Source organism: Salvia splendens, chromosome 4 (assembly GCF_004379255.2).
Source record: "Salvia splendens isolate huo1 chromosome 4, SspV2, whole genome shotgun sequence".
Taxonomy (NCBI): domain Eukaryota; kingdom Viridiplantae; phylum Streptophyta; class Magnoliopsida; order Lamiales; family Lamiaceae; genus Salvia; species Salvia splendens.
This window is the reverse complement of record NC_056035.1, coordinates 41,470,242-41,582,922: the sequence shown is the minus strand read 5'-3', so window position 1 is coordinate 41,582,922 and position 112,681 is coordinate 41,470,242. Positions and strand designations below refer to the sequence as shown.

Below are 112,681 nucleotides of genomic sequence, written 5' to 3'. Positions count from 1 at the left end.
AAGATTCCCCTATATTGTTCCGAGTGCAAGCACGTAGGCCACTCGGCGATGACTTGCTACGCTTCTGGGAAGCGCCCCATGCCTCCTAAGAGGGATTACACGTACGGGCCGCCCGCACAGAACAGACCGACTCCCAACAGAGAGAGCGAGTTGCGACGTGCAGAGCAGCCCCTTGCGGCGACCTCCACGGCTGGTAATCCTACACAGGTCCAGCGGCAGCAGCCTAGCGCGGGAAAGGCTACAGAGAGGCCTCCCCCAGAGGTTAGCCAGCCTCCGTGTCAAGTGAGACGCAGGCAGGAGTTGGCGGTCAGAGAGATGGCCCCCACCTCTGTCTCACACCCTGGGTCTTCTTCCGCAGCCGCAGAGGGTGCACAGGTTGCTGAGGACGACGGTTTCGTCGCCCCTAAGAAGAAGATGAACGCGAAGAATGTTGCTTGTCGACAGAGGTGGCGAGAGAAGCGCCGGGCAGAGAGACGGGCAGCCTCTATCGCAGCGAGGACAGTGTCAGACGGCGAGGGAGAGCATGGCATTGAGGCGGATGAGTCCTCGTCAGAGAGTGAGCGGGGTTCTAGATCGCTCTCTCCTACACTTCGACTTGGGCTCGGGTTCGGCCCCCTAGCGATGGTGTTGCATGACAACAACATGTTCGGAGCCTTGGAGGATTTTCCCTCTGATGATGCTGAGGTTGAGGTAGACAGCGATAACCACCAGGATCATATGATTTGTGAGGTACCGAAGACGAGGCTTGAACTCTCAGATCCGGTGATTCAGTACATAGGACCTCCTTCCCCTCCAGCAGAGAGTACACCGAAGAGGGCGAGGCTATCGGCCTCGGGAACTCGCTGAGTTTCCAATGTCTAGCCATTTCATGATCTGGAATGCCCAGGGGATAGCGAACGCTACTACCCAAGGCAGTTTCAAGAATATGATCGATATGTATAGTGTGTTGTTTGCCGCAGTGCTTGAGCCTCAGACAGAACCCCAGCCTTCTTTCTTTAGTAGGCGCTTTGGGTTGCAATTTAGGTGCTCGAACACAAACGGCAAGATTTGGATCTTCTCTCACAGGGATTGGCAGGTCGATGTGATCGACGATTCCGAGCAAGTTCTTCATGTCCGAGTTACTGCTGCTTTATTCCCTACTCCAATCTTTCTCTCCGTAGTGTACGCTAAGTGCTCGAGGGAGGGGAGATACGATTTGTGGAATAAGCTCAGGGACATCTCCTTAGCGACTGACGGGGCACCCTGGCTTGTTGGAGGCGACTTCAACATCTTCTTGTTGGAGGAAGAGAGACGGGGCAGTACGACAGATAGGCACGGAGAGATGATGGACTTTGCTGACGCCGTTGCAGACTGCCAGCTTCTGGACCCAGGCTTTGATGGCCCACCTTTTACTTGGACGAGGAGTGGGCTCTGGGAGAGGTTGGACAGAGTCCTTCTAGGGGAGCATTGGACGACAGTCTTTGCAGCTACTAGGGTGACTCACTTGCCTAGGATCTCTTCAGATCATGCCCCTTTGCTCGTGCGATGCCAGCTCACTACCCAGATTCCGAGGCCATCCTTTAGGTTTCAGAACATGTGGGTACGGCATCATACTTTCAGGGATGAGATCACCAGAGTGTGGGCGGCGGAGACGGGCTTCTTCGGCATGCTCAATCTTCAGTTCAAACTCAGCAGAGTGAAGAATTTTCTCAAAGGATGGAACAGAGAGGTCTTTGGGAACATCTTCGAGAGGCTGAGGGATGCAGAGGAGGCAGTTACCGTTGCGTAGGCGGCTTACGACGGGGATCCCACGGGAGCCCATAGGAGTGAGCTCAGCCGATGCACCGCTCTCTATGTACTCTGCACTAGGATGGAGGAGGATTTCTGGAAGCAGAAGGCTGCCATTCGGTGGGCGGCAGAAGGCGAAAGAAATTCCAAATTCTTCCATGGGTGGGTGCGACAGAAGCGGGTGAAGTCACGGATTCACGCCATTCAGGCAGGAGGACAGACTCTCACGTCAGAGGACGATATCAGACAGTCGGCGGTAGGTTTCTTTCAGCAGCTGCTCACGACAGACATTAAGCAGTTGGAGCAGCCGGACCTTGATCTCTTGAGCAGCCTTCCAGACTCAGTGGACAGCGAGGGCCTCTGTGCAGTCCCGGTCTCAGATGAGGTGAGAGCGGCGGTCTTTGGCATCAGTGGAGACAGCGCCTCTGGACCGGATGGTTTCTCGTCCCTGTTCTTCCAGCACTGTTGGGACATCGTTGGAGCAGAGGTGGTGGCAGCAGTGGAGGACTTCTTCTTGGGGGCCCCTATGCCCCGCAGCTTCACAGCCACGACCATCATACTCTTACCGAAGAAGGCAAGCCCGGCGACCTGGGCGGAGTACAGGCCGATTAGCCTTTGCAATGTGACCAACAAGATCATCACCAAGATCTTGACATCGCGTTTGGCGCCACTGCTTCCTCTAGTATTGGCGCCGAACCAGAGCGGTTTTGTCAAGGGTCGCTTGCTTAGTGATAATGTGCTCCTGGCTCAGGAATTGATTCATGATATCAGCAGGTCGCTCATTCAGAAGGCTAACTCCCCTAATCTGGCCCTCAAGCTATATATGGCGAAGGCCTATGATCGAGTGCAGTGGCCTTTCCTCCTCATGGTGCTTGAGAGGATGGGATTCCCGCCGGGGTGGGTGAGTATGGTCAGGAGATGTATCTCTTCGTGCTGGTTCTCTGTGCTTGTGAACGGGGCTTCGGCAGGTTTCTTCCACTCTACGAGGGGACTTCGCCAGGGAGATCCGTTATCACCGTCTTTGTTCGTGCTTGCTGCAGATTATCTGTCGAGGAGCTTGGACAGGCTTGTGGCCACACATCCTGATATGGAGTATAGATGTGCTCGACGCGCGCCGGCCATATCCCATCTGTCTTATGCCGACGACATTGTCATATTTGTCAGGGCACACAGACAGTCCGTGGAGAGGCTGGTACACTGTCTTGACCACTATTCTGCCGTGTCGGGCCAGATGGTGAACAAGGGAAAGAGTCACTTCTATCTCTTTCAGAAGTTCGATTCTTGGGTGGCTGAGGTGGCAGAGGTGAGTGGATTCCAGCAGGGATTCCTCCCTTTCACTTACCTGGGAGTGCCTATCTATAAGGGGGGGCTGAAGGCCGACTACCTTTTAGATATCCGACAGAAGATGGTGGACCGGATTCACAGCTGGTCCCACAGACATCTCTCTCTTGGAGGTCGCCTTGCTCTGATCAAGAGCACCCTTGTCACTATCCCTCTTCACATCTTCCAGGTTCTGAAGCCGTTTGAGTACTGGATGAGGGACTTGGAGCAGATCTTGGCCAGGTTCTTTTGGGGCACGGTTGGGGAGCAGAGGAAGATTCACTGGGTTAGCTGGAAGAAGAAGATTTGCTTGCCGTTGGATGAGGGAGGCCTTGGCATCCGTCGTTTTCGTGAGCTCGTCAAAGCTTTCAGCATCAAGCTCTGGTGGAGATTTCTCGCGCAGGATTCACTATGGGCGCAGTTCACCATGCGCAAGTATTGTTTCCATGCTGGTCGTGCCTTCATTTCTCCTTACTCTGTGCATGATAGTCCTATATGGCATCGTCTCACGGACATTAGGGGTCAGGTTCATGGTCTCATTAGGTGGTCCCTCGGCGAAGGGCGGATTAGTTTCTGGGATGACGTGTGGGTCGGGGATCTCCCCCTTAGGACCTACTGTCTGCCTGGGACTGATCTTCCTGCCGCTGAGGTCTCTAGGTTTTGGCGTGATCATACTTGGCATGTTGATAAACTGCATGATTATTTGGCTTTGTATGGTGTGCCTTTGCATGTGTTGGATCTTATCAGGGCTGTTCCGATTGAGGTGGGCAGGCGGGATGTGATGCGATGGAGCCTCACTGGCGATGGCGAGTTCTCGACACGGTCCCCTAGACATTTCGGACTTCGCATGGTTTGGAATGCTGGGCTGACCCCGACCATTTCTATCTTCATCTGGCGCCTCTTCCTCCAGAGGGTCCCTGTTGAGTGCTATGTTCAGACCCGCGGTATCTCTCTCGCATCCAAGTGTCTGTGTTGTGTCTCTTCTTTTTCAGTCGAGTCTTTTCAGCATTTGTTTGTGTCGAGTCCGTTGGCGAGATCTGTTTGGGACTACTTCGATGGCTGGTTCCCTTATATTAGCACACACATTCACACGTGCACTGATATTGCACTTAGATTAGGTTTTTGGTGGAGGTCCTCTCACAGGGCTCCCACCTTGCACATCAGTTTTATCATTCCTTGCTTGGTATATTGGTTCATTTGGACGGAGAGGAATAGCTGCAAGTACCGCGGCGTTTCTTTTCGTTCTTCTCATGTTATTTGGCAGGTGATTCGGCATTTGCGGATTCTTGTGGCGGCGGGTGTGCTAGTCCCCCTTCATTGGCGCGGTTGCACCCCGACTGTCAACTTCATGCCTTCAGTTCCTCCTCGCCGGCGAGTTCTGAGGTCCTTGAGTGTGCTTTGGCATCCACCCGACGATCCTTGGGTGAAGCTGAACACAGATGGGGCCTTCTCTACCTCGACGGGACAGGCTGGTGGTGGGGGAGTGGTTCGTGGCTCAGACGGTTCTCTTTTGCGGGCCTTTTGCACGCCCCTTGTAGCTGCGTCGGCCTTCGAGGCGGAGCTTCTAGCTCTTCTTCATGGGTTGACGATGGCTATGGAGTTCTCATCACAGGTTTGGGTCGAGATGGACGCAGCAGCAGTGGTCGCAGTGTTCACTTCGGGACGCATGGGAGCGGCGGACGTGAGACATCACATGGCTCGCATTCGCATTTTGCTCTCACAGATGCAGGTTCGGTTCTCTCACATCCACCGAGAGGGTAACCGGGCAGCAGATTTTCTTGCAGGTAGGGGGGTCCAGACCCCTGCCATCACTTACTATGATTCAGATACAGCGCCTCGGTACTTGAAGTCGCTTGTGAGGATGGACCAGCTGGGCTATCCGAACTTCAGATTCAGATATCGAGATGGATGAGTTTTTATTTTTGTTATGGATTTTGATATGTATTTCTTGTATTTCCTTTGGGCTTGACCACTCCTTGGTCATCGCCCAAGTTATTATGTGCTTTATTAGTTCGTTTGCTAGATGGATAATACCCGGCTTGTGGGGATATCCTAGTAGCTTAGATAAGTTTTTTGATATGTATCTCTTTTTGTGGACCAAGTCACTTTTGGGCTTGGTCAATGTACGACACTTTATCGTTTGATTTGATATGGACAGGTTGGGGGTCCACCTAACCCCCCGCCGTAATGGTGTTTGAGAAAAAAAAAAAAAAAAAAAAACCCTAACCCTAACCCTAAACCCTGAACCCAAAAAAAAACCCTAAACCCTAAACCCTGAAGCCGTATCAGTATTGGATGAGGGAGTTGGAGCAGATCTTGGCCCGGTTCTTTTGGGGCACGGTTGGGGAGCAGAGGAAGATTCGCTGGGTTCGCTGGAAGAAGAAGATGTGTCTTCCGTTGGATGAGGGAGGCCTCGACATCCGTCGTTTCCGCGAGGTCGTCAAAGCTTTCAGCATCAAGCTCTGGTGGAGATTTCTCGCGCAGGATTCACTTTGGGCGCAGTTCACCATGCGCAAGTATTGTTTCCATGCTGGTCGTGCTTTCATTTCTCCTTACTCTGTGCATGATAGTCCTATTTGGCATCGTCTCACGGACATTAGGGGTCAGGTTCATGGTCTCATTAGGTGGTCCCTAGGCGAAGGGCGGAATAGTTTCTGGGACGACGTGTGGGTCTCATTAGGACCTATTGTCCGCCCGGGACTGATCTTCCTGCCGCTGAGGTCTCTAGATTTTGGCATGATCATACTTGGCATGTTGAAAAACTGCATGATTATCTGGCTTTGTATGGTGTGCCTTTGCATGTGTTAGATCTTATCAGGGCTGTTCCGATTGAGGTGGGCAGGCGGGATGTGATGCGATGGAACCTCACTGGCGATGGCGAGTTCTCGACGGCCTCAGCTTGGGAGCTTATCCGGACACGGTCCCCTAGACATTTCGGACTTCGCATGGTTTGGAATGCTGGGCTGACCCCTACCATCTCTGTCTTCATCTGGCGCCTCCTCCTCTAGAGGCTCCCTGTTGAGTGTTATGTTCAGGCCCGTGGTATCTCTCTTGCATCCAAGTGTCTCTGTTGTGTCTCTTCTACTTCAGTCGAGTCGTTTCAGCATTTGTTTGTGTCGAGTCCTCTGGCGAGATCGGTTTGGGATTACTTTGATGGCTGGTTCCCTTATATCAGCACACACATTCACACGTGCACTGATATTGCACATAGATTAGGTTTTTGGTGGAGGTCCTCTCACAGGGCCACCGTCTTGCACATCAGCTTCATCATTCCCTGTTTGGTATACTGGTTTATCTGGACGGAGAGGAATAGCTGCAAGCATCGCGGCATTTCTTTTCGTTCTTCACATGTTATTTGGCAGGTTGTTCGGCACCTGCGGATCTTGGTGGCGGCGGGTGTGCTAGTCCCCCTTCATTGGCGCGGTTGCACCCCGGCCGTTGACTTCATGCATTTGGCTCCTCCTCGCCGGCGAGTTCTGAGGTCCCTGCAAGTGCTTTGGCATCCACCCGACGATCCTTGGGTGAAGCTGAACACCGACGGGGCCTTTACTAGCTCGACGGGACAGGCAGACGGTGGGGGAGTGGTTCGGGGCTCAGACGGTTCACTCTTGGGGGCCTTTTGTACGCCGCTCGCAACTGGGTCGGCCTTCGAGGTGGAGCTTTTAGCTCTTCTTCACGGGCTGACACTGGCTATGCAGTTCTCCTCGCATGTCTGGGTTGAGATAGATGCGGCAGCAGTGGTCGCGGTGTTCACTTCAGGACGCGGAGGAGCAGCGGATGTGAGACATCACATGGCTCGCATTCGTACTTTGCTCGCACAGATACAGTTCATGTTCTCTCACATCTTTCGAGAAGGCAACCGACCAGCAGACTTTTTGGTAGGTAGGGGGGTCCAGACCCCTGCCATCACCTTCTTTGATGCGGATTCAGCGCCTCGGTATTTGAAGTCGCTCGTCAGGATGGACCAGTTGGGCTATCCGAACTTCAGATTCAGATATCGAGATGGATGACTTCTTCACTTGGTTCGTGGTTTTGATTTATGGTTTTTTGATTTCCTTTGGATTTAGCCCGCTTTTGGCCATCATCCTTGTTCTTTTTATGATGTATAGCTTTGTTATGTTTATCCTCTCTTTAGTTAGATGGTTAGTACCCGGTCTGTGGGGATACCATAGTAGCTTTGTTAGCTCTTGTGTTTTGTATCTCTCGTGCGGACCGAGTCACTTTTGGGCTCGTCTGATGTATGTGCTTTTGGTGATTTTTGATATATACAGGTTGGGGGTCAGCCTTAACCCCCCGCCGTGATGGTGTTTGAGGAAAAAAAAACCATAAACCCTAAACCAGGGAGCTTCAATGGAGGAATCCAAACCCGTGCCTCAAAGCAGAAAGAGGCATCTTCAACATGAGATTCAGGATTCTCCCTACTACAAGATGCGAGGACTTCTCAAAGACCTTCGCCCCCATTTCATTGAGGTGCTCAAGACTCATGACTTTCGAAATTGCAAAGCAGCTGATGATATCCGTCAAGGGATGAAGCTTCTGATGGAACTATACCAAGAAAAGACAGAAAACTCCGTTCAGCTGAAAAAATGTAGCAACGGCGATGTTGGTGATGCCAAGAAAGCAGAGGAGCATCAACAAGATGCTGACAATCCTTTGGTGGACGATGTTACGTCTGTCCTACCTCCAGATAGTCAGGTACAAGCAACGTACATTGTTGGGGGTTCTGCTTTTGGGTGGAACTTCATAACATACAATAGCAGCAAAGCAGTCTACTACGGTCTAACAAAGGAGGCTTTTCGAGTTCTAAATCCCCTAGTCTAACTGAATGAGGAACCTCCTTGTCTGTTAGAACAAAATGGATTTGGATGTAGATGTGGAACATGTTTAAAGTATAGGATGATGTACCAGTTTGTCGGACGCACTATTTTGAAGGTCTGCTATACATTGAGAATGTAGAGAGCGTGAGAGAATTGTTGGACCAAATTTGTGTTGATGTATTTTGCGTTATTATATGCATTTCTTGTGGCAGTTGTACTTCATGGGTTAAAAAAAACCCTAAACCCTAAACCCCTAAACCCTAAACCCTATGTGTTGGATCTTATCAGGGTTGTTCCGATTGAGGCGGGCAGGCGGGATGTGATGCGATGGAGCCTGACTGGTGATGGCGAGTTCTCGACGGCCTCAGCTTGGGAGCTCATCCGGACACGGTCCCCCAGACATGTTGGACTTCCTTCGCATGGTTTGGAATGCTGTGCTGACCCCGACCATCTCTATCTTCATCTGGTGCCTCCTCCTTCAGAGGGTCCCTGTTGAGTGTTATGTTCAGACCCGCGGTATCTCTCTTGCATCCAAGTGTCTGTGTTATGTCTCTTCTTTTTCAGTCGAGTCGTTTCAGCATTTGTTTGTGTCGAGTCCGTTGGCGAGATCTGTTTCGGATTTATTTGATGGCTGGTTCCCTTACATTAGCACACACATTCACACATGCGCTGACATTGCACTTAGATTAGGGTTTTGGTGGAGGTCCTCTCACATGGCTCCCACCTTGCACATCAGTTTTATCGTTCCTTGCCTTGTATATTGGTTCATTTGGACAGAGAGGAATAGCTGCAAGCACCGCGGCATTTCTTTTCGTTCTTCCCATGTTATTTGGCAGGTCATTCAGCATTTGCGGATTTTGATGGCGGCGGGTGTGCTAGTCCCCCTTCATTAGCGCGGTTGCACCCTGACTGTCGACTTCATGCCTTCGGTTCCTCCTCGCCAGCGAATCCTGAGGTCCTTGAGCGTGCTTTGGCATCCACCTGACGATCCTTGGGTGAAGATGAACACAGATGGGGCCTTCTCTGCCTCGACGGAACAGGCTGGTGGTGGGGGAGTGGTTCGTGCTTCAGACGGTTTTCTGTTGAGGGCCTTTTGCACGCCCCTAAAAGTTGTGTCGGCCTTCGAGGCGGAGCTTCTTGCTCTTCTTCATGGGTTGACGATGGCTATGGAGTTCTCATCACAGGTTTGGGTCGAGATGGACGCAGCAGCAGTGGTCGCAATGTTCACTTCCGGTCGCGGGGGAGCGGCGGATGTGAGACATCACATGGCTCGCATTCGCATCTTGCTCTCACAGGTGCAGGTTCGGTTCTCTCACATCCACCGAGAGGGAAACCGGGCTGCTGATTTTCTCGCAGGTAGGGGGCTCAGACCCCTGCCATCACTTTCTTTGATGCAGACACAGCGCCTCGATACCTGAAGTCACTTGTGAGGATGGACCAGTTGGGTTATCTGAACTTCAGATTCAGATATCGAGATTGATGATTTTTTGTAAACTTGGTTCTGGTTTTTGATTTGTATGCTTTGTACTTCCTTTGGGCTTGGCTATCCCTTAGCCACCTCTCATGTTGTCTTGTTGGTTTTTTGTTCTCTTGCTAGATGGATAATACCCGGCTTGTGGGGACATCCATGTTGTTTAGTTAGAGTTCTTGATATGGGGATACCATATTAGTTTTGTTAGCTCTTGTAATTTGTATCTCTCGTGCGGACCGAGTCACTTTTGAGCTTGGCTGATGTATGTTCTTTTGGTGATTTTTGATATATACAGGTTGGGGGTCCGCCTTAACCCCCCGCCATGATGGTGTTTGCGGAAAAAAAAAACCTGAACCCTAAACCCTAAACCCTAAACACCGCGGCATTTCTTTTCGTTCTTCCCATGTTATTTGGCAGGTGATTCGGCATTTGCGGATTCTTGTGGCGGCGGGTGTGCTAGTCCCCCTTCATTGGCGCGGTTGCACCCCGACTGTCGACTTCATGCCTTCAGTTCCTCCTCGCCGGCGAGTTCTGAGGTCCTTGAGTGTGCTTTGGCATCCACCCGACGATCCTTGGGTGAAGCTGAACACAGATGGGGCCTTCTCTACCTCGACGGGACAGGCTGGTGGTGGGGGAGTGGTTCGTGGCTCAGACGGTTCTCTTTTGAGGGCCTTTTGCACGCCCCTTGTAGCTGCGTCGGCCTTCGAGGCGGATCTTCTAGCTCTTCTTCGTTGGTTGACGATGGCTATGGAGTTCTCATCACAGGTTTGGGTCGAGATAGACGCAGCAGCAGTGGTCGCAGTGTTCACTTCGGCACGCATGGGAGCGGCGGACGTGAGACATCACATGGCTTGCATTCGCATTTTGCTCTCACAGATGCATGTTCGGTTCTCTCACATCCACCGAGAGGGTAACCGGGCAGCAGATTTTCTTGCAGGTAGGGGGTCCAGACCCCTGCCATCACTTACTATGATTCAGATACAGCGCCTCGGTACTTGAAGTCGCTTGTGACGATGGACCAGCTGGGCTATCCGAACTTCAGATTCAGATATCGAGATGGATGAGTTCTTATTTTTGTTATGGATTTTGATATGTATTTCTTGTATTTCCTTTGGGCTTGACCACTCCTTGGTCATCGCCCAAGTTATTATGTACTTTATTAGTTCGTTTGCTAGATGGATAATACCCAGCTTGTGGGGATATCCTAGTAGCTTAGATAAGTTTTTTGATATGTATCTCTTTTTGTGGACCAAGTCACTTTTGGGCTTGGTCAATGTACGACACTTTATCGTTTGATTTGATATGGACAGGTTGGGGGTCCGTCTAACCCCCCGCCGTAATGGTGAAAAAAAAAAAACCATCCAGCTATCGTCTCACGGACATTAGGGGTCAGGTTCATGGTCTCATTAGGTGGTCCCTCGGCGAAGGGCGGATTAGTTTCTGGGATGACGTGTGGGCCGGGGATCTCCCCCTTAGGACCTATTGTCCGCCTGGGACTGATCTTCCTGCCGCTGAGGTTTCTAGGTTTTGGCGTGATCATACTTGGCATGTTGAAAAACTGCATGATTATCTGGCTTTGTATGGTGTGCCTTTGTATGTGTTGGATCTTATCAGGGCTGTTCCGATTAAGGCGGGCAGGTGGGATGTGATGCGATGGAGCCTGACTGGTGATGGCGAGTTCTCGACGGCCACAGCTTGGGAGCTCATCCGGACACGGTCCCCCAGACATGTTGGACTTCGCATGGTTTGGAATGCTGGGCTGACCCCGACCATCTCTATCTTCATCTGGCGCCTCCTCCTCCAGAGGGTCCCTGTTGAGTGCTATGTCCAGGCCCACGGTATCTCTCTTGCTTCCAAGTGTCTGTGTTGTGTCTCTTCTTTTTCAGTCGAGTCGTTTCAGCATTTGTTTGTGTCGAGTCCGTTGGCGAGATCTGTTTGGGATTACTTCGATGGCTGGTTCCCTTACATTGGCACACACATTCACACGTGCACTGACATTGCACTTAGATTAGGGTTTGTGTGGAGGTCCTCTCACAGGGCTCCCACCTTGCACATCAGTTTTATCGTTCCTTGCCTTGTATATTGGTTCATTTGGATGGAGAGGAATAGCTGCAAGCACCGCGGCATTTCCTTTCGTTCTTCCCATGTTATTTGGCAGGTCATTCAGCATTGGCGGATTTTGGTGGCGGCGGGTGTGCTAGTCCTCCTTCATTGGCGCGGTTGCACCCCGACTGTCGACTTCATGCATTCGGTTCCTCCTCGCCGGCGAGTTCTGAGGTCCTTGAGCGTGCTTTGGCATCCACCTGACGACCCTTGGGTGAAGCTGAACACAGATGGGGCCTTCTCTACCTCGACGGGACAGGCTGGTGGTGGGGGAGTGGTTCGTGCTTCAGACGGTTCTCTGTTGAGGGCCTTTTGCAGGCCCCTAGTAGCTGCGTCGGCCTTCGAGGCGGAGCTTCTTGCTCTTCTTCATGGGTTGACGATGGCTATGGAGTTCTCATCACAGGTTTGGGTCGAGATGGACGCAGCAGCAGTGGTCGCAGTGTTCACTTCCGGTCGTGGGGGAGCGGCAGACGTGAGACATCACATGGCTCGCATTCGTATCTTGCTCTCACAGGTGCAGGTTCGGTTCTCTCACATCTACCGAGAGGGAAACCGGGCTGCTGATTTTCTCGCAGGTAGGGGGCTCAGACCCCTGCCACCACTTTCTTTGATGCAGACACATCGCCTCGATACTTGAAGTCACTTGTGAGGATGGACCAGTTGGGTTATCCGAACTTCAGATTCAGATATCGAGATGGATGATTTTTTGTACACTTGGTTTTGGTTCTTGATTTGTATGCTTTGTACTTCCTTTGGGCTTGGCTATCCCTTAGCCACCTCCCATGTTGTCTTGTTGGTTTTTTGTTCTCTTGCTAGATGGATAATACCCGGCTTGTGGGGACATCCATGTTGTTTAGTTAGAGTTCTTGATATGCATTACTTTGTGGGCCAAGTCACTTTTGGGCTTGGACAATGTATGACATTTTCTTGGTTTTGATATAGACAGGTTGGGGGTCCGCCTAACCCCTCACCGTGAAGGTGTTTGAAAAAAAAAAAACCCCTAAACCGTCCAGAATCCAAGCCTCCTAGCTCAACTGGTTGAGAAGGGAGGCAAGGATATAGCGCCATCCAGGAGGTCGTGAGTTCGAATCCTGGATGGCGCAACTTGGGATTAATTTCCACTTTGATTTCGCGGTTGTCCCTCCTCGGTGCCTCCGACCGCCATCTTCGCTTGCGGTTGTGCCGCCCTAGTCTTTTGCCTCTCCTCCCACCACTCCGGGTATCCGAGGCGTTTGAAGCACGTCTCGTACGTATGCTTGGGTTTCTGGCAGTGAGTACACCAGAGACCGGATTTGTCCGGTCGTCCTCCCGACCGGCTGGTTGCGACGGTAGAGCGAGGCAATCCTCCGTTCCGATATGGTGGACGCTGACTCTGGGCAACGAACCCGCTCCCAATTCCATCCCCAGATGATGTATTTCTGGCTTCTCCGCCGATGGCTTCGCGGGTGGGGGATGACGATGCCGGTGGCATGACTTGACGTCGAGCTGTCTCCGTCTTCACCCACCCGTATGCTGATTCAACTGATGGGTAGGGGTCCTCTTTGAGGATGTCACGCTTGATGGAATTGTATTCTGGATTCAATCCGGCTAGAAACTTGAATAGCCGCTTCTCGTTCGAGTGGGTTCGGTATTGGTTCACTCCTTTGTCGCAGCAAGTGACTGGCTGCTTCTGGCATCGATCGACATTGATCCATAGCCCGTGGATCTTCCGGTAATACGTTTCCAAGTCCATACTGCCCTGTTTAATCGTGATTATTTTCTCCTCCAGGTCATAGATGAGGTATTTGTCCGCTTTGTTCTCGAAAGTGACAGCGAGACTATCCCATAGCGCTTTCGATGTCTGATGATGGGCGAAATCAGCAATGATTTCGTTCTCTATGTTGTCGACGATCCAAGAGAACACCACCAAGTCGTCCTCTTCCCAATCGTTATATTCCCGGCTTGCGGGTTCTGGGGGCTCTTCTCGGATGTGCGAGTATGCGCCCCTGCCTCCTATCTTGACTTTCATAAGTCGAGACCACAACGGGTAGTTTTTCCTGTTGAGTTTAAATGCCAACGTGACATTTTTGCTATTCTTCAGTTTTGGTTCTGAATTGATTTTGTTATCGTCGGGTTTAGTATCATTCGTATCTGACATTTTTGGATGTAGGGTTGGTTGCTCTGGTTCTTGGCTAAGGAAGGTCGGGATTGGTAGATGCTTTTGAATTCACATGTCCCAATCTACAATGCTACAAATTTGAACGCTCAGTCAAGTAAGAGGAAGTAGATGCTTTATTATTAGCCAAAGGCTTCGCAACACTGCGAGTTGCCACACTAAGTTTGAAAAGCCCGTCGGTTACATAACCTTTCCCGAGGGATTTTCCAAACTTATACAATACAAACCTATCGGGCTCAAATACAAGTTTAAACCCCTTATTAACTAGTATTGATCCTGACTAGGTTCTTGCGGATGTCCGGGACATGCAGCACATCTTTCAGCGTTATTGTGACGCCAGACGTCATCATGAGGATCACATTTCCGATGCCAAGGACTTCGGAGGATGCTTGATTCCCCATGTTGATCTTCCTCCCTTCAACAGCAGTGTAGGAGGCAAACTTGCTCCTATCTGAGCAGACATGAGCAGTAGCGTCGGTGTCGATGTACCAGCCACCCTTGTTATCAACAAGGTTAACCTCTTCAGTGACCACAGCAATGAGGTCGTTTTCATCCCAGTCTTTGAACTCCTTCTCAACGACGTGAGCAGCCGGCTTCTTCTTCTTGCTGCGGCAGTCCTTTGCAAAGTGGCGCGGTTTGCCACATTTGTAGCCATCGCCTTCAAACTTCTTTGTAGGCTGCTTTCTCTTCCCTTTGTCATTTGGACGATTTGGGCGAGGGCGTTTGTTGGAGGGACCGCCCCGCTCCAACAGATTGGCTTTGGCTTCAAGTGGGGTGAAGCCCTTAGCCTTTTGGTCGCTTTTGCGCATATCAGCCTCAATGCGCAATTTCACGATCAAGTCTTCAAGGGTCATCTGCTTTCGCTTGTGCTTGAGATAGCTCTTGAAGTCCTTCCAACTAGGAGGAAGCTTGTCAATGATCGTGCACCTTAGAAATTTGTCGGGCAAGGTCATCCCTTCAGCCACTAATGCGTGGATGATCATTTGGAGCTCTTGGACTTGCTCCATGATAGGTCGAGAGTCGACCATCTTGTAGTCCATAAACTTGGATGCTACAACTTGTTCAGTACCTGCAGCATTATCTATGCTATACTTCTTTTCTAGGCTTTCCCACATTTGTTTAGATGTGGTTACATTGGAGTATACATTGTAGAGGCTATCATCTAATGCACTTAAAATAAAATTTTTACATAGATAATCCCCTTTTCTCCAAGCTTCATAGTCCGTCATGACTTCGAGCCTAGTCTCTTGGTCGCTTGGCGCGGGCGGCTCGTTTGGCGACGCCCAATGTTGTCAAGTAGAACAACATCTTTTGGTACCACCGCTTGAAGTCAGATCCTCCAAACTTTGGTGGCTTCTCGGCAGGTGGCATCATTCTTGGTGCCATTGGTGCCTGATTGACCCCATGGAAGGGGCCTATCCCGTTGCCCCGTATGAGCCAACAGTTGGGTTGGGCATAGAACCCCCAAGTTCGTGTTGGGCATAGGCAGAGCTCCGGCGAACTGGATGGAGCAGAGGGCAGAGCTTCGACAGAAAGACAATGCACAGAGAGGGAGAGAGCTTATGCTTGTGAATGGTATATTCTATCTAATGCAGTGGAATGGCTAGCCTATTTATAGGCCAAGCCACCATGCAGGGTCAACCAAGCCATGAAGGCTCATCGTGGCAGATTCGTAACCGTCGGCGGTTACAAGCGTGTGGCAGAAGTGTGTCATTCGCGTGTGGAGCGTGTGCTTTTCTCACGTGTCAGCTTTGACTGTGCCACGCTTGACGACGTGTCAAGCCACTTGGATTGCTGACTCAGCGGTGGTCTAAAAAGATTATTACGGGTCCAGACCCGAGCCCAAAGACCAATTGTCAAGTCCAAGTCCAAGTCTAAGATCGAGATCGGGATCGGGCCCGGATTCAGGCCCGCGGCCCGCGACCGCGACCACGAGCACAGGCGGGCGGCGGCGGAGCGCGCGTGTGGGCTCTTTCACCCATCTTGGTCCACTATAATTATTAAGTAGCATAAAGTCACTTAATTTAAACACATTAAAAGATGTGTTACTTCTCCAATGTGGGATAATTAACACTAGTTAATTATTCTCTAAGCTCAAACTCCAAGCTTTAATTAAAAGCTAATTATGCCCAATTTTAATCCACTATTTCTCACTCACCATAACAATAATAGCACCATTATAAATGAATAAAATATTAAAAGGTGGAATTAGAAAGAAGGAAAAATAGGAAACTCATATTTGTATTAAAACGACTGTGTTTCATTTCACAGCACCCTCTGCTGTGTTTAATCCACAGCAGAGGATCCACTCCCATCCTAGATATTGATATTATTAAACTTCACTAAAATTTTGAAACAAGAACTTTAGCATATAAGTTTGTTCAAAATTCAATGCAGAACCTTGAATTGATGTATCGTTCATGTCTGTTCATGTTGTTAAATTTGGACACATCAGATTTTCTCGTCCAATCTTGCACGGACTGTGCACTCTTGGGTTTGCAATTAGAGCCATCATTAATAGCATCTGTCGGGGAGACCAAAACATGATCCGCAACATAACTGGGAGATTTCTGTTACATGTATACCCAGGTGAAAAATTGATAACAGAAATGTGGGTTGAAGGGTTGAGGTAAATATGATTTTAACATTTACTAGTTATATTGGATGATATTGTTTGGTATACTTGCAAGTGGGTAAAATTTGCAGTGTGATTTATCAGGTGAAGGTCAAAGAACGAAACAAGGCTGCGCTTTCTGGCATAGTCACTCTCAATCGCTTCGCCTCATCTCTCTGATCTCTGATGTTGCGAACTAAGTTTGCTTGTGGATTATGTGCATCTACTCCTCTTGTGTTTTTAAATGGCTGAATTATTTTGTGGCTATAGTAACAAGTTCATCTGCCAAAACCTTTAGCAATTGCAGTGTGTACCCAAAGCATGCCATTAAACCAACCACCGTTGAGGAATTGGCTACTAGAGGTCATCATGATATGAGGTTAAGCCATAATTGCAAATGAAACAATTAAACCAAACCAATGTATTTGTACATTTTCTTTGTAAACCCTCCAATGCCTTATCTAACAAAAATGTTTTGGCAACTTCAAGAATAAAACAAACAACTGAACCTTTCGTTGTCACAGTAGTAATCTCTCATTCATTCCTTGCATAAAGAATCCTCTTTTCCATAGTAGTCCGGTGCGGCCTACAATCTCAGAAATAGCATTAAGCAGCAACTGGCTCCTCCTTCTGGGCCAGCTGGTTCTGAATATGTTGAGGGACAACATCAAATTTGGCCAACTGCATAGTGTAGGAAGCACGCCCTTTGGTCATTCCTCGAAGAGTGCTTACATACTGAAACATCTCAGCTAAAGGCACCAGGGCATCCACCACCTGAAAATGTGATTGAAAACAAGGTTAATTTTCGGAGTTAATTCTTCAACTGGACCCAGTTGATCACAAAGACGCTTCAGAAGAAACTACAACTGAGATTTGTCAAAGATACATCTCAAACATTAAGTGGCTCCCGTCTGCAGCGATATGAGAAAAAGGGTACAAAACTTCATGACGTGTACCTTCAAGCCACCTGGTTTATCCCCAAAGTTGTTGATCTGACCTCTCCTTGAGTTGAGATCACCAATCACATCTCCCAAATGCTCTTCAGGCGTGACAACTTCCACCCTCATAATTGGTTCGAGCATCTGAGGTCCAGCTTTCCTTATTCCTTCCCTAAATGCTCCTCTGGCAGCCAACTGGAATGCCAAAACACTTGAATCAACATCATGGTAAGACCCATCGACTAATACTGCACGAACATCAACCACAGGGTAGCCAGCTAGCACTCCGTTAGGCATACTTTCTTCCAACCCCTTCATCACACCTGGTATGTATTCTCTCGGCACTGCACCTCCCTTGATCTCACTCTTGAACTCATACCCGCTACCTGCTTCTAGTGGCTCAAACCTGACAGTGATATCCGCAAATTGACCTGCACCACCAGACTGCTTCTTGTGCACATACTTGACTTCCGTAACCTTGGAAATGCTTTCCCGATAATTGACTTGAGGTGCTCCAACATTGGCTTCAACCTTTATGAATATATAGATCAAAGTTAGTTGCAGGAACACTTTGAAAAGACCAAAAGTTTACTTTTTTGGGCATGGTACGAGGAGTTTAGTTGCAACTCAGGATTCAACTATTATTTAAGAAACTATGATTTAAAAGTTTATCCTATTCCTGAATTATACAAATAGAATTATAGAATAGGATATTTGTTCGTGTTGCCTTATTCTTGCCCATCTCAGCTCCCACTCCTAGCATTGGGTATTGCATATCTTATCACTTATCGCGACATAAGATTTTGGAAGTGAATAAGAAATGAGATTGTGTAGGAAACTCCTACAAAAGATATCAAATTTGAATGAAACCACTTAGGTGAACTGGAATGCAATATGTTCCAAGCAAATATCCATATAGCAAGAAAATGTTTGTGATGAGAGGATAATTAGTTCAGAGAAGCAGACCTTATATTCCCTCTTGAGCCTGTCAACAATAATTTCAAGATGCAACTCTCCCATTCCTTCAATAACTGTTTGATTGGTTTCTTCATCACGTGAGAAGTGGAAAGAAGGATCTTCCTGAGCAAGCTTGATTAAGCCAACTGCCATCTTATCAATATCAGCTTTAGTTTTTGGCTCAATTGCAACCTTAATCACAGGATCTGGAAAATCCATCCGTTCTAAAACAACAGGCTTCTCCGGATCACACAACGTTTCTCCTGTTATTGTATCTTTTAGACCTGCGAGCGCGATAATATCTCCGGTTAAGGCTACTTTAGTGTCCTCTCTGCTGTTAGCATGCATTTCCAGGAGTCTACCAATTCTCTCTTTCTTCCCTTTGTTTGAATTCAACACATAGGAACCGGAATCAAGCTTCCCAGAATACACCCGAACAAATGTAAGAGACCCCACAAAAGGATCACTCATGATCTTGAAAGCCAATCCAGAAAATGGTTCATCATCACTGGCAGCCCTCTCAAGAACCAATTCTGGATCCTCAGGATCCGTCCCCTTCATTGGTGGCAAATCCACAGGAGAGGGCAAATAATCTACGACAGCATCCAGTAGTGGCTGGACACCTTTGTTCTTAAAGGCCGAGCCACATAAAACAGGAACAAAACTGCCTGAGATAGTTCCTTTCCTTATTAGCTTCTTAATGGTGGCCTCATCTGGTTCGATTCCTTCCAGGTAGTTCTCCATAGCTTCATCATCCAACTCAACTACAGTTTCAACCATCTGAGCCCTGTACTCCTGAGCTAAATCTACAAGATCAGCAGGGATATCGACATATGAAAACTTCGCACCCAATTCCTCCCCAGACCAAACAACTGCCTGCATCTTCACGAGATCCACAACTCCTTTAAAAGTATCTTCTGCGCCAATTGGGATTTGAAGCACCAGTGGTTTTGCACCCAGGTTCGACACAATCATATCTATAGTTCTAAAGAAATTTGCTCCTAGCCGATCCATCTTATTCACAAAACATATCCTAGGAACGCCATATTTATCAGCCTGCCTCCAGACAGTTTCAGACTGAGGCTCCACACCAGCAACACTGTCAAATAAACATATTGCACCATCTAAAACCCTGAGGGCCCGCTCCACTTCTAGGGTGAAATCAACATGGCCAGGAGTATCGATGATGTTAATTCGGTGTTTGTTCCAAAAGGTGGTTGTTGCAGCAGAAGTAATAGTGATCCCTCTTTCTTGTTCTTGTTCCATCCAGTCCATAGTTGCGGTTCCCTCATGCACCTCACCAATTTTGTAGTTTCTACCAGTGTAGTACAGGACTCTTTCAGTAGTGGTGGTCTTCCCTGCATCTATGTGTGCCATGATTCCAATATTGCGGTAGTCCTTTAATGGAATTGTTCTCTTCTCCTCTCCTGAAAAGTAAATAAAAAGTTATGATATTTCTCACTCACACATAATTAGCATACTAATCTTGGAAATTCAATCTGCAAGTCCCATGAATTTAATCATTTAATTTGCCCTTTCATTATGATAAGTCTGCTTAAATTAATCATTTAATTTGGTAAGGATGATAAGCATGAATTTCCTCTACGTAGTCACAACAGCACATTTCCTCTACGACAAATACAGTAAAATTCGTGCTGTCCCAATATAGACTGTCCACTATATTCGAGTTCTGAGCATTATAACACAGTTATACATCTTCCACTTGACAAGACCATGAACATTATTAGTGAAAAATGACCACTGAATATAAATTCAGATAAAATAACCAGAGTTGATAGCAACAGAAAAGGAAAATAACAGCACCAGCAATAACTAAATAAACAATTCACCTGTAACTCACTTAATTTTTTCTGAATATGTACCTCAATTACTTAAACAATCACATAAAGCGGACTTGTATTGCAGTTTACACTTCACACACACGGATACCTGCAGCCATAGCAAAGATAGAGAAGCTCCCCCTCTTCTGGTTCTGGCGCAAAGTTGAGAGATTTGTGGAAGCAGAGGCAATCGCAACACTAGCGAGAAATGAAGAAGAAAGGGCTCGAACTGCGGCAGAGGAAGTGGACCTACGACGTCGTGCGGAGTGAGATACAGGCGGCAGAGGCCTCCGCGAAGAGCCATTTAAGTTGCAGATGGCGGAGGATGACATTTTCATCACGGCTTCTGCCGCCATTTTCAATTTCTCAGTGAAACACAACTGAGAGAGGAGATGGATTGAGGTTTATGGGATAATGCAAATTGGAGGTGGAAAGAACTTCGTAATTGTAAGCATCCAAAAAGTGCCACGTCGCCCAGAAACCTCTGCCCTCAAATCCATTGGGCTGATTGGAGAGGTCACAATCTGGAGGCCCAATTTCTTTTGTTCGTTAAAAGTTCAACTATGTCGAAAACACTCTCATTTATTGAAAGTAATTTGTTGGAGCATCGTACTTAAATGGCGTAGTTAAGTTTATCTCTAAGAAAACTGTTCAAAGGGATCGGTAATAGAAGAATTCTGTATTTCATTGATTTAATTCTTATACAAAGAGTACTATAATATAAGACTATGATCTGCTATACAAGGTAATAAAATTAATTATATTAATTCAGCATCTTCTATGTTTGGTACAGTATAATTCTTCCAAATCTTCGGTAATTTGGAGAATATTCTTCGTGATCTCCGTAATCTTCTCCAACACTCCCCCTCAAGTTAAGTGACGGGATTCTCGATACTTAACTTGCACAATACTTCTCGGAAGGACTTCGAGTTTACTGCCTTTGTCAATATATCTGCCAACTGATCTTCGGATTTGACATAAGGCATCTCAACTACCTTTGCTTCGATTTTGTCCTTTATGAAGTGCCTATCAACTTCCACATGTTTCGTACGATCATGTTGAACTGGATTCTCCGAAATGCTTATAGCCGCCTTGTTATCGCAGTACAACTTGCATGTTTGGGATGAAAAAAGATTCAACTCCTTCATAAGTTTCCGTAGCCATAGTAGCTCGGCTAATCCACTCTTAATACCCCGAAATTCTGTTTCTGCACTAGAAAGTGTCACCACCTTCTGTTTCTTGCTTCTCCATGTTACAATATTACCTCCTACAAAGGTAAAGTAGCCCGCCGCCGATTTTCTATCGTTTGGGTTCCCGGCCCAATCAGCATCAGTGAATCCATGTATCTGTAGGTGCCCATGCTTCTCGAAGAGAATTCCGTGTTCGACTGTCCCCTTTAAATACCGCACGATCCGTAGAACTGCCTCCCAATGCTCCTCTTGGGGTGCGTGCATGAACTGGTTTACGACCCCTACAGCATAGGCAATATCTGGTCTTGTATGTGATAGATATATTAACTTCCCGACCAATCGTTGGTACCTTCCTCTGTCAGTCTGTTTTGCCCTTTCCTTTATCTGCAGACCGTGGTTCTGGACCATTGGAGTGTCTGCTGGTTTACAATCTATCATCCCAACTTCAGTAAGCAAATCCAGCACATATTTCTTCTGATTTATGAAGATTCCCTTCCTTGATCGCAGTACTTCTATACCCAAGAAATACTTCAACGACCCTATGTCTTTCATTTCGAACTCGCTGAATAGATTTTTCCTTAACTCTGCCATTTCTTCTGTGTCATCCCTGGTAAGAATCATGTCATCCACATATATGATCAGGCACGTGATTTTATCCCATATTTGCTTGATGAACAATGTGTGATCAGAATTGCTTTGCCTATACCCATACTTCTTCATCACCTCTGTGAACCTGCCGAACCAGGCTCTCGGGGACTGTTTTAACCCGTAAAGGGTCTTCTGCAGTCTACATACTTCTCCTCCCTGAAACTCATCAGTGAACTCGGGCGGGGGTTCCATAAAGACTGGTTTCGGCAACTCTCCATGTAAAAAGGCATTAGTCACATCAAACTGATGAAGTGGCCAATCCTTGTTGGCAGCGATTGAGAACAGAACCCGTACAGTATTGATCTTTGCCACGGGTGAAAAAGTTTCAGCGTAGTCGACACCATAGGTTTGGGTGTATCCCTTTGTCACGAGTCTGGCTTTATACCTTTCTATTGTGCCGTCTGGCCTCCTCTTTATTGTGAATACCCATCTGCAACCAACCGTTCTGACTCCTTCAGGCAACTTATCTTTGACCCACGTATTGTTCCTTTTTAGTGCTTTTATCTCGGTCAGCATGGCCTCTCTCCAGTGTTTATGTTCCATCGCCTCCTTGGCTGATTGTGGAATCTCTTCTTCGTCATATAGGGCAGCTTCGAACGCCCTTGCCATTTTTGTCAGATTTCCTTGCACAAAGTTTGCCACTCCGTATCGGCTTTTCTTTCCAATCTTCTCAGGAGAGTATCTTTTTGGTGGGATCCCCTTGTGCTTCTGGTGGGGAGGACATATCTTCCAGTGTCACTGTCAACTGTGTTGTTTTTCGCCAATACTTCTGCATCTATCGGGTCAGTATCAAACGTATGGACATTCAGTTCAGAAATTACCTCGGATATCGGCGGAGTAGGATCGAGGGATCGCGGTTGAGAGGACTCACTTGGCGAGACATGCTCGGCGGTAGTGACAACTGGTTCTGTTAGATCCTCAATCGAAGAATTTGGAAGTGGCACGACCCAACTTAGATAGTCCACAGAAGTATCGGACTCATTCTCCCCCTGACTACTAAGGTGGGTGTGGTAGAAAAATTCGGTCTCCAAAAAATTACAGTTCATGGTAGTGGTCATTTTCCGAGTGTTGGGATCAAAACATCGGTAGCCCTTCTGGTTCACCCCGTACCCAACGAAGACACATTTGGTAGCACATGGGGATAATTTGGTTCTCTCGTGTTTGTCAATATAGACATAGACCGTGCAACCAAAAATCTTGGGTGTAAGGTTCAAATGTTGGGGAATTTTAGATAGAGAGGATAGGATATCAAGTGGGGTTTTTTGGTTCATGATTTTTGTGGTAGGCGGTTCATGAGGTAGACGGATGTGGCTATGGCTTCTGGCCAAAAGTGTTGAGGAACTTTGGATTCAATCATGAGGGCTCGGGCTATTTCCAGGATTGTTATATTTTTTCGTTCGGCTACCCCATTTTGTTCAGGTGTATAGGCACAGGAAGTTTGATGGATCATCCCCTTTTCTTGAAAAATTTTTGCCATAGGGTTGTTAATAAATTCCCCTCTCATTATCGGATCGAAGAGTTTTGATTGAAGTATGAAATTGGGTTTGAACCATGTTAAAAAACAAGACAAGCTTATCTATCATTTCAGATTTGTGTTTCATGAAATAGATCCACGCCATTCTAGTGCAATCATCAACAAATATAATGAAGTATCGAAAACCCTTTCCCCCAATAAAAGGTGCAGGACCCCACACATCAGAATGAACCAAAGAAAACATAGATTGCACACGAGTGTTTGAAAGTTTAAACGACTGTCGGTGGCTTTTAGCCAAAACACAGGTTTCACAAAAGAAATCATTAGGAATAGAAAGTTTTGGAAACAGTAATTTAAAGTAACCAGGGGAAGGATGTCCTAGTCTTCGGTGCCATAGCCAAATTTCTTGTTTCATGGACCCGTGAGCCAGCATCGCACTACCAGTTTGAGCTATCTCGTCCACGTAGTAGAGTCCACATTTCTCAGTGCCACGCCCAAGTATCCTCTTCGTCCGAATATCCTCAGAAATCAGGGTGCATCAGAAGAGTACAATTCAATTCTCTTGTTACATGGCTAATAGACATCAATCGCTGAGATAGAGTCGGAACATATAAACAGTTCTCAAGACGGAAAGTAGGCGATATTTCAACAGTGCCAGACCCTTCTACCGTAATCAATTCCCCACTAGCCGTTTTAATATAAGTCTTGGTAATCGTACTCATGTTAATAAAATCATTCCTATCCGGGGTCATAGTATCTGTTTGCCTCTCCTCCCACCACTCCGGGTATCCGAGGCCTTTGAAGCACGTCTCGTACGTATGCTTGGGTTTCTGGCAGTGAGTACACTAGAGACCGGATTTGTCCGGTCGTCCTCCCGACCGGCTGGTTGCGACGGTGGAGCGAGGCAATCCTCCGTTCCGATATGGTGGACGCTGACTCTGGGCAACGAACCCGCTCCCAATTCCATCCCCAGATGATGTATTTTCGGCTTCTCCGCCGATGGCTTCGCGGGTGGGGGATGACGATGCCGGTGGCATGACTTGACGTCGAGCTGCCTCCGTCTTCACCCACCCGTATGCTGATTCAACTGATGGGTAGGGGTCCTCCTTGAGGATGTCACGCTTGATGGAATTGTATTCTGGATTCAATCCGGCTAGAAACTTGAATAGCCGCTTCTCGTTCGAGTAGGTTCGGTATTGGTTCACTCATTTGTTGCAGCAAGTGACTGGCTGCTTCTGGCATCGATCGACATTGATCCATAGCCCGTGGATCTTCCGGCAATACGTTTCCAAGTCCATACTGCCCTGTTTAATCGTGATTATTTTCTCCTCCAGGTCGTAAATGAGGTATTTGTCCACTTTGTTCTCGAAAGTGACAGCGAGACTATCCCATAGCGCTTTCGATGTCTGATGATGGGCGAAATCAGCAATGATTTCGTTCTCTATGTTGTCGACGATCCAAGAGAACACCACCAAGTCGTCCTCTTCCCAATCGTTATATTTCCGGCTTCCGGGTTCTGGGGGCTCTTCTTGGATGTGCGAGTATGCGCCCCTGCCTCCTATCTTGACTTTCATAAGTCGAGACCACAATGGGTAGTTTTTCCTGTTGAGTTTAAATGCCAACGTGACATTTTTGCTATTCTTCAGTTTTGGTTCTGAATAGATTTTGTTATCGTCGGGTTTAGTATCATTCGTATCTGACATTTTTGGATGTAGGGTTGGTTGCTCTGGTTCTTGGCTAAGGAAGGTCGGGATTGGTATTCTCCGGCTATGATGACAATTTTCTGAGCCGAGAGACAGCCGGCTCTGATGCCATGTTCAAAGGAATCGGTAATAGGAGAATTCTGTATTTCATTGATTTAATTCTTGTACAAAGAGTACTATAATATAGGACTATGATCTGCTATACAAGGTAATATAATTAATTACATTGATTTAGCATCTTCTATGTTTGGTACAGTATAATTCTTCCAAATCTTCGGTAATTTGGAGAATATTCTTCGTGATCTCCGTAATCTTTTCCAACAAAAACGAGAAAGACGAAATGATTTTTTAGGAAAGACTATAATTAATATATTTTCCTTTTTATATATATGAAGGTTTTCGTGTATTCCGTTGAGTGTTGAGGAACATAAATAATACGGAGCACTACTACTACTATACATTGTTTTAATTTATTTTATTTTTAAATAATTTGAGCTTTAATGCTATGGCTGGGTGAGATGGTAGAAACCTTTAGATGTGTAGCTGCTGCTGCATGAGCTTTAATTTGATTGGATTTATGAAATAGTTATCAATTTATTTCGTATAGGTAGTGGTTTTAATAGTTACATTGATCAAAGCATGTATGAAATAAGGAACACAATTATTGGGTGTGTGCTGTGTACCTAATAAATCCATTATTGAGTAGATAATACACACTATTTGCGGTGACCTAGTAACCGACACATCCAAACAAAACCATACCCACGCCATGTATATATTTATTTATATTTATACACATTTCTAATTCAAAATGGGGAATGAAAGAGAAAATATGTTATAATACGAGTTAGTAGTGATTTCGTTAACATATTGTGAATTACTAGTAATTTTAGTTAATAACACAATTTTGTTGTATTCGAACCGACACATTTGTCTCTTGAATTAGGAGTAGCTAGTATGCAATAATGTCACACCCAAATCCAAATCCACAATTTAAAACATATTAATACTACAAGTATTCAAACAACATTCTTGTAAAATAAATATACAGGTACATGAGATGGAATACATATATTTGAATAGAATTAATTAGAGAGCAGCATAATTATTGATGAAGGTTAGAGCAATACTCGTCAAACGCGCAACTGTGTAAACAAATCCTCTTGCCAAAACTTGTCTTCTTCCCACGGCCTTGAAATCATCCATGCAAGTATCATCATCCGTCAAAGCTGCACTAACCCATGTTTGGATATCATCCATTTGTCCGAAGAACTGACGACTCCCTTTTCGAGAATGATCCAGCCGTTTAATCGACTGGTGCAGCTCGTACACCGCGTCTCCCACCACCTCCACACACTCGCTCGCCCGCCGCAGCTCTCTCAGAACCTTGGAAGTCGTCTGCGTGGCGTTGTACGTCGCGATGAGGGCCGCCATGGCTAGGAGCTTTGGGCTGCCCTTGATCTTCCCGGCGTGCTTTGACAGAGCTTTGTTGCATAATCTTGGGTACAGCGTCGTTTTGCATGAGTTCGTCACGTATATGGAAGCCGAGCACCATGTTGTCGGGATTGAACAGAGGAGGCATAGAAACACAAGAATTAGGTTTTTGTGAAGGAGAAGGTTAAGGTGAGATGTCTTCATTGTTAATAAAACTAGCTAGGAGGAGTGTGAAGAAAAGGATATTTTATTATCTAGGGATTTTTGGCACAAAATATATATACTTGGTTATGTCCTTGTGAATTGACATTTGCTCTTTACCAACATGAAGATTGTATTTATCATATTCCTTGTTTAGTATATATATACATACAAATTTGATTGCGAGTAAAATCAAAGCAATGTCGTTATAATTCATTTAATTAATATCTACAAAATGGAGACAATGATTCAAGTATATTAATGAATAGCTTGAAGATATTATGCGTTATGATTGTGACATGTAAGGTTGAGATTTTTTTAAGATGGGAGTGGTTATGATCTAAAATCGGATGGAGAATAGGCACGTTAATATATAATTAGAGTGGGACCAAGAATTGAATTCAATGAAAGCTAAATAAGTTGCTAGTATATGTTATTAAGTCTATAATTAATAATCGAGTTTGTCATATTATTTCTGATTATAGCTTTGAGATGATTGGTTGTACAATCAAACTTACACAAAATCACCCAACATAGTACTGATAGTTTTGGTCGGCTAGTCTTGTCCAAGATCACCATCCACTTTGACAATCAACTACGATAAGATAAGCTTAAATGTGAATCAGTTCTACAGTTTTGATTCAACATACGCAAGAAAGGGAGTGATGATGATCGATTCATTGATAGTATATCTTAGATGAAAATGGACTGTAGTTGGGAAGGTTCTCTGTTTCTATTTTCAAACATCAATACCAATCAATATTTTCTAAAGCTTATGGTCTAGAAGAGAGGATCAAACCATAATGAAGCACTGTTTCATCGAGCAACTAAGCGATGACCTGTGCTCAGGAACGCTTTGCATCATTCACCGAGCTCCTAAGAAGATTCAGCTTCTTGGCCAGTTCTTCAGCTTCCCTGGTATATGATTGGGGCGTCACATCTAAGAGACTTTTCTTGGCTTTGGTAGGAATGCTCTGGCCTTCGATGAACTCTCTTATGCTTTCTCTAGTTACTGTTCTTCCTCTCGTTAGCTCTTTAAGCTTCTCATATGGCTCTGGAACACCATATCTCCGCATTACCTATAAAGAGACGAATAAAAGAATTGTGAAGTGATCGACTCTAAACACCTGAAAGAAAACTGCCTCATATGGGTCTTGCATCACATTAACTGCCCAAGTTGCTTTCTATTCTCAAAAGGAAAGTAGAAGGAATAGACAAGTCAAACAAAGAAACAAGTGAGGATATTGGTGGTGCTCAGAATTAACAGAAAGTTCAACGGTTACAGGGATAGCATGAGATGAAGTATGATATACTCCCTGTCTTCCACATTAATAGAGTCGTATTCCTTTTGGGACGTTCCAACGTAATAGAGTCATTTCTATATTTGGCAAAAAGCAATACTCACACTCTCTCATAATTTATCCTCTCTCGTACTTTATTCTCTCTTCATCTCTCTTACTTTATTCTCTCCACTTCACATATTAAATATCTATTTCTTAATCTTCGTGCTAAAAAAATGTAAATATTAGCATGGAACAGAGGGAGTAGTTTGCATACAGTTTAAATTGGTTCCGCAAGCACTTCCCACGTCTGGTTCAAGTGTGCATACAGGGAGGCTTCATTGACCTATATTTAATAAATAAGAGAATGGAGATTATGAAATCATACGAAATGAAAATGTGTCACTAGGAAAAGCTGCTTCCAATCATTGAACTGGCGTGTAAGTTGTGGTTACCAACAAAGATTACACACTTCTATTTCTTACCTGGAGCTTAGCAATTCCCTGCAATGCACTTTTATAGGCAAGAAGGGAAAGTTCCTCAAAACAGTCGAATCAGTCAAGCCTCGCTGCAACTAAAAGATCAACCACGAATAAGGAATTAGATTCGTTAAGTCACCAGTTAATATATATCTTTGTTTATACACAATTCCCACATCTAATATAGTTCAGTTATGCCCAACAACGAAGTACGGCCTCAACTACTTTAAATACATGCACACCTGCATGTGTGATGTAGGTAACTTTGTGCTTAGATGCGATAAGCCTCCATTTGCAATTCCACAATTGCCTTCACTATTTTCAAAGTCAATTGGATTAACTTTGTGCGGCATCATCGAGGATCCAATCTCCCCAGCCTTAGTTATCTGCTTATAGTTGAGAATGCATCAATTTGGCTTGATGCAAGAGATGAATGATAAAGCTAACAACAGATTGCTGCTCTCACCTGCTTGAATTAACCCAATGATATGTATCCCCATATATCTCTGTCGAAGTCCACTAAAATGTTGTTGAACAGGATAACAGAGTTGAAAACTCTAGCCATATAGTCATGAGATTCAATCTGTATTAGAAGGAGAATAAATGGTTTATTAGTTAATGATTTTCATAGAGAAAGTCCTACTGTCTAGCTGAAAATAGAAAAACACAAGGGTGTATTGTAAAGTTTGTATCAGACATCATTATTTGAGATGAACCCTAAACAAATGGCTGGACTCCAGAGAACATAAATCAGATCTTATACATGAAACTGGAAATAACATGGAACAACTAAAATAATGAAATTATTATTCACTGACTTATTCCAAGAGATGTCACAAACTCCTCTGCAGCTTGTGGCCAATTTTACTTCTGGATATGCAACTAGATGAGCATTGTAATTTCCAACAGCCCCAGCAAACTTCCCGAAAATTTCAATTTGCGACAGTATCTCATGTTCTCTATTCATCCTATATGCAAAGACTGCCATTTCCTATCCTAATGTGGTGGGTGAAGCTGGCTAAGAAGCACAAAAACATCCCAAAAGTGGAAAAATATAGTTAAGCTATTTTCCAAAGTCAGTGATACAATGAGGCAAACAAGCTTGATAATCATTTCGCACTTTCCAGTCTAACTATTGCATGTTAATGTATCACTGTCTACCAATACACAATAGAAAACTAGACTAAGGAGCAAAGGAGCATGATAATATTTGGAGTATGAAAGTTATTTCGAATTTCTGCACCCAAGTATACTACCTGTCCATGAGTTCTAGATAGCATGGACACAGAAGCAGTTGAAGTAGCAATGTCACACAAAGCTCTGATCAATTTATCCATATAAGGTAGTATGACTTTACTGAGAGCATCTTTCAGCATCAACGCATGTACCAGGTTGTTAATGTCCTCCCATGTGCAAGCAAAATGGAAAAATCACCTAAATTAAATGGATAGTAGTTAGTAGTAATTACTAGTACAAAATAAGATGATTGTACACGGAGAACTATAAATCCTCTGACAAAAAAAGGAACATCAAGATTTAAAATCATAAAGATGCTACAATCACTGGAATTTCTTGTATTTTAATAAAAGCAATATTGTAAAATCAAAACAAGATTCAAAATCATCTTTAGCCAGACATATAGTTCAAAATCATCCAAAGCTAAGCATAGAAATATGCACCTTATTTATCTGCGGATGTGGCTGGCATTTTTGTTTCAAGAAGTACTCAACAGCTTTTACATCATGGTTAGTAACCTTCTCAATGTTCTTAACTTGCAAGGGATAATCGAGGCTAAATTGATCAATTAAATGTTGAAGATAAGACTCGGCTTCCCTTGAGAACTTTGGGACCTCAGAGACTCCACATATTTGAGAAAGTTTCAGCAACCACTTAATCTGAAAGAAGTATAAGGTGATAGAAGATAAATGTGGATTTAAAGCATATACAAAAAGTAGCTTGTGCATAACAATACATCGTATTGAATATATCAATATATACAGCTATATCAAGTAGAACTGTATAATAAAACTTCAACAGAACTCCATTCAACTCAGTTAAATAACTTCCATAAAAATGAGTCTAAAGCTAGCCTCATTAAACTGCTCCGATTTAAAAAAAATCAGTGTCAGGAAAGATAGAAAGGGAGAGACCATTTCCTATATCTGAAATGAGTCCCAATTTCCAAAATGGAAAACTGCAGCTAATATTTCTTACAAATAAGCCATCATTTTATTTCTTCTGAAAAGCAAAGTCATTACATCCGCGAAGTTGTCACAATCTAGATCTTTAATGTGTGGGACAGAAGAAGTAAATTAGATATGATTAAAAATTCTCCATCTACTCACAAGATCACTTTGTCTTTCAAGTGTTAGTCAAACAGAAAATTATATATTCACTTTAGTAATCCTTTTAGTTGACTATATAAACTAAAAACTTAAAAGGTTAAATGATTGTATTGATGTTCCAGGCATACATGAGTGTACATGTATTTTTCTTCCTTCTCCTTACATTTCTGTAACACGGCTCCAGCCATGCATATTTCATTGTCACACCAGCTAATTGGCCTTGGCATTTAGGTCACATGCAAAATGCAGTAGATCTAATGAACGCTATGCTAGAACCTAGATACAACTCATTCACCTGTTTTTTACTACACCCAGTATAATAGGTGTAGAACAATAAAATATAGATACAGGGATGACCAGTAAAATAGTTACTTAATATAATTGTAAACCAGAAATGCGTACCTCAACTATAACTCGATACTTTATAAGTCCAAATTCACTCATAAAAGGAGCCATTGGATCCAGGATTTTAGGTTTGGGGATACGATAAATATTACACCTCGAAGTACGAGTAACCGTTAGCAAAATTTTAGAGCAGTTCAAGTCATCTTCAGTGCATGATATTAATGCTCGTTAAAAAGCAATTGACTTAGATGATCGAATTTTTTTTAATATAGTACTACTGTTAGATTTTAAATTTGATATGAATATATTTAAGTAATATTTATTTTTTGTTTATAATATTGATTTTGGTGTATAGAAACACATAAAAAATTAATATTATATATATTATTATAGTAAAATTCATATTTTGCTAGTCAATTTTATGTGTACAATTCAATAACGCTAAAATAAAGTATGAAATCATTCTTAAATTCAATTTATATATACTATTTATAATTTTATATTTTAAAATCTAATATTCCCTTATATTTTCAAATTCAAAAAATATAAAAATTAAAATAAAAAATTATTATTTCCACACATAGTTAATTAGTGAAAATTTCCACACATTTGCACAAATCAAAACCAACTGGCAAATCAGAAGTGGCCCCCACCTCATAGGCGATGGCGCGTCCAGTCTCTCTCTTCCACTTTCCCCGTATCTATAATCCCTCCTCCTTTCAGTGAAATGAAACCAAAAAAAAAGTGTGCAATACTTATTTTCTTCAAATTCAAACAGCTGAACATGGATTTAATGGCTATGGCGGATGGTTTAGAAAAAAATTTGGGGGTACAGTCGTACCCCCTTGTTCTAAGCTGCGTCCGCCACTAGAGCCAAGTCCTTCGCTTTGGACCAATAACGGCCATCCAGTGGGGACAAAGCTGACAAGCTCGAGAGCTCGAGATCCAACATATAATTATCTCCAGACATCAAGTTTACCTGGAAAAAGATGCATCAACGTTTAAAATTTATAGCTTTCAAGCCGGATTTTGGGACTTCCAAAAATGCTGAATAATAAAAGGTTTAATTTTCCAAAAATAACTCAGGATATTTATGTGGAGACATAAGACAAGATAAGTTATGTCAACGTAATTAGTTAACCAAGGTACAAGGGAAGGGAAAGAAAACCAGTCATGAATTGAAAAGCGCTTAGGGTATCCACACTGGTGATAGCCTAGCAATAATCCAGCCATAGCCCAGCCACAAACTCCTCCTGCCACATTATCAATACTAAAAATCCTCCTGTCACATCAGAAATAGCCCAGTCATAGCCTAGCCATATCATAAATAGCCCAGCCACATCAATAGCCACATCACTAATAACACAATATACAGAATTTAATTTACGAGACATATACGGGAAACATTAATAATACTATTTTAATTTAAAAAAAGTACAATAAATTAAAAAAGTACAATAAATTTAAAAAAGTACTAAAATTTTAAAAAGTACATTAATAATAAAAATTACATTAAGAAAAAAGTACATTACTTAAAAAAAATCACTCGGTGGCTCCCTCGATTCCGTCGTCGCCGTCGCCACCGTCACCGCCGTCTCCGTCGCCACCGCCTCCGCCGCCTCCGTCGCCACTGTCACCGCCGCCTCCGCTGCCACCGCCGCTGCCGCCTCCACGCAGATCGTCATTCATGCTCTCGAGCAATGTGAAGAGAAATCTCTTCTCCTGAGGGTCCGTCGCCGCTCGCCATTCGGCTAACGTCTTCACCATCATCTGGCGCGTTTGTTGACGCGCGAAGTACTTGAGATCCTCTGTAGACTGGCGGTCAAAGGGGGATGCCGACTGGACCTCCTGGGAACCCCCGGCGACCCCCCTCGCCGCCCGTTGCGCCCGCTTTTGCCCAACGGGGCGAGGTCGGCGGCCGAACGAACGAGGGTTGGGGAGCACCTGGTCCGTCTCGGGGAGGTCGTGGGAACCACCGCTGCTGCCGCTGAAATCCCCGGTATAATTCAATCGTTGCCGTTTCGGCCAGCCAGCATCGACACCTACTCGGAATTTCTCAGAGTCGTTCAGCACAAGATAGCAGTTCCAGTAGGTGAAGTCCTTATACAACCCGGGCTGGGGGAAGGCTTTCTCCGCTATCCTCCTGCAGTCGTCCTCCGTTTGGCCACTACTCTGCATGCGGAGGGCGTTGGCGTACAAACCCGAAAATCGGGAGACGGCAGCCCTGATTCAGTTCCACGCCTTCCGGCAATCCTCCCTGTTGTGTGGCCTCCCCTCCGGGCAAAATCGCTGGTAGGCTGCTGCTACCTTGCCCCACATGTTGACGATCCTCTGGTTATTAGAAACAAGAGGATCGTCGCAAACACTCACCCACGCCCTTGACAGGGCAACGTTCTCCTCGTCCGTCCACCTTCTCCGTGCCGTGGGGTCATCCCCACCCGGCTGCGACGACTCCCCGACCTTCTTTCCCTTGCCCTTCTTCTTTGGGGCGCCACTACCCTGCACTGTTCCCCCTGTTTGAACGGGAGTTTCCGGAACTCCGAGACTATCAAACCCCAAATCCGCCAACGAAAATTCATCAAAATCGCTCGGCGTGAACTGCGCATCCGTTGGGGTCGATGTGTGCGACGAAGCAGTGCTGAAATCAAAACTGGGGCGATAGACGTTCCCCCGCGTCACCTGCATCGCCGGTACTCCCCCCAGCGTCCCCTGCGTCGCAGGTACTCCCCCCGTCGTCCCCTGCGTCGCCGAACCTCCCCCGGGCATCATCTGCATATTGGGTGCCCATCCCGGCATCATCTGCATATTGGGTCCCCAACCCGCCATCGCCGGGAACCCCCCCGGCGGACTACCTCCGGTCGGCAACCCGGGTAGCATCTGCTGCCACGGGTACATGTTGTAGTACCCGGGCATCTGATTCCATCCGCCTCCAACATTAATTGGGGGAGTTTGAGAACCACTCGTCCCTGAACTAGGCTCGTTGTTTAGATCCATTTCTCGGTGTTGATCTTGTATAGAAATTAAGATAGGGAGAGTACTCGTTAATACAAGTGGTGCGAATGAAAATGAAGTGCAAATCGCGTATATATAGTGTCTCGGAAATTTTAAAAAAAAAACAAAAAACCGCTGGGCGATGCACTGGGCGATCCCGACTCTGTAATGGCGCCGAGCGGATCGCCCAGCGCATCGCCCAGCGCCCGTCAACCGCCTAGCGCTAGGCGATTTTTAATTCCGAAAAACCGCTCGGCGGTTTTTGGAAGCTGCAATGGTTCGCCTAGCGACCGCCTAGCGCCGGCGCTCGGCTAGGCGGTGCGCTAGGCGCCATTATTGATAGCCTTAGGCCATCCACTACGCGGCGCACCACCGTCCCGCGTTCCGTCACGGAGAGACGGAACGCTCGCGCGACGCGTTGCGGCACACCGGCCCGTCCCTGCGAGACAAGAGACGGGCTGTCTCGCCATGCGCCATGGCGACGTGGCGCGCCCCTGCGCCATGCGTGACGCCCACTCGCCGGCCCGCGAGTGGGCGCCGTCACGCGCTGACGCAATAAATCATTTTTTTTTAAATCAAATTTAAAAAAAAAATTGTAAACGGTAAAATTACCGTTTATATCCGTTTTTTCTTTTTTTTTATATTTTTAATTAATTTTTTTACTCTATAAATACTCCTAATTCATCATCATTTCACACACAACTACACATCTATTCTTCCTAAATAATCTCAATTTCCTCTCCATTTTTGAACTAACATTTCATCACAAAATGTCCGGCGACGGCAACTCCGGCGATGGAGGCTCCGGCGGGTGGGATCTCAACGCGTTCGGCGATTGGGAGACCATGTACAACACACTGGGAGGTTCCGGTTCGTCGACTCCGGGCACCCAGGGTTCGGCGATGCCGGGGGGTTACCAACCACCCAATTTTGACTTGGATGCATATGCCCGTCCCTCCTCCCCACGGTATTCGCAGGGATTATACCAGATTCGGGAGGATTTTCCCGTTGAACCCAAGCCGGGAGTAGGCCGGGGAGGAGGCCGAGGCGGCGGAAGCCCAGGCGGGCGAGGAGGAGGAGGAAGAAGATGAAGAGGATGAGTGATAAGTCGTATTCTAGGCCTAGGTTACTGGTCAGTATGATGTGCGTAATTGAATTATATCTGCAAAAAAAGTTGCTTAAGCGTGCAGGGTAAGCATTCTAGCCAGTAGGCAGAGTTTCAGACACTTCAAGTGAAAAGGGCGTCAGGACAATTACGTACTGACCAGTATACATGCAAATATGGCTCGAGATGGAGAAGAAGGATAGCTGGGACTGCTCAATCACAATTAAGGGCAAAGAAGTCATCTCACCGCAAGGTCTTACCCTAAAAATCAAGGGTAAGCCTCCCTATAAAAGGAAGCCACTTGGAGAGAGAAAATGGAATCATCATCATCACTCTTAGATAGAATTCTCTCGGAGTTCAGTCCTTCAGCCCAGTCCAGAATCTCGTTTCTCGCCACTGCCATGGTCACTTGAAGATCTAGATGTTCCCGGAGTTCCAAATCGTCCGTTCCAGCCAGCAAGACCGTAGCTTAGAGATTCCATCGCCCGGAGTGGCAAAACACTTTTATTCGCTTTCGTAGTTTAATTTACTTGCTTTCTTTACGTTGGATCTCTGTTGCTTTTGGATATTTTCTGCTTTTGAAGTACTTGTTGAAGATCTGAACGTGTTTATGCTATGAAGTTGATTTCTGTTTCGGTTATTGTGTTGATTTATTTTCCTTCCTATTTCGCCTAGTTAGCTTAGATCTAAGGTTCCTTGGTGTTTTAAGTGCTGAAACTTTCCTTTCTTTGTTTCCATCAAAATTCCTTTAGTTAAGTGTGGAACTGTTAATCGTGAGTAAATCGCTGCATGTGAAGTTTAGTTTGAGTTAGTTTTCGTTTTCCTGCTGATCAGTATGCGGAGTTGCATTTTCTGTGCTTGATTTCAGATTTGGTGTTCTTATTTGTGGATCTGTGTTCGCGAATTGATAAACTGTGTTTCCGTGTTGAATCTGGAATTATTTTCTGATTGTGGTTTGTGTTGTTGAAGAAGATGATGTCCAAGTCTAATGTTGGGGACCACTTTGCTTTTTAGATGCTTTTTGCTTTTTGTCCTTTACTTTTTAGTTATAACCTGCAGATCTGTCAGCCTAGTCACCATGACTACCACTACCCTCTGAATATTCTGTCTAGCCCAAAATAGAATCCCGTACTTTCCAAATATTTTCTGTTACAAAAATGTCTCCCCATTTCCACGTACACAGCTGCACCCCTACACTCCTTTCCCCATTCTAGTCAGTAGGAAATTACCTTTAAGTTCTTGCCTAGATAGAGACTCAACCCGAGCGTGGTAGCTAACCAAACCATCCAGAATATCACCACAATAGTTTTAACGCACCATCTCTGTGGGATTCGACCCTTACCACCACTATACTGATCAGTAGAAGTGGGTTGAGGAATTTTTGAAACCAGGGTCTAGGCTTAGTTAGGATCTCTATCCTGACCAGTAGGATATATCCTTGCTTGAACGACACCTAAGCACCCTGAGGAGAACTCTCATCGTTTCAAATGGCGCCGTTGCCGGGGATGGATGGCGTTACTAGTTACTTTTGTGTGTGATACTTTGGCGTATATATTGTGCATAATCTTCTTTTCCTTTTCTTTCCATTTCAGTTTATGAGAAGTAGTTCGGCTCCTGACCAGGGGAGACCGATGATACTTCAGCGAGGGTCTATACTCGTAACCACTCGTTCTGGCTTGTCGACCTCCTTGTCTGACCTAGGGATGAGTAGTGACGAGGAGAAGGGCACCATAGAGGGACCGATACCAGAAGAGATACCACTGTTGGAAGGCAACCCAAGGGAAATGGCCAACCAGGGAGATGAGGACCCGGAGATCGGGACGCTGAACGCGCATACTGAAGGAGAGCCCCCGCAAGCCATAGTCGTTACTCCAGGCCAAACCGCCTGCGATGTGAAGCCTCATGTGATCGCAATCCTGCCTACATACTGTGGGAAGAGCTATGAAGGGCCGTATGAGTTTCTTCATGAGTTTTGCAAAATTTGTAGGGCGCAGAGGAGACCGGCAGGAGCGACGGAGGATGATTATAGGTTGAAGGCTTTGCCATTTGTGCTAAAAGGGGAAGCTAACACCTGGTTCATGCGCCTGCCCCCCAACTCCATCGAGACTTGGGCCGATTTCAAGTCAGCATTTCTGGGCGAGTTTTTTCCGTCATCCAAGACAAGCGCGCTGAAGAGGGAAATAACTAATGTGAAGCAAGGGTATGATGAGCCCTTGAGTGATTATTGGGCAAGATACATGGGTCTTTTGGAATCGTGTCCCAACCATCGCATGGCGGACATTGAAGTACATCATACTTTCTACGAAGGCATGAACGCGGTAACCAAGGACCTGGCAAATTCATCGTCGGGAGGAAGCTTCACGCAATTGCGGGTTAGCGAAGCAAAGAGAGTCCTAAGGAAGCTACTGAATGCAAAGAAAGAGTATGACCATTCAAGGGAAGGATATAACCGAGAGCGGGCTGCTGTTGCCTCGGTTACTGATCAGGAAAATACACTGGAGCAGAAAATGGATTTGAAAATGGATGAGCTGAAGAAGTCACTTCTGAGTGCGATCGAGAAGAGCACTCCACCACCTCCCCCAACTGGGAATTACAAGGGTGCAGATCAGGGAAATCAAGGACCAAACTATGATCAGCCTAATGACTTCGGGAATATGGAGCAAGTTAATGCTGCGGGGTACTTCAACTCTAGTGGGCATTGGATTCAAGGTAGGCAACGGGATGCACCATGAAGGGATCATCCAAACTTCTGATGGGGTGACGGGAGCCAAAATCAGAACCAAGGTCAGAGCCAGTATAACCCCCATCCGAACCAAAACCCTAACCGTGGACCAGCGAACCCAGACTACCAGCCCAACTGGTCAGGAAGAAACCAACATTCCCAAAACCAAAACCCACAGAACCCGAACCCTGTCTATGTGCCACCCCACCAGAGAAACTTACAAAACTTCCAAAATCAGCCAAACCCAGGACCCCAAAACCATCAGAACCAAAATCAATTCCAAGGCCAGCACCAGAATCAATATCCTCAAGATCAGTACACCCCTCCTGCCCAGTATAACCAATACCCGCCTAATCAAGGCCAGCAAACCTCCCAGAACTATCAACACCAAGGGCCAAGTCACTTCCAAAACTCGAGCAGGTCAAGGAGATCCGTTGAAGACATGATGGGTGAAATGCTAGCATCACAACAGAGCATCAAAGGAGAATTGCAATCCCATAATGAGGTCGTGCAGGGGATGCAAAACGCCCAGAAGGAACATAAGGCGAACATGGATATGATGAATAGGCAGTTAGCTCAACTGGCCAGTTCGGTGGGTGATTTGAAGGGAAATGCAGGGAAACTCCCATCTACAGTCCAAATGCCCGAAAAGGCAAATGTGAGTAAGGTTACGTTGAGGTCGGGAACCACTTATGACGCGCCTCAACCGAAACAACCTGGTGGAGGATCTGACAAACACAGATTTTGCATGTTTTTAAGGACTAGATTTGACTTGTTTTAAATGTCAATCATGCAAATTATGTTCTTAAATTGCATATGTTATACATTTGGTATTTTTGACGTGTTTGTTGATAAATGATAGAAAAAGATAGAAAAAGGTGAAAAAAAAAGCCAAAGTGCAGCAGCCTCTGTTCGAGCCCATTCTGGAAGCGATTTTGAAGTCTAATCAGTGCTTACTATATGTCATTCTCTTCGAAGCCCAAATTATTGACCTTACTCAAAATATTTTTCCCTAGCTAGCCATTTTGAGCCTTTAAAGCCTTTTTCTTTGAAAGCTAAATAAAGGGGGAATATTCATACACTCTTGGAGAAAGTTAGTTCATATCTTATGAAAAGAGTTGGAGAGATAAGGTAGAAAGAAAAGTAGTGTGCTTACTTATGAAAAGTGCATAGACATTTGTGGTTTGAATGAGATAATTGGTTGTGCATAGAAAGAAAAAAAATGTACAAAAGAAAAAAAAATGAAAAGAATAAAAATCAAAGGAATTTGGGAAGTGAGAAGAAATTTAGACAAAGTCTAGAATTTACTGAGATTCGAATTGTTGGTGCAGTGCTATGTTTGATGTAGTAGAAATTGATCACTTTTGCTATGTTTGGGATTAGTCACTTTTTAGCCATATTTCCTCACATTACCAAAGAGCCTACATTATAATCCAAAATAAAGACCTTTCGGATTTTTGATTTTAATCACATAAAGTAGAGGAGGGATTAGACATCGAGCAAGCATATGGTAAACTTTGCATGTTGCATGATCTGAGAGCATATATTCTTTACCTTATACACTTTGAGAGTGAGTGATAAACACACTTCTAAACACTTGTGAGCGCATGTACTTCAAGGTGATCAACGAGCTAGTAATGAAAATGCACTAATAAGCTTTGCTTGAGTTGATTTGTATTCTTGTCAAACTCTTTATTTCTTGTTACAATTTTTGAGGCAACTATGAAGTCTAGTTCTTAGCATCCGTGTTTCTTTATTAGTTTCTCTTTTGTTTTGTTTGAGGACAAACAAATAATTAAGTTTGGGGGAGTTGACAAACACAGATTTTGCATGTTTTTAAGGACTAGATTTGACTTGTTTTAAATGTCAATCATGCAAATTATGTTCTTAAATTGCATATGTTATACATTTGGTATTTTTGACGTGTTTGTTGATAAATGATAGAAAAAGATAGAAAAAGGTGAAAAAAAGCCAAAGTGCAGCAGCCTCTGTTCGAGCCCATTCTGGAAGCGATTTTGAAGTCCAATCAGTGCTTACTATATGTCATTCTCTTCGTCTTCGAAAGAGCTTCGCGTGGATATCTCGCATGTCTCAATCGGAGTTCTGTGGAGAAAGTTATGACAATTCTACGAACATTGCGCAGTGCAGTCAAAGCTGGCGGGAATTTAGGCGGAAATTCACGGAAGAAAAGAAATTATTATATTGTGAAGCCAAATCTCTCCTATTTCTTGTAGGGCACGAAATTTATAAAAAATAAACCTTTTTCCAGCCTATAAATACCTCTAAACCTAATTCACAATCTTCATCTTAGAGCCTCCAATCCTTCCCTCTCTACACTTTCTTCCATTCCATCTTCCACACATAATTCATTCATCTTCCATTGGAGCGGAGCTCTGCAGATCCAGGCAAGAAAAGACTGAAGATTGAAGATTCAACCTTGGGTTTTATCAATTTCTTTCATGTCTTATACTTTTATTTTTGTTTTTACTACTTGTCTATGAGTAGTTAAACATCATTTGTAGATTTTTGGTGAAAACTATTATGAATATGTTTTGATTTATTGAATTGAACCTTTTTCTAGCTCTTGTGATTGTTTTGCTTGTTCTTGTGCTTTTATTGTTCTTTTGTCTGGCCAACTTTAGAACTATGTCCGTTTAACTAGATTAATCGAGAGATAGCTAGTTTTACGTGGTAAAAGGAACGAGTACAACACATAGGTTTATCTGCACTCGAGAGAGGGGACCCTTTGTGAGGGCTTGAGTCTTAGGAACTTAAGGAGTTAGAATATAATCTATTGGAAGGAGACTTTGATAGTTAGACTCTAATCTACTGGATAAGTGCACTCGAGAGAGGGCTTATCTGAAAATCGCGACTTTCCTAATAATCCTGGAGACACATAAAGGTAAGGGTTCTGTGAGATTAATCATCACTAGGTCGTAGTAGTTGGATCCTAAAACTCTACTTTCTTTAGCCTGCTTTGTATTATTTTGTTTTTATATTTGTTTATATTTTTGTCTAGTTTATAAAACCAAAACCCAAAACTCCGTGTCTCTAGATAGTATATGACGCTTAGTATATGATAGCCAGTTGCAATCTTATTCCCTGTGTTCGATATCTCGGTACTGACCTTTAGCTATACTAGTTCTACCCTGTAAACTTGCAGGTATTTTTTAGTGCTAATAAATAGTGCATCAAGTTTTTGGCGCCGTTGCCGGGGAATATTATTGCTTTAAGCTGATATTGTAGAACGGTTGATAATACTAATTTGGAGTTTAATATTTTGTATAGTTTTAGTTTAATTTTTTTTATTTGTTTTGCAAGGAGCACAAAGCACAACAATGGATTACTCTGCGTTCCTATGGAAGATGCAATTATCTGCTACAACATTTGATATACTCCTTAGAGCATGGGTGAGATATAAAAAATGCTTGCTCTCTTGTTTTTATTTATTTATTTTTTTTTACCTTTAGTTTTCTCCTCCGTAGAGCTGAAGTTTTTCTCCATAGAGCTTAAGTTAAATAAAAAATAATAAAAAATTCTTTTCTTTAAACTTTTTCCGTTTGATTTTTTCCTTTTTTTTTCTATTTCCTTTTTTTAAAACTTCTTATTCTTCGTTTTTTTTTTCAAGAAATTTTTTTTTAAAAAAAAGTAGAAAAACTAGAACCTCCTTCCCCCTATTTTTATTTTATTTTATTTTCTCCACATAAATCACTCACACACTTCAAATTCACATCACTTAAGTAAATTCTTTGTACTCTACCAATTATTCATGTGCTTAGCTCTCAATCGACACAAGGTACGTTCTCTTTTAATTTCTGAGCTTTGATCTTGAATTCTTTCTTGAATGACTTTGTTGTTGATATATATATATATATATATATATATATATATATATATATATATATATATTGGGAGTTTGGATAGGAGTTTGATGAGTGACGATTTAATTGGGATTTATTCTTGGTGAATTTGTGAGTTTTGGATATTTGCGAGAAATAGTTGTTGGGTGTGCTTGAGTATGTTTGATCTTTGGTGGATGAAAATTGAATATCACTTTGGCTTGATTGTTGATACACATAGTTCATGTTCATAGCATTGCGAGGCTATTTTATCTTGCATGAATTGTGTTTTTAGGAGCTTAAATTGTTTTGCGTGATCTTGGTCTATTGTTGAAAAATTTTGCAAATAATTGGGGGATAGAGAAGATTACGGAGGATGAAAAATGATCATGTTAAGGTAGATAATTTGATTTGCATATTTTATGCGTTGATATGATTAAAGTTTAGGGGATTGCCACATGTTATGCATTGTACTCTACTATAATTTTCTTCATTCTATGCTCACATTGCGAAATTGTAGGTACATAATGCATCCTAAAGAAAATCCCGAGAATGGTGGATATTTTATGAGCCTCAAAGAACGTCAAGCTAAAGACGTTAACCAAGCGCTTGTTGGGAGGCAACCCAACATTGGTATCTTTTTTATTTAGTTTGTTTTGTTTTCTTAGTTTACTCACGTCCCTACCGACTTTTCAAATTTATTCTTAACGTAGTTTTGAATAAGTTTGGGGGGATGAAGTGGTGGACCGTGAGTTTAGTTGTTTTTGCTTATTTTTGTTAGTTTTTTTTAAATAATCCCGAGGTGAATCTTGTCACGAGCATAACATAGAAAATTTAGAAATACTTATGTTTAGGAACATCAAACCGAGTTGCCTATGATAAAAATTTCGTTTATGTGTTGGTTGAGTTGACTTGATGCATTGGTTTGAAGGTTTAGTGAAAATGTGCATAAATAATTAATTGCTTGTTTGCCTTGAATCATGCTTATACCTTGTGAGACTTGAGCCATAAATTTCTTTCTTGTGTGATTTATCTGTATTCATGTATTTGTTTCTAGAACTTGCTCCTAGTCTGCCTAAGTCTATATAGTGTTTAAATGATAAAAGAGGACGTTAGGCCATCCTTCTTAGCTACTTTATATATCCAAATTATTGACCTTACTCAAAATATTTTTCCCTAGCTAGCCATTTTGAGCCTTTAAAGCCTTTTTCTTTGAAAGCTAAATAAAGGGGGAATATTCATACACTCTTGGAGAAAGTTAGTTCATATCTTATGAAAAGAGTTGGAGAGATAAGGTAGAAAGAAAAGTAGTGTGCTTACTTATGAAAAGTGCATAGACATTTGTGGTTTGAATGAGATAATTGGTTGTGCATAGAAAGAAAAAAAATGTACAAAAGAAAAAAAAATGAAAAGAATAAAAATCAAAGGAATTTGGGAAGTGAGAAGAAATTTAGACAAAGTCTAGAATTTACTGAGATTCGAATTGTTGGTGCAGTGCTATGTTTGATGTAGTAGAAATTGATCACTTTTGCTATGTTTGGGATTAGTCACTTTTTAGCCATATTTCCTCACATTACCAAAGAGCCTACATTATAATCCAAAATAAAGACCTTTCGGATTTTTGATTTTAATCACATAAAGTAGAGGAGGGATTAGACATCGAGCAAGCCTATGGTAAACTTTGCATGTTGCATGATCTGAGAGCATATATTCTTTACCTTATACACTTTGAGAGTGAGTGATAAACACACTTCTAAACACTTGTGAGCGCATGTACTTCAAGGTGATCAACGAGCTAGTAATGAAAATGCACTAATAAGCTTTGCTTGAGTTGATTTGTATTCTTGTCAAACTCTTTATTTCTTGTTACAATTTTTGAGGCAACTATGCAGTCTAGTTCTTAGCATCCGTGTTTCTTTATTAGTTTCTCTTTTGTTTTGTTTGAGGACAAACAAATAATTAAGTTTGGGGGAGTTGACAAACACAGATTTTGCATGTTTTTAAGGACTAGATTTGACTTGTTTTAAATGTCAATCATGCAAATTATGTTCTTAAATTGCATATGTTATACATTTGGTATTTTTGACGTGTTTGTTGATAAATGATAGAAAAAGATAGAAAAAGGTGAAAAAAAGCCAAAGTGCAGCAGCCTCTGTTCGAGCCCATTCTGGAAGCGATTTTGAAGTCCAATCAGTGCTTACTATATGTCATTCTCTTCGTCTTCGAAAGAGCTTCGCGTGGATATCTCGCATGTCTCAATCGGAGTTCTGTGGAGAAAGTTATGACAATTCTACGAACATTGCGCAGTGCAGTCAAAGCTGGCGGGAATTTAGGCGGAAATTCACGGAAGAAAAGAAATTATTATATTGTGAAGCCAAATCTCTCCTATTTCTTGTAGGGCACGAAATTTATAAAAAATAAACCTTTTTCCAGCCTATAAATACCTCTAAACCTAATTCACAATCTTCATCTCAGAGCCTCCAATCCTTCCCTCTCTACACTTTCTTCCATTCCATCTTCCACACATAATTCATTCATCTTCCATTGGAGCGGAGCTCTGCAGATCCAGGCAAGAAAAGACTGAAGATTGAAGATTCAACCTTGGGTTTTATCAATTTCTTTCATGTCTTATACTTTTATTTTTGTTTTTACTACTTGTCTATGAGTAGTTAAACATCATTTGTAGATTTTTGGTGAAAACTATTATGAATATGTTTTGATTTATTGAATTGAACCTTTTTCTAGCTCTTGTGATTGTTTTGCTTGTTCTTGTGCTTTTATTGTTCTTTTGTCTGGCCAACTTTAGAACTATGTCCGTTTAACTAGATTAATCGAGAGATAGCTAGTTTTACGTGGTAAAAGGAACGAGTACAACACATAGGTTTATCTGCACTCGAGAGAGGGGACCCTTTGTGAGGGCTTGAGTCTTAGGAACTTAAGGAGTTAGAATATAATCTATTGGAAGGAGACTTTGATAGTTAGACTCTAATCTACTGGATAAGTGCACTCGAGAGAGGGCTTATCTGAAAATCGCGACTTTCCTAATAATCCTGGAGACACATAAAGGTAAGGGTTCTGTGAGATTAATCATCACTAGGTCGTAGTAGTTGGATCCTAAAACTCTACTTTCTTTAGCCTGCTTTGTATTATTTTGTTTTTATATTTGTTTATATTTTTGTCTAGTTTATAAAACCAAAACCCAAAACTCCGTGTCTCTAGATAGTATATGACGCTTAGTATATGATAGCCAGTTGCAATCTTATTCCCTGTGTTCGATATCTCGGTACTGACCTTTAGCTATACTAGTTCTACCCTGTAAACTTGCAGGTATTTTTTAGTGCTAATAAATAGTGCATCAGGATCTAATGGAATGAAGATAGGAGGTGATACCATTTCAGTGGATGAATTAGAGAGAACTATGCCTCGGATGAAGGATCCATTCTTCTTGGATGATACACCAAGTTTACGAGGTGAACCCGACACCCTACTGACCAGGAAGAAACCCCCTCAAGAGGTAGAACCCAGAATGGAGGCCCAGACCCAAGAACTACCCAAGAAAAACTCCAAGAAGGTTGCTGAAGAACCAGTAGAGGAAAAAAAGGGGAGAAACCGTTCCCATTCCGATTTGTTACAAAGAGGAAGAAAGAGAACCCGGTTGACTACTTGTCGATTTTTGGGAAGTTGGATGTCACCATACCATTCCTCCAAGCCGTGAAGCTACCCCCTCTCGGGAAATTCATTAAGGACTTCATAGCCGGGAGAGCCCAGAAGGATGGCAAGATTATGGTGGAAGGAATAGCGTCAGCAATAGTGCAAGAGAAGTTACCACCCAAGAGAGCCGATCCAGGTATGTTCACTTTGCCTATAACTATAGGAGATGCGAAGGTCAAACATGCAATGTGTGATTTGGGGGCCTCCATAAATGTTATGCCATTGTCTATCTATAACCGATTGAAGGGAGTTAGATTGTCTAATACTAGGGTGTTGATCCAACTGGCTGATAGGTCGTGCATAAGTCCTGAGGGAGTTTTAGAAAATGTGTTAGTAAGAGTGCATGATTTTACCTATCCTGCTGATTTTTATGTGATCAAAATGAGTGAGCATGAAGCTAGGGAATCTAGTGGAGTGTTGATAGGAAGGCCATTTTTTAGAACGGCTAAGACAATAGTAGACATGGCCGAGGGGACAATTTGCATTGATTTCCATGGAGAGAAATTTACTTTTGATATCAATGAAGCCATGAAGAAACCGATTGATTCTGAAAATTTGTGTTATATTGACGTGATTGACCCCCTTGTCCAAGACTTTCTTGAGACCGAACTATTGCAGGAGAAACTCCAAGCATTAGATGCTTATGAGCAGGCTGACGTCGAAGCCGCTGCATGGTGTGAAATGATCAGTAGCCAAGGGTTGACTGATGAAGAAATAGAAGTAGCAATCAAGGGATTCTGTCAGAAATCGGAGTTCACTGGAGCCGCAGGGGTTCAGCTACCAGCCAGTATAGAAGAACCATCGAAGGGAGGTTTAGAAAAAGAAGGAGAGATTGAGAAAAACCCTCTACCCGAAGACACACTTCCACCTCAAGTTGAGCTGAAGAAGTTGCCACCAAATTTGAAGTATGCCTTCCTTGGAGAGGAGAACTCTTATCCAGTGATCATCAGTAGCAGCCTCACGAAAGAACAAGAGGCTAGGCTACTGACCGTGCTGAGCAAGAACAAGAAGGCAATTGGATAGAGTCTTACAGATTTAGTGGGGATTAGCCCCGACATCTGCATGCACCACATTAGGTTGGAGGAAGGAGCGAAGGCACATCGAGATGCTCAAAGGAAGGTAAACCCTAACATGCAAGAAGAGATATTGAAGGAGATCTTGAAGTTGTTGTCGCTAGGGATTATCTATTCAGTACCGGATAGTGAATGGGTCAGCCCGATCCACATGGTCCCAAAGAAGTCGGGCATCCAAGTAGTTCAGAATGAGAGGAATGAACTGATCCCAACGAGGCTAGTCACGGGTTGGCGAATGTGCATCGATTACCGTAAGCTGAACAATGCGACCAGGAAGGACCATTTTCCCCTGCCGTTCATCGACCAAATGTTGGAGAGATTAGCTGGGAAGAAGTTTTTCTGCTTTCTAGATGGGTACAGCGGGTATTTCCAAATTTACGTAGATCCTGAGGACCAGGACAAGACTACTTTCACTTGCCCGTTTGGAACCTATGCATGCCGTCGCATGCCCTTCGGCCTGTGCAACGCTCCAGGTACGTTTCAACGATGTATGATGAGCATATTTTCTGATTTGATTGAGGATTGCATAGAGATATTCATGGACGATTTTACGGTTTACGGAGACTCGTTCGACTCTTGCCTTCACCATTTAGATATAGTTTTGGAGAGATGTCAAGCAAAGAGTTTGATTTTGAACTTCGAAAAGTGCCATTTTATGGTCGCCGAAGGGATAGTTTTAGGACACGTGGTCTCAGAGAGAGGTATCCAAGTGGATCGAGCCAAGGTAGATGTTATATCCAAATTACCATTCCCTACTGATCAGAAGGGAATAAGGGGTTTTCTAGGGCACGCCGGATTTTATCGAAGATTTATCAAGGATTTCTCCAAGATCGCCCAGCCCCTTACTAGATTACTTCAGAATGACGTGGAATTCATCTTTGATGAGCAATGCAAGGCTGCTTTCAACCTTCTCAAGGAAAAGTTGATATTCGCACCTATCATAAGGGCTCCTGACTGGAACCATCCGTTCGAAGTAATGTGCGACGCCAGCGATTTTGCGGTAGGAGCCGTGCTAGGTCAGAAGATCGACGGGAAGAGGTACGTAATTTTTTATGCGTCCAAGACTTTAAATCAAGCCCAACGGAATTACGATACCACTGAAAAGGAGATGCTGGCAGTGGTGTATTCTTTCGAGAAGTTCAGGCCATATTTGTTGGGATCTAAGGTCATAGTGTATACTGACCATGCGGCGATTAAGTATCTGATTGCCAAGAAGGAATCCAAACCACGCTTGATCCGATGGGTACTTTTGCTACAAGAATTTGACTGGGAGGTAGAAGATAAGCGAGGAGTCGAGAACAAAGTGGCGGACCATTTGAGCAGAATAGTGCAAGATGGAAACGGTGACGAAGTGCATGATAAATTTCCAGAGGAACATTTGTGTGAGGTGATTTTTGTGCCCAGAAAAATTGATTGGGAAGAAGTGTTCAAGCTTACTGGTCAGAATGATACAGCAAAAGGAAAAGAGAAGGTAGGGCAAGAGCCTTGGTACGCGGACCTGGCCAACTACCTGGTAACTGGAGAGCTTCCAGAAGTGCCAAGTGTTACCAAAGCCCAGAGAATGAAGATCAAGAGTGAAGCGAAATACTACTTTTGGGACGACCCCTATTTGTGGAGGATAGGGTCCGATCAAGTGATAAGGAGGTGCATTCCTGACTGGGATCAGCGGGATGTTTTGACCCACTGCCATTCGTTAGCATGCGGAGGACATTTCGGGTCCAAGAAGACGGCTAGGAATATTTTGGATAGCGGCTTTTATTGGCCAACCCTCAACAAAGATGCGTACGAGTTTTGCAGAAGTTGTGAGCGTTGCCAACTGACCGGTGGAATATCTGCCCGGGATGAAATGCCACAGGTACCCGTAATAGTTTGCGAGTTATTCGACATATGGGGAATGGATTTCATGGGGCCTTTCCCTTCATCCTATGGGAATCTGTATATCCTAGTTGCTGTAGACTACGTCTCCAAATGGGTGGAAGCCAAGGCCACAGGCACGTGTGAAGCCAAGGAAGTGGCCAAATTCTTAAAGAGTCATATCTTCAGCCGATTCGGTGTGCCCAGGGCGATCATATCCGATCAAGGTACACACTTCTGTAATCGCACAATTGAAGCTTTAATGAAGAAATACGGTGTGCACCATAGACTATCCAGCCCTTACCATCCGCAAGCAAATGGTCAAGCAGAAATCTCTAACCGCGAAATAAAGAAAATTTTGGAGAAGACGGTGAACACTTCTAGGAAGAATTGGAGTGTAAGGTTAGAGGATGCTCTCTGGGCGTATCGAACAGCCTACAAGACTCCCATAGGCATGTCCCCTTACCGGATTGTCTTTGGAAAGATGTGCCATTTACCAGTTGGAATCGAGCATCGAGCATACTGGGCAGTACAGAAAGTGAATATGGATGCTACAGCCTGTGAAGAGGAAAGGAAGCTGCAACTGCAGGAGCTTGAGGAACTTAGATTGGAGTCATTCGATTCCGCCATGTGGTACAAAGAACGAACTAAATTATGGCATGATCGAAATCTGAGGACTAAGGAGCTCCATGTTGGCCAGAAAGTACTACTCTTCCAGTCAAGATTGAAGCTTATGCCAGGGAAACTCAAGTCCAAATGGACAGGACCTTACATCATAACTGCACTCCGGTCCAACGGGGCAGTAGAAATTTCAGGGAGTTTTTCTAACTCTGAACCTTTCATAGTAAATGGGCATAGGTTGAAAATATTCATGGATAATAGCGAGGTGGGTGTAGTGGATGAAATTCCACTACAACCACTTACATCGGTTTCATACTGATCAGTAAGATAGGAATTTGGAATTCCGCGCGGCCAGTTTCCCTTTGAATAGTATGCATATACTGGCCAAGTTGAATTCCAAATTACCTAAGAAAGTTGTAAATATTGTAAATACGTAATTAATATTTGCACGCTAGATAATTCCTAAAAATCCAAAAAAATATTTTCGGGCCTTAATTTTAATTTGAAGTGCGCATTGACCAAAGGATTGCTTATCTGGTGCTATTTCAAAATGTTATTTAAGTGACCATTTAAATTAGTCTCTTTTTTTAGGCAAGTAGAGGAGGAATTATGGAAAGGACAAAAATTTGAATTAAAACTTGTGCAGCTTTTGCAGGGTGAGCAGAGGGAAAAGACGCGCGGACCAATCAGAGGCCAGCAACCTCAACCGCCCTTCCCGTCTGAAACGTCGCGACCTGCTACCCCTGATAACCGGTTACAACCACCTGCAACTACTCTCTCTCACCCGAATTAAACTTACCGTCCCAACACTTTTCCCTCACAAACCCTCATTTTCAATTCGCTTTCAAGAAATCCTTGTCCATCTCTCTCGCGGAAACATCATTCTCAACCCTCAACCCTACCTTTTCACCACTAAATCGCAGATTTCCACTCATGGGGAAGAAAGCTTTCGCCCGGAAAATCAAACCGCGCCGCCAAGAAACCCAGGAGGCACAACCACAGCAAAATCCACCGCCACCAGCACCGACCGCTCCGCCACCACCTATGATCTCCATGGATGCCATGATGGCATTTCTTCGTCAACAGGACCCTACTCGGGACTGGACGGCGGCATTGACTGGTTTTGATCAAATGGAGGGCGTAGGAACCACACCCAGTGAACTCCCGCCTGCGCCGGACAGTCATGCAGCAGATTCAGTGCCGAATTCGGCAGAGCTCGACGCTATCACCGCACATTACGACTCCGACTCTGAGGAGCGTACGAAAAAGTCGAGTCAAGGCAAGACAACTCCGGAGGGGAGCAAAGGAACAGAGAAAACGCCCGAAGCGGAGCCGGTAGTTCAAGAAGTGAGAAGGCCGGAAATAGATTTGAATGAATCGGCCAGAAAACAAGGCCTAATGACAGACGAAGAATTTGACTCGATTCTGAACAGGGTCAACCGGAGAGAAGAGGACACTGCACCAATGGCTGAGGGTCTAGACCTCGCATTGGGGGCAGTAGGAAACAGGGAGAAAGCCACATCAGGAAACATACCGGAAGGCCGACCTTTCCAGTTGGTAGGAGGGGAAGGAGAAGCACCGAGTAAAGAAAGAGAGCCAGTAGATCCCCGAGTAGAAGTAGGGGATGGTAGAATGCAGGTAGGAGAGGAGGAAACAGCTGCAGAAACCAATGAACCAGAACCGGTGGCACCTCCGGTAGTGAAGCCCAAGCCCATAAAACGGGAACTGGTGGTGAAAGCAGACCCCAAGGCAGACTCGCCCAAACCGCGGAGAATTTCGCAGAGATGCTTGGGAAGGTGGGCAGCTAGTAGGGATCAGCCGAACACAGAGGCAGATCCCGTGGAAATCTTGAGTGAAGCTGAGGAGGAAGCCAGGTACCAGATAGAAAGAAAAAGGAAAGGAAAAGCCGTTGTGAAGAACAAGCCGAGTACCAAAAAACCGCGTACCGTGAACACAGGCATCGTGATCACTGAGGCTGACCAGAGGACCCCATCAAACCGGCAAACACCGAGTGACAGTGAATATGAGATCAGTGAAGAATCTGAATCTGATAGCGATACGACCATGGAAGATGAGGAGTACAAGGAGCAGCAACTCCCTAACGATCATCGGGAACTATTGCATCCACCTGCAGAACCACTCTGATATAAGCGTTGGACGGTGGAGCTCACAGATGACGTGGTGGAGGGGATGCAATTTTTTGACTCCAAGGAGCTTCAATCCATCTATCGCACCAAGAACGCAAAAGGCAAGAAGGTTAAGTGTGGAAAGGTAATTCATCTCCCCTCGTTAGATGAATTGAAGGTTCGGGAATCGTTTCTCGCCCTTTTCCACGAATTGGGTTTTGAATGGCTGTTAAGGAATGAGAATTTGAATGTTTCGGTCGATTTGGCCAAAGAATTTTTCTCGACCTTTCGATTCAAGGTCACAACGGATTTGGATGTAGAGTGCATCAGTTTCAGAGTATTTGGAGGAGAGATTAGGATGAATTTGATTGAATGGACTGTTCGGCTAGGGATATGCAGTTTGGAGGAGGCCATAGGGCCCGAGTGGAGAGATAGGGAGCGGGGGATTCCCCGCAGGCATGTGGACTTTGAGCCCCAGGTAGCTTGGGAAGAGCTTACTCACCCCGGGGCAGGACAGTTTCAGTCCACTATCTCCCGATCTATCCATCTCAACGATCCTAATCTACGCCTGGTTCAACTCTTCTTGGGTTACAACCTTTTAGGACAGTCAAACTCGGCAGTCCGGACATCGATGACGGAATTGTATCTTATGTGGTGTGCCAAGAGAGGCAAGAAGTTGCACTTAGGGTTCTGGACTGCATACACATGTCACCTCATCGCTACCCACCCAGCACGGAATATTTCCCTCTGCCATATATTGGGAATCTTTGTGAGAAACAACGTCACCGTTTCAGAGGACGAAGACTTAACCCCCTTGACGATGGTGGACGCCCCAGGATTGTTTGATACCCCCCTATTCGTCCGGACGAATGCGGTATACATGAGGCAAGGCGTGCCACACTTCTACGCGATGGGAGAGGAAGCTACACCCACTGCTCGGTTGGCAGCAGCTCATGAAGCACCGGCACACGACCAGAGACAAGAGGGGATGGAAAAAGCTGTGGAGGATATAGCGGAGGGAAGCAGACAGATAAGGGCAGAAATGATCGGATTGGCATCGGACCAGGAACAGCGTCAAGCCAGAATGGAGAAGGAAATGGATGAAGTTAGAGAGGAGAATAAGCAATTGAAAGCAGAGATGGTCAAGCTAGCGGCAGTGATGGAAAGGATGTTGGAGAGATCTGCAGAGCAGAAGACATTGGCTCAAAAGCAAGACGCTATGGAGACGTTAGTGACTACTTTGGGAGAGGAAAACCATCGATTGATCACGGAGATGGGCCGGATGGCATCCGTGATAGATGTGTTGTTGGAAGAAGTGACCAGCCGGAAGAAAGAACAAGCTACAGGAACAAGCGGCCATGGAGGCCAGGACGATGAGACCCACCCACCAGAGACAATGATAGACGAGCCCGAGGAAGAGAACGCCGAGGTGCCGGCAGCAGCCGAGGAACCGGCGAAGGAGAGTGAGGATCACACTGGAACGGAAGAGGAACCCCTGGAAAAGCAGCCTACACCACCTGCCCCACGGAGGAGTAGGAGACTTCGCTAAGACCACCCCCATCTGACCAGTTAGTTTTTCTTTTTATTTTCTCATTTTTAGCTTTTCGTTTTTAATTGTGTTTTGTGTGTCTAGGTAGTATAATTTCTGTTTGTGCGCAAACCCCGTTCATAACACTTAGCCTATTCTATAGTCTAAGTGTGAGAAGTTAAGGGTTTGTCTTTTGACGCATGTGTTGTGTTTTCTGTTTTTCGTAAGCATGATTGACGCACACTTAGTCCGTTGCACGGCCTAAGTGTGAGGAGTTTTGTATATATATGTGTTTTGTTGATTGCTGTTTAGGTTTTCAAAATCTCACACTTAGCCTATTCCATAGTCTAAGTGTAAGAAGTTTTAGTTTTAATTTGTTGTTTTTGTCTGTTTGTCTATGTGTTCATCATACTGGCCATTACCTTTTCCACTTCACAGCCCTATCTGAGGGCAGACACTTGTGAAGTGGGAGGGGGGACGCAATGACCAGTATGATGAGTATGTGTATATGTGTAGTTTTTGTGTTCGTGCTTGTGTTAGTGTCCTGTTAGGTTTAGTTTTTTTTATTTTGTGTGTTGATTGGGCTTAAAACTCAACCGTCTTGAGCTGACGATGAAGGGAACTGAGGGAGATAAGACGTGCTGGAAAACCGAAACCACCCTCCCTAGTACCTCCTAGTCAGGATAGATGATGTGAGTATGAGAGAAAAGCCCATACTTAGAGCCAAGCGCGAAAGCCCTCTTAAAATGTGAGTTATAAGCTTTAAGTGGAACCACTTTCCACATATATGGAAAAGAAAGAGAGGCTGCCACAAATTGCCTAGGATGAAGTGACCACGGGTAGCAAAGACTGAAGGCAGTAGGAAACCTCCCATCTGCTAAAAAAAAAAAAAAAAAACCACCCTTAGAACCTTTTTTCCTAACTCTTTTACCCAGATAAATACCCCTAGCCACTGGGACTGTGTGTGAGCAAAGCGTGAGGCGAATGAAGCCTACTGGCCAGAAAGATGTACAAGGAAGCAGACTCCAGCTGGGCAAGAAGGTTTGGAAGGAAATCGACCAGGGAGTTATCCCGGGTCCACAAAAAGGAAAAAAAAAGGGAGAAGAAGAAGGAATAAGGGTGGCGAAGCCACAAAAAAAAAAAAAAAAAAAAGAGAAGATTGTGGAGAAAAATGGTCAGAAACTTGACCACAAAAAAAGAGAAGGAATAAGGGTGGCAAAGCCACAAGATGATACTGAACAGTTGGAGACCCAAGCCAGAAGCGCCAGCTAAAAAGCAACTGATCAAAAGCCTACAGCACACAGTTCTCCCGCATTAATAAAATAGAAATTTTGAAAACTTAGAGCCTTAGGAACATCTACCCCAAAACGCTGCAACCCAATAGCCCCATTACAAGCCTTTAAGTCCTTCAGTAGCTGCACGTGAGATCTAAGTCCGAAGCAAGTATGGTTGAGCATATTGAGAGAATGCGGTCCTAACATTCCTGGTGAGGTATGAGAGACCGAGTGAATCTAGTGTTTGGCCGAGAGTTTGGGCGATCTTGACAAACGGATGTACTGACCAGGAAGGAATGGGGGGTGGCAGGAGTTCAAGGCTGTCTAAGGCCGGATTGCACCAGATCCCGAGGTAAGGGATGGTTGAAAATATAGCCCAAATCTTTGTGTTTTTGTGTTTGTGTGTTTGTGTGTCTTTTTCTGTGTGTGACCAAGTGTTTTTCTTTGCGTCGAGTCTAGTTTAGGTAGAGTCGGTCAGGGGAGTAACCAGGCTAGAATTCGACTTATTCGTTTTTGTTTGTTCTTCACGCTTGAGGACAAGCATGTGGTAAGTGTGAGCAGTTTGATAAGTCGTATTCTAGGCCTAGGTTACTGGTCAGTATGATGTGCGTAATTGAATTATATCTGCAAAAAAAGTTGCTTAAGCGTGCAGGGTAAGCATTCTAGCCAGTAGGCAGAGTTTCAGACACTTCAAGTGAAAAGGGCGTCAGGACAATTACGTACTGACCAGTATACATGCAAATATGGCTCGAGATGGAGAAGGAGGATAGCTGGGACTGCTCAATCACAATTAAGGGCAAAGAAGTCATCTCACCGCAAGGTCTTACCCTAAAAATCAAGGGTAAGCCTCCCTATAAAAGGAAGCCACTTGGAGAGAGAAAATGGAATCATCATCATCACTCTTAGGTAGAATTCTCTCGGAGTTCAGTCCTTCAGCCCAGTCCAGAATCTCGTTTCTCGCCACTGCCATGGTCACTTGAAGATCTAGATGTTCCCGGAGTTCCAAATCGTCCGTTCCAGCCAGCAAGACCGTAGCTTAGAGATTCCATCGCCCGGAGTGGCAAAACACTTTTATTCGCTTTCGTAGTTTAATTTACTTGTTTTCTTTACGTTGGATCTCTGTTGCTTTTGGATATTTTCTGCTTTTGAAATACTTGTTGAAGATCTGAACGTGTTTATGCTATGAAGTTGATATCCGTTTCGGTTATAGTGTTGATTTATTTTCCTTCCTATTTCGCCTAGTTAGCTTAGATCTAAGGTTCCTTGGTGTTTTAAGTGCTGAAACTTTCCTTTCTTTGTTTCCATCAAAATTCCTTTAGTTAAGTGTGGAACTGTTGATCGTGAGTGAATCGCTGCATGTGAAGTTTAGTTTGAGTTAGTTTTCGTTTTCCTGCTGATCAGTATGCGGAGTTGCATTTTCTGTGCTTGATTTCAGATTTGGTGTTCTTATTTGTGGATCTGTGTTCGCGAATTGATAAACTGTGTTTCCGTGTTGAATCTGGAATTATTTTCTGATTGTGGTTTGTGTTGTTGAAGAAGATGATGTCCAAGTCTAATGTTGGGGACCACTTTGCTTTTTAGATGCTTTTTACTTTTTGTCCTTTACTTTTTAGTTATAACCTGCAGATCTGTCAGCCTAGTCACCATGACTACCACTACCCTCTGAATATTCTGTCTAGCCCAAAATAGAATCCCGTACTTTTCAAATATTTTCTGTTACAAAAATGTCTCCCCATTTCCACGTACACAGCTGCACCCCTACACTCCTTTCCCCATTCTAGTCAGTAGGAAATTACCTTTAAGTTCTTGCCTAGGTAGAGACTCAACCCGAGCGTGGTAGCTAACCAAACCATCCAGAATATCACCACAATAGTTTTAACGCACCATCTCTGTGGGATTCGACCCTTACCACCACTATACTGATCAGTAGAAGTGGGTTGAGGAATTTTTGAAACCAGGGTCTAGGCTTAGTTAGGATCTCTATCCTGACCAGTAGGATATATCCTTGCTTGAACGACACCTAAGCACCCTGAGGAGAACTCTCATCGTTTCAATGAGGATCTGGGCCGACATCCGTACAGCAACAACGAAACGATGGCGGTGTACAACGCCTGGATTTCCGTCTCGTACGATCTCATCGTCGGGAATCAACGACCCAAGAAGTGCTTCTGGGAAAAGGTCCTCGAGACCTATCACCAGATCAAGCCGAAAGGGTCCCGCAAGCGCACATATAAAATGCTCCGCTCTCACTTTGACCGAGTCGACAGACAGGTCAAAAAATTCTGCGGCATCTACTCGATTGAAGCGGCGCACTACCAAAGCGGCGCCACGGGAGCCGACCTTCTGAGGGAGGCTTTGCGCGTCTACAACCAGGACACCGGCAAACAATTCAAATTTGTTGATGTTTGGCAGGCCGTCAAGGACGAGGAACGGTGGGCCGGCGGTGTCCGCTCTAGCTCGGGCTCAACCTCGAAGTGCACGAAGCACACGGCGAGTTGTCAATACTCGTCTGGTGACACCGCTGAGGACAACGACGCACAAGGGGCTGCATCGCATGAGTTTGCGGGTACGGCCGGCGATGACGGAGGACCCAGCCGTGGGCGCCGTCGGCCGCAAGGGACGAAGGCGGCAAAAGCAGCTAGAGCCAGGAAGGGCCGAGGCGAATCAAGCCAGGCTGCCTCGGAATCGGGCTCGGGGGGAGGCTCGAACACTCTTATGGCGGTGTACATGACCGCCACAATGGCGGACACTTCCCGCTTCTCGCCCGCCCAATACCAAGCCTGGTGGAACGGAATTGTGTATATGGAAGCACAACTTGGCCTTCCGCCTCCTATTGCACCTCCACCGCCTTCGGGGGATGATTCGCCGGCGGAGTAGTTTTTATTTTCTTTAAATTTATATTTTAAATTATGCAACGTTTAATTTTTTAGGATTTTAATTGTGTGTTTTTTGTTTTTTTAAATTTTAAGTTGTAATTTTTTTTATGTTGTGTGTTTTTTAATGAAGTGTGTTTATTTAATTGAATTGGGTTGGAAATAAAAAAAATGAAATGAATAGTAATTTAAGGGACGAAGAGTTGCAGGTTCCGTCCCTTAGTTAAGGGATGGAGTAAAAAAGTACAGTGGGACCCCCAAATAGTAGTTTAAGGGACGGTATAGTGACAGCGTAGTGGATGATGGCCTTAGAAACTATCGAAGCATGAAAACTTCCCTCAACTGTCTCTTTTACTATATCATTATACTCATATAGTCATGAACATATTGTTGAGAAAACCGGGTAATTTTCTCTCAAATAGTGAAATGAACCGATTCAATAATTTCAGAGTTAACCCAATGGGGTCTACTCGATAAAATTACTTCTCCAACTAAATTCTTTAGAAAGACTGGCGAGGACACTGTCCCTCTTAAATACCATATTCCTAACAGAATTTATCAGTCGGTGTATTTATCACAATATAAAAACACCCAAAAGAACCGTACAAAACACTACTACCAAACCCGCAAATAATATTGAATACAATATCACCACAGAAAATAAACCCAGAAATAAATGCGGAACAAAATAAATAATAAAGAAAAAACACACCCGAAACTTTGATAACGGAGTTCGGCCAAATTGCCTACGTCTCCGAGCACCCTCTGCAGAGCCCGCTTATATTTAGACGGAGAAGAGAATACAATATTTGAGGTACATTACAAATGAGGGGAGAGTGCTCCTTTTATAGGCAGCTACTCCCCCCCAACTTCTAACTCCCCATCGATGTGGGATGAGAAAGTTTGACAAAAGTCAAAGTTTGTAGGCAAACTTCAACAAATCTCCACCTTGGCAAAATTTCAAATCCCACCGAACACAAATCTTCTCCCTCTAAACAGACGACTCGCGGTGCTTTCATATTGGCGCAGTCAAGCGCCAGCTCCAAATCGCAGAATATTAACCAAGTCCAAACAATGTTCAAACTTGGCCCTCGTCACCACCTTGGTCAACATATCTGCAGGATTCTCCAAAGTCGGAACCTTTCGGATGACAATTTCCTCTTCTTCGAGAATTTCCCGCACAAAATGATAGCGAACATCAATGTGCTTCGTCATTGCATGAAAGACCTGATTCTTTGCTAAATGAATAGCACTCTGGCTGTCAGAATATACTTCAAGTTGTTTCTGACCAACACTCAATTCTTTCAGCAACCCATGAAGCCAAATTGCCTCCTTCACAGCTTCAGTAATGGCCATGTACTCTGCCTCTGTCGTAGACAAAGCTACCGTTGACTGCAAGGTAGACTTCCAACTAATTGGCGCACTCGCTAAAGTGAACAAATAGCCCGTAGTAGATCTTCGCTTATCCAAATCACCAGCATAGTCGGAATCACAATATCTAACTGCAAAATGACCAAGTGATTTATCCTGCTCAAACAACAAACCAATGTCTACAGTATCTTTGATATACCGCAGAATCCATTTCACAGCTTGCCAATGACCCTTTCTTGGATCATGCATGTATCTGCTCACAGTACCAACGGCTTGTGAAATGTCTGGTCTTGTACACACCATTGCATACATCAAGCTTCCAACTGCGTTAGCATAGGGAACCTTCGCCATATATTCTCGCTCATCTTCCGTATTTGGAGATAACTGAGAACTAAGTTTCAAATAAGGAGCAAGTGGGGTACTTACAGGTTTGGAATCATCATTTATACCAAAACGCTGTAGTACTTTGGTCAAATACTGCTTCTGTGTCAGCCAAAGCTTGCCTCCTTCTCTATCTCTTGTTATCTCCATGCCGAGAATCTTCTTGGCTTCCCCCAAATCCTTCATCTCGAACTCTTTACTCAACTGAGCCTTCAATCTGTCAATTTCAACTTGGCTCTTTGATGCTATCAGCATATCATCAATGTATAAGAGTAGGTAGATGTAGGAACCATCTTGAAGTCTGCGCAAATACACACAGTGGTCGTATTTGCTTCTTGTGTACATCTGATCCTTCATAAACTTGTCAAACCGTTTGTACTACTGTCTTGAAGACTGTTTCAATCCGTACAACGATTTGTTCAACTTGCAAACCCAATTTTCTTTGCCAGCAACCTTGAATCCCTTCGGTTGGGTCGTATAGATTTCCTCCTTCAAATCACCGTGTAAAAACGCGGTCTTCACATCAAGTTGAGCTAGCTCCAAATTCAACTGCGCTACCAAAGCCAACAAAATTCTAATGGATGAATGTTTAACAACAGGAGAAAATACCTCATTGTAATCAATTCCCTGCTTCTGGGCGTAGCCTTTAGCTACCAATCTTGCTTTGTAGCGAACATCATCTTTGTTAGGAAATCCCTTTTTCTTTGCAAAAACCCATTTACATCCAATTGTCTTCCTGCCTTTCGGCAATGGCATCAGCTTTCACGTCTTGTTCTTCTGAAGAGATTGCATCTCTTCTTCCAAAGCACCTTTCCAACCATCGCTTTCTAAACTTTCAATAGCTTTCGAAAAGATACATGGAACATCATCAACAACTGGAAGCGCATATGCTACCATATCCGCAAATCGAGCAGGTTTCTTATTTTCCCGCCTCGTTCGCCTGACTGCAATTGGCTCTGATTGCTGCGAAGGTTCTTGGGGTGGAACCTCTTCATCATCTGACTCTTCTTCTTCCGTAGGAGAGTCATTTGTGGTGTTCGTAGTTGGGATCACAGCTGCTTCTTCGAACTCCACCTGCTTCGGTGTATACTCCACCTGCTGCGAAGTATCACTACAATTTGGATTTACCTTATTCAACATGGAAGATTCATCAAAGGTAACATCCCTACTTACAATCGTCTTCTTAGACTCCAAACACCATAACCGATATCCTTTAACACCAGCACTGAAACCCATAAACAAAGCCTTCTTTGCACGTGGATCCAACTTTGATTCAATCACATGATAATATGCAATAGAACCAAAAATATGCAAAGAATCATAATCAGTTGCAGGTTTACCGGACCATACCTCTAAAGGAGTCTTGCCATCAATGGCAGAACATGGCAAACGATTGACAATGTGTTGAGTGTATGTGATGGCCTCAGCCCAAAATTTTCTGCCTAGCCCAACATTAGACAGCATACAACGAACTTTCTCCACTAGTATTCGATTCATACGCTCTGACACTCCATTCTGCTGTGGTGTATTTCTCACTGTGAAGTGCCGAACTATGCCACACTCCTGGCATACATCTTGGAAAGGATCACTCTTGTATTCTCCACCGTTGTCAGATCGGAGAACCTTGATCTTCCTCCCCATCTGATTTTCAACTTGAGCTTTCCATTTCAGAAAAATCCCAAGGACTTCATTTTTGCTCTTCATAGTGTACACCCAAACTCTCCTGGAAAAATCATCAACAAAAGTGACAAAATAGTGTCTACCTCCAAGTGACGGAGTCTTGGCAGGTCCCTACACATCTGAGTGCACGTAATCCAAAATTCCCTTCGTATTATGGATTGCAGTGCCAAATTTCACTCTTCGCTGTTTTCCTAGAACACAATGCTCGGAAAACTCTAATTTGCAAGACTTCGTACCTTTCAATAATCCTTGCTTGGCGAGAATTTGCAATGATCTCTCACCAGCATGTCCCAATCGCAAATGCCAAAGCTTCGTCGCCTCTGCATCCTTCTTGTTACTCGAAGTTGCAGTTGCTACTGTCCCAACAACTGTACTACCTTGATAGTAATACAAATTGTTCTTCCTCACACCTTTCAGCATCACCAATGCTCCTGAATTTGCTTTAAGAATTCCATCTCGCATCATCACAACTAGGCCTTTAGATTCTAAGACCCCCAATGAGATGAGATTCTTCTTCAACTGGGGCACGTACCGCACATCCTTCAAAATTCTGGTGGATCCATCCTGATTCCGTAGCTTGATTGAGCCTATCCTGGCTGTCTTACATGGACTGTCGTTTCCCATGTAAACAAGTCCGCCATTGAGTTCTTCAAAATCAAAGAACCACTCCCTGATGGGACACATATGATAGGTGCAACCTGAATCCAATATCCACTCGTCTGGATGCGATGTTGAAGGTGAAACCGTCAAAGAACAATCTGACTCCGCATCATTTTTGCATTCAGCAACATTAGCATCTTGCGAAGCCTTTTCTTTCTTCTTCGACTTTGGACAGTCTTTCTTCCAATGTCCTTTCTCATAACAGAAAGCACACTCATCTTTGGCAGCTCACTTTTTCGATTTGGACCTTCCTCTTCTCTCCTTTGATCGGCCTTGTTGACGACCTCTTGCCACTAATGCTTCATCTGTAACTGCTTTGCCTTTCATTTTATCTGCCTTTCGCAATTCATGACTATACAAAGCAGAACATACAGTATCTAAAGACACATTCTCTTTACCGTGGAGTAATGTGGTCTCCAGATGTTCAAATTCATCAGGTAGAGACGACAACAACATCAATGCCAGATCCTCATCCTCAAATTTCACATCTAAATTTAGCAGGTCTGCTACTAATTGGTTAAACAAAGTAATGTGTTCATTCATAGTGGTACCTGGTCGGTATTCAAATCGGAACAACCTTTTCTTCATAAGGAGCTTATTCTGACCACTCTTCTTCAGAAATTTGTCCTCCGGTGTCTTCCATAATCTATGTGCAGAAGTCTCATTCTTGACAGCATACTTCTGCTCCCTGGACAGACACGACCGAATTGTTCCACAAGCTAACCGATTTATGATACTCCAATCTTTATCATCTATATCTTCTGGTTTCTTTTCTTCAATGGCAATGTCAAGACCCTGCTGGAAAAGAGAGTCTAGAACCGTCAAATATCTCCACCGTCAATTTCATATTTGACAGTGGAAACCTCGACCACGATGACGAAGAACTAGCCTTGTTTTCTTGATCATTACCCGCCATTACAGACTCAAAATAAAGTATTCAATATTACAAACAAATAGAACCAAGGACGAACCTTTGGCTCTGATACCACTTGTTGAGAAAACCGGGTAATTTTCTCTCAAATAGTGAAATGAACCGATTCAATAATTTCAGAGTTAATCCAATGGGGTCTACTCGATAAAATTACTTCTCCAAATAAATTCTTTAGAAAGACTGGCGAGGACACTGTCCCTCTTAAATACCAGATTCCTAACAGAATTTATCAGTCGGTGTATTTATCACAATATAAAAACACCCAAAAGAACCGTACAAAACACTACTACCAAACCCTCAAATAATATTGAATACAATATCACAACAGAAAATAAACCCAGAAATAAATGCGGAACAAAATAAATAATAAAGAAAGAACACACCCGAAACTTTGATAACGGAGTTCGGCCAAATTGCCTACGTCTCCGAGCACCCTCTGCAGAGCCCGCTTATATTTAGACGGAGAAGAGAATACAATATTTGAGGTACATTACGAATGAGGGGAGAGTGCTCCTTTTATAGGCAGCTACTTCCTCCAACTTCTAACTTCCCATCGAGGTGGGATGAGAAAATTTGACAAAAGTCAAAGTTTGTAGCCAAACTTCAACACATATCTCAGCATAAAATTCCAGTCACTCTACACCACATTTCTTTCCCAATGCCGATTAACAGCATATGTGAAACATCCCCTTCAATTATATAGATAAGAAATAGTACTATCTTGCAAAAGTATTCGTATGCCAACTCATGTTCACTCTAATTTGTATGTTACCTATCGATATCATCATCTAAAATGATTTCCATATAGTGTATAGACTAGAGATATTTTGCAGAAATTAAAAAAAATAAGATACTTATTAGTACTATACTGTGGAAATTGAGCAAATTACACTACCTTGGAAATGGAATCAGTGCTGATGCTGCTCACTTGGACCGATGCTCGCCTGATGGGATTCTGAGGAGTGCGGAAGAAAGCGTACGAGGTAAGATTTCCAGGTGAAATCGGCGGATCTAGGTGGGGTCGGGGGGGTCGGCCGACCCCACCGCTGTTCCCGGAGAATAGCCGGATAATACCCTTCCCCAGCCGCCGACCCCACGCCGCGCGAAGTTCTGCCCCAGCAGCAAACCAGTCGCCGCCCCTGTGGAGAAGAAGATGCTGTTCCAAATTTCCAATCTTTTAGTAATTGGGCTTTACAAATAGGCTGGACTTGGTATAAATCAATACTCTAATTAAATAAACTCAATTTCCAATAAACCTATTTAAATAAAGAGAATTGGGTCTGGTGAAGGGCGGCGATGTCTGCTATTCATAACTGCTCCTCCGACGTTCTTGATTCCTGCTCCGGCGCAACAGATTGAGGAATTGCTGTATATTCAATTTTTTGATTTGGCATTGCTGTTGATTGTTGGGTAATTGCTAAGTGTTCATTGTTGGGTAATTGATGTGTATTCAATTTTTTGATTTGGTATTGTTGATGGTTGGGTAATTGATGTGCATACAATTTTATAAATAGTTGTTTCCTTCTAATGGTTTGGCAATTGATGTGTATGCATTTTTTCAATTTGGTATTCCTCTGTATGCAATTATATGATCTATGTATGCTACGAAAAGAATTTCGAAGGAAATCCTTAGCAATTGGTACTATTATTGAGGTATTTAAAATTATCATTCAAGTTTAAGTTTGTTCTATTATTTGTTTTTTTGTTCTGTTTTTACAATTCACATTATAGTGCTATAAAATTGATCAATAATTATTCATTGATTTTGTTTACCTTGTCCGAGATTAGATTAGAAAGTTTCATAGTATATGATAATTGATTAAATATAAATTTTAAATTTGTGTTACATTGTTATTTGTTTTTAGGTTAATGGATAAATTTCTAAAGAAAAGACCTCGAGTTTCTATCGGTTCTTCAAGTATTACAAACTATCATTATTATCGTGTTGAAATTTTTTATCATGTATTTTTGATAACTAATATTCTTGTTTATTTAAACTTTGATATTAACTCCTAACATAAATTTTTTTCACAATCAGGTTGTTGATTTAATTAGTCAAGAAATGAGGAATCGTTTTTCTGAGTCCAGCACAGACCTACTCGAGTGTATGGCATGTCTTGATCCAAGAAATCATTTCTCCAATTTCAATGTCGATAAACTTGTTCATCTTGCCACCCTTTATCCGGAAGACTTTTCATCCATGGAGCTTAACTTGTTAACTAAACAACTTCAAAGTTTCGTGAGTGATGTAAGAAGAGATACACGTTTTTCAGATGTTGAAGATTTGGGAACTCTTTCAAAGAAGATGGTTGAAACGATGAAAGATAAGATTTTTCAATTGGTTTATCGATTGATAAAATTGGTCTTACTTTTACCAGTAGCTACAGCATCCGTTGAAAGAGTGTTTTCTGCAATGAAATTTGTGAAGTCAGAGCTGAGAAATAGGATGAGAGATGACTGGTTGAACGACAGTTTGACGGTATATAGCGAGAAGGAGGTGTTTGCAACTATTCCCAATGAAAGGATTTTGAGTCGTTTTCAGAAAATGGATACTCGAAGAAGCCAACTATCTCGCATAGCATAAGATTGTGGTATTTATATTTTTACGTATTTTTGTTTAGAGATATTTATTAAAATATTATATTTATAATCTTGATCGGTTCGACCCCACGATTTTTGATTCCTAGATCCGCCACAGTCTAGGTGTGATGTGGTTTTGAAGGCTCAAAAGTAAGAGTTAGTGGTTTTGGTATTGAAGCACCTGACTCCGGCCCCTAACTCCATCTATGCGGTGGACGATAGCGGCAGTTCGGTGGTGTTTGGCGGCGATGGAGTCTGTAGAAAATGCTGCGAGTAATTTGCATTTCATTTTTAGTTTTGAGCATTTTAAACGAACTTCAAAACTGGTTAAATTTTAGTACTAGTAAATTGCATTTCGTTTATTATATTTTATAGTATATCTGATTTAGCAGAAATAATCTCCTACTTCAACGCTAACAACACAATAAAATAACGAGTGTTAGAGTAGAAATGGAGTAGGAGTGTTGGAGTACGAGATCCGCATTGCTGCAGCCGCCCCAAGAAGCAGCTGCATCCGGATGGCCTACCCAGTCTCAAATAACTCTTTTTTTTCAGTCATGAAATATACAAAGCCTTGATTTTACATTCATCTAGAAAAATAAAACATTCCTGGGCACAACTACAACCAAAACTACTACGCCGTGGCTTTAAAGCGAATCCATGTCCAAGCCCATTAATTTTGGTAAAATTATACCTACAGCAGAATGAAAAACACTTGATATCTTGAATTTGAGAACTAGTATCTCTGCACATGTGTAAATAAACCATACATAGTTATATTTGGTACGTCATCGTTCTACACGAATCAGTCAGTGATATACTTGAGCATTGCCCCACGAATCTTTTCCATGTATTCCGCAACCTGTTTCTACATCATCGAGTTTAGATAATAAAATACCGTCAGAATGTTAAACAGGGTAATGACAGATTGGTTTCCATATCCATCATACTACACATTGTGTTGGGGATAATTACACCATTCATACAAAATGTTTCACAAATATTTCAAATTAGTACAAAAAGTTTTAAGTTAGCATATATCATACATAAAGTATGATTAGTGTTTCAAATTAATGCATTCCGTTAAAAATCACTAACACCATTATCTTATCTTATATTTTGTCCTATTCACTCCAAAATTATGCTATCTAAAAACATTATTAGAATAAATAAATATCTGAGGAGTTTGCAGAATGAAATTGGAGTGGAAGAAGGCCATTTCGGTGCTGCAAGTCATCCGAAAACTAGCTACTATATAGTTGCAGCAACAATTCATTTTTCTTTTCTTTCGTTTTTTTGAGAGAAAGAGATTGAATCTATGTTTGTGTGTGAAAAGAAGGCTAAAACCAATTAAGAATAGGATAAAGGAAATGAAAAATTATGTGGTCAGCTAGAAGGAGATGAATCATTCATTGAAATATCTACTCCATATAACTTATCAAAGATAAGGTGGAATTTGTTTGTGCGTGAAGTTACGGAGGATGAAAAATTGGTTGAAAATTAGTATTTACATAGATTAGCTGCAAATATATTAGCTGAAATTATATGCATATCTACTGCATGATATAAGATGCTTATATTGCAATACATGGGGTATTATTTGAAGAAATAATATCATGTGAATAAGATGAAAAATAAGAAATAATTTTGGAGAGAATAGGACCAAAAAAATAACGGTGTTAGTGGTGTTAGTGATTTTTAACTAAATGTACTAATTTGAAACACAAATTAAACTATTTGTATGATATATGCTAACTTAAAACTTTTTGTACTAATTTAAAACAATGGTGAAACATTTTGCATGTATTGTGTAACTATCCCCGTTGTGTTATATATCTTCAATCAACTTGAATAAATCTTGGAAGCTGGAATGATTTGAACAATTTTATGGATTTCACGTCAAACGGTAGAACCAAGAACAACCACTCTATATGTACAAAATAGAGCCAAGAGCAATTCAAAATGAATTATCTTTCTCACCTGGTTACCCTGATAAGCACTTGCGATGTTTTGATCAAGAAGTGTCAATAAGGATCTATTCAATGCGTTTTCCCCAACCAAGTCCAAGACCTGCATCGTGTAAGAAGAAGCTGTCAGTGATCTAAAGGGAACAAGAAACATATTCTGAGAAGAGAGCTAATAAGTAGCATACAGTCGCCTTGATATCAGTCGATTGTAAAAAGTCTCATCAAATTCTGCCTTGCTGTTATGAGTTCAGCTTGCATTTTATCATATGCTTCTGTAGGAGAAAAGCGAGTTTGATAAAAAAAAATGTCAAAAGAAATTTCTTTCGCAAACTATTTACTACTCCTAACCTGTGGCTTCCTCCAAGGCTTTTTGCAGCGTCTCTAACTCAAGTACTCTGTCTTCCACATCCTACAAACAAAACCAGCTAATAGGTGTTTAGCGCTTCTCCTTATTTGTCAAGGGGGTATACGGGGCACAGGAGAAGACAAACCTGAGTCTTAGACACTGAAAATTTGAGTTTCCCCAGTTCTAGTTTCAGGTGTGAGAAAAATTCGTCGTTCAATCTACATTTTGGTATCACCATACGATGAAACGGTTATCAGAGCAAAAATAACCCAATGCATGAATTATTTTCTCGCTCACGCACAACGATTCTTGTAAGCGCACAGTTGATTCTAACCAAACAAGTTTCGGCTGAATGCCACACTAGCTAATTTAAACGTATAAAAGCAGAACAAGAAGAGGAATTTTCGGTGTGTCCCGGCTTCGGAGCTCCGAGAACGCCTTCCGGGTCCTGCCTTTCATAAAACCCGTTTCAAAGAGACAATACAACAAACAGTTGGAAATGGCGTGCGGTGTGTTTAGTGTTTACCCATCCTATGCACCGAATTGTAGCTCGTTGATTTCTGCCTTTCGTCCATCTTGAGATTGAGATGGGAACTGCCAGCTGAAGCCAAGAGAAGAGGCCATGTCCGGCCTTTGTTTGAGCTCAACTTTGTTGATTACTTATCTCTTTCATTAAGGATTTTATTGGATATGGCTAACGCTATCCATTCTACCCATGCGGACTTAGATTTACTTCACACTTAATTTCTTCAAAATCATCTAGGAGCTCGATAACCGAAATTAGAGAGAAAAAATAACGTACATAAAAGTCTTTATATTATTCGTTCTTTTATTTTACTTTTTCTACAATTTAACTATTTATTACTCTCACCGTCCTTTGCTAAATATTTCATATTAAGTGAACTATTTTATTTTCCTTTGTACTTTTTCTCTCCCTCTTACTTTACTAACAAAATCTCATTTTCTTAAATTTTATGCTGAAAAATATTATCTTTCTTAACAAGGGATGGGTGTAGTATCATTTTTCAAAATGATTATGAAAATGAAGTGTATCAAGTAGCATATAACAGAGGGAGTACATGGTAAGACTTGTCATCTAAGTATTCTTAGGTACCAAGTATATCATACTAGTGCACCAAGTATTCTTGGACACTAACTATTATTGATTTTATTATCTTTTTCTTTTCCACACTCTCCCTCAGGTTGTATAGTGGGATTTCCAAACCTCAACTTGTAAAATACACTTGCGAGACTTCTCGAGCTGACTACCTTTGTAAGAATATCTGCTTTAGATCGGACAAATGTAAACTCCATTGTTCCACTCTCAATTTCTCTTTGATGAATCTCTCTATCGCAACACTCCCCCTTAAGTTAGGATCGGACAATTTGTTTGAATTTTCTTCATTCATAGTTTAAGCTCATATCGAGAGCTCTTCAATTGTTCATTGAAAGTGTCACGACCACATCTCCCTAGTCAAAGAAAGTGTAGCTATATCGCGACTAAAACTTACTGAAGCTGTCTCAACTCATCATAAGATGCTTGAATCAAAGGAAACATTGTCTGAAATGTGTTGAGGGTACAAATCATACTGAATCAGAGTAGTTATGGAACAATTGTCTTTGCTAAAAGCAAGTTCTAAAATTTGCACAACGGAAGAGTACCAAGACAGATGTAATATGTATGAAGACATACTACACCAGTTATCCTTCTACTTATTTAGTCTTCTGTCCCAACACCTCATCGGCTTCGATAACGATCAACCTGCACATTAAGGAAAACAATATGCAGGGCTGAGTACTTGATGCACTCAGTGGGCTCTTGCCGAAAACATTTTCTCTTTTAGTTGTCAGCCAAGCTGAGTGAACACGGGGTTTTTCTGAAAATAAGTCCCGGTCACTAAAATCTGTTATTGCTTTCTGAAAATAGACTGCAGTCTTTTAAACTTCTGATGATATGCCATATCAAACTGCGTGAATCGGGAATGTGGCCACATTCCACGACCACTGGGCCGGCCAACGCTGCGCTAGCTCACGACCCCGGACCGGCCAACCTGGCGCTAGCTCACGGTCCCTATGTGTACACTAGTCCGAGTAGGGTTTGAGGTCGACCTGGCGCTAGCTCACTGCCCTACTGGGACCCGAATTAGATTTAACAGATAGGCAATCACAAAACAAAACATGGCATGACAACTCATTCAAATAATCATGTTTTCACATAAACACGCTTTAAAGAAAGAAGAGAAAGACCCACCTCAATTGCTTAAACTCTTGCAAAGCGGGTGCTTTCCTTTCCTGAGATTACACGTCGAGCAACGACGTCCTTTACAAAAATTAATATACTTAAATTAGGCTTTAAAATAATTGTTTATCTTGCATGTATGCATGCCTAAGCGTGTGGTTATTATTTTACTTCCTTCTTTCTATATTTAGAAATCTTAAATCCTTAATTAAATCAGCGATTTAACTTATTCGGGAGTCTTGCCGAACTGCTCGGGTATAATAAATTCTCGATTATCTTCTTTAAGTATTTTGAAATACTTACTTGGACTAATAAAGTTCCCATCCATTTATTTATTATGTACTACTTCATCACGGCTTAATAAATTTCTTTTCTTCCGTGGCTTAAGGGAAATTTCTCTTTTAAATTTTTGTATATCTTTAGGGTGATGGCCCATCAAACTAATTATAATGGCCCAGCATTTTAGCAACATGCCCAGATTTTGCAGTGGCCCAATCTGTCTCTTTCCTCTCTTTTTGTATAAGAAGTCCAAGTTAATTTAAATTAGCATGGCCCATATCAATTCCTATTGGGCATGGCCCAATTGCCTATGAATTCTTAATGGCCCAAACTCACTTCATCACCCCCCCTTTTCTCTTCTCTCTTTCTTCCCCTAATTTTCGAAAACCCTCCCCCAAATTGGAGGAGTGAAAACGGAAACCCAAATCTTGGATTCGCCGGTCTCCCTCGTCTCCGCTGCCGACGTCTCCGCTACCAGTCGTGGCCCTGTCCTTTCTCACTTCTCACGGCGCCTCGGCATAGCGGCATTTTTCATCGTCGTGGCGTCTCATTGGGCTCGGTGGATTTTGATGCATGGAAATGAGATTAGTAGAATAAAAGCCGAAGACGAGCTGCCAAAGACGAGCTGCCGAAGACGAGCTGCCGAAGACGAGCTGAAATAACACGTAAAAGACGAAGACGAGCTGCCGAAGACGAGCTGCCGAAGACGAGCTGAAATGACACGTGTACACTCGAGGGAAGCTGAGAGAAGATTGTCACGTGGCATGAAGATTAGTTAGGAACGAGTTAGTTATAACTGCCAATTCAAGTAGTTAACTAGCTCATAGCTTTATAATCTGTAGCTTCTTCAATTTGTAATTCATTCAGAAATTAATGCAATACTCTTCTCCCATTCCCTCTTCACCTCGGACGAGTTCTATCTGTATTGGTGTGATTCCAGTCGCCGTTCTCAGCTCCGGCAACCCCAATTCCGCACCAAGTGGTATCAGTGGTAACGATCCTTCGCCTGTCATGGTGGAAACGCGCTCCGGCGACATGCGTCGCGTAGAGGATATTATCGCGACTGCGCTGGCCGACTTCTCGGCGAAAGTCTCCGAATCTGACCGCCGACGTGAGGAGAAAGATTCAATCCGCGATAATGCGGATAAAGCTCGTGATTCAGATGTGAGGGAACTACGCGAGGCTATTCTCGCTCTGCAACTTCAACATACGGAGGTTCTCAACCGATTCATACCGAATCCGCATGGAAATCAACCTACTGGAGGTATTCCTCACAATCAATTTGGAGGAATTGGACCTCAACGCCAACCTTACTTCGCTACTCGACAATCGAAGGTCGGTTTCCCTATTTTCTCGGGTGATGATCTGGCCGGCTGGATCATGAGGTGCGACCACTTCTTCACCGTAGATCTTACTCCGGAAGAAGCGAAAGTTCGCTTAGCTGTCATCAATTTTGAAGGCCGAGCACTGCAATGGTTTCAAAATTGGTCACGATATCAGGATCACGCCATGGCTACCCCGTGGCCTATGTTTCTACAAGCAATGGAAGGACGATTTGGTGATCAACTCCTCGGCGATCCTATGACTGAGCTGCTTGCTCTGAAGCAAACAGGTTCTTTCTCTGACTATCATGACCGCTTTGAATTACTCTTAGGTCGTGTGTCTATTTCTGAAACCTATGCTGTGAGTCACTTCATCAATGGCTTGAAACCTTATGTGCAAAAAGCGGTTAGAATGTTCATGCCTCAAACACTTGTGCATGCTTATGCTTTGGCTCGGTTACAAGATATGGCTACACCGTTTAAAGATGGTAATAATCAGCCTAGTAAACGGTTTAACACTCTTGATGCTAGAACTTCACAAGCATATAACTCTGCTCCGTTATTACCTACTCCTATTACACCTGCTTTTAAATCTAGACGACTCTTAACTGAAGAAGAAATGGCAGATAAGAGAGCTAGAGGCTTGTGTTATGGTTGTGATGAGAAATTTGAAAGAGGTCATAGGTGTGCTAGGAAGCAACTCTACTTGCTTGAGATAGACGATGGCATGCTGTCGGGTGAACGTGAATCTGATGAAATTAATGAAGATTTAGGAGATGAGGAGAATCCTTTGATCTCTATTCATGCTATTAATGGTTCATCTGCTAGAGGTTTCAGAACTATGCGTGTCACGGGCAGAATTGGTAGAAGACCTCTCCATATTCTAATTGATTCGGGGAGTACTCATAATTTTCTTGATTTACAAACGGCTAAGAAGCTCGGCTTATTCCTCACTGCAGTGAACCCGGTGTTTGTGGATGTTGCCGATGGAAATAAATTGGAATGTAAGGCAATGTGTAAAAGTTTAAAATGGTCATTGAGAAGCACTACCTTTATCACGGATGTGCTCCTCTTACCTTTGGGTAGCTGTGACATGGTTTTGGGTGTTCAATGGTTGGAAACTCTTGGTGATATCCAATGGAATTTCAAAAATCTGACTATGGACTTCACACTTAACGGCAGAAGACATGTACTGAGGGGAGGTAATAATGAGCAGGTGGTCCAGGCTGCATCTGAGAAAGAAATGAACAAAATTCTTAGCTACAATGAAGGGGTCAAGCTTTACTGTATTCAGATAAATGGTGCAGATTCCCCTGAGTTGTTTACGGTGCAAGGGAATATGGAAGACCAACTTAACCATTCTGACTCTATTCAGCAATTTCTGGAGACTCATCAGTCAGTATTTGCTGAACCTACCACCTTACCTCCTCTGAGATCGCATAACCATCGAATCTCTCTAATACCTGGAGCTACACCAGTCCATTCCAGACCTTACAGACATTCAGCCTTACAGAAAAATATAATTGAGAAGCAGGTGACTGACTTACTGCATCAAGGCTTCATCCAACCAAGTTCAAGTCCCTTTTCTTCACCAGTGGTGCTTGTTAAAAAGAAAGATGGAACTTGGAGAATGTGTGTGGATTATAGGCGATTGAATAAACTTACTATCAAGGACAAATACCCCATCCCTCTTATTGATGAACTTTTAGAGGAACTGAGGGGTGCAACACTCTTTTCTAAGATAGATCTGCGGGCCGGCTATCACCAAATTAGAATGGAAGCACAAGATATACCTAAAACAGCTTTTAAAACTCATGATGGACACTATGAATTTGCTGTTATGCCTTTTGGACTCACAAATGCTCCTGCTACATTTCAAAGTCTAATGAATGACATTTTCAGGCCGTTCTTAAGGAAATTTGTGCTCGTTTTCTTTGATGATATATTGGTGTATAGCAAGGATATTGACTCCCATTTGATCCATCTTGAGAAGGTCTTTCAGAAGCTCCATGAAAATTCTCTCTTTGCTAAAGCCAGCAAATGTGAATTTGCTAAGAGGCAGATTGAATATCTGGGACACATCATATCAGAAGCTGGGGTTTCTACAGACCCTAAGAAAGTGCAGGCGATGCAAACTTGGCCTATTCCCTCTGATATTTCACAATTGCGAGGCTTCCTTGGTCTAACAGGATATTACAGAAAATTTGTTAAAAATTATGGAGTTATTTGTAAACCACTTACTGATCTACTCCGAAAGGATGCTTTCCATTGGGATTCTACAGCTGAGGAGGCTTTCTTGAATCTAAAAAAGGCTATGATTTCTCCACCTGTTTTGGCATTACCTGACTTTTCTTCACCTTTTGTAGTGGAGACTGATGCTTGCAGCTACGGCATTGGAGCTGTTCTAATGCAGAATAACCATCCTATTGCTTTCATTAGCAAGGCTTTATCTCCCAAAAACAGAGGACTTTCAGTATATGATAAAGAACTATTGGCGATTGTTTTTGCTGTGACACATTGGAGCCATTATTTGAGCCACATGCCTTTTGAAGTTAGAACGGATCATAAGACACTGAGTCATTTGTTAAAACAGAAACTCTCCACTCCGGGGCAACTAAATTGGCTCTCTAAATTGATGGCTTTCGATTTTGAAATCACTTACAAGAAGGGGGTAGAGAATAAGGTTGCTGATGCCTTATCTAGAGTACACTCATCTGAAATTTTTTGTATGGCTATCACCACTGTGGCTACTGATATCTATCCCTTAATTCAAGCTTCTTGGGAGTCTGATCCAGATCTACAATCAGTCATCACTGAGCTCAAACAGAATCCTAAGTCCACTTCTAAATTTTCATGGCTGGGAAATCAATTAAGAAGAAAAGGCCGTTTAGTAGTGGGAAAAGATGAAGCTTTGCGCTTGAAAATCATTCAGTTATTTCATAACTCAAGCTCTGGAGGTCACTCAGGTGTTCTTGCCACCTATAAACGATTATCCTCTTTATTCTATTGGGCTAACATGGAGAAGCAGATCCGGAATTTTATCAGAGAATGTGATATTTGTCAACGCTTTAAGTATGACAATAGTGCATCACCAGGGTTACTTCAACCCATACCCATTCCCGAAGCAGCTTGGTCGCAAGTAAGTCTTGATTTTATTGAGGGACTCCCACTGTCACAGGGGAAATCTACTATATTAGTAGTGGTGGATCGGTTAACTAAATATGCACACTTCATGCCGCTTACTCATCCTTATTCAGCCCTCACAGTTGCTCAAGCTTTCTTGGATTATGTGTTCAAACTCCATGGTCTCCCAGTTATACTAATCAGTGATCGAGACAAGATTTTTCTGAGCAAATTCTGGTCCGATTTCTTCAAGTTACAAGGCGTGGAACTTCACATGTCGACTGCCTACCATCCTCAATCTGATGGTCAGACCGAAGTTGTCAACCGTTGCTTGGAGACTTACCTTCGTTGTATGTGTGGAGATCAGCCTACGACTTGGAGCAAATGGCTTAGTCTTGCAGAATTTTGGTACAACACTTCCTTCCACACGGCTATTGGTACAACACCTTTTGAAGCTCTTTATGGATACCCTCCCCCGTTGCATATTCCTTACTTTAAGGGGGATTCGACTGTGCATGATGTAGATGAAAGCCTGGTCGCTAGAGAAGCTATGATGGATGTTTTAAAATTTCATTTGGGTCGAGCGCAACACAGGATGAAGCAACAACATGACAAGCATCGTTCGGACCGCAAGTTTGTTCTTGGTGATTGGGTTTATTTGAAACTCCAACCTTACAGACAAAATACTCTCCGTGATAGACAATTTCACAAACTTAGTCCACGCTACTTTGGTCCTTTCAAGGTGATAGACAAGTTCGGCGAGGTGGCATATAAACTTGCTCTACCACCGGATGCTCGAATTCACCCGGTATTTCATGTCTCTCAGTTAAAGAAGAAGGCTGGACCACTTTCTCAACTACATGGCACCTTACCGGTCATTGGAAACTCGACTTTTTTGGAACCTGTCAGAATCTTGGATCGTCGCTTGGTTAAGAGGGGAAATCATCCAGCTACGCAAGTGCTAATTCATTGGGCCAATTCCTTTCCCGAAGACGCAACTTGGGAGTTTTTGCATGATATTCAGGAGAAATTCCCTCATTTTCAACCTTGAGGACAAGGTTACTTGAAGGGGGGGAGATTTGATGCATGGAAATGAGATTAGTAGAATAAAAGCCGAAGACGAGCTGCCAAAGACGAGCTGCCGAAGACGAGCTGCCGAAGACGAGCTGAAATAACACGTAAAAGACGAAGACGAGCTGCCGAAGACGAGCTGCCGAAGACGAGCTGAAATGACACGTGTACACTCGAGGGAAGCTGAGAGAAGATTGTCACGTGGCATGAAGATTAGTTAGGAACGAGTTAGTTATAACTGCCAATTCAAGTAGTTAACTAGCTCATAGCTTTATAATCTGTAGCTTCTTCAATTTGTAATTCATTCAGAAATTAATGCAATACTCTTCTCCCATTCCCTCTTCACCTCGGACGAGTTCTATCTGTATTGGTGTGATTCCGGTCGCCGTTCTCAGCTCCGGCAACCCCAATTCCGCACCAGATTTCTCCTCCGACTCGTTCATAGCCCCCTCTCTGTTCACCCTCGTAGCCGGGTGCATCAGTCACCGGCGGGCATCCCGGGTGCACTGCGAACGGAGCCCCTATCTGTTGTGGCATGCTGGAGTCTCGCGACGTCTTTCGGGCTCTGCCGTCGCCTCTGTCGCGACAGAAATCTCCTCGACGGACATCCTATCGTTCAAGCTAGGCCTTCATCTTCCATCCCCTTTACTCATTTCCTTGTGTTGCGGCAGTAGCCACACTTTCATCTAAGTTTCTGAATTTTGGAAGTCTAAAATATAGATGATGCTCGTATTTGATCCTGTGGGGGACTTGTTCTTGTAGCTATTTGTTGGTTTCGAAGCGAAACTCCATGTTGTGATTCTACTAATAGGACTGTCGAGCATAGGTTTATGTGATGTCTGTTCAAGTGATTATTTCATACTGTTTAATCCTAGCTGTGGCATTGCAAGGTTCGAATTTAGTTCTTGAGCATCTATGCTCCTAGGTTCTCATGTTCTAGCTATTTGCTTGTTCTATATGATGCAATTATGGTGTTAAGGGGATTACCTCTTGTGAATGTGTTGGTATGAAGTTGTCGGTCTCTGGCCACGTCTTAAGCCGAGCTCTCTGCTTACGATTCCCGATTCCTCTTCCCTCTCTCCCTTCCGGTCTTGGCTAAAATCGAAGCTGATATGTGGTGTGAAGGACAGGCTAAGGGTTACTCCTATATTTATCCTGAATCTGTAACTGAAAGCCTGATAAGGCTGATGTACTTGGCTGAAACAAGATCCTTAGGTTGTGCCAAAATTGGTTGGCCTTCCTGCAGCTCTGCAGGCTGTGTACTCGTGGTTTTATTTGAGTTGCTGAGATTTTGCTATGCTCTGCAGCATTTTAACTGTTTTTGGCTTCATGTGGGGGTCTAGTACTTGGTGTATTTATGGAGTGTTGTCTCATTTGGCAGGTGTATAAGGGATGGCAGGAGTTTGCCACTGATTCCCCTGCTGTGGTCGTTGAACAACCAAGCTGGAAGGGCAGGCCATTTCTGGTGGTAGCAGCCTTCATTCTTACCTATTTTGGTGAGTTTTCGGTTCCCACATCAGATAGTATTGTCTCTCATTCTCATTTGGTTTTGCTTATCCAATTACCTTGTTTGCTAATGCATTTTCTTGTTGGTTCGGTTGGTGCTCGGCAGAGAAATAGGGATGCTAAGTGTGGTTCTCACCTTGGTGTCCCAGTTCGTCGGGCCGCTTGAGCTGGGCTGAGACCGGGCCTGCCACGCATCCTATGACTCGAATTGTAATAGCGTAGCCCTACGTGTAAACTTTCTTTAACATGTAATAGTTAGTTGAGTTGTGTATTTCGTTTTTTTTTCCTTTATTTCCATCGCCAATATTTGTAATACACAATTTAAATTGGAAATTCTAAATATCGTGTTTTTGTTTACTCAAGATTATAAACGAATGCTCTTTCATTCTCATTCTTTAAATTCTAGTCTTTATTTCAAAATTTCCGAGAAATTAGATAGCGGCTATTACAGAAAGTTTATGCTCGTTTCAACTAGTTAAATCAGACAGTTTTGACTCTTGTCAAAAAGCTAATTTAAATTTTTGACTTGTATCAAGGAGCTAATTAAAACATTTTTTACTCGTGTCTAGAAACTAATTCAAACAATTTTAACTCTTTTGGACGAGCTAATTGACACAGTTTAGACCAGTACCGAGTAACTAATTCACACAATTTTGACTCATTTCGATGAGTTAATTCAATTCGGATTTGGAAATTTTTAGCTATTGTAAAAGACATCTGATCTTTTCATACTTTTTCAAAAGTGGAGGGCTATTCCAAAATTTTCATCTAAAGATGGGCTGGACTTTTTTTTTCTTGAGGCTAAAGGGGCTTGACCGACATTTTCTAGTATTTTTGGGCTGCAGCTGCCAGCTATATTTGTATAGGTTTGATTTCTGAAATTTTTTTTAAGCCCCCCAAAATCAAGCACATTCTGGACTAAGATGTTTTTTTTTTTTTCAACCAACCAAGACAGAACCAACCATAAAAGAACACAGATCTGGCTCCCCTCAAAGTTATGGTTGGACATTTTTCTGTTTGGAAGAAACTAATGAAGGATTGTTAGCTGCTCTAATGCTATGCTGAAAAATGGAATTGAAATGTCGAAATGTTAATACTAAAATTAAAGAACAAGAATAGCTCAAGGACTAAATATATTTTTGCGGACTTGAATTACATTCAATAATATGACACCCTTTAAATAGAGCATTACAAAGTATGTTACATGGTAAAACTTGTGTTACAAGTATTCTTGAGTACCAAGTATTAGACGTATGAGTATTCTTGGACAATAAATATTCTTAATTTAATTATTTTTTCTTTACTAGATATTGGTGCCGTCAATCGTTTTCTACAAAATTAATATCCAATACAAGAAATAATGTAAAAGTTCTTGTACAATATTTTCTTTTTCCTTTTCTGACTTTAGATGAAGTGTCTCTTTAAGCAGTGTTACTGATGGTGCTTAAGCCATAATGGCGTAATGTTACCTTAATTAAACCTTTGGAACTACGAGTCTTTGGATTGAGACTTTTCTTACGAATGGGGATTAACATAATGACTTCGCAATTATAAAACTGCTTAGTCAAGTATTATTTGTGTTTTCTTTAGTGTTACTTTTATCTGCAGCAAGTGCAATAACTGCGAAAATTTATCGCAATTGAGTTTACACCATTGGGTTATATTAGTGTATTTGTGCTTTTTTTTAATTGTCTATATTACTACTTAATAAATATATCTAACTGTAAAACGTTTTAGATGGAATAATAAGTCAGATTTGTTCAGTTGAAGAGATCTACCCATGTTTATAAATAAGAAATGAGTGTGGAGCATTATTCCAAAAGAGTGATACTACTATGTTTTGCGGACGATTGAAAAAAGAAATTGTGATATACTATGTACTATTAGTTCAGATTGCTAGTATTAATTATAATTATGTATTAGCTTCAATAATTAGAGTTAAATATGTAGAATTAATGTCTCACGAAAAATCATGCCGTGTTAACCATTTGCACCAAAAAATTGACCCATATTTGTCACGTATTTAAAATATTGTTCAACTTGACTTTAAAATACTAGTTACTTATATTGGGTCGGACTATATTTATCATAAATATTATTAGGATTAACTAGAATATTGGTTTAAAATTTGTAAACATTTTATCACTCCCCATTAAATGGATAAAGAGATTGAATAAACAATTACTGCTAACCACGAAACAACAACTTGAGTCAATTACAAAGAAAAGGAACATTTTCTCGACATTAATTTCTGACGGGAGTCAATTTTAAGACTTTAATGTTTTGAAGATTCGACTCAATACTCATATCTTAGACGAGATGTCATTAGTTAAATATTATGACAATTACATTTGTCTTGTGAGAAGAGAATGTGAATTGTAAAATTGAACTAGCTAGTTTGGACCATGGTCACACTTGTGATTATGAATTTGCAACCATAACCATGTGTTAGATTAATGAATTAAGTGGCACTTCATTTCAATTGGTTTCTTGTCTCCCTACATCTATATTTCTTGAAGTCGACTTATGAGTATATAAGATAATTGATTTTATACTTATTCTCTTAATTACTTCATTCCAAGCTATATATTAGTAGTAGATTGTAATTCAAGCTTTCTCCTTAATTCAAGATCCTAAGTGACATTTTTTTGGATTTAATTTCTCATTTTTCTTTTTTTTTTTGCAATGCTAATGATTTCCAGGCCCACACATTATTTCACTCCCATATGTTGATTTAATATTTTTAATATATCATTTTAGGTTATTATTTATAGTTTACTCTAGATATATGATTACCGCTCACACACTAGTTATGTCCTATGTACTATTTATCTTTTAAGGATACAAAAATTGAAACGGTATTACTAGCGTTTGAATTTTTTTTAAATAACCATAATTAATGACACAAAAGAAAGTGTTCCTAAATCGAAGATAAATTATCATAATCTTTTGCTTTTTAAGGATGTTTTTATTTGTATCTCCTAATTTTGATTTGGACACCAACAATAGGGATACTTTATGAAATGTTGGATTTAGACACAAATTAGAGTCCTTAATAGCAGTAAAAGACACCGTTAGAGCATCCACAATGGCGCCTAGCGCACTGCCTAGCCGAGCCCCGGCACTAGGCGGTGCGCTCGGCGAACCATTGCAAACGCCTAGCAATTTTCCGAAAAAAAATCGTCTAGCGCTAGGCGATATACGGGCGCTCGGCGATCCGCTCGGCGCCATTGCAGGGTCCGGATCGCCCAGCGGATTTTTTTTATTATTTGTGAAACACCCAGGTTGTATAAGGATTTCACATACTGGAACTGCTTTGTGGTGCTGAACGAATCTGAGAAGTTTCGAGCAGGTGTCGACGCTGGCTGGCCGAAGAAGTAACGACTGAACTACACCGGTGATTTCAGCGACAGCAGCGGTGGTTCCCACGACCTCCCCGAGACTGCCCAGGTGATCCCCACCCCTCGTTCGTTCGCTCGCCGAATGGCGGGCGGCGACAGACCCCGAGGAGAAGAGTTTTCTTCACGCATTGCTCGTGAGCATGAGTGACGATTTGAGTGGAGGCGGCGGCGACGGTGGCGACGACGGTGGTGACGACGACGACGGAGGCGACGGAGGCGAGAAGTGAATTTTTTTAATTAAAGTACTTTTTTTAATTAATGTACTTTTTTTAATTAATGTACTTTTTTTATTTTATTGTATTTTTTTTAATTAATGTACTTTTTAAAATTTTAATAGTATTATTAAATTATCCCGTATTTGTGTCGTAAATTTAATTTTGTATGTTGTGTGATTGTTAATTATTTGTTTTATATAATTTTGAGTGATGTGGCTAGGCTATGGCTGAGCTATGACTGAGCTATTTGCTTGTCTTGATGATGTGGCAGGAGGATTTTTAGGGCTAATGATGTGGCAGAAGGAGTTTGTGGCTATGGTATGGCTGGGCTATTGCTGAGCTATTCCTATTGTGGATGCTCTTAGCCGTTTGTTGTTATTGTAGTGACGTAGTTATAAGATACAAAAAATAGTGTATTAGTTTGTCGTCGAGTAATTAATATTTTAATTTTGAATTTGAAAAGGTCTTTTAAATTAGAATGACTAGATAGACATGGATAGATTTTGTGATCATGTTTAGAGCATAAACTTATCTTTTTAGTGAGAAATGCTAACTATGAATTAGTATATGATATATTCTCAGGCCTGAAGTAATTTAAAAAATTCATTAGAAATTATAACTAGCAAATTAAATACATATAAAATTCATTTAAAACTTCTATCTTGACATACTAGCAAAGTATACCAACCCTAGCATACAATTTACTTGCACCTCTCACCGAATCAACTCTAGTATACGCCGAATCATAGTTTACCAAATTATGAAGATTAGACAATAAACAGAAATTTGATACGTGGTTGATCAAGAAGCTCTTATTGTAGGGGAATTGCTGGCTAAATAGCATCTGTAAATTGTAATGGGGACACGTACGCTAATTTAGTACTATATACTATGAATATTTGTCAGTATTTCTTTCCTTATGGAGAAAGTGTGTATTTAGATGCATGCATGTACAGGTCATACGTGTTCTATATAACCGATAATAATTGTTAATTTGTTATTAGTATTTCGGGACTCAAAATAGGAGACAGCGTATTATTTATTAATATTACCTTATAATTCCAAGACTTATGATATGTCACGACTCTGGTTCATGTCGCATTTCTAAAATATGGGTTGCCTAAAACCAGACATGTTTCAACTTTCATGTGGCGGCTGTGGATGAATTGCAATAATATAGCTGTTTAATTCTTTATAATATAAGTCTATTTATATATCGTTTTTTATTTCCTTGTAGGATTTTAAAACAAATTCGATCGTTGAACATTATATTGTCCAAATTGCTACCAACGAATGTAATAGTATTATTTTGATATGTAAAATGCTTTATAAAAAAATATGTACTACTACTATTCATATATACAGCTATTATAAAACACATTATTCATCATAAGAATTACTAATATTTATTGTTAATTCCAAAACTCATCACAAGGTTAAATTAATAAAGAAGTGCTCATCAAAATATCAAATTATATTGTGCCGAAAAATAACAATATAATTATTTGTTGCTTTTATGATTATCTTATCTTCAGTATTTTTGAATTGCTTGTTCTTTTGTTTTGTCTCTGTGGCGTATTCTTCCTTAGTTGTGTGTCTCACCGCCTTATATCAGCTAGTCGACTCGCTCGCCACCTCTCCTCAAGTATGATGCATTGTCTTAATCTTAGACATCGCTCTAACATATTAGCTATATCCTAGTTATTTTAAAATTTCGTAGTATATAGTATAGCTACCACTACAAAAAGCTGTCGGTTTACTAGCGAAAATTTTTGTTGCTAATTATCATAATTCCATTGGTAACATTGGTTAGCAACGGATTAACAATAGATCTGTTCCACTGCTAAATACTTCGCTGCTAAATTTTAGCAATGACTAAATTGTGTTACTAATATTTTAGTAACGAATTAGCAACATAATGAGTCCGTTGATAAATGTTGGCGTCAAAAGGGGATCGAAAAATTTAGCAACAATTTTAGTATGTTGCAAATTGTTGGCAACAAATTAGCAATGCACCAAATCCGGTCCTAAATTGTTGGCATCAAAAAGGGATCGAAAACGTTAGCAACAAACTTAGTCCGTTACAAATTGTTAGCAACGGATTAGCAGCACACTTAATCCGTCCTAAATTGTTGGCAGTAATTAGGCATAAAAAACTTTAGCAACATACTCAATTTGTTACTATTTATTAGCAACGAAGTAGCAACAAACTCAATTCGCCCCTAATGTAATATTCTTTAAAAAAATCACGGAATGGTATTCCGCTAATAAGTTAAACACATATTATTGTTTCAATTATTTGTTTGCTTATCCAATTACAACAAATTAGTCACAACAAACCAACAAATTATCAAATAAATAACATCAATTTGCAGACAAAAATAATATAGTAATTGATAAACTAATAATGTATGCTTCAAAAAAAAACATAAAGGCCAAACTTATAACTGTCTATAAAAAAAGGTTGTCAATCTCCTAATTCTACAAAATCATGTATTGGTCGATCCTCTGTTTAATAGTCTTCACTTCTTGTGTTGTGCCATGAACGAGTCATACATAGCCTCTTATAGGAACACCTTTTTCCACCGCCTATTTATCAAAAAATATAATAAGACTAACATTACTACAAATAATAAATCTACTATAAGAATTTTTATATACACCACACTTACCAACTTCGTAGCATATATATCTTGAACAAATATAGTAGAAAATGCTAAGTCTCGTCAACTTCACAAATATAAGTTGAACAAATATAGTAGAAAATGTTAAGTCTCATCACCTTCACATGATGAAAAATAATTTTTTGATACTTGATACAACCTCCAACTTATTAATGTTAATATGGACCCAGACTTAAAATCACAAACTAGGATTGAGGCATGTTACTACTGATCCCCAAACTTAAATTAAAAAGTGTAAATTTCTTCTTAATCAACAAAAGGACAAAAGCAATCTAAATTCACAACCACATGTGTATGAAATTCATATAAAGAAATCAAAATTCACAAGAACATTTGTATATATAATATAATGCTTTAGCAAAATTAGAAGTAACATTAAGGAGAGAAAGAACCGTGAGAGGAAGGTTTAGAAGGTCGGCGAATACCAGTGAGGGAAGCGGCAGAAGCAGCGGCAGCGGAGAGGAAGGAAACCAACTACAAGCCGAAAATCTTCACTGCAAATCGAAAGAAACGGAGATAGTGAAAGGCAATGAATAAAGATGATGATGATGAATAGGGAGAAGAAAAAACAACGGCACATTAGGGTTCCAAATATCTACTAATACTCCGTTTTATGATTATTTTAGTGGGCCATAGAATTGGGTCACCTAGCTAATTAGGTTGCACGGTTATTTTTACTTCCTTTTCTTGTTTTCATCTTTATTTTTGTTTTATATGTATATTTATTTACTAGATTAAACAAGATGATAAAAGTACACTAATAATTAGCAAATAATTAAAATTAGAAAAAATAGAATACAACAATGGTAAGTTGTATTCAAATGTGCTGTTTTTGAACAAACTATGTAGTTTTAGGATACTTTTTCTTTCATCTACTTTTTTATATGTTATTCGTTTAGTTGTGTAATTATTTTAAAATAGAATAAGAGTCTATTACTGCATAATTAAAAAGTTATTTGTAAACTCATTGTGTTACAAGTTCATGGACAAAAAACTAAAAATCAAATAATGGAATACAAAGTTTATAAATAATAGTTAACTCAAATAAAAATTAAAAAGTAAAAAATAATGATAACTTAATTTTAGTTATAAACATCAATAATTTTGGATTATGATTTTTACAATTAGCAAAGAAATTATATTATAAAAAAACCTGAGATTTACAATTTTCATAAATATTAATAAAAGATATAGTATTTTGGTCATTATGAATAAGATAATATATGTACCAAACTATCTTACAAGTTTTATTCAAGAAGCTTCAGTAAACATAAAGAATAAGAATGAAGAACTCACAGTTAAATAGTTCCTTATTCCTAAAAATAAAAATACTTTTTTTTGTCTGTGTTTTAATAGAAATTTTCCATTTTAGAAAATGGACCCCAAGGTCCACTAACAATAATTTGACTACCTTTTTCTCCTCATTTCTTTTACTTTATCCATTTTTTCTATTCATTTTTCTTACTTTATTAATTTTACAATAAAACTCATTATTATTATTATTATTATTATTTTATAATTTATATTAAAATATATGCAGACAATAATTTAACTTAGAGTAATTATTAATTAATATTTTACAACTTTTTGTTAAAATAATTATTAATATCTGGCTCCAAAATTGTGTTTGGATTATACGTGTCTATTTATTTCTTCATTGAAGAGAAAAATATTACAAACGAAATTTCTTCGCTACTGATTTCCCACATACCAATCTCTGTTAATGAACCAAGATCCACTACAATTCCGTTGGTAATTTTTTTACCAGCGGAATTTGTGCGTTGATAATTACTAGCGGACCACTTGACGTTACTAATTCATTGGTATTTTATTGCCAGCGAAATTTATCCGCTAATAACTACTCACGAGCCATATTCTGTTGCTAATTTGTTGGTAATTTATTACTAGCAGACGTTGGTAATAAATCACCAACGACATTTGTTTGTTGCTATTTACCAGTGAATATCAATCTGCTGCAATATTGTTGGTAATTTATTACCAACGACATTTGTTCGTTGCTACTTACCAGTGATCATCAATCTGTTGCTATATACGCTGCTTATTATGACCCATGATGGATGCATCAAAATCCATCATAAATTTGCCACTAATTCCGCTTGTAAAATTACTAGTGGACATTCCGCTGCCAATCCGCTACTAACAGCAACATACTATATCTGCTACTAATTTTTGCTGGTAAACCGTTAGTTTTTTGTAGTATACTCACTAGTGTGGGATAAGACACATTTAAATTTTTTATAATTGCATATTTTGTCATGTGTTGTGCTTGTTGTTTTTAACTTCTTTTCTGCTTGGAGTAGTTGTATAATCACTATTCTCATGTAAACTAATTGATTTAAATTTTAGAATTCTTTATATAGAAAAACACTATTAGTATAAAAAAAATTGATAATAACTTAATCAAAGTTTCTTGGTAAGATAATCTTACATCAGGCTCAAAAAATATCTAAGATTTTATATTATTATTTCTCACCAAACCAAAGTTTATAGTAAGAAGTGTTTCAATTTTCAAACTAGACGTCGTTGAACAATGAGACCCCTCAAGTCAAAAAACCAAAGTGTTGGATTTACTACCTGCCCCAACTGATATTCGTGGCTGAGACAGCCTTAACTATATAATATTACACATAATTATATATAAATACATGCAAATACAGTGCAAATTGAGTAAGCTCTGAGAAGACGGCACGTAAAATTATCGGCTAATAATAATAATAAAAAAAACAATCCTCAAAGATGTACCAATTTATTGAACAAAATCAAATGAATCACTCAGATTGATCCAACTTGCAGATAATAATACATTTACCAACAAATCGGATAACGTTAAATTTTGAGTTATTTTATTTGCATTGTAACTATCTAGAATTTTCTTATGTAAGACATCTCATGCAACGTAGTTGATTCTATACAGTACTCCTTCCGTTCCACAACAGTAGAGTCATTTAATTTTCTGCACTCAATTTAGAAAAATGATACTCCCTCCATCCCGCGTTACTTGAGGCGTTTCTTTTCGACACAAGATTTAAGAAAGTTGTATTTAGTGAGTTAAATAAAGTAGAAGAGAGAGCAAAGTAAGAGAGAAGAGAGAATGTAAAGTAAAAAAAAAAGAATAAAGTAAGTGTGATTAGATGTTTTGTTTTTAGCAAAAAGAGAAATGACTCAAGTAACTTGAGACAACAAAAAATGAAATACGACTCAAGTAACTTGGAACGAAGGGAGTAATAAATATAGTTAAGATGGAGAAAAAGTAAAGTAATAAAAAAATAATATAATTAATGAAAATAGAATATTAAAGTATGAGAGAAAATAAAATAAAAGAGAGTAAGTATGTTATATTTTGAAAAAAAAGGAATTGTCTCACTTTAGGTGGGATATCCCAAAAGAGAATATGAGTCTATTACGACGGAGTATTAATTTTAAGGCCTTTGTCATAAGAAATACTTCTGCATATATTTTAAGATTTTACTATTTAATTTGTAAAATATAGGAGTAAGTAATTAACAAACTAAGGCTGAAATCCGTATATTACACGGATCGGGTAATACTCACTCTATTTTTAAAATCTAAACTGGCTAAAACTTTAAAAAAAATATTTAAACATTAAACATATAAACATAAAACAAGGAGTAGTATTCTAGCTTGTCTTTATTATAACTCAACTTGGAGTTAAAAGTACGTATGTTTCAACGTATGATTTAATGTCTTGAGAGATAGAAATTACACCTGTCAACTGATCTCGAATTTAAGTGCCAAAATAAATACTCCTACTACTACTCCTAGTCTTGATGTACATATATATATATAGTGTAAAACAAAACAAACACTAGGAAGATTCTGGAAATATGTTAAACTCTTGAATTAATTTTTAAGAAGGTAGTAGTAGAAATGATATATGATTAATATTATAATAATAGATAATTAATAGTCATGAATGAATGAAAGCACACATAGTGATTAGTGAACATATAACACAACGTAACGTGGTGATGACGAAAATGGTGATGTTATGGTTGAGTAAGATTGCATTCACAGAATACGACTCTCTGTAGCAAAACATGAAAAAGAAATTAATCATTTTTGAGCTTTGATTTTGGTTTGTAGCTTTGTCTTGGGGTCACCCCCATCATTCCCTATCTGGAGTCGATACCACCAGAACAGGCTTTTGTAGTTAATCAGTTCCTTTCAGAAAACCAATGCTGGGCCCATACACACAACACATAGTATGTATGGGTAGCTTTGTTAGTACTAGTATATATAGGTGGGTAGGAGAGGACTTTTGAGTGAGCTCCTGCAATCAAAACCAAGCTTGTTTAATCCAAAACACACATACACATATCTAATTATATGCAAGATTATTGATCGGAATAATGGGTCGGCAGCCGTGTTGTGACAAGCTCGGGGTGAAGAAGGGCCCGTGGACGGCCGAGGAAGACAAGAAGCTCATTAACTTCATCCTCACCAATGGCCAATGCTGTTGGCGGGCCGTCCCCAAACTGGCCGGCCTTCGCCGCTGCGGGAAGAGCTGCCGCCTCCGCTGGACCAACTACCTCCGCCCCGACTTGAAGCGGGGCCTCCTCAACCAGGCGGAGGAGCAGTTGGTCATTGATCTTCATGCACGCCTTGGCAATAGGTTCGCTTTCTTTATACTACTAATATTTTTTAATTTAAAAACTCTATCATTAGATCAACATACATTCCATTACTACTACTTATTTTTTTCTATATAATACTAAGATTTTTAGTTAAGGGAGTACAAATTAATGTTAATATGCAGGTTTTCGTGTAAATTAAATTTCTTTTTTCTATGTTTGTTTTTTACGTGATGTAGCTTCAAAGTGTCTAAAAAAGTTAGTCTAGCTATATAGAAAACAGGAGTTATATATTTTTGACATATTTAATAAGTGAAATAGTGAATTATCATCAATGATTACATGACTCCCCAAGTCCCACTCATGACTGTGTCAAGTAAATTAATTAGTTGCTCTTCCTTCGCCAACACATATTGTGTTGGCCACATTTAAGCACTCAACTTAACCCACTTTCTAATTAATTGATTTTTAACTTTTCGATTCATTGATTATCTTATCTTTTTTACATGGGGGGCAATAAAATAAATAATTTCATATATTAGTGCAACTTCTAAAGCTTCGATATGGAGTATAAAAAGTGGGATACAGTATATTGTCTTACTACTTTTAAAGCTCCTAGCCTCCAACACGTTATTGCTCTCTTTCCAAATGTACTTTTAAGAAGTACTCCCTCCGTCCCGTGCTACTCGCACGTTTGCTTTTCGGCTCGCCACAAAGTCCTTACACTATTTATAATTTAAGTTAGAATTAATGCATTTAATTAATATGTTAGTTTAAGTTAAGAGCTTTTTTATTAAGTGATGTCTCATTACACCTAAAATTCTTTTTTAATTACACAAAAAAATCAATCCCAAATTTACGACCTAAAATGAAAAGTGCGAGTAGCATGGGACGGAGGGAGTATTTATTTTGAGCGATAAAAGGCTTCTGATTGGTAAAAAATAATACTAGCGTCCTTCTTTTTAATCTTTTTTTTTATCATAATGATAATATTTGGTTATTTACACCTTTTGCCCACCTACGAGTTTTTTATGGAGTATACAAGATCGCATATCTTTTGTAAGCTTTATACTAGTATCTTTTTCTTTATTTTTCATGTCACCAAACTACCAAACGATATTAATATTCCTCCAAAAAATATGTAGCTAATCATCACAAACTTTCTTTATAGTATATATTTATCATTCTAACTTTGGTACTATTTAAAATCAAACAGGTGGTCTAAAATAGCGTCAAAATTGCCGGGAAGAACTGACAACGAGATCAAGAATCATTGGAACACACACATTAAAAAGAAGCTTATAAAAATGGGGATCGATCCTGTCACGCACGAACCCCTCAACAATGTAGAAAAGGACCAAAAATATTCCCAATCCGAGGAGAAGCACCCGCAGCCAGAAGCTGCGGACGCCCCTTTCACCTCCTCCAAGGAAACCTCATACTCCCCGGCCGACCAAAACAGCTCATCGGACGACAACAACTTGTACGAAAACGACCCCTTGATTAGCTGCCTATTCAGGGATGATCCTCTACAGATGGATTTCCCGTGGGAGTTTCCATCATCAGAGGAGGGCCTCGCGACCTTCTCTGCCTCATCGTGGGACCCGAGTTGCCAGTGGCTGCTCGATTGCCAGGACTTCGGGGTCCACGACTTTGGCTTCGAATGCTTCAATGATTTTGGAGTTGTGGCCAATAGAGAACGGGAATAATCATCAATAAAAATTAATTTCGCCAGAGAGGAGGGAAATGAAAAATATCACGATTTGAGCTCACGTATCACGTTACTAAGTAACATGTGTGTGGCTCGAATCGATTGTAATTAGTTTTTGTGTATGGTGATGGGATATGAAAGTGAAACCCTTCTTGTGATTAGGTTTCCCACCAACCAAGATTTACAGGGAATTATCAAATTCTAATGTTTTTTAAATGGGGTTGGGAGAGGTAGTTAGACTTTTGTGCCACGTACCAAGGATTAGGGTCAAACGTGACAAAATGTACATGTAAATATGAAGCCTTTTGTGAATTATGTACGGATCCTTTTAATAATAAGAAAGCTCATAAATTTTTAGTATAGTTTTGTAGTTACTCTAATTGCATAAAATGACTAAATTTCTATTTTAATTTAATACTACTAGGTTATACTATATTAGTAGAAGTGGTGGGTTTTGCATAGTTTTTGGTTGTTTTTTTTTGCTTTGTTCGTTTGTTTGCTATCGATTGTTTTGCTCGTTGCGCCTCAACTTGAGCATTTCTCTTGTATTAAAAAAAAAAATACTCCGTATTAGTAGAAGTAGAATTTTTTTCACTTGAACTTAACTAAGTTTATTAAGTATGTACCGTGAAATGGGACATGATTAACTGTTGTTTTTGAAACTAATGAAGCTGAAAGAGTTCCAAAATTTAAAGAAAGAAGGAAAGTAAGATAAGAATATATAGTACTTATATAAAATAGCCATATATAAAAAGTAGTGTTGTGCTGGGTTGTGATCTTGTCTTCGATGATTTTTTGTGTCCAAAATTCGAAAACAAATCATATACTACTATTTCTTCCGATTTTCTTCATGGAGTTGGTAGGGTTAGCTGTAGGATAGATATACCGCTTTAAATCCATTAACGTTATTAATGTCATAATACAACCAAATTATACGCCAGCAAATTATTACAATTATAGAAGTATGTTCATACAAATTTTCACATACCGATAAAATCGTTACTCTTGAAAGAAAATGAATTAAGAATAGTTTAATGTTCCATCCGTCCAATAAAATAGATCATTTCTACATTTTAGCATGTTCACAAAAAATAGCTATACTATCTTGTACTACTAACTGAGTTGTAGCCTCCGTGTTGATTTACTGAATCTGCGATGCACGATGATGTGGCCACAAAAGGCGTTAGATTCTCTCTCATACCTGGAATTAGATGCCGTGGTGCCAACTTCTCAATCACACATCGAATCTGAGACTTTGATGACATCTGTCTTTTATTGTTGAGAGAGATGCTATCGGTCTTAAAATTTAGAATATATAGTCTTTACCAAGAGAAAGATTTGCGCCCACACCTATCCAATCGTCTAGGTTTATATACATTGAAGTAAACAATGGATATAGAGTTTTTTATTAATAAATAATCATCAACTAATTTCCTAAAACACATACTATTAATCAACAAAACAAATTAGTGTCTATTTGATTAAATGTGAAACGAGGGCGATGCATATGAGAAGAAGAGCATGGTGATAGCGACCCTACACCAAGATTTGCAATATCTCAGCACACTGCAGTTGGTGGCGCATCACCCATTCCTAAAATTTTATTTTCATGACCTAAGTGGAATGTTGAATCATATTAATTGCTCCTTTTTCAATCACATCTCATCATTTTTTTGAATTAAATACATATGTATCAACTTTACTTCTATAAAACATTTGTTGTTTAAAGTGTCAAAAAATCTAATTAATATCAAATCGCACGTACCACCCATATTTGATGATCCAAGTGTTTCGCCGTTTCCTAGTGTCTCTTTGCTCGTGGCGTGGAAGCATCGCATATATAATGATGTTAATTCCTATTTATTTATCGATTTTTATGTTATGAGCTAATTAAATTGCACGTGGCGTAGAAGTCAGTTCGGAATATAAAATTTTTTAAAACAAGTATATAGTCAATTTAGCTTATAAATTATTAAACTTTGACCAAATTTGATAAATTGGACAAAATATCTTGCAATGAGTTCAACACACTGAGGTCCTCACTCCTCAAATATATAGCTTAAAATAATCGACTACTTACCACTCAAATCCAATTAACTTATCCAATTAACTTATGTTTCAATGCGCCATGAATACAAATTATTCCCTCCGTCCATAATTAAAGAGCCATTTTAATTTAAATGTGAATTTTAAGAAATTATTTGACTTTGTGAATTAAAGTAAAGAAACAAAGTAAAAGGAATGTGCGTGTACAAAGTTAGTGGATTATAGAACAAACTTGGAAATAAGTAAATAATTTTTTTTAAATCATAGACAATCCAGAATGACCAAATGATTCAAAATGAGCACCATGAGAACTTTCTAGCAAAGTGGAATTCGAATCAGAGAAAGCGTGGAAATATTTCCAGGTGTTTATGGTGTAAAGGACGACTTACATATGAGTAGGTGAATCAGTTTTTATAGGAATCTACACCAATCTCCACCAAATAGACACAAGCCATTGTCTAAAGACACAATATAGTATTCCCTCCATATTAAAAAAACAAAATATTTGAAACGGCACGAGTTTTAATGCACAATTGGTAAATTAAGTGAGGAAAATTAGTAAAGTAAGAGAGAGAAAAAGAAAAATGAGTAAAGTAAGAGAGACGAAGAGAAAAAGTAATGAAAATAGAGTTAGTGGATTGTGAGTTCATATCCTAAAATAGAAAAATTCTAAAGTTTCTATTTTTAAGGAACGGACTAAAAAGGAAATAGTTGCTATTTTTAAAAATGGAGGAAGTAAATAGGATGGAATTTTGCACTTTTTTTAAACATTTTTATCCTTTTGGATAATTTTTGAGCTGAGGGACAAAATTGTCCATTGCCTATATATCTACTAATATCTGTCATTCAAATGGCACTTGAAATTATATGTAAATAGTTCATCGAGAACCTTTTTGAGATTTTGGTTTAAATCATTTTATACATTGTTTTCTTATTAATTTTTTCTTCTTTTTTCAATTTTAATTTATTATTCTCGAAATATATATTTGAAATAAATTAATTATAAAAATCCAAAATAATTAATCATTTAAGCAAACTCGATTAATAAATTAAAAAGATGACCAACAAATATGTAAATCAACGACTAGTTAAATCATGCCTTATTGATGTATAGATTTTTAGTTTGGTTGATAAATACTTTTATATACTCCCTCTGTCCATAAAGATATAGATATAAGTTACCAAAAGTAGAAAATGATTTTGTTATAGAAAATGTCTTTATTTTTATTGGACAGAGGAGCATTTATTATTTTATAATATTATAATTAATATGATATAATTATTTTTTAAGGATTTTATTAATATATTGAAAGTTCAAGACATTTAATCATATAAGTTAAAATTTAATCCAATAATCACTCGTGAATTTAGCATATTATATTCATAAATATTATAAACAAATAACACAACTATACTCCTTATTCCAATTTACCACTATGGATATTTTACGGTTATTAAATTCAATATGATTTCAAATTCATGCTTTTAGAATGCAAAATAAGAAGGAAAAAATATTAGAAAATGGAAAAAATATAAGAGAAAAAACAGAAAAAAATAAGAGAAAAAGTAAAGTGAAATTTGATTGAAATAGAAATAATAAAGAAGGTACTTGACAAAGTATTTAATATCATTTTAAATGCTTTTTGAATGAAACATATTAGTAGACAAATAATCAATAGATAATTTTGCTCTCAGTTAAAAAAAGTAGCTAAAATGATAAAAATGTTTAGGAATAGTGTAAAAGTCTCTCTAAAGTGGTTAGAGCATAGTTAACGCTAGCGGATTGGACCGCATCTAGGTCCCAGCCCGCGGCCTGTGCGTTGGAGGGGGATGGGGACGGGTCTGGGCCGCGCCTGGTAATTTGCCTATTTAATTTCAAATATTTGTCTATTTATATACCATTTGTTCAACATTCTTCCACCAACTTCTCACTTTATTCTACACCTATCCTTTCTATTTATAATTCTTATTTTCTAGGGTTTGTAATTAATTTCTAGGGTTTATAATTTTTATTTTCTAGGATTTATAATTATTTTATTTCTAGGGATTGTAATCTTTTATTTTCGACTAAACAATGAATTTTCCGTGTTTTAATTGTTCAACACTTTTTATTTTACGAGTAAAATAGCTTGTAGATGTGAATAATGCAATTTAATAGTTAGGGCCTAAGGTTATAGGAGTTATGACTTGGCCCAGAAAATTAGAGGAATAATGACGTGGATGGGACTTGGAGTATGCATCCGAACGGGGTTAATGATGTTCTTATACCTATATCTAGGGAATAATAGCATTAATAGAATTGTTCAGATACTGAAAATGTTAAAACCAAGTTATCTAAAGACTAAATTCGTAATTAAATTTAGTTATGTAAGAGAATATAGTGCCAAAACTAAAATACATCATACAATTGGGCTGAGAGGGATTTTCTGTTGAGAGTCCAAGTTATATGTCATGAGAGAGAAATGTTTTGAGTTAATTGAGATGGGTTTGGTTAATTATTTTTGTTAAGGTTTGGGATTTCGTTAATAAATTGGGTACTTGGGATGCTACATTTATTTTTATTACACCATATTGAATTCAAATTCATTTTTAAATTAGCATGAACGATAGTAAAAATATAAAATTAAAATTAAAACACATAAAAAATGAACCCTTTAGTTGCATAACTTATAGTACTCCCAGTCCCAGCTCCCCGCTGACCGCTGCCAATCCATCTCTGCGGCCACCGCCACCCCGTCCGCATCTAGGACTTCGTTGTTCGTTGCTCGTTGCCATCATTTTGCGGAGTTTCCGTCTTCAGGTAACGATATTCTCTCTTTGTTCTTTAAAATACTTGTTTTTTTGGCGTTTTTTTTGCAATTTTCGTAATGTGATTTTTGTTTTCACTGTTTCTCTTCCAAAAAAGAAATTCAACTTTCAATTGAGAAGGTACAATTTGATTCCGAAATAGTTATTGTACTCACCTTCGTTGTATTTGTGAATAGCATATCTAAATCTCACCCGGTGATGAAAGACTATCTAGGATATCTAAAGCTCAATATGATAACCATATCTAATTCTCAATGTGAATTGCATATCTAAAGCTCAACGTAAATAGCATATCTAAAGCTTAATGTGAATAGCATGTCAAAATTTATGCTGCTTGTTTTCAATTACCCAATGCTGACATGCCATGTTTAACAACAACTAGTATTACCACCCGTGCTATGCACGGGTCATATGATTTTTACGTAATGAATTAAAAAAAAGAAATTAATTCTCTCAATCTCACTCTAAGTGAAACATTTCCTATTCGAGGCGTGATTTTATACTCCCTCCGTCCCACTTAAGATATCCACATTTTTTACTGGCACGGGATGGTAGAAGGAGTTGTTAGGTTGAGTAAGTAGAGAGAAAAATGTTGTTGAATATTTTAATAAGGAGAGATGAGAGAGAGAAATTCATTTCCAAATATAGAAAGTTGACATCTTGAATATGACAAACTAAAAAGTAAATGTGGACATCTTGAATGAGATGTAGGGAGTACATGTTTATTTTGTGAATTGAATGAAGAATGAATAAAGTAAAAACTGAATACAATTGAAAATTTGAATATTTATTTTATAGCCATCTTCACCTTATAGAAGTAAATATTGCTAGAGGTGAAATGCTAAAATACCATCTTTTACCTTTATTCAAATTTGTGTCGGACTCAATTAAGATTTCTAATGTGAGATGGATGGAGCAATAAATATAAATTAGTAATTAACTAATTATGAGATAAGTATAGCACATGAACCCGTGCTCCGTTCAACTAAAGTAATTCATTTTCTTGTCTCGGACTTCACACTTGAGCGCACACTATTATTGTTATAAATAAACATTTTTTTAAAAACTGAAATTAGTTTAAAATTTTATTGAATAAATATAATTCTAAAATTATGAATATTAAATGATAACTTATGTGTGAAAAATGCTATGGAACATTGATGACAAAGGTATATAAAATATAGTACGATATGCGATTAAAATTTTTAAACAAAATATCAGTACTATATCAATAAATCTAAACCCTAGATGTACTTTAAAGTCTGATATTTAGATGACCAAATATTCAATAGTAATTTAAAAAACTGCTTATAGGTTGATTTTACTTCTTCCTAAAAATGTTATGTAACTCTGATATAAGAGCATGCGCAGCGGTGGCGTCCGTCACCACCGCCGTCCGCGCCGCTGGCACGGACGCCATCCGCAGCCGCTGCGCTCGCGCCGCTGGCACGGCGCTGCTCGATGTATCGAGCACGTCCGTGCAAGCGGACGCACACGTGGCGCGCTCCCATTCGTCAACGGCTCGACCGTTGCATTTAAACATTTTTTTTAAAAAAAATCGGTTTTTTATTAAAAAACCGATAAAAATAAAAAAAAAATTCACTTCCCCAAAAAAATATATCCGTTTATAACCATTTTTTACACCTTTTTAATTTTTTTTCATTTTTTTTACCCCAAAAATACACACTTTCATCTATAAATACCCCCAATTTCACCCCAAAAATTCACATCAAACTACACAACTCTCATCATCATTCTCCAATATCCATTCTCATCTCCATTCTCTCATATCCATTTTCATCTTCATTCTCTCATACCCTACAACATCACTATGTCCGGCCAAGACGATAACCCTTCGGGCTCCCACGGTTGGAACCCCGAATGGTTCGGTTCACAACCGTTTCCTAGTCCGGAAACGGAATATTCGGCCCCTCCTCAAACTCAAGATTCGGCCGTTCCGGGTGGCTACCGTCCATACCCAATCGACGACCAAGGTGCCTCCGAAGGGCGCTACGGGTGGACACCGGAGCCTAGGCCTCGCGCCCCTTGCGGAAGGTGCCGCCGGATGCGTAGTCTTATTAGGAGTTTAATTATGTAATTTTTAATTTTTAGGATTTTAATTATGTAATTTTTAATTTTAAGGAGTTTAATTATGTAATTTTTAATTTTTAGGATTTTAATTATGTATTTTTTAATTTTATTTGTAATTTGTAATATTTATTATGGTTTTTAAATGGATTTTAATATTATGGAAATGTTATTGTTTAATTGAATTTTATATTAATTGTGCTCGTCCTTGCGGAAGAGCACAGTTGTGGGTGTTGTGCTCTTGCCAGAGAGCAGGCATGAATAGTACCGCCCGGGCGCACAACCGTGCCGCTGGCAAGAGCACGGTTGTGGATGCTCTAAAAGAAATCTGAAACTGCAATAGCTCTATTTATTTTCAGAAAAAGTTTATGTAGGAAAAACATGTGGGAAATTAGAAGGGTCTCAAAACCTTTCATTTTCATAAGTCTTTTGACTTTTCAACCTCCAAGTGTTTATGAGGTGCCTTAATGCCGAGACCTCTCATGTGGCCACTCCTATCCTATAAATAGGTGTGGATTTGAGAGATAGATATACAAACACCAACAATCATTCTCCCTTTCTCTAGTCTCAAGCATTCTAGTGTGCATCTTAGGAGCATTGTCTAGCTCGATTCTCGGAACTCCATCAAGTTCGCCGGTGCCTAGCGGGTTTGAGGTGCTTCTACACGCTAGGAGGAAGTCGTTTTATCTTTGGGGGCAATACGCCATTCCGTGAGCACTAGCCGGGGCGTAATTTATCTTGCGGAAAGAGGGCTTTCCTCGACTCGACTTATAAATTTGGTTTGCTTTATTTCCGTTGTAATTTTCATTCCTCTTTTTGTTGCAAGTTTCCTTTTGATTGTAATAGTTAGAGTACCGCTTATACACGGTTTGGGAATTTCTTCCCATTATTTCTAACAATCGCAAGACAAATTATTGTACTCTTCTAAGAGAGGGTTATACCAATTGAAGTTGGAGGAAACATGAGCACCAAAGCTGGAATGAAGAAACGAACAGTCGCAATGTTCATGGGCTACGAAATGGTTAATTCCCTGAGATCAATTCTTTTGAGAATTGTGTTTATCGTTTGTCAGTTGACAAGCAAGACCAATTTAAACTTGGTAGTAGTAATTGGGATGCATGGGTTTTTTAATATACCAATGCACATATGTTTCAATATAATTGTGTACTTATTGTTGGAGACAATATTGTGCAAATTATTTGAACGTGTTGTTATAAACAACAAAGATCACCAGGTGGTCGCAATGGTCTCCGATGTGAACCATGGTAACAATCCAAATGAATGGTTTGTTGATACAGGTGCCACATGTCATGTGTGCTCTGAAAGAAGCGTTTTTTCTACCTACAAATCTGTTGGAGGTAGAAAAGTACGTATGGGAAACCAAGCCTCTTCTAAGGTGGTTGGTGTGGGTAATGTGTTCCTAAAATTAGGATCTGGAAAAGTTCTTACCCTTAGGGATGTACTGCATGTCCCAGACATCCGAAATAATTTGGTGTCAGTCTCACTTCTACTAGATCATGGATTTTCACTAGAATTTGAGTGTGAAAAGGTTATATTGACCAAGTATGGAAAGTTCATAGGTGAATGTCACCTAGTGAATGGGCTTTTTGAGCTGAATGTTACGGTCATTCACCGTGGAAAAGGATTAAGCAATAAGGAATATGACACTTCCTCTAATTTGCTTGAGTGCTCTGATTTATGGCATAAAAGATTGGGACATGTAAATCTAAATGCTATAAAAAGATTAGTAAATCTTAATTTACTAAAAGTAGATAAGTTTAACTCACAAGAAAAATGTGAAGTCTGTGTTGAAGCAAAAATGACCAAGCTACCGTTTCGCTCGATAGAACGGAGCACAAAACCTCTAGAGTTAATCCATACAGACGTATGTGATTTAAAATTTGTGCAAACTAGATGTGGTAAAAAGTACTTCATCACATTTATAGATAATTGCACAAGGTATTGTTACCTTTACTTATTAAGAAGTAAAGATGAGGCAATTGAAGCGTTTAAAGACTTCAAAAATGAAGCCGAAAATCAACTTAATTGTCGAATTAAGTGTGTTCGAAGTGATAGAGGTGGTGAGTATGTAGCCCCGTTTGCAGAATTATGTCATGCAAGTGGTATAATTCACCAAACAACGGCTCCATATTCTCCCCAGTCAAATGGAGTTGCTGAACGAAAAAATAAAACACTTAAAGATATGATGAATGCTCTGTTGAGTAAGTCTGGTTTATCCCAGAACATGTGGGGGGAGGCTGTGTTAACAGCGAATCATATCCTGAATAAAATTCCACTAAAAAAATAGGGATGTGACTCCTTGTGAGTTGTGGAAAGGGAAGAAACCTTCATATTCATACCTCAAAGTGTGGGGGTGTTTAGCGAAGGTAGAAGTGCCACCTTCGAAACAAGTTGCAATAGGCCCTAAAACAGTCGATTGCATCTTTATTGGCCATACACTTAATAGTAGTGCCTATCGTTTCCTAGTCCATAGGTCAGCTGTGCCTGGCGTGGCTGAAGGAACAACGATTGAGTCAAGGAATGCTATATTCTTTGAGAATGTTTACCCTTGCAAGAGGCAAGATGATCGTTCTAGTGAAAGAATGATGGATGAATCCACTAGTTCTAATCCTCCAAAAAGGACGAGGTCAAGTCCTGAGGATGTTGAACCAAGACGTGGTAAAAGAGTTAAAGTTGCTAAAACATTTGGTCCCGACTTCATAACTTTTATGTTGGATGACGAACCAAAGTCATTGGCGGAAGCTCTGTCTGGCCCAGACGCGGCGTGGTGGCAAAAAGCTATCAACAGTGAAATTGAATCCATCATGAGAAATAACACTTGGGTGTTAGTAGACTTGCCTGAAGGCTGTAAGACTTTAGGGTGCAAGTGGATTCGGAAAAGGAAATATAAGCCCGATGGTACTATAGATAAGTACAAAGCTCGCCTAGTTGTCCAAGGCTTTAGCAGAAAGAAGGTATGACTTTTTTGATACCTATTCACATGTTACGAGAATCACTTTCATTCGGGTGCTTCTAGCGATTGCTGCTTTACACAATCTTGAGATTCACCAAATGGAAGTGAAAACTACGTTTCTGAATGGTGATCTGGAAGAAGAAATATATATGGAACAACCCGAAGGGTTTGTTGTGCCTGGGCAAGAGCGTAAAGTATGCAAACTGGTAAAGTCATTATATGGGTTGAAGCAAGCACCATTACAAATTACAATGGCATTTGAAATTTGACAACGTGATGTTGACAAATTGATTCACTATCAATGAGTGTGATAAGTGTGTTTACATTAAGAACACAGATAACGGGTTTGTTATTGTGTGTCTGTATGTTGATGCTATGTTGATAATGGGCAGCGATAGTGCCATTATTAACGAGACAAAAAACATGTTGAAAAGAAATTTCGATATGAAATATATGGGTCTAGCTGATGTGATTCTCGGAATCAAAATATTGAGGACTAATGAGGGAATTGCCTTAACGCAATCTCATTATGTTGAGAAAATGCTTAAGAAATTAAACTCGTTTGATTGTAAGCCAGCAAAGACTCCTTTGGAGCTCAATGTCCATCTGAGCAAGAATATGAGTGATTTTGTTGCTCAAGAAGAGTATGCAAAGGTCATAGGAAGTTTGATGTTTATCACAAACTGTACTCGACCTGATCTTGTTTGTCATGTAAACAAGTTGAGTCGATTTACGAGTAACCCGAGTAAGGAACATTGGAAAGCTCTATGTAGAGTTTTGAGATACTTGAAGTATACTATTAACTTTGGGTAGCATTACACAAGATACCCCCAAGTACTTGAAGGGTACTGTGATACAAATTGGATCTCTGATTCAAAAGACTCATTTTCGACAAGTGGGTATGTGTTCACTGTGGGGGGTGGTGTTGTTTCGTGGAAATCAACGAAACAGACGTGTATTGCTCGTTCCACCATGGAATCTGAGTTTATCGCATTGGATAAAGCAGGGGAAGAAGCCGAGTGGCTCAGAAATTTCCTAGAATGTATTCCATGTTGGAAGAAGCCAGTGCCCGCAGTATTGATACACTGTGATAGCAAAGCAGCTATAGGTAGAGTACAAAGTGGCTTTTATAATGGTAAGTCTCGACATATTCGTCGGCGACATAATACCGTAAGGCAGTTGATCACAAGTGGTGTTATCACAGTTGACTATGTAAGGTCAGTGGATAACTTAGCGGATCCGTTAACAAAAGGTTTAAACCGTGATCAAATGCATAAATTGCTAAAAGGAATGGGACTGAAAACCACATCTTAAAAGATGAGTATAGTGGTAACCCAACCATACGATTGGAGATCCCATGGGATTGGTTCAATGGGAAAACGAAGCTATACAAATCTAGCTGTAACACTCAGAAGATTTTAATCTTCACCCATTCTTTAGAAAGCATTGAGTGTTGTAACCTGCATGTGGTAAGAGGCTAAGTTTTGACTTTTAATGATTCTTAGAAACCTCGAGGAGGTGGGTATTGCAGGATACCTGGAAAAGAATCACCTATGTAAGTGAAGAAGTGTGGGCCGCTTCAACATGTGAATCACTTATGAATCCAAAGTGGTGTTCCATGGCCAGTAATGGACACAAACGTGAGAACTAATGAGTTTGTAAATAATATTGTGTCAATATTATTGTCTCGGTATACACCAATGAGGAATGGTTCAAGGCATCACGTCCACCAGGCCGCCGGTATGCCCGATAGTGTTGACTATGGAAAGTTCAAAGCCCCAAGCTACTATTCCAAATGCAATATTGTTTCTCGAGAATTGAGCAAAAGAGTCTGCATACATGTATTTGTGTCTGGTGTTGGTTTGAGCTTGCAGCGCTCTAACCAATGTGGGGGATTGTAGGAAAAACATGTGGGAAATTAGAAGGGTCTCAAAACCTTTCATTTTCCTAAATCTTTTGGCTTTTCAACCTCCAAGTGTTTATGAGGTGCCTTAATGCCGAGACCTCTCATGTGGCCACTCCTATCCTATAAATAGGTGTGGATTTGAGAGATAGATTTACAAACACCAACAATCATTCTCCCTTTCTCTAGTCTCAAGCATTCTAGTGTGCATCTTAGGAGCATTGTCTAGCTCGATTCTCGGAACTCCATCAAGTTCGCCGGTGCCTAGCGGGTTTGAGGTGCTTCTACACGCTAGGAGGAAGTCGTTTTATCTTTGGGGGCAATACGCCATTCCGTGAGCACTAGCCGGGGCGTAATTTGTCTTGCGGAAAGAGGGCTTTCCTCGACTCGACTTATAAATTTGGTTTGCTTTATTTCCGTTGTAATTTTCATTCCTCTTTTTGTTGCAAGTTTCCTTTTGATTGTAATAGTTAGAGTACCGCCTGTACACGGCTTGGGAATTTCTTCCCATTATTTCTAACAGTTTATTTGATTGAAATATGTTTAAAAGAAAATAGAAAATTCCAATAGTTGTAAGCATTTTTAGAGAAGATTTATTTGTTAAAGGAAACTTTATGGAGTGTAAGAAATAAGTTTAATAGTAGTACTCCCTCTGTCTCAAGTAAGATGACTCATTCTTTGGGCAGTACAAGATTTTAGATAATTTTATTTTGTGTGTTAAGTGGAAAGTGTAAAGTAAGAGAAAGAGAATAAAGTAGAGATAAATGTGTTTCCATTTTTAATAATGGGTCTTCTTGATTGGGACAAACCAAAAATGAAAGTGAGTCATCTTTAATGGGACGGAGGGAGTACCCGTTTTATGTTCTTTCTTCCTCCTCTACTCCTTGCTTCACCAAAGTAGGTTATCAAGACACCGTGCGTTGCCTAAATCTGTGCGTCTGGGGAATGATTAGAACTCCTTCGGCATTCTATATTCTATGGCTTCTTTTTGTTTTTCCAGATTTCTTCTTCCCTCTTCTGATTTTTTCTCTTTCTTCTCACCCAGAGGAGGCGCCTATTCTTTTAGGTTTTGTTAGGTTTTATTTTATAGGTGTATATGCATATAGTCCATTTCTATATATCTACACATCTTTTAGGTTTTGTTAGGTTTTATTTTATAGGTGTATATGCATATAGTCCATTTCTATATATCTACACATTTGCTATATGTATATATGGAAATAGGTTTGGGTAAAAATGACAATACCTCTTAAAGTGACACTGTGACACCATGTATCCAGCAATATTATAAACACTACACAGCAATAGTATAAACACTAGGCAGCAATCTATATTTCCGTTAAAATGACAACACCTCTTAAAGTGACACTGTGACACCACATATCCAGCAATATTATAAACGCTATACGGCAATCTATAGATTGCTGTCTAGCGTATTGGATATTGCTGGTCGATAAAATTTGTTGTATAGTGTATTGGATATTGCTGGCCGAGAAAATTTACCCTTAGCATTTTTATGATTGCCACGTGGCAGCTGATTATTCGTCCACGTGTGCAAATGATTGACTATAAATGGTGGTATGGTGTTATTTAAGAGGTGTTGTCATTTATGGAAATATATTTTTATAGTATGCTATTAGTGTATTAGGTTTCCTTTTTTCCAGCGTTTTTCTCTATTGTGATTTCTTATTAGTAAACTTTGTATCTAATAAAATTAATTACTTATTCTCTATTTTATTATCGTAATTTAGTTTCCTGATTATATTTCTTATTTTTGGCTTTATTTTAGATCAATGTTCAGTCTGTTTGAGACTACTCTATGAAATAGAAAAATTGAAATTGAATTTAGTTCTATTCATCCTTTTTTTATTTTTGTTTAGTTGTTTCTTAAATATTTTTGTTCTTTAATGTATTTATTGTTGAAATATTTAATCATTTCTAATATTATTTATTTATTTTTCCTGATTAATAATTTATCGAAAAAAAAATTTTAGGTTATACTTCCGTACTAAGAATCTTTTTTTAAGGTCTACCCTATTATTATTATGTTTTTTTTGGGAACCTGCGTTTTTTTCATCCATGAGCAGGCCAATTTTTTTAATCCTATAAATACCTACTGTTGTTACTCCTTGAAGATCACCAAGCAACAGATCAACTCAAAACAGCGATACTTCATTTCGTTTGTACCTCAATTGTCGCTGCTTAACAGATCGAGCTTTTCTCCTCTGATTTGTTCTTTCCGTTCAAACCTGCTACATTCAATTAATATTGGTTTAACTTTTGAATTTCTTTTTGCAGAAATATCTACTACAAGAACTTAGCCATGCCTCTATTTTTTACATTGGTTGACAATTTGCACTATTCTGTTACTTCTTCCGTGATAAAAGTCCGTTGCACCCGTGATTATGATGTTGCAATGCCTGGAAATAAGAAGGAGATCATTAGCTTAGATTGTGTTCTTCATGAGCGAAAGGTATTTGTTATAACTACTACATATATTAATTTGTCCATTTGATTGCCAAGTTTCTGTAATATTCTTAAAGAAGGAGCTTTGATTTGCATAAGGCATTTTTTTGTTAGGTCCAAGAAGCTTCAACATCGTACCACAAGCCATCAATATTGACTCATTATGTTCTCCAAAACAGAGTTCTTTGAGATATGTGATGCTAATTTCCCTTCAAGGATCTTCTCTTTTCAGCCTTTTGATGAGAAATCCAAGCTAAAGAATCTTAAAGGGGAAATTATGTTTGGTAATATCTTTAATTTATATTGATGCAGAATTTATCCCTTTTTATCTTTTCGTATATACTAAATCTGTTCTATATTTTTTTTGTATAATTGGTGTCGTTGTTTAGGCCGGCCAAGTTGTAACTCAATCCAATTCAAGGCTTAGAGAATCAAGTTGCTGATGAGAAGTATATTTTTTTCTGTTTCTGTATTGATAGTTTTTGTTTCAGATTCAGTTTCAGATTTGATAAAAGATTGTTTGTGTTTATGTTTGTTTCTATAAAGTTTCAATATGTTTCTGTTTATTTTTAGTTTTTTTTCCTGAGTTTTTTGCTTCTAAATAATTTCAGTTTCTTCTAAATAATTCGATGACATAGTTGTGAAATCTTTTGATGATCTTTTTGTTAAATCTATTTGCTTAGTTTTTAGTAATATTTACATATAATATTTTTGTCATTTACAGAAACATAAACTGTTTTTTATCTAAATTTTGTTACAAAATATCTGATTTTGATTTTCAGGAAGGATCTTATTGGATATTTGGTATAATTTTTACAGTTGATTGTAACTATGGTGAGTGGTTTTATGTGGCATGTAAGAGGTGTGAGAATAAAGTGTTAAAGATTGATGACATCTATTATTGTGACCATAGAAGATTTAGACATTAACAAGGTTGGAATATTTTCTTCAGTCCCTGACATTTAGTAGTTATGGTTATCTTTTGTTTTATTTTGCATGCCTATTGTTGAACTCCCATTATTGATCATCTTAGTTTTAGTTTGGAACTCTTTTTTGATTTGTTTACTGTACTTAGACTCTTTCGTTGTGCTGTTTGCCATCATTTTGGAAGTTGTTGGATAAGCTTTTTCAATTGATGCTGGATCTGCCTTAAGTTTATCTATTGTGTTATGTTATTTTTATTTTTAATTTTGTTTATGCTTTTCTTTAAGCTGTTTCTGATTCAAGATTACAAGTTATTTATCTGTTTCTATTGTAATTAAGAGCATCCGCAGCGGTGAGCAGGACGTTGTCCGTATGTCCGTGCCAGAGGCAAGACACCGCTGTCCGCCGCTGCGCTCTTGCCACTGGCGCGGCGCTGCTCGATGCATCGAGCACGTCTGTGCCAGCGAGCATGTAACGTTGCGCGTTCTGATTGGTCAACGGTATTTCCGTTGGAAATTCATTTTTTTTTTTAAATCGGAAATAATACCCAAAAAAAAATTCAGAATCCCAAAAATCTAGCTGTTTTTTACCGTTTTTCTGGATTTTTTTATTTTTATTATCCCCAAAATCATCTATAAATACACACATTCATCATCCATTTTTCACATCAAATCATCTCTCATTCATATTTTTTCATACAACTTATATCTACATCTTCCTCTCTCACTCAAACCCTCAAATGGATTTCACTCATCTCATTGCGGAAGCGGAGCGCGAAGAACAAGAATATTATGAACAGCATTGTGCTGCCTATGAAGTCTATGTCGCAGTGAATACCCTCACCCCTCCTCCACAACCAACTAGATCAACTCGCCGATACATCCATCGTGACCGGGAGGGAGCCAACGAAAGGCTCGTTCCCCACTATTTTTCCGACTTTAATTATGTAATTTTTATTTTTTAGGATTTAAATTATGTAATTTTTAATTTTTAAGACTTTAATTATGAAAATTTTAATTTTTAGGATTTTAATTATGTAATTTTTAATTTTTTTGTAATTTGTAATATTATTCCGGTTATTTTTAATGTATTTTAATATTGTGGAAATGTTTTTATTTAAATTGAATAATAGAATGGTGGGACCCTTGAGCTTGTCCTTGCGGAAGAGCACGGATGTGTGTGTTGTGCTCTTGCCTAAGAGCAGGGAGTAAAAGTGGGTCCGGGTCCACATCCGTGCTCCTTGGCAAGAGCGCGGATGTGGATGCTCTAAGTAAACTTAGTAAATGTTTACAATTCTATGCATCTAAATATTGATGTTTTCAGTTTTTTTATTCCTGTTAGAAAAATAGTTGCAGAAGGAAATACATAATCGGAGACATTTGGATCATTAGTTAAACCAAATAAAACAGCTGAATGAGTGGTAACAATTAAGTTTTTGAGGAACCATCATGATCCTATAATCCAATTAAACCATCATTATAAATGGTCATGATCCAATAAAACCATAATATGTAGAGCACTAAAATCAGCAATATGTATTCCGTTTAGAGGAAACCTTAAACTAATCAAGTTTTTATCGATAACCATCACAATCCAAAAAGAAGAGAGAACAAATATCACTAAGATAATATTCACACAATGAAATAAGCTACTGCCGCTGCAGGAGTAGTGCATTATGCTCATTAATCCACAACCATACAACCAATATTCTTCTCATGTTGCCGAGTGTGTGTAATAGGTTGTGTGTCGGCGATTGTGTATAGGTGATTTCGTACTAGAAGGTTAAGAGTAAACTTTGTCTTTGATTTATGATTTCTGTGGGCGATTGGGATTGTCGGCGAGAATGTATGTTTGATTTTTTGTGTGGGCAAAGGAGACAGTCCTTAATTCTTTTTACTTAGTATTTAGTTCCATTTTTTGACAATTTCAAAGTTAATATTAATCTTAGAATTCGTATAACATACGGTACTGTATCATATTTGGAAGAATAACCATTTTAGGATATACTGTAGTAGTATTAGTTTTTTGTTTATTAAATAGATTTTGTTTCAAATGTGATGTTACCAGAATTAGTGTTTCTCATCATCTCCTCTTTATCTTTTTTCTCTTATTTTTATCCACTCAAATCATAAATAAAATAAATATATATAAAAGTGAGTGAGGAATAGGAAGTACTCCCTCTATTCTTCATAATTTACTCCATACAAGTTTTAAGAAATGTAATAAAAAATTTGATGAAAAATTAGTGGCACATGGATCATATTTTTATAGTTTTATAATACAATATGATAGAAAATGGATTATTGGAGTGTAAGGTTCACTACAAAAAATGGTAAAAATAAAAGGTGAAAAATTTTAGGGACAAACGAAAATAAAAATAAGTGACAGATTTTGAAGGACGGAGAAAATACATTTTTTCTGTTAAGTGTATTATTGTTTTTTATTTCTACTAAATTAAGTATAGAATTTATATTTAATAAGTGAAAATCTTTTGACCAAAGGTATTTATAGATGGTTGCTTGTACGTTTTGGCTCTATTACTTAATTTTGAATTCAAATGTGATGATTATTTCAGACTATAAATCTGACAAAATTTTCTTATGTACCGTGTAAAAGTCCATTGGAATGTGCATGTATTTTAATCCATGCAATTCTATTAACCAACATTTATATTTCTATTTCACTTGTTTTACAGTACTTTCTCTTTGATAAATCTGCGGAGATTTTAGTCAAGACTGACTTGAATATGTTCCGCCTTTCATATTGATCAAGATGGCAGTGTCAATACCTCTCAAGTTTTCTGCAAGTGTATATCTATAACCACTGGTACTTAACACGTGTTCCTCAATTTTTTTCATGAGTTTGATGTTCAGCCAAATGTCTCAAGTAGTCTATAAAATAAAAAAAAAAAACTCCCAAGATTTTAGCACATTGATTTGTTTATTGGTTATTGTATTATTTACATAAGTCAGCTTCACGTTTTTAATGCAAACGTATTATCCAATGCATGATACTTCCTCCGTCTCACGCTAAGTGAAGCATTTTTTTTTTCAACATATAATTTTATATAGTGTTATTTTGTAAGTTAAGTGGAGAGAGTAAAATAAGAGAGAAGAAAAAGTAAATAAAGTATCGTTTCTATTTTTAGAAATGTGTCATTTAGAGATGGAGACTTTGGCACATTGATTTGTTTATTGGTTATTGTATTATTCAATTCAATACTACATCCGTTCTCTCATAGTTGAGTAATTTCCATATATACTAACTTTTTTCTCTTTCTTACTTTACTCTCTCTTACTTTATTTTATCTACTTTATTCACTTTTTTACTTTATTTTCTCTACTTTTTTTATCTATTTATTTATCACACTCAACATCCATTTTCTTAAATTCTGTGTCGAAAAGTTTTGCCTCAACTATGAAGGAACGGATGGAATAGTTTATTATCTTGTTTGTCATATTTCATATGGTATGACATTTTATTAAATTGAGTGGGAAAATTTTATAGTAATTTTTTATAGATATGGCTAAAGGGATATACTAATATGCTAACTAATTTTAAAATGCAAAACTTAAAAATATAAAATGCAATTTTCATATAATTAAAATGCAATCCGCGGAAACACATATACAACTTCAGAAATGTATATTGCATTTTTGTGTTTATAATATTGCCTTTTCGTGCCACGTGGCAGTACGCGATTGGATGTATATTAGCACTCTAATTAAGGATGCACACTACTGCTCCCTATGGCTAAATAATACAGAAAGGAGCAAGTCATTCTTTACAAAACAGATTTAAATTTTCTTGATATTTTAATGGGTCTTCATCCTTCTCCTTAGTCTTCATCGCCGCTTCAGCGCATAGCATTGCGGCAGCATGAAAACCAGCACATTATGTTTTGCTTGTACTTGTTCCTAAAATAAGCTTAGGAATTTTACCCTTATTTATTTATAATATAGTGAGATTTGAATCCAAATTTGATTGTACTATTTTGAGTCTTTGTTCCTTGATGTTGGAAAATGTATTTTTAACCCAAAAAATTTGATTGTACTACTATTTTGAGTCTGTGTTCCTTTTGATGTTGGAAAATGTATTTTTAACCCAAAACTTTAACATGGAGTAATATTCCAAAATTAATTAATCTCTCTCTCTTAATTATGATTTGAGTGTATTTTTGGAGGCCATCAGCTTTTCAGAAGCTATACAGTTCCTTTTTCAGGCTTTTCTACAGTGCATCCAACTTTTGATGCTAATGTCAAAATCATCAACATCACATCTCAGACTTATTATACAATAACTTTGCTAACGATGTTAATAGCATTGGCTTTTACTGGTTCTTGATATTTTAACATATGATTTGGCAAAAAAATCATTAAGATGGGCAGGAAAAATGGATAGCCAAAACCGTGGCTTTATATATTTATAGATTATAGATTATAGATTCACTTATGTTGCTATTTTTCCTAGATGACATTCCGCTTGATACTATCTATCACTTCACTTTTGATACTCAAAAGTTCAATAATTGGTTGTAGTCCTAGACCTAGGGAATGGGCTCTACTTCATCCTAACTTGACAATTTCTGCTTTCCTCTCCATAATCTTCATTGGATGTGGCATAGGTGTAGATGGATGAACATAGGTAAAATACTAGAGCATATGTGATAGAACAGAATAAATAGTTATGGGATGCATTATGATGGGGTGCGTACTAAACAAGCCCAACAGCAATGACGGCCCATCAGCCCAAAGCCCAAGGAAGAGTATGAGTTCGGTATTACCAAAGAGTTCGGCCTCAGCCTACAGCACGGTAAAAGCCAACCAATCAAGCTCTGCTCTCAGGTCGGCATCAAGCTCTACTCTCAGATCGGCAACCAAAGCAGTTCGGTCTCAGTATTCGACCGAACAAGGAGTTAGTGGACCCATACAGGATTTCCACAACTTCCAACACACCCACTACCACGTGGTGTCAACTCAGGCCACGATCGTAGGCCATGACCTACGCTACATCCACGATCTTAGGCCATGACCTACACGACATCCACGACTTAGGGTGGCGATGCAAGCCACGATCTTAGTTCAATATATAAATAGAACTTAGATCTGATAGACAAGGGTTAAGCTCTCTAGAGATAAAATATCATATAGCAAGTCTGTGTTGTAAGCTGTAATCCCAGATCAAGCAATACAATCTTGCCCTCCCTTCTTCCCGTGGACGTAGATTTACTTCAGTAAATCGAACCACGTAAATTCATTGTGTCGTAGTCTTTATTCTCTCCCAGCATTTACTAACATCAGAAATTCGCGGATTCATCACTGGCGCCGTCTGTGGGAAACAGAGAACAAAATTTGTGATAAAGCGAATTTTTGACCCTTTTCCACCCCAAAAATGCGTACCAGATCACGTAACACCCGTAACACCGTTCGCGATAACCAGGAGGAAGCTAGTCCAGCCCGCAGCTCTGGGAAACAGCCTCGGGAGACTACCTCCTGTTCTCACGGTGAAGGAACTAGCCGCTCCAAAAGCCGTCACACCGAGTCTTCCCAGCAGCCCGATTTGAACGAGGCTGTCAAGCTGTTTTTGGCTGAAAAGCAGGAGGAATTCTTAACCTTCCTGCAAAAAAGCCAAAAGCAGCCGGAGACGAAAACGGCGGATTCTCCCTCTCCCTCCATACGAGACAGTCACTACCGCAGTAGTGTCATGTCTTCCAGGAGAAAGAATCCTCGGTACCGGAATCACAGGAGAACTCCATCTCCTCCATACCGAAGAAATGTCGGGTTCGCCATGTACGGAGCATTGAGGACTCCGTTCTCGGACGATATTACCCGAACTCCCCTACCACAGAACTACCGAACTCCGTCGATAACCTATGACGGACTCGTGGATCCTCATGATTTCTTGGGACGCTATCAATATAACATGGCGAACCAGGGTCTCAACGAGGTCCACATGTGCAAGCTGTTTCCCGAGCTGCTCATCGGGAACGCAAGAAGGTGGTTCGATAGCCTCCCCCAAGGCAGCATTAGATCTTACCGAGATCTAATGGATGCATTCCATAGGAGGTTCTTTCAGAAAGCGGAAGTCCGAATCACTTCGGCTCAGCTGCTTTCCATTCGTCAAGGTCGCGACGAAAAAATCAGCGACTTTATGACAAGATTCCACAAGGAATGCCTGCAAGTAGACGATCTCAACGATCTGCTTGTCATCTCGGCATTCCAAAATGGAATCCTGCCCGGAGCTCTCTACAGGAAGCTCGTTGAGTGCGGTCCGCAGACAGCTCAGGAAATGTGGGACATTGCGGACCAGTACTCCCGGGCCGATGAGGCAGACCGTCGCAAGCGGTCGTTAGACAGCTCATCGTCCCGAGGAGACAGAAGGAAGCCCGATCATAGCGATCAGGGGCATCCTCGCCGGACTCCATTTGAAAGAATTCAAAGGGCTCCGGTGCAAGACAGATTGGGACCCCGTCTCAATCCCGAGAAGCCGCCCGCTCAGTTCGTACCGCTGAACAAGCCGAGAGCGGAAATTTTCGAACTGCACTCTGACCTGTTCGAAAAGCCAAAGCGGATGACGAAATCAGCCGCGCGCCGACCCCAGGATAACTACTGCTCCTACCATCAAGACCACGGTCACGATACCGAGGAGTGCAGAAACTTGGCTGCAGGTATCGATGTTCTTGTGAAGGCAGGGACATTGAAAAAATACCAAAGCAAGCAGTCAAAGAAGAATAAGAAGCAGAGAGGTGCGAACTGCGCTCCTCAGGATCCGAAAAGGCAGCCGGATCCCGAAGACGATGACGAGCCGCAATATGATGGAGTAATCCAGACTATTGACGCTCTCCCTGCCGGGAAGACCAAGTCGTCCCTGAAGTCAGAGCGCAGAGGCTCCAATCGAGAGGAGCCAACGCATAAAAGGCTGAAGCAGGACGAAGTGATTACGTTCTCGGATGCTGATCCCGTCCCGGCCATCTCTCCTCACCAAGACGCCATTGTCATCCAAGCCGGAGTGGCAAACAAACTGATCCACAGGGTGTTTGTGGATACAGGAGCGTCAGTCAGCATTCTTTTTAAAGAGTGCTTCGACAAACTAGAAGTGGACCCAGCTCGGCTCAGTCCGGCTCCGCTTCCCCTGAAGAGCTTCGCCCAGGAGGACACCCGCCCTGAAGGTATTATCAGCCTTCCGATCACGGTGGGGAAAGCGCCTACTAGCTCCAGTACGATGATTGAGTTTTTCGTGGTGAAAGCTCGGTCCCCGTACAACGTCATCCTGGGAAGAGACTGGCTCAACACAGTTCGGGCCATTTGCTCCACTTATCACCTTACCATCAAGATCCCTACTAAAGGAGGGATAGCGGTCATCCGAGGTGACCAAAAGAGAGCAAAGGAATGTCTGCAAATTGCGCTTAGAAGTGCCGAGCAGTCAGATCGGCACCACCAAGCATAGCAATCACAGCAGCCGGAGTCAGAGGCAATGACCGAAGTCATACCGGAGCCGAATTCGATGACAGTTCAGCTGTACGAAGACGATCCATCCAGAACGGTTAAGATCGGCTTCGCGGGAACGCCTCTACTTCGGGAAAAAACCATCCAGCTCCTCAAGGAGTATAAAGACGTCTTTGCATGGTCTCCGTTGGACATGACCGGAGTGCCCCCCGAGGTAATCACTCATCGGTTAAATATTGATCCTTCGGTCCGGCCGATAAAACAGAAGCAAAGACTCTTTGCGGCAGAACGAAGTCAAGTCATCCATGACGAAGTCCGTCAATTATTGAAGGCGGATGTGTTATTCGAAGTGAAGTATCCTTCGTGGGTGGCCAATCCTGTCATGATCAAGAAAAAGGAAGGAGGATGGCGGATGTGCATAGATTTCACCGATCTAAATAAGCACTGTCCCAAAGATTGCTATCCCCTTCCGAACATAGATAAAAAAGTAGAAGCTTTGATAGGCTTTGAAATTTTTTGTTTTCTTGATCTGTACAAAGGATACCATCAAGTTTTAATGGATGAGATTGACGCTTCAAAAACGGCCTTCATTACTGATTTCGGCATTTTCGCTTATAAAAAGATGCCATTCGGTTTAAAGAATGCCGGAGCCACTTATCAAAGGATGGTAGACAAGCTTTTTCGGCACCTGATTGGAAAGGAGGTCGAAGTGTATGTTGACGATATAGTCGTCAAAAGCAAAAGCACTTCGGAGTACGAGCACAACCTCAAGTCCACTCTCAACGTGCTCAAGAAAGCCAACCTCAAACTTAATCCCCAAAAGTGTACCTTTTTGGTAGATTCGGGAAAGTTTCTGGGTTGTTGGGTTTCAAAGGACGGACTCAAGGCAAACCCCTCAAAAGTTCAAGTCGTTCAGAACATGGCAATGCCGAAGTCCATACATGACGTGCAAAGGCTAACCGGATGTCTAGCCGCACTGAATCGATTCCTTTCCCAAGCAGCCGAAAAGCAACTGCCGTTCTTCAAGGTGTTGAAAAAGGCACCAAAGTTCGAGTGGGGAGCCGAGCAGAAAAAGGCCTTTGACGAGCTCAAAAGTTATCTAGCCGAGCTTCCTATTCTCTCTGCTCCAACCGAAGCCGAAGTAATAT

The 112,681-nt window shown here is 40.6% G+C and overlaps 6 protein-coding genes, 4 long non-coding RNA genes and 2 pseudogenes across 10 annotated transcripts; 6 read left to right on the top strand and 6 right to left on the bottom strand.

Annotated features, from left to right (window-relative positions):
- Positions 1–853: 853 nt before the first annotated feature.
- Positions 854–1,768, top strand: LOC121801160. The gene has a single exon (XM_042200607.1). The coding sequence runs from the start codon at positions 854–856 to the stop codon at positions 1,766–1,768; it is 915 nt and encodes a 304-aa protein (XP_042056541.1).
- A 5,669-nt stretch (positions 1,769–7,437) lies between these two features.
- On the top strand, positions 7,438–7,908 carry LOC121801159. Its single transcript, XM_042200606.1, has one exon. The coding sequence runs from the start codon at positions 7,438–7,440 to the stop codon at positions 7,906–7,908; it is 471 nt and encodes a 156-aa protein (XP_042056540.1).
- An 8,719-nt stretch (positions 7,909–16,627) lies between these two features.
- Positions 16,628–20,416, bottom strand: LOC121800175 (elongation factor G, chloroplastic-like). Its single transcript, XM_042199764.1, has 4 exons — positions 20,093–20,416; positions 18,152–19,569; positions 17,204–17,716; positions 16,628–17,021 (listed from the first exon to the last, which is right to left on the bottom strand). The coding sequence occupies exons 1-4, from the start codon at positions 20,337–20,339 to the stop codon at positions 16,854–16,856; spliced, it is 2,346 nt and encodes a 781-aa protein (XP_042055698.1). The 5' UTR covers positions 20,340–20,416; the 3' UTR covers positions 16,628–16,853.
- A 5,550-nt stretch (positions 20,417–25,966) lies between these two features.
- Positions 25,967–26,775, bottom strand: LOC121800173 (pectinesterase inhibitor 10-like). Its single transcript, XM_042199763.1, has one exon. It carries the CDS (start codon positions 26,634–26,636, stop codon positions 26,088–26,090), a length of 549 nt encoding a protein of 182 aa, XP_042055697.1. The 5' UTR covers positions 26,637–26,775; the 3' UTR covers positions 25,967–26,087.
- Positions 26,776–27,296: 521 nt separating this feature from the next.
- LOC121801158 lies at positions 27,297–30,964 on the bottom strand (annotated as a pseudogene).
- Positions 30,965–62,558: 31,594 nt separating this feature from the next.
- Positions 62,559–63,383, bottom strand: LOC121800174. The gene is made up of 2 exons (XR_006050448.1): positions 62,718–63,383; positions 62,559–62,594 (listed from the first exon to the last, which is right to left on the bottom strand). It is a non-coding gene; the product is annotated as an uncharacterized LOC121800174 (long non-coding RNA).
- Positions 63,384–63,884: 501 nt separating this feature from the next.
- Positions 63,885–64,406, top strand: LOC121801157. The gene has a single exon (XM_042200604.1). The coding sequence runs from the start codon at positions 63,885–63,887 to the stop codon at positions 64,404–64,406; it is 522 nt and encodes a 173-aa protein (XP_042056538.1).
- Positions 64,407–64,866: 460 nt separating this feature from the next.
- On the bottom strand, positions 64,867–69,278 carry LOC121801156 (annotated as a pseudogene).
- A 5,897-nt stretch (positions 69,279–75,175) lies between these two features.
- LOC121800171 lies at positions 75,176–76,612 on the top strand. The gene is made up of 2 exons (XR_006050447.1): positions 75,176–76,245; positions 76,362–76,612. It is a non-coding gene; the product is annotated as an uncharacterized LOC121800171 (long non-coding RNA).
- A 5,644-nt stretch (positions 76,613–82,256) lies between these two features.
- Positions 82,257–83,067, bottom strand: LOC121801521. The gene is made up of 2 exons (XR_006050593.1): positions 82,981–83,067; positions 82,257–82,460 (listed from the first exon to the last, which is right to left on the bottom strand). It is a non-coding gene; the product is annotated as an uncharacterized LOC121801521 (long non-coding RNA).
- A 3,759-nt stretch (positions 83,068–86,826) lies between these two features.
- On the top strand, positions 86,827–89,241 carry LOC121801520 (MYB-like transcription factor ODO1). Its single transcript, XM_042201027.1, has 2 exons — positions 86,827–87,209; positions 88,385–89,241. Exons 1-2 carry the CDS (start codon positions 86,947–86,949, stop codon positions 88,875–88,877), a joined length of 756 nt encoding a protein of 251 aa, XP_042056961.1. The 5' UTR covers positions 86,827–86,946; the 3' UTR covers positions 88,878–89,241.
- A 13,612-nt stretch (positions 89,242–102,853) lies between these two features.
- Positions 102,854–103,730, top strand: LOC121800414. The gene is made up of 3 exons (XR_006050498.1): positions 102,854–103,171; positions 103,279–103,448; positions 103,554–103,730. It is a non-coding gene; the product is annotated as an uncharacterized LOC121800414 (long non-coding RNA).
- The last annotated feature ends 8,951 nt before the right edge of the window (positions 103,731–112,681 follow it).

What these genes read in the sequence shown, in the direction of transcription:
- LOC121800173 (XM_042199763.1), bottom strand. Translation starts at nt 26,636, where the DNA reads ATGAAGACATCTCACCTTAACCTTCTCCTTCACAAAAACCTAATTCTT.
- LOC121800175 (XM_042199764.1), bottom strand. Translation starts at nt 20,339, where the DNA reads ATGGCGGCAGAAGCCGTGATGAAAATGTCATCCTCCGCCATCTGCAAC. An exon ending in TATCTTTGCTATGGCTGCAG is followed by an intron (nt 19,570 to 20,092) that starts GTATCCGTGTGT and finishes TTTACTTTTCAG; the next exon opens with GAGAGGAGAAGAGAACAATT. An exon ending in GGCTCAAGAGGGAATATAAG is followed by an intron (nt 17,717 to 18,151) that starts GTCTGCTTCTCT and finishes ATATTCATAAAG; the next exon opens with GTTGAAGCCAATGTTGGAGC.
- LOC121801159 (XM_042200606.1), top strand. Translation starts at nt 7,438, where the DNA reads ATGGAGGAATCCAAACCCGTGCCTCAAAGCAGAAAGAGGCATCTTCAA.
- LOC121801157 (XM_042200604.1), top strand. Translation starts at nt 63,885, where the DNA reads ATGAGGAATCGTTTTTCTGAGTCCAGCACAGACCTACTCGAGTGTATG.
- LOC121801520 (XM_042201027.1), top strand. Translation starts at nt 86,947, where the DNA reads ATGGGTCGGCAGCCGTGTTGTGACAAGCTCGGGGTGAAGAAGGGCCCG. An exon ending in CATGCACGCCTTGGCAATAG is followed by an intron (nt 87,210 to 88,384) that starts GTTCGCTTTCTT and finishes AAAATCAAACAG; the next exon opens with GTGGTCTAAAATAGCGTCAA.
- LOC121801160 (XM_042200607.1), top strand. Translation starts at nt 854, where the DNA reads ATGTCTAGCCATTTCATGATCTGGAATGCCCAGGGGATAGCGAACGCT.